Here is a 142256-nt window from a genome sequence, read left to right as displayed (position 1 = left end):
AAAAATAAATTATATAGCATCTCGAAAACTCTATAACTCTCTAAAATTTTGTTTCTCATATGATAGATATAAACCGTGCAAATAATTGTCAAATCTTACCGATTTTTTATGTCTAACTGTTAAATTTAAAAAATAATAATAATAGACTCATTATAAAAATCAGTTTTCCCGAACTCTAGAATATCTTGTTACAAACCTAAACTCCCAGAACTATGTGTTAACAAAGATTTTCATTGTGAAGCGCAAATGCCTCAAAACCAATAATCACACATATTAAATAATAATAATAGTAATAAATACTTACCTTCAAAATTTATTAAAACAGAATTCAATATCACATGAAACTAATTCAGTAATATTTCAAAATAAAAAGTTATAGGAAAAAAGTTATGCATATATTAAAATAATAAGTCAATGAACTTTACTAAACCTCTAAAAGACGTATTTTAAACATTTACACAATTGTCTAAATGGTCGTACATTGCATTAAATTTTACCACCTTAAATTGATTCTCTTATATTTCTTGATGTTAAACTTGTGAATTTTTCGGAGATTTACTTTTATCTAGAGTTAGGTCTAAGTCAAAGGCAAACTTTTAAATAAAAATACTTACTTTCTGAAGAGGATGATCTTGTATAAGAGGTTCTTGCAAAAGAAGTTCTCGGCGAGGTATTGAACCAGTCTCTTATAACCAGTATTTATACCATCTCTTAATGCAAAAACAGCGGAAAAAGGATATATCAAAATTATCAACTTTGAAAAACAAGATATTTTAAAATGAATCGAAAACAGTTAATTTCTAATATTAATTTAAAAACAGGAAAAAAAAGGATATTTCAAAATTAGCAACTTTGAAAAACAAGGTATATACATATATATATTAATATTTTTAGACCATACCTTGAAAAACAGGAAATATAAAAATGAATCGAAAACAGTTAATTTCCAATAATAATTTAAAAATAAAACAATTTCATTTTTGTATTAATATATATATATATACCTTGTTTTTCAAAGTTGCTAATTTTGATATATCCTTTTTCCGCTGTTTTTGCATTAAGAGATGGTATAAATACTGGTTATAAGAGACTGGTTCAATACCTCGCCGAGAACTTCTTTTGCAAGAACCTCTTATACAAGATCATCCTCTTCAGAAAGTAAGTATTTTTATTTAAAAGTTTGCCTTTGACTTAGACCTAACTCTAGATAAAAGTAAATCTCCGAAAAATTCACAAGTTTAACATCAAGAAATATAAGAGAATCAATTTAAGGTGGTAAAATTTAATGCAATGTACGACCATTTAGACAATTGTGTAAATGTTTAAAATACGTCTTTTAGAAGTTTAGTAAAGTTCATTGACTTATAGGAAAAATGTTATGCATATATTAAAATAATAACTTTTTTATTTTGAAATATTACTGAATTAGTTTCATGTGATATTGAATTCTGTTTTAATAAATTTTGAAAGTAAGTATTTATTACTATTATTATTATTATAATATGTGTGATTATTGGTTTTGAGGCATTTGCGCTTCACAATGAAAATCTTTGTTAACACATAGTTCTGGGAGTTTAGGTTTGCAACAAGATATTCTAGAGTTCGGGAAAACTGATTTTTATAATGAGTCTATTATTATTTTTTTAAATTTAACAGTTAGACATAAAAAATTGGTAAGATTTGACAATTATTTGCACGGTTTATATCTATCATATGAGAAACAAAATTTTAGAGAGTTATAGAGTTTTCGAGATGCTATACAATTTATTTCTGAATTACGAATAATTTACTTAAAGTCAGCAAAAGTTTATTACTTCACTTACTTGCAGCAATGTGTCATGTTTTAGATATACTGAAAAGTTCACCAAAATTCATTATTATAACGAATCTATTATTTTTAAAAAGTTAACAGTTAGACATAAGAATTCAGCAATTATTTGTAGGGTTTATATCTATCATGTGAAAAACAAATTTTTAGGAATTACAATCAGAGGTTCGTTTTCTTGGAGTTTAATATTCTTTAAACTCTTTCTTAATTATATTTAAATAAATACTCAGTAATATAAATTTAAATGTATAGAAATTAATTAAAATGATAATATTATTGATAATAAGTTAATATTAAATAAATAAATGTAATCATATTATATATAAATTTTTTACATATATTTAAAACTAATCTAATTGTATGTACTATAATATATAACTAATACAGATAGTGTTACAATTTTATTATGTTTTTAGTTAGCTTAATTAAATAAGTTGTTTTTAAAATAAACCACCTTATTGTTGTAAAATTTATTCTTAAAGTTCGTTGATATATAATAATTTTCATTGAAGTGAAATAAGTTTATAATAATAAAAAAAAATGTATATAATCACAGTTTCATTTTATAAATTTAATATCTTTAATTAGAGTTTATCAGTTAAATAAATATTATTTCAAAGAAATTATGGTTTAGTATAAACCGTATAGTAATTCAAAAAGTTTAATAAGTTGGATCACACGGTATAAATTTGATTTGAATAAAGACCATTTTGTAATATTATTATTATCATCATTGCTACTGTACAATTCGAGTAAAATTCTTGTAATATATCTTTTACTTTCATATCATTATAGTAACTAAATTTTGTAAATTTTAAAAACAAGTTTCATTTCAATTCAATTACAATATAAATTTTAAAAATTATATTTATATAGATTTCACATTAACAATTTGATAAAATGGATGAAATAATTGAATATAATCGTGATATAATATCAAAAATAGGAAGACGAGACAACATTTGGTACATCAATGAACATTCTATATGGTCGGTAAGAAATGTTTATGTATGAAATCTTTTCGTTATTTTTTTATTTAATATAAAATAATAGTAATCCTAATTTTTATTTATATAAAATTACAGAATGCGATGTTAATAGATTTTCAAGCATTTCAACTTATCGAATGTTGGCCATAAAAACATTAGACACTCCTATAGAAGCTGTAATAGACCTTTATATGGATTTCGTTAAAAAGTATCAATTATCAATTATCAGCGAAAGATCAATGGCAAGTTAATTTTACTACCAAAAGAAAAAAAAAAACATTCATGGAGTAATAGTTTCTGATATAAGAGTTATCCATGACTTCGAAGCTTTCACAATTTGCGACGAAAATCTTTCATTCAACACCTCATGTAGACAAATTGGGTTTGTAGCAAGACATACAAACAATATTGGAAAGATAGATTTTGTAATAAATTCATTACATTTCTTTATCAAATTAAATTGGAAGAAATAATGCTTATTACATATATACCGTTGTATTACTATTATTTTAATATAAAAAGTGAATTGTAATTTAACTTATTGTTAAATACATCTAAAGTAAAACTAAAATGTAATTGATTATAAAACAACCATTACAACCATTGTTCTGTTAAATTTTTTAATAATTTGTATTCTAATAATGTATAAATGTACTTCCCTCGCCATCAGGAAATTTTACTACTGTTAATCAATTCATTACTTTTGATAATTTATCACCACGAGATAAAAAATCTGTTAAATTTGGAAATTTCTTACAAGAGATGTATTTATCATATAAAAATCATAATTTTGGATGTTAGGAATTCATAGTAGGGTATATGAAATTTTATTTAATTTATATAAAAAAGTACAATATAATTTACTACAAGGGAAGGCAAATTGAATTTAATTTTTTAAACTTAACCGAAGCAATCAATAACATAAAAATTCCATCATTTGACATTGAAAAGTTGAGAGTACCCAAATCCTAAAAAATTGGAACTACAATTATTTAGACATCGAACTTCTTGGGTGTCTAAGATTGGATAATATTTTAAAAAATAATTATTACCACAAATATTTTTAAAAGAAATGTTCTTTTTGTGATATTCTATCTTACGAACAATTCTTAATTAAACAAAAACAGATATTTTCAAAATGAAGACATTGTATAGGTATTTAATAAATAAGTAAGAAATATAATTTAGATAATTATTATATTGAACTATTTCTGTATTTTACTTTGTCTTATTGTTAAAATGTTATTTAAAGTTGTCGTGTTATAATTTACTCTTTATATTAGAACAAATTGTAAAAATTATTAATGCAAATTAATTTTATAATAATAAATTTAATAATTAGAAAGAATATACGGTATTTATTAAACTTTGCTTTACTGTTATAAGATGTTTTATAAAAACTAAAGAAATAAACTGAAAAGTTTTCTAAATATGAAAACTGAAGCAATGAATTGATCTATTCGACAAATTTTTTTTCGACAAATTTTTTTTCGACAAATTTTTATTTTAAAAATTATTTGTAATCTTAATTTAATTTACTCGACAAATTTTAAATTATCACTGCAACTTAATTTTATAATAATATTAAAATAAATCTTAAAAATTAATTTTGTGATCAAATCTTTTTAATATTGTTAAAATAAAATTAATTTAATTCAAATTTGTAATTAGAAAATTAATTTTGTGATCAAAGCTTCCCAAACCACTACTACTGACAAGTATTCAAAGAGGAGAAAATTTATAGAAATGCAGAAATTCTGCAGAAATGCATTCTATAAATTCTGTTGTTGTTGTCGTATGTCAGGCGAGATTTCCGATTCACAGGTAAGTTCTCGTTCTTTATACAATCCTTTAATTAAAGAAGTTTATAATTAAAAGATTCTGCGATTTTAGAACTGCGAATCGGAAAATAATATTGATTCCAATAATCAAATTCGACAGGATTCATCAAAATATGACGAACACATTCTTAATGATAATTATGAGTTTGAAGAAATAGGAAATGGGAATTTCGGTACAGTTTATTTGGCTCGGTGTAAAAATTCAGACGATAAAGTGGCTTTGAAAGCCGTCAAGATGAAGCGCTTTTGTCTCGCACAGGTATGCTTTAAGCTCTGTTTTCGATTGTAATACGGCGTCAAAAAACAGATCACGTATATTAAATTATTCTTGACTTCAAAAATCATCAATTCACACATCATTTATGTTATTACACGTTTATCAAAATTTATTTAATTATTGATGATGCACTAAGCGATGTTCTATAAACATTAATTAAAAATATAAGGAATATTCTTAATTAAGTGTAAATTAAAATAATTTTTTTATTTATAGAGGCGAGAGTTAAAGAGAGAAAAAACTGCATGGACGTCCGCATCGAGCCATCCACATATTGTGAGGACCACAATTTCCCCCCCCTCCAAAAATACCTCGATGTTAACATTTTGTGAACTACTGTTTACGACATTTGTAATATAATAATATTTATTAATCAAATTGAAGACAAGTCTGCCCAAGAGGGACCACCATTTATTTTGCGCTCCAGACTAAAAACATACACATATGGCGACAGGCCTTCCTTTTTAGGCTTCATGTCGCCAAAGGTAAAAAAGTCCTTTAAAAAACACAAACATCCAGTTAAAACTAGGAGTCGGTGACACACAGACGTCTTACTCTTTAACCATCCAGCCAGTGGGTGTTTCCGCTTTTTTATCTGCTGGAACAAGCGCTGGAAAATGCAAATTTTAAAGCTGCACCCTGGCGTCGGTATTTTAAAATTTCTTTTTGTCGATTTTTCCGGATCGAGATTTTATTAATAATAATCTCGCCATCGGTCGGAAAAATCGACAAAAAGAAATTTTAAAATACCGACGCCAGGGTGCAGCTTTAAAATTTGCATTTTCCAGCGCTTGTTCCAGCAGATAAAAAAGCGGAAACACCCACTGGCTGGATGGTTAAAGAGTAAGACGTCTGTGTGTCACCGACTCCTAGTTTTAACTGGATGTTTGTGTTTTTTAAAGGACTTTTTTACCTTTGGCGACATGAAGCCTAAAAAGGAAGGCCTGTCGCCATATGTGTATGTTTTTAGTCTGGAGCGCAAAATAAATGGTGGTCCCTCTTGGGCAGACTTGTCTTCAATTTGATTAATAATAATCTCGCCATCGGTCGGAAAAATCGACAAAAATAATAATATTTACTTAATCACTTATTTTTACCTTTTTTTGATAATTATGTATTCGCGTGAACTTTAATTGTATTTTAAACAACAACCGAAGTTGTAAGAGGAAATTTGCGTATTTTATCAATCTAGGGACCCCCTTTTCTAAATTTTAATATTAACTTATAACGATTAGAATAAAATGGTTTATTATCCAAATCTCACAACATGCCAAGAGAAAAATGAGAAAGCAATCAATGAGTAATGATGAGAACTGTCCCAAAAACAAGATGAGTCACATCGACTCAATAATGACTCTATAAAAGCTAGAGGTCATTGCCAAATAAAAACAACAGAAGAATCATCTCAGCTGCGATGACGACACCGCAAATGAATCATCACCGGATGACGAACCTTTTTCATGCTGGAAGTATTTAAAAGGAGAGCTCCAGCCCGACAAAAATCAGTATAATTCCCATACTCAACACAGGAGTATCACTCTCATAGTCAGAGAGACTGAGAATTATACTGATGAGAATCTCTGTCTCTGACTATGCGAGTGATACTCCTGTCTTGAGTATGAGAATTATACTGGTGAGAATCTCTTACTCAAGACAGAGTATAAGTGAGAGCAGACTCAGGACCACAAACAAGAGAGAATAGACCAGAGGCGGTCAGACAAACACAGGACGTAAGCAGCCAGAGAGTGCAGTCCAATCCAGACAATGCCAGAACAGTACAAGCAAGAAAGAGCGAGAGTGAAACAGGATCAAGAGATTGACCAACTGTCGAAATAGACGAAAGAAGACATCTTGTTCAAATGGTATGTTGCGAGTCGCGTAGTTCAAATACCCCCCGTTAGGTACCCCTTCGTTGTATAGATAAAGATAGGCGGATTTCCAAAAATCGGTTGGATAACTTTGTTCTGAACTTTCAGTTTTTTTTTTTTTTTGCTAATAAATTCCTTTTAATTTACTATATCTGACTGTATTCTTCCTCCTGAGAGGCTTATTCCTGGACTTCAGAGTGACTCTTACCCTCGCGCCTTAGTCATTTACTTCATCCCAATCAGTGGTGTGTCCGGTAAAACACACCTGGTGGCAGGACCCTATCAAAAACGTACGTAATAGAACATCTTGACGGCCCCGAACCCCACAATATTGTGACGTTAATAACTTGTTTCAAAATGAGTGCAAGGTAAATTTTAGCCATTTTCATTTGAGTTATTAACAACACTATGCTTCTATGGACTAATAATTCTTTTCTCCAGTTTGTTTCGTCTCCGACTATGTGGACGGACAGGACTTGACCACTTACCTACACCACAACAAATTTCTGGAGGAAGCCTAAGCCAAAATACTTGCTGCTCAAGTGGCTTCGGCCATCACGTTTATTCATAACAAAGGTGATTTTCTAAATCTATTTATTCATGTTTTTACAAATGCAAATTGTATGACGAATTTGTTTCTGTCTTCGACAGGGATAATTCATAGGGACATTAGCTCCGACAATATCATGTTGCATAGGACAAAAGGAGCACAGTTAATCGATATCGGTCTGTGCACAGTAAGAAGTGTATACTGTAAAGTACTATTTTTAGTATCTTAAGAAACCGACACTAACTGCGGCCTGTAAAACTTCCGTTAACCTAACGGGTACTTTACGCGGATTCGAGATTAGTTTGCCAGGCCTGGGCTTTTACGCGTGCACCGAAAATATTAGTAAGAATAACGACAAATATCAAGTCAAAGCAAAAAAATTTCAAAATTTATTTAATTAGTAAATAGAATATACTATGTACAATTGTCTATAATCCAAAACAAAATTTATTAACGAAAATCAGCAAGTCAACCCGACAATAAACTCAGCTACTTAGCTTAACTTAATATTAATTCCCCTTTGAAAATTCGACAAATCAAATGCTTGACAATTTTTGACAAATCAAAATCTCTTCCGAACTAAACGTCTATTAGTCACCTCACTATACTAGGTGTGGAAAATTGCAGGAACAAGTGTTCACGCTATTTGTGAGTGTAGGTGAATTACCACGTGGGGAAGAGACACAGAGACAAGTTGACAACAAGTTATATATATTAGAGATGATGATACAATTAAAGATATATATATATAGGTTAGGTTTACAAAAATACGATTTCACGAGCACCTGAAGTCTCACCGTTACAAAGTTATAGTATAGATGGTTCAACCTGCCGTAACTCAGTTCGTCCTGGGAACAAAGAAATCACAGTAAAGATGAATATTTCACAATATATTAACGTTTGTCTATAAATATTGAGTGACACACGACACTTGGGGGGATAACACACACATGGAGCACACGTACTTGTCCGACGCGTAGAATGGTCGATGGATCACGATTACGAATTGTCCCTTATTCGCCCGTAAAAACTGTCCTCGTGAAAAAGCTTACCGCACGGGTCCGTATGATTCACCAGTCTTCTCAAGGAAGGACAAAAAGCCCAATAACCGGTTGGTGCCGCCTTAAATACCCCTTTTTCGTGTACACGACGGGTTGCCAACCCTCATACCCCCACAACCGAAAATAATCCCAAAAAAATACAAAAATAAAAACATATATATATACATATGACAGACGGCTGCAGCCACACATAGGAAACTGTTTCCTCAATCTTTTCGCTATCGTCAAATCGTCAATCGAATTCCTCTTTAACACCTTGGATCGCCTAGTTCTCAATCTGGGCTTCGACAAGGAAACACCTCGCTCTGAAATTCACCTCGATTTGGAAATCACCTCGCTTTCTTCGGTTGACGTGCTAGTTTTATGCAGTGAGGTAACGTCACAACTCACCTAAGTTACTTCCCTTATTTACATACTTAGTTTTCTAACATTAATTTTCTATCTGGCAGTTTTAATTTTCCGACAAAAGCTTATAAACCGTTTACAAAGTATTTAGCACAATTTTCTGGGATGTTATTACGGTTTAGTATTTCTTTGCTAGTGAATGTTGGGATTCCCCTCCATTTTTTTTTTCTGCAAACTGTTTACTTCCGCTGGGCAGCGAAAGTGCGCGAGATTTTTCCTACAACGCTTTTTTTTGTGAGTTGGTTTATCTTCTTTTTTCGTTACTAATAAGAAGAGTGGTGGGAAACCTTCGTCCTAAATAAACATAAGCCCCAAACTAAACATAATGAAACGAATAATAAAATGAAAATAACGCTCGGACTCAGTTCCTTACAGTAATATCCTGAGTTACTTAGAGCTACATATTTGATATGACTTCGTCCTTTCTTTCCGTCAGTACGAACATAATCCCAAAAACTATTGCGGGTCTATGTTCTATCTTTGTCCAGAAATTCTTGAGAGAAAGCCATACAATAAGCTGCTCTATTCGAATTTAAACAAATCATTTCGTTTAACTCTTGCAATTAATACGTATTACTTACAGATGCTTATTGTGATTGGTGAACATTTAAAATCGTGTTATACGAGATGTTAATTGGACAAACCCGAATGGCTATTTATTTGAAAAAATTAACAACGTTGACAAAATGAACCTGACGTCCCTTATCGAGATAGCGAAAAAGTAAGCCATCGTTATTTTGAATTTGTTAACAATAAAGAAAAACGTTGTGACTAATGTAGCGTGTCTTTTCAGTGGCTCAAAATGTTTTGTTGCAGTATCCTATACGACTGTCGATGAAGGCAGTAGACATGATCGAGGATCTACTACAAAAGGTTAAAATTATAATATCTATATACGAGATGTTAATTGGAAAAACTCCAATGGAAATTTATTTGAAAATATTTAACCACATTGACAAAATGAACCTGACGTCCCTTATCGAGATAGCGAAAAGTAAGCCATCGTTATTTTGAATTTGTTAACAATAAAGATAAACGTTGTGACTAATGTAAGCGTGTCTTTTCAGTGGCTCAAAATGTTTTGTTGCAGTATCCTACACGACTGTCGATGAAGGCAGTAGACATGATCGAGGATCTACTACAAAAGGTTAAAATTATAATATCTATATACGAGATGTTAATTGGAAAAACTCCAATGGAAATTTATTTGAAAAAATTTAACCACATTGACAAAATGAACCTGACGTCCCTTATCGAGATAGCGAAAAGTAAGCTTGTCTTTTCAGTGGCTCAAAATGTTCCGTTGCAGTATCCTATGCGACTGTCGATGAAGGCAGTAGACATGATCGAAGATCTACTACAAAGGTTAACGTTATAATATCTATATACGAGATGTTAATTGGAAAAACTCCAATGGAAATTTATTTGAAAATATTTAACCACATTGACAAAATGAACCTGACGTCCCTTATCGAGATAGCGAAAAGTAAGCCATCGTTATTTTGAATTTGTTAACAATAAAGATAAACGTTGTGACTAATGTAAGCGTGTCTTTTCAGTGGCTCAAAATGTTTTGTTGCAGTATCCTACACGACTGTCGATGAAGGCAGTAGACATGATCGAGGATCTACTACAAAAGGTTAAAGTTATAATATCTATATACGAGATGTTAATTGGAAAAACTCCAATGGAAATTTATTTGAAAAAATTTAACCACATTGACAAAATGAACCTGACGTCCCTTATCGAGATAGCGAAAAGTAAGCTTGTCTTTTCAGTGGCTCAAAATGTTCCGTTGCAGTATCCTATGCGACTGTCGATGAAGGCAGTAGACATGATCGAGGATCTACTACAAAGGTTAACGTTATAATATCTATATACGAGATGTTAATTGGAAAAACTCCAATGGAAATTTATTTGAAAAAATTTAACCACATTGACAAAATGAACCTGACGTCCCTTATCGAGATAGCGAAAAGTAAGCCATCGTTATTTTGAATTTGTTAACAATAAAGATAAACGTTGTGACTAATGTAAGCGTGTCTTTTCAGTGGCTCAAAATGTTCCGTTGCAGTATCCTATGCGACTGTCGATGAAGGCAGTAGACATGATCGAGGATCTACTACAAAGGTTAACGTTATAATATCTATATACGAGATGTTAATTGGAAAAACTCCAATGGAAATTTATTTGAAAAAATTTAACCACATTGACAAAATGAACCTGACGTCCCTTATCGAGATAGCGAAAAGTAAGCTTGTCTTTTCAGTGGCTCAAAATGTTCCGTTGCAGTATCCTATGCGACTGTCGATGAAGGCAGTAGACATGATCGAAGATCTACTACAAAGGTTAACGTTATAATATCTATATACGAGATGTTAATTGGAAAAACTCCAATGGAAATTTATTTGAAAATATTTAACCACATTGACAAAATGAACCTGACGTCCCTTATCGAGATAGCGAAAAGTAAGCCATCGTTATTTTGAATTTGTTAACAATAAAGATAAACGTTGTGACTAATGTAAGCGTGTCTTTTCAGTGGCTCAAAATGTTTTGTTGCAGTATCCTATACGACTGTCGATGAAGGCAGTAGACATGATCGAGGATCTACTACAAAAGGTTAAAATTATAATATCTATATACGAGATGTTAATTGGAAAAACTCCAATGGAAATTTATTTGAAAATATTTAACCACATTGACAAAATGAACCTGACGTCCCTTATCGAGATAGCGAAAAGTAAGCCATCGTTATTTTGAATTTGTTAACAATAAAGAAAAACGTTGTGACTAATGTAAGCGTGTCTTTTCAGTGGCTCAAAATGTTTTGTTGCAGTATCCTATACGACTGTCGATGAAGGCAGTAGACATGATCGAGGATCTACTACAAAGGTTAAAGTTATAATATCTATATACGAGATGTTAATTGGAAAAACTCCAATGGAAATTTATTTGAAAATATTTAACCACATTGACAAAATGAACCTGACGTCCCTTATCGAGATAGCGAAAAGTAAGCCATCGTTATTTTGAATTTGTTAACAATAAAGATAAACGTTGTGACTAATGTAAGCGTGTCTTTTCAGTGGCTCAAAATGTTCCGTTGCAGTATCCTATGCGACTGTCGATGAAGGCAGTAGACATGATTGAGGATCTACTACAAAGGTTAAGGTTATAATATCTACTGTAGTTATGACACATTCCATTTGCATAACTATTTTTCGTCACATCTCGAAGTATTAAATGTTAGTATTTATGTTTTTTATACCAGAATTTCATAGTTAATAAGAAACGCGTTGATATAATGACAAACTTTACAGATAAAAATATAATTAAAACAGTATCAACTGTTGTAATTAATTTTTATGATTTTTTGTCTTTTCAGGATCCGAACAAACGTCTTCAAGAAGGAGACATCAGAGTACACAGATTTTTTGATGATGTTCCTTGGCCCGAATCAGTTCACACTTGATTAATTCGAACAAACGTCTTCAAGAAGGAGACATCAGAGTACACAGATTTTTTGATGATGTTCCTTGGCCCGAATCATTCACACTTGATTAATTCGAACAAACGTCTTCAAGAAGGAGACATCAGAGTACACAGATTTTTTGATGAGTTCCTTGGCCGAATCAGTTCACACTTGACTGATTCAATATACATATACTGTATATTCAAAAGAAATTTTTTTAAAGAATAATTTATTATATGATTTTCTTAATTATACTTAATTAAACTTTAATTGTATGTTTAAATGATTTCAACTAATCATTTCGAATTAAACTTAATTGCGTTCGATCGTTTTTGATAGTTTGTGTGTTGAATATTCGTATTGTGTGGGGGATATTAAAAATAATCGTAGGATTTGTATGGCGAATTGTGTGAACAAGCGCGAATAAAGACCAGGATAAAGAATACAAGAATAGTTAAATCCTTATCAATAAGACATCTAATGCAAAAGATATATAAAAAATACTATAAATACACGTTATTCGGTTATTTATAAATTAAATAGTACTTACTGTCTTCACATTGACAGAAATGGAAGGAATTGTCTTTAGAAAAGACTATTCATCACGTCAAAATGTTAGCTGCTGCCATATTTACGATATTTACATATAAACACATTAAGAGTCTAGAAAGCTGAAATTTCATACTTGAGCCTTTCTCGTATGCTAATTAGAACTTTTCATAACGAGTTTACTAAACGGCATTAGTAACATTACGATAATTTAAAATATATTTTGATAGAAACATAGATAACGTCATCGTTTTGTCACATTGTTTCTAACATCAAAGTTCATGTCAATTTCCAGTTAATGTTACCTATGGTAGCGAAGTCGGCCGTGGGGAAATTTTTTCTACCCTACATTCTAGACGGCGACCGGGAATTTTTTTCCTACCCTACATTATACGCGCCGACCGGGAATTTTTTTCTATCTATATTAAGAATACTAAAAACACGAATAAAGAAAATAGGATAAAACTTACTTTGTTACTGTGCTTTTCCTATTTTTCCACGTTTCCGGTCGACTGAACTTGATTTTCCGGTACGCGACGAGCCTTTTTTTCCCTTTCGTTTTAACAATGTTCTCGTTTTTTTCCAATTTTTTCTTGTTGGCAATAGGTGCGGGAGCCGCCGGAACAGTCTCCTGTTCTTTCCAACTAGGTATTCTTCCGTGATTTTTCGTCCTTTCTCCGTATTTTTTCGTCCTTTCTCGTATTTACGTTTACATATCACCGTTTCGTCTATTTCCACCGTTTTGCCAACACCTTCTATTTTAAACGATGTCAGATTGTGTAAGGACACTAACATAACGAACCGTATGTGGTTCGACCAGTCTATGCCTGCTTTTTTAGAAATACCAGAGGAAATTGCCGAATTACTCGTCGTGCACTCTAAACCAATATAGTGCCATATGAATGTCAAAAGATTCGCCCATGAAATATTGCCACATTTCCCCTCGAACGTTCCTTCGAATGCCGAACTATTCCGCCAGCTTTTCCGGCAACGCATCACGCAAGATTTCCGGCCGCAGCGATAACTCAATTTGTATGTTTGGCCCCATTTCTGGCAAACTTCCTCGGTGTGTTGGAGGCCTAATTTTACGGCAAATTTCAGTCCGCCATCAATTCTTTCGTCTACTCCTAACTCGGAAGACTCAGCTTCTATTAACTGATAAAAACGTCGCCCAGTACACTCTTTCCAAAATTCGTCTGACTCTAAATCGCAATTTGACATGACTAACTTGCAAAATATCTATTCCAAAAATTAGAGAAAACGCTTAGCCAACTTTTCAGTAAATAACTTCGAATCGCTTAAATTTACAATGAAAATTAATATTATTATTAATTACCGTATAATAGAAAAATTCCAAAAGTATCCAAACGTCACAGTAATCCTTTGGCACGACAACACGCCTACTTCACTATCGGGGAAAAAAATTTGCATAATTGCCGGTCTATCGCGATTTTCGGATCAAAGCGCCCTCTACGATTCTCATTAATTGATAACAAAATCCAGAAAAATTTCCCCGTCGAGGTGTAAAATTCACACGTTGCCGTCTAGAATTTCCCCACGGCCGACTTCGCTACCATAGGTAACATTAACCCAATTTCTTCTACAGCTATTTTGCTAAATTGTATGATTATAGCCCTACAGTAACATACATGTACAGTACAGTACTATGTATGTTCATGCCGAACAGTTTGTAGACATCTATCCTTTCCAAACGTTTCAGACGAATCAGTTCTATCACATCATGTGTATACGACAAGGCCCATCTATAAGGAGATAGCCCGATGTAGTAAGCACAGAATTGTTTTTAGAATAACCCTACAATTTCCTCACTCCTTAGAAATAAAAAATATGCCATCGAGAGAAAATAGTGCCTCGGCCGAAACAACTATAAAGGTTAGAAATCTAAAAAACCTTCGGAAGTAGGACGGTAGTTGGACTTCAACGAGATAGATTCTTTTAAAAAACACATTAAAAACATCCAAATTAAAACAAGAGTAAAAAATTCGGAAACTGGCGGATCTTACAGACATCTTCAATTTTTAACCTATCCAGTAGGAGACTTCCAGACTTTCATATCTACTTGAGGAGCGCTGTTTAATGTAGATTTCTGTGGTGTCCCTCTGGTGACGAATTAACTTTTAAAAAAATTTTTTTTAATTGCTGAATTTCGTCCTTAGGCAATTTTCTTAATCGATCCAAGAAGATAGATTCTGATCTAGTGGTAGTCTCTTTAATCCGAAAAATTGACGGTAGACTGTCTCACAGCTAAACGGATTCAAACTCCTTTATTGCCTTTTTACAAATGCATTTCGGATCAGTGTTATTTCTGATCCCTCTTCAGTGCTATAAAAACAAAGGTTTTATAATAACAAAACTAACGTGAGTAGGAAAAACAAAAAAAAAAACTCTTAATAAACCGCTTTTTAATACCTTTAAGTTCTTCACATACTCCTTAACACCTATACAGTACTTTAAGAGTTCTGTTTACATTGCCATCTAAAAATACGGTTATTTTCCCTTGCAACAGTGTACCACAGCAATACTACAAGTAATTACAAAGTTTTACATCTAATTAACAATTCAATATATTTTTATACAAAGTTTTAAACAATACATACGTACAGGCCTTCTTTAAAAATATTCCAAACCTTTACACATTTTTCAAAAAAGTTTACATGTAATCTAATTTTATAATGCTCTTTTAAAAAGATTTAAAAAACACCACGTTTTACAATTCTAGAACATTTTCCTCGGTACAGTTTTCACTCCTCTACGACGATTCTATTTATATAAACTATTGGCCTGTCGCGCCCTCTGTTCTATCACGTTATACCACTGCTGGTCGATTTGCATCCCATTTGACAAATTTACTAAATTATTATTATTATTATTATATTTTATTATTTCTACATGCTCTTTGAATTTACGTTTATAGATATTTTTTTCGTAGTGTAAAATTTTGGTCTTATTCCTAACTATTTGGCATTTACTGTTTATTATGTGGGTAAACCACGGGGAGGCATCATGTTTCAACCGTATAGCAGTTTCATGTTCCTTAATACGTGATTCCAACGTTCGCCCAGTTTCACCTATGTAATATTTCGGATGTTGGCAATTACAATTAATTTTGTAAACTAATCCCGTTTTTTCCCATATATTACTATTACTTTGCTTTGTTACCTTATATATTTGCTGTGATATTTTGTTTGTCAAAGATTCGGATTAAAGAGAATACCACTAGATCAACATATAATACAGCTACTAAAGAAAATTTAATAAAAAAAAAAAAAAAAGATAGATTCTATTTCGTCGAGCTAGAGAGCGTATAAAAAGTTATAAGTGATGGTTTCTTCTTCTTCCAATTGTGAGACGAGTAAGATTTATCACGTCTTTCTTAATTACGCACAATTAACAGAGACCCAGATCAAAACAGTTCACTTTATTTCGTTTATTTAACAATGCATTTCGGATTGGTAATTTTCCAATCCCTCTTCAGGCTCATGGCTTCAGTGTCTAAAGTTGTTGTCTACAACATAAGATGAACTAGCCTTCTAGAACTAGATGAGCTGAAAAGTTCGTTAAGAACTTTTCAGCTCTTTCTGCCCTGTGTGCACTAAGGCTTTTTCTAACGGGATCCCGGTAATACCAGCTGTTTTTTAACCCGGGAAATCCCACAAATTTCTTAAAAAGTTTACTTTTTTCCTTATTTTGTGTTAAGGTTGAGGAAATTTTACACCATCTTTTATGAGAAAACTCATAAACTCTCGAAATACATTCGTATTTATTAATTTTAAGCCTGCTTATTAGTTTTTTAAATTTTTGCTCATTATGGCATCTCACAAATGGTCAATAATCAGTACATAGCTTATTTGTGGCAAAACTCCGAAATAAGATTGCTTTCGTTTCTGTTGTGCAACGTGGCCTGTTTCTTGATATCAATTATGTTCGCTTCTGTACGGTTATTTAAACGCTAGAAATATGTACCAATAATCTAATATTTTGCAAATTGTGAAATATGTAACAATAAACGTAATGTTTGTGATCGTTTTTTCCCTAATCTGGGGGAAATTTTTGGGATTACCCAGAAATAAAACTGTAGTACAGTACATTTCATTTCATAAACTGTTCGAGTACTAAATCACACTCGTACCCAGCAAATTTAAATAAATAAAAAACTTAAAACCAACACCTTAATGTTCGCTGAGAGATTTTTAATATAACAAACGTTTTCGATCTACTCGATAGATCATCGTCAGGTTAAAAAGAATATTTCTTAAATGGAACACCAATTTCAAAATTCAAAAATATTAACAACTAATAACATTAATAAAATATATCGTAAAAAATACAACAAGTGTAAAATAAAAACGTATTACTCGTACCCAAATATTAATATTATCTATCCTAGCTAGAAGTAATTCCCTATAAAATATACTAGAATTCATGTGCCTCATAAGTTTTTAACGGCATATTTCCAAGCCGAAGGAAGACCCTCTGCGTCCCTTGCGTTAATGCATTTTTCTTTTAGCTTGCTTCTGTAAATTTCGATCTTTTCAGCTGTTCTTGCCAATGTTGGGGAATGTACCTGTTTTATGATTTTCGCCTCGTTCCATCGTACCAACGCAAGGGACGCAGAGGGTCTTCCTTCGGCTTGGAAATATGCCGTTAAAAACTAATGAGGCACATGAATTCTAGTATATTTTATAGGGAATTACTTCTAGCTAGGATAGATAATATTAATATTTGGGTACGAGTAATACGTTTTTATTTTACACTTGTTGTATTTTTTACGATATATTTTATTAATGTTATTAGTTGTTAATATTTTTGAATTTTGAAATTGGTGTTCCATTTAAGAAATATTCTTTTTAACCTGACGATGATCTATCGAGTAGATCGAAAACGTTTGTTATATTAAAAATCTCTCAGCGAATATTAAGGTGTTGGTTTTAAGTTTTTTATTTGTTCGAGTACTGCCCATCCCCTTGTATGCGCGGTACTAGAAAGGATGCTAGATTCTAATTTTAAACAGCACTTACTCTGGTGACTTCTCACGGCAATGCAATTTTTACTGTTTAATTAACTCGTTTTTAAGGTTTTACTAGATTAAAAAATTGTAATTTTCAAATTGTGATATCACGCATGGAATTCGCGTTACATTTTTTATTTTATTTTAAATTAAACACGTTATAATTTATGATTGAGCCTTTTTGTACATTTTTTTTCGTTCAGTGCTTGCCGACTTTTCAAAGGCAAGTTTCAACCGCAAAAGACATGCGACCTGAAACCAACATACCTTGAAAAATTCATTTTAAGTTCCTTGCCGATTAAAGTTCTACATGATATTGCTAAAAAAATAAACCACGTTCTCGATGAATTTTGGATTACAAGGACTTGTAATAAACCATAACGAACTATGATTTTTCCCTCTTTATATGGTTTTAAAATCATTTAAACAGCGCGATCTCGATAACTTTGAAAGCCATAGGTTCATGGCAATCATGTCAAAACTGAATGAGGTAAATAGTTCTAAGACTTAGTTTTAACCAATAGTTCTGTCAATAAGTTTCTTAATCAAATAACTTAAAAATTAATGAAAATTTAAACTTTTACACAAAATAATTCAAACCTGGAGGTATAATTATATCCACAGTCTGGAGCCAACTTACTGATGATCCAATACGTTATGATCACCCTGCTAGAATCTTGTAGGACTCTCTGGCCTGCATACTGCTGCAACCTGTTGAGACATCAACACTAAAAGTTACTTGAAGGTGGATCCAAAATGTGATGATTGTATCTCACAATTCACAAGGTTCTGAGGATGAAACATGATTCGACATGACATTCCATAAAAGCTAAATTAGATTAAGATAAGAAGACTTTGATGACTGAAAAATTATTTTTATGCTGCTAGAAGCATTCTTATACAATATCAGCATTATGAGAGTGCATTATTGGAAAAGTCCCAATCTATCTGAGAAAGTTATTAATATGTATGGATGTACTTGATGCCCAATGATATTGAGGTAGAGAGCAATGTTTACTAGAAATTAGCTATCTGTTTTCAAATTATGACAGCTAACATCTGATCATACTTGCTGTTTTCAAAATGCTGTAACCCAATGTAATCTGGTTGCAACAATGCTTTTGTGGGCAACCTCAAAAGCATATAAATTCTGTCGACTCATTCTGTGATTGACTGATTCACTATTAAGTTACGACATTCATACATTGACTTTACATATCCAATCAGTTTCGAAAACTCATTTACATACGGCCTACATCACTACATCAGGGTAAAACAAATCTTCTTGATGTTTCAGATTTAAGTGTATAAATAATTAAATAATTTGCAACTCGATACAACAAGTCATTTATAAATTCTATTTTTTCATCATTATTTTATGTTCTTGTGAGTTTATTACCTCTAAAAACAACCAAATATAAGAAATATCTATAATTTTAGTTGCAAAAAGTAACCCCTCATTTTTTTAATCTTATTTTTTCTATATTATTATTGGTAATAAAGAAAGTTCAGATTTTTCTCCAGAATTCTAAAACTTTAAACTCTAATGCAATTTTTAAATTTAATTTCTTTAAAAACATACTAAAATTGAGAAATATTTTTTTAAGCATTTACAATGCTTTTTATTTTATCAAGTATATATACAATGTATTTTGGAAAAAACAATCTAATACAGAATATATAGTGGTATATATACAAAATATTGCAATAATGAAAGACAAAATATAAATAAACAAATACAGTAATTTGATAACAAAACATTTTAATAATATTCAAAATTATTCTTTAATTTGGCAATAGTGAATTTATTTACAATTAAAGTAAAATTATGGATAATAATAGTTACGAATTTTCCTATATCTTTAATCATTTTTGTGTATGATTACACATCATAAATATTTAACCAACAGAATATTTTATAAAAACAAAATGTTTTCAAAGCATAAAAATAAAATCTATCTAAATTACCACTTTTTATTCAATGTAGCAAGTTCCTAAAATCTAAGGTTTCAATCCATATAAATTTGATAATCATTTAACGCAAAGTAAAAGAACAATCTGCAGATCAATCACATTTATAACATATAGCAAGTTATCTAAAATTTACAGTTCGAGCTTCATAGATTTTTGGATAACTTGCTATATTATATATATAAAATAATTTTTATGTCAAAAAATAATTTTATTTTACTTACCAAAATTAGAATTATTGAAATATGATAATGACTTTCAAAAATGCTAACAGGAAAATTTTTTCAAATTTAAATATACCGATACAATTGTAAAAATGTTGCCGTTAATACTTTTAACAAGTTTCCATATAATATCCAATGCAAAATTTATATTTATTAAGTAATTTTAATGCATAATTAATAAAGAAATATGAATGAATATGGATGGATAACCAATGGACTCTGCAATTAATCTCAATAAGAAATTTTCAGATTTAAAAATGTTATAACTTTGCAGCAGAATATCTGAATAAATTGCAAGTATTTTTAGAAATCATATACTATTTAAAAGTAAATATTTCAAATATCTTTTCTAACATTTTATAATGCCAAAATATTTAGTAATATACAGAGAATTTCTGTAAACTAAAAAAACAGAACTCTTGATAAGTAGCACAAGGAGCTTGACAATGCTTTGTAATGCTGTGAACTAGCAATTCAACAATCACAGCTGGCTCAAGGCTTCGTGAAGTTTGACTCTGGACGTCATCAAACTCCTCGTGCCGCTTCTATCACGAGTTCTTTCGTTTGATTACCTGTATTATAAAATTGTTGTAAATGTTCAATCTTATATTTAGTGAAAAATAAAAGTTATTTTCTAACTTATTCAAAATTTTATATCTCGTTTTTGTCGCTTTTTAGTTTGATGAATATTTAAATCATTAAAAATAAATAATAATAAAATGAAACATGGTGTTCCCGATGTTTTCTATACAACAATATTCTTGTAATAAATTTGTGAAATCTGACACAGCATGGACCATACAAAAACTAAAAACAAAGTATTTGTATGTTTTTAACTTTTTACTTTATTTTTATGTGTTTGTATTGTTAATGTGTAAAATTTCAGAAATTTATCACATGTAATTTTTCTGCTCTTATACCATTTTCTTTCATTTAACCACATCACATGATATGTTTTTGTCTGAATTATTATCAATCAAGCAATAAAAATTACTTAATAATATAGTTAACAGAAAATTAATGAAAGTCAAAGCATCTTAAATAGAACACTTCCCTAAAGAATAATATTGAATATTTAATAAATACTTTCAAAATTTTATTTAAATAATCCTGAAAATTTATCTATTGCCTTGCAAAATTATTTGCTAAATACTACTAAAGAATTATTAATTATTATCATTATTATTATAAAAAGATAATGTACAATATTTCATTTAATTCAGACAGTCTTTACATCTTATCTTAAATGTTATTTTGTGTATAAATATATAATATGTAATGTAAAATTTCTATTATCGTAAACACAAAGACAACCCAATAAGACAAAAAAGAATTTTAACACATAATTTAAATAAAGTGTTTCTTATAAAATTTATAAAGCACGTCCTGTTAATGCAATGAAAAAAGAATTTTTTTTACTTATAATATATTAATTGTACTTTGAAGCATTTCTTGTAAAAATATGTCTTGAGGTTATATCTCCAAAAAGTTATAAAAATCTGATTTCTTAATACAAAAACAATTTTAAACTATATATTTGCTTAAAAATACATATTCTTACATAAATCATAAATATAATGAACACAATACACGGCAAAATGTTTTAAAATCAATCCATAAACACTTTGCTTACTTTAACAGCGAACAAATAGTTAACTGTATATCATAAATCTCGAGAAGGTACGATGTATAGTTAACCATATACTATATAATTGCTTTATGTACATGCGTAATTATAAAATAGGCAGTGTTAATACTAGGAATATTGTTAAAGTTAACTATAATAATAAAAGTTATAATTTGTAATATTTTATAAATTTATTTATTATTTTAACAATTAATTAAATCTTAAGGACTGTTTGAACAAGTAGTTTATATCAATATCCGTTTGTACCTCAAAAGAATTTATTATTCCTAATACACTTACTTTTTCTAACCGTATTTCCACTAAAAACACATTAAACAGCCTTCTTTATTGGAGTCGAAATATTAATGATGGAAAATAATTTTTGAAATCAATAACTCTAAAAATGATACTGATGATAAAAATGTCGGTTCTGAAGACATTTACAATGCAATAAACGTCCAGAAATTTATAAAAAAAGGCTGTTGGGTGTGCTTTAATAGAAATTATTATTATTTTTAACAGTAAGCAAAGTGTTATATATTTTTCAATTTCTTTTTTTTTCTCCAAAATCAACATTTCCAAAAGAAAAAATAAAAAATAAAAAAATAATAATACTTAAATAACAAAATTACAAAGTATACATATATATAGAAGAAAAATTGTCTTATGTAGAATTGTACTTTGTATTTATTGTAGATACACATATTTCTATGTATACATCTATATACATTTTGTCTATTAAACATAGATAGTATTTTTTAAATTTTATTTGGTAGAATTTTTTTCCTATAACTTTTGATAATTTGAATTAAATCTACTGTAGGAAAAAAAAATATTAATTACTATTAAATAATACATTTCTAATATTTATCTTAACAAACTATAAATTATCAATTAATTCAATAATTTGTTATAAAATTAATAAAATATTTAAGCTCTGTACTTATGTAAAACAAAAACAGGGCAAATTTATGAGCCAATAGATTTAAAATAATATAATAATTATTATAAAAATTTTTTTGAGTAAATTTCAATTATGACCATTAATCAGAATCATGATAATACATTTTAATTTAATACATTACTCCAATTGGATTTTAACAACAAGATTTCTTTATGTACAAATGACTATTGATTAGAAATAAAATCAGTTCAAATAATACCCATGTGGCTGAAAAATTAAACCCTTAAACTTAATATTAACATTAAAAATAACAACAATAGACATTTTTTTAATTTGTAATTTATCAGCCACATTTCGAAAATTTCATGACTTTGGTTTATGTTTTCCAATTTGTGTTCTTAATTGTTGAATTAAATCAAAAATTTTCAATGATGGTCCTACTTTCATTCCAGTTAAAGACATGATATCTTCCTTTGTCATGCTTAAGAATTTCTTTCCATCAATTTTCTAAGAAGAAAACAAAGTTGTAAAATTTATTTCACTTAAAAACAATTTATTTTATAGATCATCAAGAACATTAGTTCATAATTTTAAATTAAACTTAAGCTTTTTAACTGCTGACTACCATAATATACAGATAACTTAATGTAAAAATCATATTGTAAACATTAAAGCATCTCAATTTGCTAAAACTGAATTTCTTTTTAAATTTTTCTGTAAATTATTAAAAATTAGAAAGTGGGTATTATTATTAGTAATATATAGTAATGTATAAAATTATAAACTACTAAATTTTACCTATTATTATACTTCGAATTATAATTTTGATTGTATTTTCTTGTTAGAAATTAATTCTAATGATTTACAAATGATCTGAAATTTTCTGAATCATTTTCATTTATTCAGGTAAAATAATTCAAAATTTTTCACTGATTAAGCTGATGATAATTGATAAGAATTTATAAGAATGAATCAAAGCATAAAGAATAAAAATGGCATAAAAATAAAGCAAAACATTATTGTCTTAATCAAAGTAAGAGAATATAAAAGTTGCCAAACTAATAAAAAAATTTTAAGAAAGTTTTGGTTAATGTTACCTATGGTTCCAAGATGGCGGCTTGTCTCTGATTCCAGCAAGGAAACAGTGGGAACGCACCTTCTAACCTAACCTATTCTGATAAATTACCATAATTATTACCAACAAAATTATTAGAATAGGTAAGGTTAGGTTAGAATGTGCATCCCCACTGTTTCCTTGCTGGAATCAGACAAGCTGCCATCTTGGAACCATAGGTAACATTAACCAAATTTTTTTAATTTTTTCTACATTAAAAGTAATATATAGTGCTCCATATTAACAAATATGTACTTGCAATAAATTTTACAAGGATGATTATAATCATTAAATATCATTTCTGATTAATTATATTCATAAACTACTCAACAATTTTATATTATTTGTTTTTTTATGAGAGATTTTTGATTCTATTACACATAAAGAACTGTTTGTGCTATTATATCTAATTAATGTTATTTCTAATAATTATTATTTTACTATGACATATTTCATTTGAAGATTAAATATTATATTAATTAAAACGAATATTAAAAATATACTAAATAGACTGTGACTTTGAAAAAAATTATATATTATTATTATTAACAAGAAAATATTGTGATCGCTCAATTTTCTTCACAGTTTGCTTATATAATGAACAAAATCTTGTAAATGATTAAAAGATCATGTAATTTCAATAGTTTATTTTAGACAATTGCTTTGAAAGCAAAAACAGTAATTAAAAGTACTGATTAAAAATTGGTCAATGGTCGTTAAATATTAAAACTATATATCGAAGAAACAAACTGTCTTATTTAATCTGTCACTCACATTCACCAGGAACAAAAGCAGATAATAATGCCATAAATTAAAAAGAAATAGTTTGATTAGAAATTAGTATTTACATATTTTTAATCAAACTATTTGTTTTTAATTCATGGCACAGTCTCCAGAGGACATCTTTTAATTAATTTTACATATTTTCACAGAGGCATAACTCCTAAAAATAAAGGAAATCCAAAATCAGATGCTTAAGCTGGCTAGGCAGCAGTTCTAATCAATGTTAAGATAAGGACTGTTGCCTAGCCAGCTTAAGCATCTGATTTTGGGTTTCATAAGGAATTTTTTTAAACCAAACAACAACAATTTGTGTCAATTTAAATGATGATAATGCTAACAAACAACATATACTTTATTGATAAGATATTGTCCAGTCATCTTGGAACATGCAGGATTCCATATCATGAAATTGTTCCTTGATGGTTGGAATTAGCTTGGCACGTAAGATATTTTTGTAGCATTCTGCATTCACAGATCCATTTATAAAGTGTAGTCTCCCAATACTTTTACTGCATATGCACCTACATACCATTTAACTCATTAAAAACACTGCTGTCTGCATCAAGTAATTCCTGTTAAAGGCCTCACCTTTTATATGCCTAACGTAGTGTTTTTTGTCAGATTTTGAAAGTTAAATTTCGATTTAACCAAAAATACAACAAAATCCTACATGTAATTGCTCTACTTTACAAGCTACTTAACCCAGGTAGTCTGTGCATTTTATTTATCAGTTCTTTTTATATTGTAAAATTCAGATATCTTCTGAAGAGGGTCAATTAAGAAAACCAAAAATGTCAGAGTTATAAATGTTCACTACATGATAAATGGTTGTATATTGTGATTAATACTGTGCTGTTACTGAAAGGAGTAATGGCTTGTTATATACAGTTTATTATAGATTTTTAAACCCATTCTACACGGGCAATGTCACACAGTTCACACACTTGTTTTTACATAAATCTGTCTACTCTTCCTAGTATATCTTTAGTTTGGAAGAACTAACAGTATGTTCTCACAGGCTGAGAAACTTCAGCATCTGATCCTAGTACCAGAGCCAGCTCTAGGCTTAGGCACAAGAGACCTAGGGGCACATCATAAAAATTTTTTTAAATTTAATTTTATGTACGATTTTTAAAATATGTTCTATTACAACATGCTCCTTTTATAAAATTTATCAAACTTAAAAATTTAAAAAAATAAAAAAATAAATAATTGGGTACTGAAAATGAAACTGGCCTATACCTTTGAGCCAGCCTAGCACAGCATACTCACATGTTTATCTTCTGATTCAGCTTTTCTTTCAATGTTGCCATGTTCACATCTCCTTTGTAACAAACAAACAATTATTGATTGATGGCAATTCACTCTCTATGCTATTTCATGAGAGGATAAACCTTCAACATTTAAACAATAATTATAGATTTTTTATGCAGTGTTAACTGTTGAAAACTTTCAAGTTTGCTTATGAAAAGTAACCACATTTGCATACAGGTTTTCATACCAATAGATAATATAGTCACTGGCAATCTTGCTGCAGTAGACTTTGTCAACAAATGAAAGGTGTTCTCATGTTTATAATGTCATGGATGACACAATTTTTATGATTGTTTCCATGTCTGCAGCAAAATGATACTGTATTTTTAAAATAAACAGATTTTTACAGGATTTTATTTGTAATGCAATTTCCACATCTGTATAGTTACCTCTAGATTATATCATTGATGATAATAGCGAGGTTGAGGCTGAAGTTTTAAATGCAAAAATGTCTACGTCGGACGTTCAGCACCGCTTTCCTGTAAGCCTAGAAGTTTGACAATGGTGTTTGGAATGTCAAGCATGATTTCACTGACTTTCCAAATGCCATTGCCAAACTTCTAGGCTTACAGGAAAGCGGTGCTGAACGTCAGACGTACACATTTTCGCATTTAAAACTTCAGCCTCAACCTCACTAATATGTTAATATATGGTGTAATCTAAATTATCAAGAAAGGCTGGATTGACTCATGAATTTTGCTATTTTTGCTTTATTTAAAGTTTGATTATCATACCTGTGATGCTCTAATTAGGGACAGATCCATTAATATTTCTTGTTTCTAAAGACCATGATCATAGTTTCTTCTCAAATCTAATCTTATCTTTAATACCATTTGAAATTTATTAAAAACTGTATGCTCAGATAAAGCAATTTCTTTGTGGCTATCTCATCATTTTATAGCACCAAACCTTCTTTGTAGTACCTTCTAAACAATTCTCCAGTAGCTTATTATCTTGATGATGACTAATGATGACTAACGATCCTTCAGATGGATTGTTATCAAGATAATAAGCTACCGGAGAATTGCTTAGAAGGTACTACAAAGGTTTGGTGCTATACTTCCACTCCAGTATTAAGTATGAGTAGAACTCATCATTTTATTTATTTTTATTTCTATGCTATTATAAAAATTATTTTATTTTCTTGAATAAGATAAATATTTTGACAAATTATAAGTTTTTTCTTTTATCATTTTTCTAGTATAGTACTTTATTAGTTTTACATTTGAAATCTGTTTCCTATATCTGTAACATAAATCTTAGATTATTCCTCAGAGAAAATCCTCGTCTCCCACAAAATATTTCAGCAAAGCATAATCTATAGATGGTGAATATATTCTAAGTCAGGAGTTTCCAACCGTTTTTTCTTGCTGATTCTTTTTAAAGAGTTAAGTGGTATGAAACAATGTCAGGTATTCCTTAATATTATGTAAAGGATTTTTAATTATAACCCTCTTGAAGCATATGACAATATAATTTTGTGCAACAATACTGCCTATTGAAACAAACTTTTATTTATCTACTGAACAAAACTGAAGGTGACATAGGAGTGAAAAGAGGGCCAATACCAGCATTAGGATTTTCATTCTAGGAGGACAGAAAACTGTTTTAGTGAGTGGATGTTCTCTGTATATTTTATCATCAAACAAATAAATTTTTTAAATTTAGCAATCAATTTTTAGTAATACATATATTTTAGTAATATATATATAAGTGTAAAAAGATTAGTGATAACTTGTAATTATTTGGTGAACAAACAATTCATATTTAAAGAAACCTCCTAATAATGGTCAATGTAGATAGACTCAAAATAAATTATTTTAGAGTGAGTGGATAGGAGAGCTAGTGCTGCAAATATTCCAATACATTTCTAACTTCTGTTCACACTGATTTTATTATACTAGAAAGCTTTCAAGAAATTGTAAGGATATGCATGGTGTTATGAAACAATGAATAAATAACATTGTTAAATGAGTAGCTATTGCTTTAGCATAATAATAATGCTTGGGTAAAATTATTTGCAGGAAAAATTTCTTAAATATAATAATTCCTATTTATATTATTCATATTATGTTTACATTAAATCAGTAGTTTATTTTTACATTAAAATTTTCATTAAAATATGCGGATTATTTATATTGTTCATCAAACACGTGACCACAATTCATGAGTTGCTTGTCTGCTATGTAACTTTTATGCAGAATCGTCTCAGAGGGAAGAGTGACTATTGCGAGCCACTCAAGAAGAGTGTCTCATCATTGAAAATTTGAACTAACCTAAGAAGCAATTCTAGTACAGTCTTCCATGCAACCCAGTAAAATTAATACTTCCTGGTAGAATTTAATAATACTGCATGAAAAATCATCATACAATTATTTTTTGTTGTCATTTTTATCTTCATAAATCTAAACTATGCCATTAAAACATTTTTTATTACTTTGATTACTCTACAAAAATAATTTTCCTTATAGATGTTTCAATATTTTTATCAAAACAAAGCTTAAAAAAATATATCTTCAATAAAAATGCAAACAGCTCTTTTAGACAAGATATTTGAACTATGACTATTATTATCTCTATCTCTCTAACTGCACTTACTATAATAAACCAAAATACTCAAAAGCCTTTAAAAGCTTTTTGATAAGAGGATGCAAAAGGAACTATATTATATAGAAGCCACAAAACGATCGTTAACTGAAAGATTGAAAGAACACAAAAGGAATATAAGATATGAACAACCAGTCATGGCTTTAGCAAATTACGTGTTTGCAGATCCAACGGAGGTTTCAATCAAATGGGACAATGCAGAAGTTATACAAAAGGTTACAAGCAGACGACATCTAAAATATACAGAAGCCTGGCATATTCATAAGTACAGTGAAAAAGGGCAAACTATAAATTTCCAGAAATCGTATAAAATTGCATCGGCATGGAAAGCAGCGACTTTACAAGTATAAAAGAACAAATGGACTTGCGCAATCGAATCTGCGACAGTTTTAGGATTTTAAAAACGTTCTAGAATTTCCGTTTGGCAAAAAAGTTTTTTTTTTTTTTTTTGGTTCAATCCCGATGAAGGCCAGTTAAATTGACCGAAAATGTTTGGTATGTAAACAAATTAGACTGCATTTTAAAGGCTTTTGAGTATTTTGGTTTATGACTATTATTATTATATAATATATCATTCTATAATGTTTTTTGTTTTTTCATAAAAATTATTTGCATTTAACCTGAATTTAAAGCTTAATTCTGATTAAAATATTGAGTTTTAGTAGCATGTATTCAGGAAAAAGAAATATTTTTTTGCCAACCTGAAAAAATAATAATAAATTAACTAATTGTAGAAAATTAAATAAAACAATTTTCCATCAAAATCTGTACTTTTTAAGGGTGTACTATAGATTACTCCCTATGGAGTTTCAGGACTTTGATTATATATTTGAACTCAGGGGACCGAGACGAGTTCAACGGTACCCTATTTTTGGACCGGAGACAAAAAATAAAAAAGTTATCACATTTTTTAAGTTACCATACTTTTTTAATGCTCTCATGCAGACTGCACCGTAGTTGCTAGTATTGCCATCTTGCGGTAAAGTCTGCAAACCGTGACGTCGGACTACGGTCATCTCCCGGAGCGTTAAACACGCGATACGAGAACGGAGAGAGCGACGTGAGTTCCGATCATCGCGCGATCGCCATTTCGGTTAATGTTACTTATGGCAGCGAACATGGCGGCCCGACTGACCTCTCGTATGGGCGCCACCACACGCCGCCATGTGCTAAACTAGTGATCGATTCACAGTAGTTCTTGAACAAAGTAAAAAAAGGAGGGAAACGTCTACTAAAGGCAATTTTAACGGCAATTGACGGGACTCCCGATCGCGATAGCGAGGCTGACTTAGCGGAGAGCGACGCGACTCCCTATCATCGTGCAATCGCCGGAAAAAAAGTATGATAACTTTTTTATTTTTCGTCTCCGGTCCAAAAGTAGAGTATCGTTGAACTCGTCTCGGTCCCCTGAGTTCAGATATATACCCAAACACACGAAATTCCATAGGGAGTAATCTATAGTATACCCCTTTTTAAAATCAATTCAAAATTAATTTTAAGAATACTTCCAATATTGATTTAAGATTGCAAACAATTATTATTTTACTAAAGAAATATAGTACAGTAGAACCTCGATTATCCGGATTGTTCAAAATAAACAAAAATTTTACAAATTTGCTGATTTGCACTTGGCGATTGTGACTCTGTTTATGTATGTGATGGAATGCATAACTTTTTTTGTCCCAACAACGTCTCACCCGGCACAGTGGTCCTAAACTTTTTAATACATTTTGGGTCGTAATAAAAACATAACTCGACATACATATTTATAATTAATTTATATTCAAATTACAGTGGTGCCTCGTATAACGTACTTAATATGTTCCAGGTGCACATCCGTTAAGTGAAACGTCCGTTATACGAAACGCATTTTCCCATAGAAATACATGTTAAAACATCTAATTCGTTCCGCAGCATAAAATAACCGTACTGTATCATAAAAAATGAACACCGGGTGCGTTCTTTTATTCCTCCGCGTATCTCTGCGCGAGCGACATCCGTTAAAAAATTCCTGCGGAACGCGTTCCTAAATTCCGGTGAGAGTGCGCGCCGTTGAACGGCAAAAACGGCCGCTTGTAGCAGTAGTTTACGGTGAAAAGCAACATGGCGTCCTCCATGGCTAAGATAGTTTCGTTTCCGGGTCCATTATGTGGTTTTATGAATGAGAATTTAGAAATTGTGAAAGTGCGAGTTAGCACATGTAGTGATGTAAGTGTCTTTACGAATTTTTTTTCGAGGCTATTTTGAATGCTCTTTCAACAAATAATCCATTTTATGGTTAAATTGGGACCCTTCTTTTGCCTTTTAAAGCTCATAGTTTAGAATTATAGATTCCTCCATCACGATACTATTGATAGCGCGGACACCGCCATCTTTCTTTCTTTCACCGTCGTTCCTAAATGCCTACAAACAGCAGCGCACTCCCGTAGTAGTGGAAAAGCAGAGCGATCGCTATTAAAGAACGCACCCATGGAGCAGTCACCAATTATGCCGGAAAGTCCGTCATTCGCAGCCAGTCCATTGCTCAAGTCACGTAACGGCCAAACAGAAAGTCCGTTGTTCGCAGCGTCCGTTATTCGAGGCGTACGTTATACGAGGTACCACTGTACATCATTTCTATGGCCAAGGATGGTGTAAGGCATGGGCGACGTGGGCCACTGCTCACGGCCTCGCACCTCGAAGGTTTACGCATTACTTAAAAGCTGTGAACGCGACAAAAAAATTTTACTCGTCATAAAATGATAAATAGTTTGCATTTTTATGAATAAAAATTTGACAGTTTCAACTGCTTTTTATTTTATAAAATCCGTTTCTTGTGCCACCAGAGGGCCTTTAAACAATAGGCAGTGTTAGTGCTGGTCAGTAGTAGTCCAAATTCAAAACGAACGTTTGTTTCTTGAAAATTTGATCACGATTTAAATACAGTACAGTGTTATTTTTCGATTATCCGGATTGTTCCTTATCCGGATAACTGAGGTTCTACTGTAATTCAAAAATGCTTAATATCTACATATAAGAATTTCAGTTGTATTATTTACTTGAACTTTTCTTGATTTTAAATTAATTAATCACAATTACTGAAGTTAATTCAGTTATTTCAGTTCTTAATCTTCATTCTTTTAATTGAATATACTGTACTGGTAATGTACTGTACATAATACTCACAAAATACTTTATAAAATAGCAAATCTATAAAATAAATCCTAGTTAGGTTGCTCACAATTTATTAAATACTAGTACTACAATTATTTTCTCAATAAGATTTTCCAATACTGATTTAGATATAAAAGAACCTATATTGATTCACAATAGCTATGCTATCACAAAAAATATTAAATTATGATTACTTTTTCCTATCAAGTTTTTTGTAATTATTTAGAAGTTATTATTACTAATATAAAAGCTGTCATCTGTATGTGTCATCCTTATAACTCCTGCAATTTTTGTCAAATCCAGATGAAATTTTGGTTATATTCATTTATGTTCTGATGTAAAGAATAGGCTACTTATTTTGCGAAAATATTAGCTATAGAATAAACGTTTTATCAATTTCGGATCAGTGATTGCACTTATGTTGCAGTGACACCAGCGACCACGTGACCTTAATGCTTGACGAAGAAATTTCCGTTAAGTTGCATATTAAATATTTTGGCAAATGGCATATTTTAAACTTACTTCATTAAATTTAAACTTTAAAAAAAGATAGCTGCATTGTGTCACTTCTATAACAAATTTTTAAAAAAGATCTTTCCACAGTGACCATGTTTTATTAACCAAATTGCAAGTAACGATCTGACGAGCCTATTATTTAGAAAGTATTATCGCTGATCTAACAAATGTACATACAAGTCTCTCTGTTTTATCCACAGGGAACTAAAACAACATTTTTTTTTGACAAAAAGGCAATTCTAGGGGAAAGTGTAAGAGTAAAATTGGTCAGGTAAATTCTAGATCTAAAAGAATAAGAACAACCAAGACCCTTGAAGGCCATGAAGTTCAACTTGAGCAACATCAAGTAAAAATGGCTTTGTCAAGGACTGCAGAAACAGCATCACAACATCAATCATCAAAACAATATTAAGGTGTCTACATATTCATACAATATATAAGGTGTCTACAAGGTGTTCTATTATTAAAGAGAGACAGCAAGGATATCTTTTAAAAGACAATAGTGTGTTTACCCAGAGTGTAGTGTATAAAAAATTTTATAAAGAAAGATTTTAATATTAATTTAATATAAAGGTCTAAATCTATTTGTGTGTATATAAGTGAATTCTTTATAACTCCTACTATTTTCATCCACTCCAAGTGAAATTTTGTTTTGTTGCTGTATGTTACAACAAATATTATAAAACTACTTAATCTGTAGAAATATTAGCAACTCTTCTGAATTTCTTGAAATCTCTACTTTCTCATAAAAAGTATTCTGTCATGCCTGATGAGGGAATTTCTAATTTAGAGATAATTGAGAAGATATACTTGTTTACTATTTCAGATAATCTAAGCCAGTTATGAACAACCCACAGCCTCCAGATTGCATCTGCAATGTCGTAATGTATGGTCCCAAAGCAGTGGCAATGTAATTTTATTTTCTTTTTATCTCATGCCATTATGTTACTCCAATTATGCTGATATTCATGAAAAAGAACATTCAAATTAAACCCAACTGATGAAAACATAAGAATAAACTATACATTACTAGTTTGCATATCATTAGTATAAATTATTTTAGTACCTAGTGTACTGGCAGTTATGGAGTATGCTGGTGTTCAGGATGCTTAAAACAAACTCCTTAAGAAAAAATGTACGAGCCTGCATCTAGAAAAGATTGTTCACCACTGGTCTAAGTGATCTGTTTTTTTTTTTCTATTTGTATCCATTATCAGTTCAGAAGTAAATTCAAATTCTCTCTTAAAAAAAAAAGAAAAAAAATGAATAACTTTTTTAAACAGAAAAATTAATTTAAAAAGTATACTTTCTTAATTCTTATATATCCAGAAATATTTTGCTGGATGCGATTTTTGTATAGGATCATCACATAAGAATTCATTGACGTAAAATGATTCACTGTAATGCGGTCATTGCCAGTCTAATTGCATAACAGAATTTGTAACTATATCTTTAAAAATAAATTTTAATTGTATTATGAATTTATATTAAAAACTTGTTTTAATAAAAAGTTGCAAATTATTTTTAAAAACACAGAAAAATTCATACCTGCACAAATTACCTATTTAATGATTAAAAGTCTCAAAGTGAAAAAAAAAACACTGTTCTACGCATTGCTGGTAGCAATGTGGCTGGTTTAGTTTGAGAAAAATTGATAATAGTAGTAACTGGCAGCTACAGTTGACCTAAACATCTTTTCAAGTTTTTAAGTCAGTTCTAATTAATTTTCACATGAAAAAATTATTTTTAAATGAATCATAATTTTTCTTATTAAATATATTTCCTGATTAGAGTGGCTTCAATTAATGCAGTAATGTTCTGAAATCTGTATAAACAGATTATTTCTGTATTAAATATTTTTAACAAGCAGATGTGGTAACAGAGTTAGGTATGATATTCAATTAAGGTTTCTTCCCTGTCTATCAACTTGTGAATTCAAATTTCATTTATGCCATGAATATGTCTTTATCAATTCTTTCAGTGAAAAGTGTCTTGGACAATGGAAGTAAAGATGATTAATTTAATAAAGCTAATAATTAATTTATGGATTTTTACTTCAAAGATAGATCAATAAAATGTTTATTTTATAAAATAATTATTGCAATTTTCTCTCAACTAGTTAATTCATTTCATCAAAATTAAATTTTGTTTATTATTAAGAATTAATAAATTTTATTAATACTTCATAATAACAGCTAGTTGTATATTATTATAATGTCACAATATTGGGCAGCAATTTTTGATCATATTTTATTTTAAAAAATCATGTGACCTCCAGTTCAAACTGGAAGTTTATATAAAGTTAATTGGGAGCATTCCATATCTGGTCTCAATATTTATCTAACTGTTCTTGAGATTAAGGAAGGATGGAAAGATGACAGTAGAAATCTAGAGCTCTGCAATTTGAAATTTGCAGCCGAATAATTTATATAATTGTTATTCAGTGCACCAAAATAACTAATCTTTTCTATATTTTGGAATTTTCATCCGATGGCAATTATATTACAAATAAATATCTGAAGACAAAGTCCGCCCAAAAGGGACCACCGTAAAATTTTGTATTTTTAACTGGATGTATTTTTTTGTTTTTTTAAAATAACTTTTTAGCTTTTTGGCAGCCAGTAGCCTAAAAAGAAAGGTCAGTTTCCAAGAATATGTATAGTCTGGAGCACAAAGTTAATCTTCTATATTTATCAACAAGATGCGTAATAAATAATACAACTAAATAATGTAATGAAACATTTTTATATTGCTATTAACTTACTGTTAAGATAATAGCAATATAATACTGCAACAAAATTTTGGAAATATTGTATAACAATTACTGAAAGTGGGTCATTTTGCAGTCTTGTACTTTGAAAACAAAATGAACTCCTGTTGTTATTAATTTATCTAAAAGTTCTTTTTAATCTATTCATCTATTTCAACTTGGCTTAATTCATTTTTTTATTCTTAAAAGTTTGTGAGATATATGGATGATGCAGTCTTTCCTAATTTTTCTTCTAAATTATCTTCAATCTGAAAATGTATTTGTGATCAAAAAGTAACTTTGTAGGGTCTATAGGTTAAGTACTGTTGAGTATTATTCCAACATATATAGTAATCATTCAGATTGGCAACATGAGTGGTTAGAATAATGTATGAAAGTAGGACAGTTGTAATGTAGCATTTCCAAATAATAAGGTCAGAAAAATAAGTATTACACACAAAACCAATATCCAGCAAGAAACTGAAAAAAATATGCAAAAGTAAACATTTTTACTCATGTTGAATGGTCATTGTCAAGCTAAAAGACTTTCACAGTTCGAATGCAGCTATTAAAACAAAATAATCTTACAAAGAAATCTGATTGGTTATTCAATTTTTGAGGACATGCTAACAATATGGAAAGAGATTAAAAGAAAATTCCTGAACCCTTTAGCCATTAGGAGAAAATATCCTAAATCCTTTAGCCACAGTATTAGTCTCCTTCATAATAATTCCAACTGCATTAGGTACACTGGACTGTAAATTTGCTAGGCATTTCAATTGGAATGGGTTCCAAACAGCATAGATCTAGCCCTTTCTAACTTTTCTCATATTTGAAAGGATACATAATTTTTTTAAGGATGGAATGAACAAACTTATTATACATGAGATAAATGCATGAACAAGCTAATGATTTTGTTGAAAAATGTCTTATTACTTGCAGATAATCCTATTGTTTTCATTTCTGCAACAAAAGTATTTGTCTGTGTTAATGGCTTCATAAAGTTACTTTTTGATCATCCCATATATGTTTTTGTTTTGAAAAGATTATCTATTGCCAGGATACAAATTAATCAAAAATAAAATAACTTTTTCGTTTTATTTTTTACTTAAATTTATTTTTTTTAAATTTAATTAAAATTTAAAATTTATTTAAATTAAATTTTTTTGAATGCAGCAATATTAAAATATTTAGTAATAATTTTTTTACAAACATACAAATTACATTTATAAAATCCATTTTTATATGACTCCGTAGCAAATACAATATCAACCCAAAAACAAATGCTTGAAAGATTACCGGAGTCAAATGTATATATGGATAAAAAATTTCTTGAGACCTTTGTCTCAGTTCAGCTTCAGATTCCCAGCTATAATCTACTTTACAAGCAGGAGTGACTTTCCCTGCTTCATCCCTCATACATGGATGAGATAACACTCCATGTTTCAAAATCCACATGTAACAGTAGCATAAAGACCCTCCCCAATCTAAAACACATCACAGGTAAACAGAATAAAGAAATGAAGAACAATAATATACTATAAGAATTTGAATAGTAATAAAACATAATAGAGAAGGAATAAATTTAAATCAGTTTAACACTACAGCATATTAAACAGAAACCTTAGAAATCTTTAATAATCAGAAAAAATTGTAAAATAGCAGTAACCAAGAAAGCATAAGAAAATTAACAAGTTTTAAAGCATTTCAGATAATCAACTGTTGTAAGACAAAAATGAGATTACAAGATGAAATGTCCATAGTGAGAGGATCAAAGTTATTGATTGTTTCATCTTTAAAAATCAACTCCAAGGATTAACCTTTGAATGAACTCTTTTCCTCTTTTGTTTAAGGAAAGAGATTTTATATATCTATGGCTTGGAAAAATAAGGGATAATTATTATTATGACCCTTATTCTTCGAAGCCACATATATATTTGTATGCACACACAGACACACACACTCATACAAAATACTTCAGACATTAATTTTACATAGAAATATGGGTAATGATAAGTTTTGTTCTGACCTATTTGATATTATTGTGTTCTGCTACATTTTTTTATTCAGTATAAAATAAAATGCATTGATTTCAAAAATATATAAAAGATTTTCATTTTTCACAGACACTTGAGAAACATTACTTATATGTATTATATATATAAACTTTTCAAAGTTATTATCAACACAAATAGAATTTATAAGATTACATATATTTAAGAATGATAAAACGACATTAAACACCAATCTAGAAAACCTTGTAATCCAACTAACAATGAAAATTTTGCAACAGTATTATAAGACTTCACACAATTTCCAAAGAAATCTGTGGAGCAATGTTCTATGCAACAGCTATTGCCAAAAGAAACAGTCACTTTTTTCTTGCAATTAGAGAATGAAAACTCTCATATTAAAATTTTTCATACAATTAACCTTTAAACTTATCGGTTAATGTAACCTTTGGTGCCAAGATGGTGGCTCGTCTCTGATTCCAGCAAGAAAACAGTGGGACGCACGTTCTAACCTAACCTAACCCATTCTAATAAATTACCATAATTATTAGCAACCAAATTATTAGAATAGGTTAGGTTAGGTTAGGTTAGAACGTGTGTCCCACTGTTTCCTTGCTAGAATCAGAGACAAGCCGCCATCTTGGCACCAACGGTTACATTAACCAAATTATCATTATCAGATGTGTCTGGTCTGAAGCCACTTTTGAATCAAACATCAAATGACAAAACTGTGTAGACTGCTGAAAATTTTCGCACTGTCAAGATTTTTTGTGTTTGTAGCCTGTATTTTTTAGAAGGATAATGGGACTATTTTTATATAGAACTAATACAGATATTGCCTTAGGATAGCATTAACTTCTATAAAATTTGTGTTTAAATGAAGAGAGTTACTATCAGAAACTTATTATCATCATATTACTATAGCGATATGAGAAAGATTTTCCGTAAACTTTTAATTAAAATATTAAAAATTATTATTTTAATAAGAATAAAACAGACTATATAAATACAATAATTTTATATCATGCAACTATCATGCATTTGCATAATATATCTAAAATAGAATGAAATTAATTAAATAATAAATTCAAATGGATTATTTAAGACTCAATAAATCCAAAATTTTTAAACATATAAAATATTATATAATTCTGTATGAATTAGAATATCCATACAATAGCAAACACAAAACACAAATTCATCCAAGAGTTTAAGCAGTTTCTAAAAGTATATATAAAAAGATAATACATTAAAAAATAATGATATAAAAAATTCATATTGTAAAACACACTAATAAAAATAATTTTCACCATGCAAAAATGCAATATACATTGAAATAATGAATGTTTTAGAATAAATATATGTTTATACAATAAAATCCTGAAATATTCAACATTTTCTTCCATATTACAGTAAATAAAAAGAATTTTTTCACTGTTGTATATTTTTAACAGCATTTTTTCATTATATATATTATTTATTTATTTTTTTAAACACAATAGAATTATACATAAAACAATAACAGAATATGGACATTAAAATTTTTTATTCAGAACTATATAATTCATTTATAATTGGAAAATCGTAATCTTTACAAATGTAATTTTATAGTTAATATTAAGTACTTACAGCATTAGGAGTAAATAGTATTATTTGATGAAGTAATCTTAACATCAAAACTATCATTTTCAAAAAGTTTAAACATCAAATAAAATAAAAAGATTCTAAAAATAGGTCTAGTTTTTATATAATTTATCAAAATTTGAAGAGCTGGTGTATTTAATACTGAGTCAGGTGATTAAATCTAAGTTATCTGTATCACAAAAGATACTAAATGCAATATCCTACTTTTAATTTGACTTCACATCATTATCAATACATTGTATACGATGGTGACAAAGTCAATCTTGACTATAAGTTTACTTCAGGATTTTCAACTCAAAATTCATGGTTAGACCAATAACTGCTGTAAAGTACCTACAGTATGGTTTCTGAATAGGCTAAAACTGAAATGTAGAGGAAGTATATGACAGCCTATAACCAAAGCTTTATAATAAATCACATCACTTTCATAAAGACTGATTAAATATTGTTATATAGCTCATATAAAAAAAGAGGTAAGGAGAACAGATTCACATAGGACACTAAGCATGCTTCACTAAGTTATCTTGGCAAGAACTCTATTGTATATCAAGTCTATTGGTAAGGTGACCAATCGTCCTCCGTTAGAGAGAACAGTCCTTCTTTTGTAAGTTCTGTCCTCCCTCAAAAAGTGTCCTCCTACATGTCCTCCTTTTTGATATTTGAAGACTAATCTGTAAATCTCCACATTCGAGTGATGCCGAGCCGATCCATTGCATGTAATGTGAAGTGATGTGTTTGTATTTGACATGATGGTTCATCAAGACTTGGTACAGTGCAGCAAGACGCGATTATGAAACACATGTGCTCTGCACAGAAGACGTTGAGAGAGTGCGCTGCATGCAAGTAGCTTTGTTTACTTCTTACCAAAACATAACACAGCACATACGCATGCAGTAGAGATTATTATAGTGTATTATTGTTGCAATGAATAAAATGTTTCTTTCATTTACAATATTTTTTTCCTTCAATTTGTTTGTGTCCTCCTGTTCATGTAAAAAAAGTTGGTCACCTTACTATTGGTAAATGTGTAAACACCTCCAATAACATATTAATAGTTTACACAGCACAATACTATGAGTCTATCACTAAATACAATACAACAGAACATTATTGTATATCTTTGTTTACACTCTGCATTTGCATCAATGATAGTAAAAACTTAATTATCCAAAACAGTTAAAAAAAATGTATGTATGTGTAGTGTCGTACACACCACGGAGTGAAATACAGAGATATCAAACTCCCCAAGCAACTGGAAATCACTGTCAGTTATCAATTGTGTAGCAAAACTAGGTCATATACATAACATCAAGTTAGATTTTGAATAAATTATTTTCTTTCAAATACAGTAATTGCAAATAGTATTTATTGTTCATGAAACTTGATATGCATAGTGCTTGATGTTGTACCTAAAACAAAAAGAAACAAGTTTCTGGAATATCTGAAATTTTGTCTGAAGATGCCTAGTTCTGTCAATTTCAGATAACTGCATCTCTACTGTATATATTTGACACATCAACTATTCAAAACTGCATATAATGTATTAATTTATACTGAACTTTTACATTTATGTTATTCTCCATGTTAAATGCATTCACTATTATTTTAGTAGGCTGTCATAAATTTTTCCACCTAAATAAAAACTCAATTTAGTTAGAAAACTTTTTGGGACCTGCTAGAATAATGGTAAATGGTGCACGGTGACTGTAAATGTAGTAAAGATTTGCATTTTACTCATTGTAAAAAAGACCTAATTATGGAGGGATTTTTTCATGCTTAATACTACATTATATCTAGTTATCAATTAAAATCAACAGTTCAAATACTTCCAAAATTTTTTAATCATATAGAATTAGCAATAAATTTATAAAAACCTTTTCATATCCAATTGGAAACATTATATGAAATTATTATTAAAAAATTTTCAATAAGACATCAAATTAATATCAGTACAATTTATTATAACAAAAATGTAGACACAATTATGACAGTAATAGAGAGGTTGTGGCCGACGCTTTTGGCCCAAAACGTGAACCTCAGATGTTGAGCGCCGCCATCTGGTAATTCTAGAAGGTTGATAATGGCATTCGCTACATCTAGCATGGCAAGTAGAAGTTTGGCTTAAACTTCTTCATTTTTTTTTATGTTTAGGGTTAAAATTATGATGTATTTTATTAAAATAATGATTATTTAAGCATTTATTAATAATATTGTAAAGAAACAGATGATTTTAATCCAGAAATTGTTTAATTATCCAATTTTTTAGCAAGTGACGTGAAGTGCCTATAGAATTTACATGTATTTATGTTCATGATAGTTTATCATAATTCTGTAGGAGTAGGTTTGTTCTTTCACAGCATCTTCTACCATCAACAGCGTAACACATTTGTAAATTTTCTAAAAATAATTTTCTGAGCTGCTTTCGGATTTACATAAGCCACTACTTCTCTCAACAAAAGTATGAGATAGTCCTATTATCCTATCGTACGGTAGGAGACACGACACTAACTAAAAATAATTATTTAGTGTTATTAAACATCCTATAAATACTTTAAAATAGTTTAATTTGTTTATTTACGTACGCTAGTAACATTCATTGTTGTTAAACGTGTTCCGCCATTTTTCAACAATATCCCATGAGTCAGTGCGCGACATCAATGTGTGGCGCAACATGTTTTACTTGGAGTTCAAATGTCAAACCTATACTTTTGTTTGCCGTACAAGTTTAACGTTTGAACTTCAGCTGCAACCTCTCTAATATTTAAAAATAATAATATTCTTATCAAACTAATATTTATAAATTCATACTGTACACTCAGCTCTTTAACTGAAGTCTTTTATAAAATTACTTTCTTGTAATATCATCACATAGGCTATGTAATAATTCATTAATATATCCATATTCTATTAATATTCTATGTTTAATTAATTTTTTTTAAACTAATTCAAATTTATAAGAGGGGGGGAAACAGGATTTTAATGCATACTCATTTTGAATTAAACAAACTAAAATATTGTAAAATATTTTACTTTTTATATATAATAAAAATTATGATAGTCAGCATATTATGGCAATAATTTTAAACAAAATTTACAAAATGTTTACATATTTAATAATTATGTTTTTTTTTTTATCAATTACAAATTAAAAAGTAAAAGAACTTATTTATATTATATTTATATACAAATTTAATTTATAAATATTTTCCCCTGGAGTATTAGTTTTTTTTTCATGAATACAAAATAAAGCTACCTGTTGGCTAAACATTTGACAGTAGGCACCACATTCATTAATTCGAAGAAATTGTGCTACATCCAAAACATCCCATTGCTCAGGATTAACTTCAGAGTGAGTTGAACTTAAAGCAGGTCCACAAACTGATGTCTTTATATCACTCATTTTCATAATGAAAGGAAATCTATAGTTATGTAAGTACTATATGTTTAAATATATACAGAAAAACAATCTAATTCTTTAGGTCAAATAACTTTATAAATAGAATACAATTTTACCTTTTTCTTTTGTTTTTTTATAACATTAAAAATAATAATAAAAAAAAATTATATAAAACCAATAAAATATAATAAATAAATCTTAAATTATTCTTCAGATAAAAAAAATAAAATTAGATATTATATATTAAGATTTTAAAACACAATATTTTATAATTGAAATTAAATTAACAACAATTTTGATAATTATATAATTAATTTAAAGTAATCATTTTAAATTATATAAAATGGATAAAAACATTTTAATATTAAAAACTGATCTCCAGTCATCTCGCATAAAAAAAAATATAAATTATAAATAAAGAAAAAAAAAATGTGTAACTCGAAAAACAATATTGAATCATTTGGAATTACCACTCAAAATATTTAAACCAGATACAAAATTTTATAAAAACAACCATGATACACACATTAAGTCTAAAGTGCAAAAATGATGATAATTTTATTCTTACAAATATCGCTAATTTTTATTGTAGTATAATATTTCTACAGCATATGTTGTATTTGTAGATTTTTATATATTTGTAATACCAAAAATAGTTAGTGTTATAAGTGTAAATATTTGAAATTAAAAGTAACAAAGTTTTCAATATCTGTAATTTGATCTCCTCTTAAATTACAGGTATACCTCGAGTTACGTCGTTCTCGATTATATGTCGCTTGTCAAAAAAGTATATGGAAAAATAAAAATCAAGTTTAAGTCATTTCATTCTACTTTACATCTGTCTGCCACAAATATCGAAGTCGTAATATCACCAAAAAAGCGTTAAAAGCACGTAAAATCATATTAAAATATGTACATTTACAGTAAATGTTAATATAATCATCATAAATCCTAGAAAACGAAACACGAAAACATCCGTGTTTCTGTGTTGTAGTCTTATTTAGCAATCTTTAAGTGCTCGTTATTGGCGTTTTCCATGGTAGTTTCGACTTACGTCATAACTACACAAGTAAATTCAACTTACGTCGCCTCTCCTGGAACCAATTACTGACGTAAGGCGAGGTATACCTGTATATAGAATAATTACAATAATTTAGTAATAAGAACTTAATAGCTACAAATATTTTTGAAAATTTGTAGCTATTTTACAATAATATTAATATCATATGTATTTTTTTTAATACAAGGTAATTCATTTGGGACTGAACACTCATGTGAAATATCTCCATATAAAATGAAAAGACGAGCAGCACGAAACACAAGAGTAATTTTTTTATTTCACAATGAAGTGGTTGACCAAGGTATATTTTACATTACATGTTATTCAAAAGTGACTGTGCAGTCATAAGATATTGAACAAGGTAAGTGTTCAGAACTGATGAGTGAGTGAATTACAGTTTTACTAAATTACAGTATTCTTACTGTATCTCTGTACAAATATCAGCATGTTCTTATATGTACTGGTACTAACTTGTTTTAGCTTATAAGAGCACTGTATTGCTGTGTTAATGTAATTTAAATATAAATTTTGCCCCATGCTCTTATATGCATGGAAATATGGCAAAAAAATTTTAAAATAACACGTAAATTGGCAAAACTTTCTAATAAAAATTTTGAACGTGCACTTATAAAACATGTTATTGAAAAATGTGTTTACTATCTAATAAAATATAATTCATTCTACATACAAAAACTTGAAATCCAATTAAATAAGTACTTTAACTTTTGTAACTCTTTTTTTAACTAAACAATTCTGTTAATAGCTTATTTAAAAAATATAACACAATTAAAATTTTGAATATAGAAAATAGTTATAAAACATTTCAAAATTGTTAATAATTGTTAAGTCAGATTATCCGAGTCTAAGTTAAAATTCTACAAATGAATTTTTTTTAAAATTTCTAATGTAACGATTTCCTAAATTAAAATAATACTTTATATGCAGTTTATCAATAATATATTATTGGCTGCATATTGGGAGTATTATTCTGAAGTCATTGACTTAAAAAAAATAGTGTTAAATTAATCTATCATCTGTTTAAGAATTTATGTAATTTAATTTAAATCTGCAAAATTTACACACATGATCAACAATTAGCCATTGACAGAATTGTTTTTTTTTCTTTCTTTCTAGATTCTCAATGATGCAATTCATCTTCTTGATCAATTAATTCTGTCTTCTTTTTGAACCATTTGATATCTTGAATTGGTGATCTGAAATTTTCCAATTAACTTTAAATAAAAGAAAAATTTATTAAAATTTCCCAATTTCAGTATATAACGATGAACTGAACAATTACAAATTCTAATAACAAGAGAACAATTAAAAATGGAGTAACTGTACAAGTCTTCATGTTATAGCTTTTTAAATTCATCATTACACAATAAATGTTAAGTATGTACACATAAATACATATATAATTTTCAACAAGTTTTCAACAATATTATAAATAGAGCAATTAAAAATAATTTTAAATACATAATATACTAAAATCATTCCAATTAAAAAACTTTAATATAATTCTCTACATAAATCATTTTAAAAATTTGAATTTTGATCAATTATGCAGGTTATAATATGAGTGATGATTTAACCACATAATTTACAAATTGTTATTTGTAATTTATACATCAATGCCAAAAAACTCTTTACCTTTTCTAAAAAAACATGCAATGTAGTTTCTTTCAAGATAACAGGAGAGTCATATGAAACTATGAGACTATATATATTAAAACATTAAGTATTTGAAAATGTACAAAGTATCAAAAATTATCTAAAGGAAAACTTTCTACAAAATAATCACTTTTAATTGTGCTGAGTATTTATTTATTTTTTAATCTCATTTGATAATTTCAAATTGAATTTTCATTATTTTCTAGTTATACCATATCAAAACAAAGTCATAAATAAAATATTTAAGTTTTATAATGATAACTTTTATTAAAACAATCTCTCAAAAATTTCTGAGATATACAATTGTTCAACCTATTTGTTACTGTGTACTTTTTGCTTCTTTCATTGTACTTAAATAATACATTTTGAATTTTTAATTGTCTATAAACCTGTTTACCAATATTTAAATATATTTTAAAAAATTTTATATATATACAATATATATATTTTCTATTTTCAACTTTTTAAATTCCTACTATTAGTTCACACTCTCCCTATATATATATATTGGGTTGTTCGGAAAGTTCGTAGTGATTTTTAAGAGAAATAAAAAAAATTGTTTTAAAACTAAAAATATACTTTTATTCCATTATGTATGCGCCATTGTTTTTAATGACGTGTTGCCACCTATGGGGCAGCTTCATCATACTCTCTTTGTAGAACTTTCCAGTTTTTCCTGCGAAAAACTGATCCACGTGGTTTTTGCAAGCTTCCAAAGTATCAAAGTTTTTATAATGAAGGGAATTTTGTAGAGAACGGAACAAATGGTAGTTCGACGGGGCAAGGTTGGGTGAGTAAGGGGGTGGGGTAAAACATCCCAGCCTAGTTCCAATAATTTTTGGCGTGTTCGTAAAGACATGTGAGGTCTGACATTATCTTGGTGAGACACAATGCCTTTTCTATTGACCAGTTCCGGACGTTTTTCTTTAATTGCCATGTTCAGCTTATCCAATTGGGAACAATACTTATCAGAATCAATTGTTTGATTCTGTGGAAGCAGCTCATAGTACAGGATTCCTTTCCAATCCCACCAGACAGTGAGCATGACCTTCTTTGGATGAAGACCGGCCTTTGGAGTTTTTAGTGGTGATTCATTTTTCTTACCCCATGATCGTTTTCAGATGATGTTGTTATAAATGATCCACTTTTTATCACCTGTCACTAAACGCTTCAGAAAAGAGTCATTTTCATTTCGTCTTTCAAGAGAATCACAAATGGAGATGCGATCCAGTAAGTTTTTTTCCGTTAAGTCGTGAGGTATCCAAATGTCATAACGATTCACGTATCTGAGCTTCTTTAGAAATTGAAATACAGTACTGTTTGATGACTTCACTATGTCTGCAATCTCTCGAGTTGTGTAATGAGGGTTTTCATCCAATAATGCTTTGATCTGGTCCTCTTCAATAACAGGAGGTCTTCCTGAGTGAAGAGCATCTTCAAGGCTGAAATTACCTATTTTAAATTTTGCAAACCACTTTTGAACAGTTGATTCTGATACAGCACTCTCACCATTAACATCACATATCTTTTTTGCTGTTTGTACAGCATTTTTGCCTTTACGAAAAAAGAAAAGAAATAAGTGTCAATAATGCACGTTGTTCGCATCCATTTTTTGCAATGAGACAAATTAAATGCTATTTGAATAATCTTAACGGTTTTTTTGTGGTTTCAAGATCATTTATCGTAATATTCATTGGTTTGTACAATTCTAATCATTTTTGCGTCAATCGGTGTCTCAACTGTTGGCTATCAAAAATTGCTACGAACTTTCCGAACAACCCAATATACATACATATACATATATATATATATATATATATATATATATCTTGTTCAAATTTTCAATCGTTAATAAAATACTTTTTATTTATCCACTCAAGTTCAAATACATTTTCTTAAACTTGTAGTGGATGACACTTGATGTTAATACAGTTTTTTTCAAATATTAATTCATTAATTAAATTTAATTATTGGTTAATATTACCTGTGGTATCGAAGATGGCGACGGGGAATTTTTTCCCTAGATACTAGACAACGACGGAAAAATTTTTTTCCCCTACGTTTGAGATGGCTGCATTTCTGGTAATCTCGAATCAGATTATCAAGAGATAATCTGGAAGCAAATTAACAATGGATAATCTCAAAGTAGAATACCAAGTGATCTAAACATTAGGGGGCGTACCTGTACTATCTGTCGCATTATGCAAATTAAAATCTTAATAAATTTCTCCGTCGCAGTCTAGTATCTAGGGAAAAAATTTCCCAGTCACCATCTTCAATACCACAGGTAACATTCACCTAATTATTAATACTTTAAATATAGTTTTAGCAGTTTGTAATGAAAATTGAAATCAACAGGCAGTAGCTCAATTGGTAAAATGCAAGGATTTCAGTATTTTTCATGTGAAGGTGAAGAATGCGAGTTCAATTCTTGCGAAAATCGATAAATTTTTGCTTTAAGTAGACGTTTTATCCAAATGATTTTCGAGAGTGAGTTAGCAGTTGTGGCTTAGTGGTTAGAATGAAGGATTTTTCTTAAAAAATAAAATTGAAGAAATTTTATGCTTTAGGTTCAATTCCGATTTCTCTTTCTATTTTGCCACTTAATATTGTGATCCTGACGGAATAAAGTAGGAATTGACTTAAAAAAAATTTTTTTTTATATTACTTGTTTAAAATACATTTGAATAAAATTTATAGCCTTGAACTTAAACACTCAATTCATTTATTATTCATAATTAATTGTTATCTTAATATTCACCATTTTTTTTTTACTTAATTAAATTTCCTTTATACTGGTAAAATCATCACTGTAATAACTTTAATTTACAAAAATTTCTAAAAGAGAGAACATTTTATGAAAATCAGAAATTGTACTACTTAACGCAAAAAATTTAACTTTTAAAAGATTTTTCATCAGAAACTAATGAATACTATTCTAACTTTTCAAAATTATCCAAAACGTAAATCATTTAAAACACGTAATTTTCTACCAATTAATTTTCATAATTTTTTAAGCTATTTCTTAACATAACAATATATACACTGATTACACAAATTATTTTCTTTAAGAGAAATATTGTAATTACTTTGTTTTTCTTATTAAATTATTCAATAAATTTTTTATCTACTTGGAAAGGTTTGCTTATAAAATCTAAATCACATAATATTATACACTGTTCAGGACAATAGATAGCAGAAATAATTTTTTGAGTAAAAAAATACTTAAAAACAAATTGCAATGAATTTTAGACATATTTTCAAATGTCAGCAATTTTATTCCTTTTGCCATATCTTACAGACATAAAATAATTTTGTAATTTATGATATAATAAGCTTTTGTTTATTCAGTGACTTTCTAGCATTACTACAATTTAGATGTGTAATAAATTGGAATAAATTTTTAGGGAATATGGAATATTTATTATTTTCACATACTGATTTAATCAGTTTTGTTTTTATACATATTAAATCATACATTGTAGGAGAAAGTTATATTACAGGCAATTATATACGTCCAACATTCGTTAAGTTCGATATACAATTAAACAGAATTGTCACACATGTCAGGTGTGTTTATGTAACCATATGAATGTGGGAGAGATTTTCCCACCTAGAGAGGGAGAAATTGTGCGCTTTCCTTTGGTGTATCGAGTCGGTGCTGACTAGTGTAGCTGTGTGACTGGTAAGAAACCAGTGTTGTGCTTATTAATTGACGGGTACTAGAGTGTTGCCCAATTGTGGAGAAAATAAATTTCGAGTATTTTTTGTTGTGTTTTAAAGAATTCGTGTACTGTGTTCAGATCATGTAAACAGGAACATTTAAAACATTTTACAACATTCGACAGATAAATTATTATTATGTGTTATAATACTGTAAATGTTATTGGCACTTTCATACATTTATAGAAACAGTAGTTATTAAATATCTGTTTTAAATGACTAACATAAAAAAAGTAAAATAGAGTAAATTTTCCAAATATGCCTAAGACAAAGACCACATGTAATTTTTTCAAAGTTAATAAATGTAAACATTGCTAGTCCCTTGAACTTAAATAAGAAGCACGAATTGATATTTGAAAGTATTATAAAATAACTGAAAATGAATGATCTGTAATGCTATGAATTTTAATTTAAAACATATATGAGGGTGCTTGTCGAAACTTTCTGAACAATACATTATAATCATCATAAAGAATTTAGAATATTTACTTTTCCTTTCAGTTATATTCAGATTAAATATTTAATATTACTACCATGTTTAACAAATAATAACTAGATTTGAAATCTGCTGTTTTAGTATGTCATTATCATCTGTTTCTTAACATAGTGTTTATATACAAAATGCTTACATTTCACTCGGATATCTTCTTTATTGTTTTAAATAAATATAAAAATATGATTTGTAGTTTAAAACTTTGTGCTTCACTATTTAATAGATATAATCCAAACATATACTAGTAAAACAATGGTTTAACACACAAAAATGTATTATATACTTTATCAAGTTAATATTTAAAAAAAAAAACTAATCTTTTATCAGATATAAAGATTCTCAAATAAATTTTTATACAATGATTTGTCATTATATATGAAATCTCAGACATCTTAAATTATTTGTAGCTTGGATTTTAAAATTATCATCTAATTTTAAACAAATCGAAGCATTTAAAATATTACTGTATCAAACAATTTTGATTCGGTGATGCTTTAGACTAACTTTAATCCCAAGTGTAATTAATTAAACAACAAAAAATTTATAAAATTTTGTTAAATGATGTTTTACTCTGTTGAAACTATTTTATAAAATTTTATATTTGGTATTTTATTAACATTTAATTAATAATCCAGTACAGAATGTTAAATTTATTAGAGAATTTACACAAAAATCAGTTCATTTTTATTTTTATCTGAATTTTTATTACTTCTGAATCTGAATTCAAACATAAAAACTGTAGGTACGTACGTATGTATACATAAATAAAAAGATACTCATATTTAATTTAAAAAATTTAACTTTTAAGAATCAAAAAACAACAATAATCTTTTATAAATAGATACTAAACTGACCTTTTCACACATTTCCAACAAAAGCTAATAATCTTTTAATCAATTGTAATTATAATCAAGAAACTATTAACAGTTCAGATAAATTAACAATTCATATTACTATTAATTCATTAACAGTTTTAATTATCAAATTTTAATATACAAAATATAATTTAAGTTGTATAAAGCTTACTCATATCCATATTTATCAGAGAAAATATTTATTAAAATTGTGTTTCAAGTCTGATAAAAAGTCTTTTTATTCAATAATCTTTATTATTTAATCTTCGATAATCAATTGTTTCATTTATAAATGTGTAATAGCTTCAAGTAAAATTTATTCTTTCGTATGAAATTTTAAAAATTTCAAACTTTCAATACTTTGATACATTACCTGAAATTAAATAATTTCATTTATAATTTTTAAAAAATAAATATATATTACATTATTTTCTTTTTAAATTATATTAAAATAATTTCTAATTTATTTCTTTTGATTCTTCATCTGTCATTAGGCCAGATTTAATAATTATCAAAAATACAATATAATATTAAACTTAAAATAATTACAATATATTAAAATTTACACACAAACACAAAATTCAAAATTTTCTTCAAATTTTTGAATGTAAAGGCCTACTGCTAACCTATTATTATTATTACCATTATTTTTCCTATCAATTTAAAAATATAATGTATAAATCATTTATAATGATTATAAAATTATCACCTTTATTTGTAAGATATTTACAACAAGAATATTTAACGGTATATAGTTGAGAACTAGATATACAGTTAAGAATATTTAACTTAAATATATATTTAAGTAATATAAATAAGCAACATTTTAACAAATGAAATATTTAGTATAAAACAGTCTCTATTACAATAACAATCATTCTTTTTCAAATAATTTTCTATTAATTTTTCATATTTTGTGTGTATAAAAATCTCGAAAAGTTCTTTCATTTAATATCGATAACACATACAAACTCATTAATTCAAGATAATTTAAATCAAAATTCATATATTAATAAAACAATACTATATTTAAAATTTGCTAACAATTACACTTAATTATATAAAATATACTTCGTAAAATCTTTTTGCAAGTATTCGTACTAAAATGTAGGAAAAAAATAACATTTATACTATTTTTAATAAATATAATTTACAATGAAAACAAGAGTTAAATTCTTAATTATTTCGTTATTATTTTAATTAATTAAACTATAACATTGGTTTCATATTATAGAAGCTGTAATACAGCATAAGATGTAATATAACCGCAATTTCGGTGTCTAAAAGGTACTTTTCATCATTAAACTGAACTAAATAAGATTATTACAATTTACGTTTTCATGTTTACTTGACAATATTCATCTGTTCAACTATTGATGGAGAATGTTGTTAGAATGAAAATAATAATTTATTCCTTATATTTACTATTTAAAATATTTAAATCTTTTTTATTATCTAAAGCTGACTCATTTACTAACCTTCCGAACAATTTTTAATTAACATAAATACATTTTTACTTTATGAAACAATTCATATTCCACAAATGTATTAAAACCTTGTATGTAGGACATTATTATTTGAATTTAATGAACCTTTCTCTCAATAATTTAAATAATATATAACATAAAAAAATATATATATAGGTAACTCTCGATATATGTGGTTAATAGATTTCACATATGTACCACATATATCAAAACCACACTTATCAAAGGTAACAATTGACAGGAAATAAATAAATTAATGAATTATGTCATTAAGATTTTGTCTGAAATTGTAATTTTTACATTTACAGAAGGTTGATTGCGTTCCATAATGCCGATTTGCATATTACCCATAGTTCCAGTTGTAGAAAGTAGAATAAAAGCAACTGGCCCACGTGCTGCTGTATATTCTGAGTTTTACTTTTGATAAGTAAGGTTTATCTATCACAAATATGCCACCTAAAATTTCAAACTTTTGGGCAGGTTATGGAACTGCGCTTTCCGACACAAAATATTCGCCAACTCAAATTATTAAAATGTGCAAAAATCGTGGTTTTAACGTTTCATGATATGGGATACAGCCAATTCTCAAAAGAAATGATTCGCAAGAGCCAGGACCATCATAAAGTGTTTCAATTCGGCCCAGAAAAAGGAACATCCCAAGCCACACACCGGAGGTGATAGCAAAAGTGCGATGACTGATCAGTGGTTCAAATCCAAAAACCCAATGAAGTATTGCCCAGAGTGTTGGAATAGCACAGTCCACAGTTCATGCCATCATTCACAAGAATTTGAAACTGGAGAAATGCCATACAGGTCGAGTTTACAAGCTGCTGTCTCGTCACATCCAAGAATGAAAGACTAACTACCAAAAACTGTACAAAAAGTATCTTTCGGTAAACAAGTGGCAGTTTGTAGTCACGCTAGATAAAGCATGGGTGTACATGGACAATTGTAACAAATCACAAGAAATTTACTACAGACCATCAGATGGGAGACCATATCAAAAATGATTCACGGAATGTCGCGAAAGTTTTCTGTCAGGCTTTATGGTATTGTGGGTTATTGTTATTGTGGTAAACTAAACATCAGAAAAGTTGAAAAAAATGTTAAAATTAATTTATATGTACTGTACTACCAGACTAACGTTCTGGAACCTCTATACTGTGAAGAGATCCTTGCTTTGTACAGAAATGTCTAAACAAATGTATGGGTGCATCAAGACAAAGCTTCCAGTCATATCTCCAAATCAACCCGAGATTTCATCCATGTATTGGAACAGATAGCAGGAATCCATATCATTCCTTTCGATGACATTCCTGTGAAGTCACCCGAAGCAGCTCCAATGGACCACTGTGTATTTGGTCTATTGAAACAAGCTCTGGGAAGCCGTCGTCCAAAAACAATGGCAGCCTTATGGAAAGCCTGTAAGGAGGAATGGGACATTTGGACATGAATGTTTTTCAAAGAAGTCTTCTACAGTGAAAACTTTGATGTAGGGTTAAAGTTTCACAACATGGCCATCAGATCGAGCATAATCGAAACTGGCACCATGGCATTTAGGTTACTTTATAAGGCCTCTTAATTCAGCATTATGTAATGCGATCAACCCTCTGTATATTCACTTGAGAAGAATAAAAACACAGAAAAATGAAGAAATCAAATTTTTAAAATGTTTGTTGACAAATTAATTAATTAGTTAAATATTTTAGACAAAGTATAGTGTAACAAATTATGGAAAATAATATTAAAGATTGACTATAGAAAGTTCAGACTAACCACTAAAATAGCCTAAAAAAAAAAAGTAAGCAATTTTAAAAATAAAGCAAAATATTTAAAAAGCACTGCCTGCACAGTTGCTGCCTTCTGTTTTTGTTCATAGCATTTTCTGTAAAAATTAATTTCATTTTGTTGATACTTTCATACATGTTTGACAAATTATCATGCTCTTTCAGAGTTTGGTTCCAAATCCATAATTTGTTTAAAAGTCATAAAGGTCCCTAGCATTTTCTCCAGACTCCTTACATGAAATTTCGTTAGTTGCATATTCTTCTCTTTCAGATGCAGCTTCTTTTTCAAAATAGGACAACTCCATGAGCTCAATACAAGTGAGTAGCTGTAAATGCAAATCCAAACATTCTTTGGTGTTTTAAGAATCAATTACTCCAAAGCTGAGATTCTTTCCAATCACGCTTATTTCTTCAATAATAGTGACCTTCAAAGTCACTGAACTTACTTCTGCTCTTGAGATGAGATTTTTTTCATGCAGTCCTGATCCATCAGATGAAACAGATGAAATATTCAGAAGTAAGAAAGCAATATGCACATTTTTGCATAGCTCATTCAATAATGTAGGATTATTGGATGAGCTATGCAAATTTAGAAGCTATTCAATATTTAGAATTTTCCACTTTTGGAGGAAAGTAGCTTTTAAACCAGTTTTCAAATAACACTACTGTGACCCAAGCCTTTTTATGATCTTCCAAATTACCAGAAGTGATAGTTGTAATTTTTTAAAGCTCTAGATTTTGTGTGTGATAAATCAGAAAGGGCTTCAATTTAAAAATCACTTTTCATGTTTCCTCCTGATAAACATATCAATCTGTCTTTTGAGACTTCAAAACCCCATTGTAAGCTCTTGTTAATTACCAGAAAAGTTCTGAAAGGTATTTTTTCTCATAAATACTGATTTCACCAGCATTAAAAATTGGACATTCAACCAAAGTTATAGTCCTTTCTCATTCTTTTCAAGACTGCAGTCATGATTTAGTGTCCACACTTACAACTTTCCACGTCAATTTTAAATTTAATTTTCCGTATTGTGCATCCCTACTTGGGCTTAAAGTTTCTGGAACCACTCCTTTGCCAGCTAAAGATGTCATATTGTTCTTGAATTTTGCTTTGAGGAAAAAAGTAGGTTGCATGCTTTAATCATTTAATTGTTTGTGTTGATCAAAGTTCATTCTGATAGTTTCACAAAACCTTTCACTCTTTCTCTAGCCATTTCTTTAATCCATTAGATATGAGAACTCTCCTAAATAGTTCTCCTATCTGATGGATTAAAGAAACAGCTAGAGAAAGAATGAAAGGTTTTGTGAAACTTTCTTAAAGAAGTTCTAGCTTTCTGTGCATGCAGTTCATTCTGATTTCAATCTTCAAGTCACATAATAAGAAAATTTTCATTTCCACCAAAACCAGATTTGTTTCTAGTGCATTGTATACTAAAATAAGTTGATGCCATCTCACCTTGCTTCTTGTATTCCTTTGATTTCAATGTTAGTTACACAGTCAATTTGTTGAAGTCTAGAACCCTTTCAATACTGGCTTTGTTTTCACTATTGTTGAATTGTTCAATAATGTCCTGTTTTATCACTTTACATTTCTTCTTATCAGAACTAATGTTATTAAATTTTAGAGGAAACTAGGTTCACTTTTTCCTACTATCTAAGAGTGAGCTGGAATGAGGAAAAGGAACTGGTTCAGCACTGTCAGCTCAAAGCTCTGTTGAGCTGGTAATGTTGAACTTCCCATGAAAAAGACCTGGAGCCATATTACTTATTTCTTGTCTCTTCTTTCAGAGATGAATAATAACAACATGAGAGAGAAAACTTCTCTTCCGGAGACAAATGCAATTCTGGTAACTCGCAACAATCTCATCTTTGCTGTTGACATCAGAATTCTATTAGATTAATTATACACGTTTGGGTTATCTGAGCATTCAACACAGTACAGAATTCCAACCAACAAAATTGTAAAATTTTCAAGAAGGCAGAAGAGTACAAAATTATAGTGCACATGTTGAAGGAAGTACAGGATTCTAATAAAGTATGTGATTTTAACAAAAGCTTGTTTTTATTTTGTTTTAAATAGTTTTTACAGATTCTAATGTCAAAATTTTTTGAGTAATTTTGTCTTCTCAAAACATGGAGATTTTAACAACTGAGTTAAAATAATTAATTATTTTCTGAATTAAATCAGAGAAAATTAGATGTCAATATTTCAAAAAATACTTTGAGATAAATGGCTGGAAGTAACAGAGGATTAACAGCATATCCATGGTTCAATAACTGATGTAGAATCATTAATAAAAACATTGAGTCAGTGAAATTCCTGAGTGAGATGTAAAGTAGGCACTTTAAAAAAAGATCTTTATGTTGAAACACTGTTTTCTGAGTTAAAGAATGTTCTCTAATACAATAGTATTAGAGAACATTCTTTATCTCAGAACAGCATGAGGAGAATCCAGTCATCTATATTGGATATGACAAAATAGTTTGTTTAGCCAATCATCCATCAGCTTATGATGTAAACACCGTCTCTCAGAAGACAAGAGACTATGACTGGAATATGGACGCTGCATTAACTGAACCACATATACTGAGGATTACTTACATATATATTCTTATATATACAACATAATAAATTATTGAATTTAGTGTATCATACCTTCTCATTAAATATATGCTACAAGCACATTAATAAAAAAAACCATTTCTTACTTTCTAAACAAATGAACAATTTGTCATTATAACAAACATTAAAATTATTATAAAATTATCTGTAATTAATAAATTTTCATTTTCTTTCTAACAACTATATTTTTCAAAATATAAAAAAATACTACAAAAATTTGCACCATTTGAACATTACACAATAATGTCAATTTTAAAAATAAAAAATACAGAAAATTTCAATCTCACTATCCCATTTACAAATATATATCATCAAATACAAAAAATTTATACGTTCATAATTAATTTATCACTTTATACTTGTATATATATATAATTTTTTTAACACTCAAAAATAAACATATCAATACACATTGATTCTTTATAACAAAACACACATTCAACAAATAAAACACAGCATGATATCACTGATAAAACATAGTCACATTAATTTCATTTACCATGCAACAATATGCAAAATACTAACAGGCATGAACAAACAATTTAAATTAATAATTTCAAAAATTGCAGTATGTTAGGAAAAAGCAATTTTATTTCATTTATCATCAATACAAGTTTTATTGAATGCTTGTTCTTTGATATATTCATTTAAAATTTAAAAGAAAAAATGCTAAATTTCAAGATTATCCTGTAAATTATAAACTAAAATACATCAAAATATATTAAAATGTAATTATTTTATTCATTAATACATAAATTTATAAAAAAAAATTAAATTTTATAATCCTTATTGATCATAACTTAAACAATTTTCTGTATAAAATCTTTGTGAGAAAAATATTAATACATATTACATTTAATATGTATTAATTTTTATGAAGCTTGCTTTATGGGAAAAAAAGTACTAAATTATATATATATATAACACAAATAATTTCAGTATTATAATTTTCTTATAATATTGAATTATTATAAATTATCGTAGAAAAAAATAGTTTTTTGTTGAATTTTTTTTAATATAAATTAGATTATTTTTGTGTAAGTTGAATATATTTCTCAAAAAATAAATAAATAATCTAAGCAATAACATTATAGAAACTGATAAATGGATTTCATAACACTTTTCAAAATGCAAAATAATCAGAAATTATTTTTGATTACTTTTTGTTTGCAGTTTTTTTTTTAATAGATAAAAACAAAATGTATACTATAATTATTATTTCAATCATTCAAAAAATGCCATTTGATAGTATAAAGTTCAGTTACTTAATAAAAAGCACAGAAAATGTTTAGAAATGATTTGTAATACTTCCTCAAATATGGATTAAGTCAGAATTTATCCTACATTTTTTGAGATTCTACGATCAAATCATTCTGAATCATCTTGTCTAACCTAAATCAGACTATTTTATCTATTCATTACAGATAATATACAATTTTCAGAAACAGCAGTAGAAACAATCTGATCATCAATCTAAATAATAAATACGGGAATAATATTTGTAAATTAGAATGCAATTGTTAAGATATAAATATTTTAGTTAAACTGTTTGAACACGTGTCATCAAATGTATTGGATCAATCCAATTCTAATTATTTAATATAATCTATTCCTAACCATAAAGTTTTTGTTATAAGAAATTCTGCAGGTAATTGAATTTTAATAAATCCATAATTAATAATTAGTTTTGAATTAACTTAAATTCTGTAATTAAAAATTAATATTTAAATGCATTTATTAATCAAGAAGAATTGTAAATATATGCTGAAGAAAACAGAAAATTAGCAATCAGTTTTTCATTAATTTTTCTTTTAATTTTCTATGGAAAAAATGCATTAATTCGAAGAAGAATTAGAACTTGTTTTTAATTTTTAAATTAATTAAAACCAAACACAAGTTCTTAATTTTATTTTTAATTTATTTATAGTAGAATTTAAATGTATTTCTTATAACAATGTATTATAAATGTAAAATTTTAGAATTTGTTATCAAGTTAATATTATTTTAAAGATAATGATTAGAATTAATGCATGATAGCAAGAAAAGAAAAAGAAAACAATAAGCTTTTTAAACCTTAATATTCATTTTGTAACCTTTTCAAATTTATTATTACACTAAACATAATATACTTATTGGAAGATTCAGAAACACACTAAGTTATAATGGGCTGATATAAAAACTATTACAAAAATAGATTTTCTTAACTTTTAAATACAGTGGACTCTAGTTAGTAACAACCCTGTAGTGTCAAAATAGTGTCAATACATCAAAACCTGGTTATACTAATTGATAGTGTCAACTATCAATTAGTATAACTAGGTTTTGATGTATTGGCATGCCAGAAGTAGTTAGTGTAATGGGTTCCTTGTGTTTTGAGCTATTAGCTGTCTCTAGTAAACTGGAAAATCGTGATTTAGTATTGTTTTAATAAATAGTTCTGGATTTTTTTTTTACTTTTAAATTTTACCCTGTTTTTGAAAGTCTTCAAAATTTCACCTAGGCTAATTTTGGGGGGGACTATATCTTACAAAAAGTTAGTTATCTGTAGATTATTGGTTCCTTTGACTTTTTTACTCCTATTGGCATGGTCTATGGCTCTGATAAGGTCCCATTCAGAGCCAATATTCTTTTGAATATGAAACAAAACATAATTGAACACTCTAATGCTTTTCACTTACTCAACTGGCTGCAAAGTGTAAAAATCATAAAAAATTTATTTGAAAATAGAAGTTGCAGTCTTACAATGAAATATACAGCTTAATATTATCATATATATGCAAAATAACTTCATTTTTAAGTGAAAACTTCGTAATATATATAAAGATTATATTGGTTAATGTCAACCTTTACAGGTGATTCCACAGAGATTGACACTAATGAGAATCTACTGTATTTAGATGCATTATAATTTTATCCGTATGAAATATTGCATAAATAAAAATATTAATTAGTAGAATAAAATTTAAGAATAAAAAAAATACAATTTACAATGAATGTTTTATGATTAAATATATGTAGGAAAAGGTTAATTATTTTTATCCCAAAATATAAAACTGGATAATTTTTTAAAAAGCAAAATAAATAATTATTACTTCTAAAAAATATTATTATTTTATCATCATAATACAAAATAGATATTTTTTTAAATCTGCTTGTTATTCAGATCCATGCAAAATATTTGTTTCTCCAAAAATTTTTTTATTAGTAATTAGTAAAAAGTTTTAAAACTTACTTATTGCCATTATTTTCAACCGATTGAAAACCACATTTTTCTCCAACAGATGGAGATGAACATGTTACTGGAATATCTGATGTAGAAGAAACTAAATTAAATAAAAGAAAACCGTCATTAAAAATAATTTATATCATAGAACAAATTACAATTTCTTAAAGATTTATATTAAAATTTATTTAAACATTTATCTTAAGATAAACTGAATCATATTTAAATAGTAAAACGCTACATGTAAGACAGAGAACTTTATTTTGAAAAAGAAAGAAAAGAAAAAAGTAGATGCTAAGCACATTCCAATTAATAATATGTTTTAAATTTGTTTCATGTTAGTTTGGAATATTATAATTAATTATAGTTTTAAATATTAAATATTTCCCACTTTAAAGTGAACTTTGAACGAACATTATTCAATTTTTAAGCTCTTTTTGAATTAATTTGAAATCAGCTTAGAATGGTACAGTTCTCTGCATATTTTTAAAAATTGAAATGATAAATTCCACTTGAACTCTCTGTTGAATGATGTTAATACCCTTGAAGATGAATTATAAAGCCAAGAATAATAAGATTTAAGTGGGAAAGCTGAGAACTATATAAGGTTAAGGAAATTAGAAAAATAGATTTGAAAAATAGTAAAATTAAAAATTCCAGCATTTCTAGTTGTTCTTTGTTTTTTACTTCAATGTTTCATAAAGATTTCAAAATATAATTAGAAGTGTTGTATGTAAAATAAAATAAAAAAAACTTGCCTGTATCATCACTTTCTTGTTTGATAGGCCCAGTATTTATATTTTCTTGAGCAGATGGATTAACCTTAGTGCGCACCATTCCCTTTTTATAAAATCCTAATCTTCCTTTCTTTTCTGAAAATATATATAAAAATATTTATAATTAGAATGATGACATAAAACATCCAATAACGAGTTGCATAACATTTCCTGCTGTTATAATGTTTTATTTAAAAAGTAACTTTTATATTATTTATCATAATAAATAAAACTGTTTGTGGCACTATCTGTTATGATATTTTGGTATAAAAAATTGTAAATGCTGATAACATGCATTTGACTTATATCTCATTGGTTGAAAAAAGTCAGGCATCAGAAACTATTAAAAACTATTTCTGATAAGGTATATCAACAACGTTTTATTTATACCTAATACAGGTATGTACTGTACTTACTATTGTATTAATAAAATACCAATTAAACCTATCACTGTTTACTGTGTAAGAAATTCTGTCTCACTAAACCCGTCTATCTCAAATTTTTTCTTGTCCTTGTGAGATTCAAGATAGGCTGGTTCAACTGTATATGTATATATTACTAGATAAAACAACACAATTATTAAATTAGTATAGAACTAGTTTAATTAAGTTTATTATTAATTAACTCCAAATGATCTGCTGAATTATTGGGCTATTTTTGAGTATGTTTATGATTAGTTACTAATTAATTTGCCTAGTAGGTGAATATGCTACCATTGCATATTAATTTAAAAATTTCTGGAAGAAAAGAATCGGGCTGCAACGGGACTTGAACCTGCAACTTCTGCTTACCATGCAGACGCATTGCTAATTAATTATCCAGATTTCCAACTGGGTAGTGGCATATTCACCCACTTCTAGTTAAATTAATTAGTAACTAATCATTAATGTCGCCCAAAATAGCCCGAATAGCTCATTTGGAGTTAGTTAGTTAAATTGAAATATGAATCGTTGTTCATTATTAATACATAAAAATTAAGTTATTTCATAAATAAATATGAAAGTTTTACATACTCTTCCTTGGACCTTTATATATTTGATGTTTCTTTTTTCTTTTGACACTAAATTCTACACCAACTAAAAACATAAAGAAATAATATATATATATATATATATATATATAAATTACACATACATATATATATTTAAAATAATTTTTAAAGTTTTAGAAACATTCATTACATTATATATTTAAAAATTTATTTCTAATAAAAATAAACAAATAAATCATTATAAATATCTATGGCAAATTTTAATTATATCTTGAATTTTTTAAAATTATGTTTATGATTAAAAACAATTATTAATTGTGACTACTAAAGTTTCTAATAATAAAGAATTTATAAGTCTGGTTTACAAGTTAGTTGATATTATTTTAGCTATTTAAATAAATACCTGAACTAATTACAGCTTATGTAAGAAGATCTTACAACACTGTTGATGTACTTATGAGAGTAAAATCAAATGTTAACTTTCTAACGTATTGGTTGCCAAGATAACTTCATTGCAGTCTCATCTTTTCATTATAGATTATGATGCATTCAATTGAAGTCTCCAACATAAATATACCTTGAAAAATTTCTTTAACATAAATTGGTTATATTTATGGTTAAAGAAACTGTTTCTGTTGTTATTTTATCACAAGAGGAAACATATTTAGTTATAGTCTTTCCATCAACATAGTTATACTGAATGATCTATACAACATGACAGTTCAATATAAAGACAATGTAACTTTGAACACTATTAATACTAATAAGTCCACTATATACGACTAGATTGCCGATAGAATAATTCCTAACAAAGTTATAATATTTAACAATGTAACAAACAAATCCTGATCATATCAGAACAAAATTGACATTATTTTTTTGTATATACCAGTACTCAATGTATGATACAAGTCCTCATTTAACATTATCAATAAGTTCTTGGAAACTGTGACATTAAGCAAAACAATGTATAATGAAACCAATTTTACCATATGCTAAATGATATAAAAAAGATATTATTTGGTTATTATTATTCTAAATGGATCATGTTTGTAACTTCCGGCACTTATTTCTCACCTCATAGAATTGATTTTACTGTTTATAAAGAAAATTCAACACAATAACTATAAATGATTAGAAATGTATTTGTATCTTTCCTCAATAATGTTAAGTACTTACTGTATTTTACTTTTTGAAAATTTAGAATGGCATTGTTCTTTCCTTTACTTCTTCATTTCATGATAGAAATAACAAATCCAACATCACTCATAATCATTATAAGCTTTAAAAAAATCATCTGCCTTACAATTGCAAAAGTTTCTAACATTTATTTGTGCATTTTTTCTTCATATTATTTAAATGTTTATTATGGATATTTTGTTGAACTGTTTGAACTAATATTCACTGCAATAATTTTTTTTTTATAATGTATCTGATATCTGAAGTTGCCTGCTGCATCAATTTTTGAGTATGCAAATTGTGTCATTGTCAATATAAAAAAGAAAAAACAGGGTTTGTAGCAAAGATATATTAGTAACTAATGCAAAAATATATCAATAAAATATAACAAAATAAAGAACAAGTTTTAAAGCAGAAAGAACAGCAAAACCTTTTTTTGAATATGGTTTTATCATGTAAGATTTTGTTACAAATATCATTATATGCTTCTGATATTTTCTCATTTGCTAGTAAGAAATTAATATTACAAGCATATTATTTGCATTCAAAAACAAATAGATTAAGCACAGTTGTTATAATCTGTGTTACTATGTTTTACTACTCTTCCTTACATATTTTAGTTTAAATAGCAATAGAATAATAATAGTATAAGCAGGGGTGGGCAAATACTTTAAAGCGCGGGCCAAAATGAAATTTTCAAAATGTCTCCCGGGCCGGAGGACTATACCGCGTATGCTTTGCACAAGCGGATGTTTTGGATGGAGTTTTTTCCCTGCCCAATTTTTTTTTTTTTTTTGACAAAAACACTAAGTATCATTTCAATTTGAATAAAATATGTCACGTAATTTTTAAAGAAATATTATTATAAATAAATGGCTATTAGATAAACCAGTCAATGAAAGATTTTATTTTGTTACTTATTTATGTCTTAACGATACAAATTATTTTATATTGACACATAGTTATTACAATTTAACATTTATATTGCATTTCGTAAATATAATAGTAAATAGAATTCAAAAAAGAAAAGAAAAACATCAAACGTTAAAATAAATATTTAAAGTTAATGCGAAACGTGAAATCTCGAATGTTCATCTGACATTATTTCTTCAAAATTGGGTTCCAAATCACTTGTAGCAATCCTTAATACCGAGTGTAGATTTTCGTCAGTAATTTGTGATCGATATTTATTTTTCGTGGAAACCATTAAAGAAAAAGTTCTTTCACAAATATATGTCGAACCAAATAAAACAAAGTATTTTTGAACATAGTTCAAAAAATGTTTGAAATGTTCGTTATTCAAAGCGCCATAGAAAGCACTCAATTCGTTTGAGTGAAAATTTTCTTTTAGTAAATTATTTGATTGTAAGTCAATTAGTTCTAGTTGAATTTCAACAGGAGCTTCTTGCACATCGAAATTGAAAGGTTGGCTAATTAATGATAAAGGTTTTTCAATAGCTTTGAAATTTTGAAATCTTCTTTGGAATTCAGAATGCAGGTCTTGTGTTATTGCACTATATTTAAAAAAATCTGTATTTTTCAATGATTCTCGCCGTGCTTGCAATGAGGGGAAATGATTTAATAATTTATTATTAAAGTTTTCAGCAAATAAATTGAGTTTTGTCATAAATGCTTTGACGTTTGAGTGCATATTGAAAGCGAATTGGTTTTTCCCTTGTAGATTTATATTTAGTTCATTCAAATATTTTACGATATCTACTGAAAACGAGAAATCGTTTAGCCAAGCCTTATTTTGCAATTCAGGAAAATCATGTAGTTTTTCTTTTATCGACAAGAAGGATACTATTTCATCAAGCAAATATTGAAATCTGTCCAAAACTTTACCAATGCTAAGCCATCTCACTTCAGTGTAATAAGGAATTTCGTAGAAGTCACTTTCAATTTCTTTCAAAAATTCAACAAACTGTCGATGATTTACGGCACGTCCTCGGATAAAATTCACAACTTTGGTCACAACAGTAACGACGTGATTCAATTTCAAAACTTTTCTGCATAGCACTTCTTGATGAATAATGCAGTGCAAAAATAATATATCGTGTTCTGGTTGTAACTCTTTTACTTTGTCGCGAATTCGTTTAAGTAAGCCTACATTTTTCCCTGTTAAACTAGGACAACCATCCGTAGTGACGCTTACTATTTTATTCCAAGTTAAACTTACTTTAACTAAACACTCTTCAACAGCGAGAAAGAAGTCTTCACCAGTAGTTGTATCTTTCATTGGATGCACACTAAGAAGTTCCTCGCTAATTTCACATTTCTTGTTAATGCCGCGAATAAATATTAATAATTGACTTGTATCAGTAATATCGCAGGACTCATCTAAAGCCAGAGAACAATAGGTAAAATCAGCAATTTTTGTTCTTAGCTGGTCAAGTAAGTTTCCTGAAATATTTTCAATCCGTCGTACTATTGTTCTTCTCGAAAGGCTTACATTTTCAAAAATATGTTTCTTTTCAGGACAACATATCTCCGACACTTGTACCATGCATTGTTTAACAAATTCTGCTTCAGAAAACGGCTTACAGAACTTAGCAATTTTGTGTGCGACAACATAACTTGCTTTTGTGGTAGATTTCTCTATATTACTTTGTTTGGTAAAAATATTTTGTTTCTTATTCAAGTTTTTTGCTAAGTTTTCTGCTACAGTTTGAAGTTCTTTTAAAGAAAGTGATGCATATTTTGGATGTTTTGTTGTAAAGTGCCTGTTTAAATTGTATTCTTTGAAAACAGCAATTGTTTCCTGACAAACTAAACAAATTGCTTTCTTATTAATGTTTGTAAAAAGATATTTTACCGTCCAAGCTTCATTGAAGTTTCTGCATTCCAAATCAACTTTTCTTTTTTTAGATTGACTCATTTTACAAAGGTCTACAAATAAATAATTTAATTAATACAATAAAATAAAACCAATGTTTTAAAATTTTACTTACAAAAAGTCCACTTTTTCAATTTTATATTTGCAAACTAATATTAGACTCGAACAAAAAAGAGTATGCGATCAGTGCTAACTCAAAATTAACAATACGCGTGGTGCCACCTGTCGTCCCTCGAAAAGTGAGAGGAGTGCAGCATATGCCGTCCACACATGCATTTCGAACCTAGCGCGATCTCCTTTGTGTTCGACGATTTTATTACGCCTATTATATATACAGTACGCACACTAATAATGTTGATGTCAACAAAATCTCATAAAAGAGTTTAAAAAAATTTGCGTGCGGAATTTTTCAACGGGCCGGATAAAATTAGCACAAGTTGTTATAATCTGTGTTACTATGTTTTACTACTCTTCCTTACATATTTTAGTTTAAATAGCAATAGAATAATATATAGTAATAATATATATGTATGGACAAAGTGATTAATCGGGCATTATTCATAATGCCTGGTCATTATGAATAATGATCAAAAAGGGCACGCAGTGTGATAAATATTAATTAATTTATCAAATTGACTGCTCATTATGAATACTGCCATCACCTAGTTGGGCAAAGTGATAATACATTGAGGAGTGATCATCCGACATATGCTAGCCAATCGGCACTCTGGGTTGCCGATTGTATCGCGTTGAGTACTGAATCTGAGTTGCGTATTGCATTTAGTACTGAATTTTAAATTGTGAGACATTTTAATTTTGATTAAAAAAATCTCCAGAAATATTTATTTTTTGTGAATTATTTCAAAGTATTTTTAAAAAAATCCATCAAGAGCATAAACAATTACAACCACCATGGTGCACATAGGTAAAATTTTACCATTTAATTAATATAGTTAATAGTACTTAGTTTAAAAAGAATTCACATGTTAAACTTTAATTACAACCATACCATGGTGACTACATAGGTAAAATTTTACCATTTAATTATGTACACCATGGTAGCTGTAATTGTTTGTGCTCTCGATGGATTCTTCCCAGAGGGGAGCCGCTAGCAGGCAGCTGATTACAATTTGCAAGCAAGGATTGTATTTATTGATTTCAAACAATTTGATTATGTGTAGGTATGGCAATATACTACACTAAAGGCCCATTCTTGCACCAATTTGCTATTGTTTTATGCACAACAAATGTTTAAGTTATTTTTACCACTAGAAATGAATGGCATTGCAATCCATTCATTAGCAGTTTGAGAATTAATACACATGCACATACAAAATCTTCACATTTGTTAGTAGAATAATTAATAAACTGGCTAGATAGTTACAGAAATACAGTAGAGCATTGATTATCCGACCCCCGATTAACCGACCTCATTCTAGTCGGCAAATTCAAATGTGCGCTAGTGATGTGGTGCTACAATATTTGGCTATGTTTTGGCTACTTTCATATTATTTTTGTTAAATTTTTGCGTGTTTTAGCTGGTAACACTGGCTTGACCATGAAAGGGAGGCCAGTATTTAAACCAGGCTTAATTTTTTATTTTGACTTTATTTTTGTATTTATTTTGTGGAAAATAAAGAAATAATTTTTAATGATACAATAGTGACCATTATTATTTTAAAAAAAATTTTGTTAGGCTTAACATCGATGAAAATTCAACGCGAAGTAGGTTAATAGCGATATACTAATATACTAATTACATGGGATATACTAATATACTAACAATGTATTTTTTCATACTTTTTGGTTATCCGTTTTTTTTTCAGTTATCCGACCAACCCCAGTCCCCAATTGAGTCGGATAATCGATGCTCTACTGTAATTAAACTTCTATTAATGATATACAGAAAAATCTTTGTGACTCTAATATTCCCCTGTAAAACTGCATACATTTTAATATATAAGTGGCCAAAATAGGAGTGTACTAAAGTGTTATCTATCCCCTTTTACATGGCAAACAGAACAGGAAAACCCCACATTCCTAAATTCAACATATTGTTTAAAGCATTTTAAATGGAACTGAGCTTTGTTGCTATTGGCATTATTCAAAAACAAAGCAGCCGTCATCTGATGGTCACTTGGGAACCTTATACTATTTTTGTGTCTAAACCATGTATCAACATAGCATTGACAGAAACCAAATTGAAATATTGTCAATATTACTCAGTTTTTAGTTGTAGTAATTATAGAAATGAAATTATTACACGCATAGGTTTCAAGCAGATGTAAATTTTTAAAAAGTGGAGATCATTATTAAAAGTAGGGAAAATAACACCAGGGATGATAGTGTTTCAAGAAGTAAATTTTTACCCATGTAAACATCATAAAAATTTATTTTTAATAGTTATATTTATTTATTTTCTTGTTAACTCATCAATATACACAGAAGAAACACTTGAAGCCTAACAAAATTCCTAGCTGAAAGAGTTTGCTCAGAAGCATGGACATAAAAATGAATGCAATGAAAAGATGAAATAAAGTATTATTAATTATAAATTATTAATACCTTATTAAACAGATAGCATAAATTTCTGCAATTTATTACTGTAAAATAATTAGCAAATTATCTATGACTTATTTAATAAAGCAAAAATGTGTGTCTATAAATAGACATAAGTCTGTTTACATTTTCTGGCCAGCATTGCCATTATGTTTTGTTGTCCATTCATTCAAACGCATCTTTAGACAATTTTACTAAAATTTTTTGAAGATCAATATGTAATTTGCTTGTTTGTAAACACTGTCTAATAGTTGTACTTTCATTTCCGTTTTCTGCTGTTATTCCACACAGTATTTGTGATCACGATTAAAATCCACTTCATCTTCTTTAAAGGGTCTCAAATTACTTCAAAAGCTACTATATCACTTATTTCTATTTTTAATTTCATTCAACAGTAAAAAAAATTTGAGACCCATTGTAAACAATCAAGTACTCAAATATCTAAACATATACTATCCATGTGCAAAACCACTTTTATAAAGCTAAGTGTTTTCATCTATATGGCTTTTCAATTGCCAATAATTTTGGAAGTTTGATGAAATCCCTCTGATGGATGGCATTCGAGTAAAATAAATCTTTGTTTACACCCGACAAATTAAATTCATCTTCAGAATTTAGTAAAAAGAAGTACAATTATAGATTTGTTTAATAATTTTACACAAAATCTGACTATTTTGTAAAAGTATAATCATGTAAATCAGCAATGATCAGTCAACATCATTGAAAGTACTGCTTGTAACACTTGATGAAAAAAAATCAATGGGCCTTGTGTGAACAAAGGTCCATTGATTTTTTGATTGAACATGATGCCTGATGTCATGCTCAGCAAAAAGGGCCAGCACATAGTGTTCTCAAGATACCACTACACCCATCCATGCCCATTATTTCTCCAAACAGAAGCAGGATTCATAAAAAAAACAATACCTGATGAAATTCGGTGGTCCAGTTGTGATGACAATGACACCATGCAGCTCTATGTTAAGCAGTCAATGGCATCCTGGTTGCCGTGCATGCAGCCCAACTTCAGGCAACCTGTTGTGAAAGGTTTGGGTGAACACAGATGCACCTGTTGACTGTGACAGGAGGCTTCAGATGTCATTTGCTGTAGCAAACAGGTCCCAACGAGCCATTCAGCAAATGACAGAGCAAACAGGCTGGTACATGTGCTAGCATGATCCACTCCCTCTTCAGTGTGTTTGCATGCAGATGTGCCTACATCCATTGTCACATATATTGCTGGATGGTACTCATGTCGTGCCTAAAGCCATGGTTACACCTTGTGATTTCCAGCCGTGCAGGCAACTGCAACTGCAACAAGCATAAACTGTATGCTTCTTGTCATGGTCATATTGTTTGTTGGCATTGCAACTCAGAAACATGTGACCTTATAATAAACCAACATCCACTTTGTCTGCTATAATTTTTTCTTTAATGCAAATGAACATCATTGGCAAATGGTGGTACTTTCTACTTAGTTCTTTAGCTATATTAAAAATAATATTGTCATTACTAAACTAAAAACAATTTACATTTTATATCCAGAAATCTAAAAATGATACTTGCAATGGTGAGACTTTTGCTTATCTCACACCATGCCTTTTTTTTCTATTTTCTTTGATAAAATAAAGAATTAAAACTCCACAGGCACTTATGAGTCCGAATAAGCTCGATCAACCTCAATTCTAATGCTGTACTAATCAGTATGCTCACTTTCTGCCATGATGATAACTACTTTCAAAGTTCCCATGCATAGCACAAAGGCGTTTGCTGGTTGGATATGCATTTGCAATCTGCACAAGTAGAACAAACTTTTTGTTTCTAGTTTCTACTTGCAGTTGCAGTCATGCCAGTTTTTGAAGGGAGTTTAGTTGTTAATGAGAACAGCTGTCACGATTGCAGTTGCCTGCATGGCTGGAAATCACAAGGTGTGATCACGGCTTAACATGCGCGGCAACTGTATAACTGACAAACCAAGGTTGTGCAGCTCCAGGATATGATCTCATTTCCCAGCCAATAACTAGTGGTATTCAGCTCACTATCATTTCCAAGGCATTTTCTATGCTTTTTTGAAAGTTTGGCTGCTGCAAACTATTGCTGATCACATTTAGTCCAAGCCAGCTGTTGGTCTTTATAGCCCAAAACTGGGTACCACATGACCCAATATATATGCAAACTTAATCATTTGCATGTCTCTGTCATCTCTACCGGTACTGCAATTTGCATGTAGTTACATGCATTTCTTCATGATGTTGTAATTTCAGTTTTGAGGAGTGTAATATTCTTATTCTCCTTACTCAAACTGTTCTGTAATCATATTTTTTCATGTATGAAAATATAAATATATTTTTTCCCTTAAAAATTTAAGAGGAAAATAAAATGGAGACATTTTTATAGTTTGTTAATTTAATAGAAATTTTTAAGATTTTCCCTCCTTCTTAAAATTAAAAGTGAAAATTTGTAAGTAAAACTAATGAAAGAAAAAGCTATATATATATATATATATATAATATATATATACTGTACATATTGATTTGTATATGTTACAATCAGCCAACTGGTCAACTTATGTAAACCTCAACTAAATTTGTGATATACCTTCATAAAAGATCAACATTATTTGGATCTGGAAAAGAGTGACAACACTCATTTTCTTAACTAAGTCTTATTTATTATCCCTGTAGAATAACATAAACCAAAACTATATGCAATATTACCAATAAATATAAGGAAAGTATTCTATATCAAAAGCTAATTATTCTTGATTGTGTTCGAATATATAATAGATCAAGCTCCATAGAATTGTCAGCATATCCTGATTTCTTGTTTCTTACCTGATTCCTTCCAAAAAGTTTTTTTCTTTTTTCAATGTTAAAGATTATTATTTGTAATTATCCAAAATGTAATAGATCACCAAAAATAAAAAAAAGCCTTATTTTTGAACCCCTTCTCCAGGTTTGTTCTTGATACCTTTTCCTATTCATAGTGATTCCACAGCCATTGACAGATTTTAAATTTGTTCTTTTCCAATAAAATTTTTGTATTTCTTCCCAAAAGGAGAGAGAAAGTGGTGAATATATATTTATCTCAAGAACATCTGTAGAGAATCCAGCCTGCATTCATGGATTCCCTCCCGCTGGCTTGTCGTACTGAATTAATGTAGTCAAAATATCTTAACAAAAAAAAAAAGAAATTTAATCACACTTGATTGTATACATTAGAAACTCAATCCCATGCAGTTAACAAGACTCTTCTTATCCTTTCTTGCCCATTTTCAAACTCTACCACTTCTCCTCTCTTCACTAACTCTACTGTCCTCTCACATCTATTCTGACTCTCCTCCTTCCATACTTGTCCCACTCGCCCATTTTTCCCGCTTTTTCTCACCTTTTTTATGACCCTTTATCTACCCTGTTTATTACTTTTATGACTGCATGTAAAGAGATTGTATATGGGCTGACAAGACTGAGGTAGGGAGAAAGAGTAAGTCCAATAGCATTACAACATCTCTCTTTTTTGGGCAGATGTTTCTGGTTAGTAAAATGATGAATGAATGATAAACTTTAACATTTTTCATTTTTCAAAAACTTGTAGAACTAAATGTTTATTACTACTCTGTTATATATTTTTTGTAAACATTTGTTATCTCACACATGGGATAAAATTGCTTTTTATTTCTCATAGCTGTTTTATATTTTCAAAATGTAAACTAAAATCTTCCATGTTACTAAAATATAACATGAAATGCTGTAAGTAATAATAGTAATAAATGTTGTTGTTCCTTTGTTTCTACGATAAGCAATAAAATAACAATAAATACCTAAGTCCTTTCTATGCAGAACATAGCTAGGTTTTCATATACAGAGGAGAAAACAAACATCAACCAAATTTGGTAAGCTTCTAACTAATAAAATTTTTCAAAATTTCCAGGGGTGCTGTGTTTTCGAGAAACTTCTCTCTCCCTAATTATAAAGTTTAATCAGCTGAAGTGGCAAGTTCTCTGTGTAAAGTCAGCCATACCATGTTACTCTGCCAAAACCAGTAAGTACTAAGTACTCTCTGCTCTCCTGACAGGCTGTTTACATAGCTAGTCACAAAAAAATTTCAGTTTCCTCACTGTTGTAACACAGTTCCTAAGAGTATGAAGTGACAAAAAGCAATGCAACATGACACAAGGCTCAACACGAAACACTTGTCAAATGGAAAAAATCCATATTTTAAATTATCCTAACAGTATCTTTGATTTTTGTCTTTTTAATTATATTTCTATGCCTTAGTCTTATTTTAAAATTATGAAGTATGGATAAATACAATTACTTTGATTATAAAAACTGAGAAAATACACACAGAAATCTGTCTTGTAGATGCTTGATGTGTTTATCTTCTCCCATTTGGAAAATGTTTTCAATCTATCTTTTACATATCTTGGTATTACCCAGAAATTCATAAAATAAAATATTTGTTTTCAGATTTGCAAATGTGAACAAAACAACATACCATTCTGATTTAAAATCAAGTCTTTCTATATAGATTAATGCTATGTTAACATCCAGATTAGTGTGTCTCTAGTGGTGGATTATGGAACTTGAATCATCACGCAAATACAACAAGCAAGAACAGGCCTTCGGTATAATAGACAGCCATGATGTAGGCAAAGAGGAGCTTTTAAAAAAAGGTTAACACTAGTGTTGACTGTATTCTGACCATTATAAAAGAAGTTTAGAAGATTTCAAGAAATTTTTTTTTTTGTATTTAGTTTTCAATTTTGTAGGTTTTTAACTACAGTGAATTTATTCAGAGTTATTATTTTTAATTTTTATTTCATATAATTTATCTTCTTTAAATCCAGTTGTTTTTTTTTTGTTTGCTTAATTTAAAGGCTTCTTGTTTTAAATTGTATCTATCTGGTTAAAGTGATTCCTAGTTTACTTTCTGCATAAAACAAAATCAGTGTCAAGTACAAATTATCTCTGTATGAATGTTAATTTGGTATTTAAAAAAGGATTAAATCTGTATCTTTCATTTTTAATTTATTGTTATTTCAAAACTTTCTGTTATTAATGTTCAGTGAAAATACAAATTTGACTATAATTGACTATTTATTTACAATATAATAAAAATATAAATTAAATAAATTATTACTATTCATATAAATCTTCTAAGTGATTAAATTATTTAATTGTTGCTTTAGATATTGCTGATTTATGTAATTAAATTATAATCAAAGTAATGCATTCCATTAAAGGCCATAGCTCAGATTACCAACATCAAGTCATATAAAAAAAGTATAGCAAATAAGATTTAGTTATAAATTGAATTTTGTAACACTAAATGATTACTGTATTATCCTACAAAATACATATGATATATTAAATTAAAAATTTGGTGTAGATGATAAAATATTTTCAAAAAAATTCTTATCATCTTATTAAAAAGGTAGGAAAATTTCCACAGAATTATATAATATATAACTATACTAGTAGCCCGGGACACCCCCTAGTGGGCGTTCTAGCAGCATTACAAATTCCTACGAGGCACGTTTGATGCACTTAATATATGAAAGTTTATTGCATTTAAGACGTTCCTCCCCAGTGTCATATTTCTTTGGTGGTGTCATGAACGGTTTCTTTCCTTTTATCAATCGTCTTGTAGAACCAGAGATACGACGATCTTTTTATTCTTTTTGCCAATAATAAATTCCTATTACAAATATACTGAATTATTTATATTGTTATTAGCCAAATGAATAATAATAATAATTTATATTGTTAATTTAAATGTTTGAAATATGACACACAATAGGGATGCCTCTAGTGCCTGTTTTTGGCATAATGTTACACGGACAGACAGGTGACGGAAGCACACACATTCAATGGGTTATATATATATATATATATATATATATATATATAATATTATGATTTATTTCTGGATTAGAAAGACTAATTATGCCCTCCTATGAACTCAGCAATGTATCATTGTAATTCATATAAAATTACAATGTGCAATATAAAATTGCTAAATTGTTTTCATTATTTATAATAATAAAGCAATAAATTTTGTTGCTAATTAAATAGAAGTACGTGTGAAAGCTATGAATTGGTATTAATACTTTCTACCTTGTGTTTTTGAGTTTCAAGATTTTAATAAGCCCTAGGATTGGGATTGTGGCAAATGTTACACATGACAATAATGGTTTAAATTCAAGATATGATTGAAAAAGTTCACGCAGGATGATCAAATGACATCTGATGACAGAACATTAATTAAATTTTTATAATAAACTTAATGTTTCTAAAATTTTTTCAGCCTGCAGCTAATGTAGGAAATACAGTAAACAGATGTGTTGCAATTTATAATAATTATATTATTAGTAAAACAGTTTTGGTTAAATTCATAAAATTATTTGTAGAGAGAGAAGATAAAAGAAATGCAGACTGTTACTTAGAGAAAGTCTCCAGATTAAACTTCAGATGCATTAGAATAAGCAGCAGCAGTGGCCTTTAAATTAATCTAATCTACAAAAATATGTACTTTGATTACGTGGAGGTTCTAGTCGATAACCAACATATTGACACCATCCAACAGGGAATAAATCGGGGCTTTCACAGTCACACCATTGGTCATAAGTTTCATCCCAACCATCAAAATGTATTCTTAGTAAACGACCTACAACTTTTGTAACTGCACCAACACATATTAGACGTGGTTCCATTAAATCAACAGCTTCTAAATACATTCCTTCTTTAAATCCATGATTTGGAATATCCTAAAAAAGTACCCATAATTTGTGAAAATTCATTGTAAATTATTATATAACATACATTTAAATAAAACTATGTATCAAATTTTAATAGATAAAAATTTACTATATAATTATTCTCTTTAATTGGGCTGCAATGTTCAAATTGCAAACCTACACATTTCCACTGTCCTCCATCTGTCCTTTATTAATCTCGAGAACAGTTAGACAGACAAAAATGAAGAACAGATTGGGAAAGCTTATGGACCGGAGGCTCCAATTAATTATGTATGAACCTCTGGTCTGGACCAGAAATCATGTGATTTCAATTCAAAAGTTTCTTGAGAACGGAGTTAGGTACACGAAAATAGAAATCCAGCATTGTGACTACATCACAATAAATAATTGCTCATAGAACTATATTATGTAAAATGTGTAAAAACAACTTAATTTCAAGATGTCAGTATTCAGTTAATTTTTATATATTATGTTTTAAAACACAGGATGATCCATTTGGGATATAAAATTAAATATATGTAGAAAAGTCTGTTAGAGATTACTAAATGTTACATACAGTGCATGTGTTGGAAGAATGTCAGTTTCTGTATGAAAGAAATTCAACAGTCAATGTGGTTGCAGTGCATAGTTTATACCAGATAGACACAAAATCACACTGTTGTAATGCATGCAGTCATTGCACATGTTATGGAAACATTTTCAAGTACTGACTTACAATCCTCTGACATATGCTGTATGGAATGTCATGTTCCACTGACAAATGTTACAGCAACTTCTTTGGACTCTAAACCAAGGTCTGACAAAGTTCTCCTCTCTGCTTGTCATGCACTCTTCATCCAGTGTGAGACAAAGTCAGACCCACTTGCAGGAACTTCTGGTATCATTTCAGAATGTCTCAATGTGATGGAACATGGTGACACTTATAAATTCACCAGAACTCTCTTTGGACACAGGTAACTTCTCCCATTTTGCATACCATACTAAACACTAAGCCTCTGCTATGGTGTGACCACCATTTTGTGTTCTCATGCATGTGCACCATCATGCAGACGAGTACTGAAATGAATATGCACCATCCCAAAACTGACAGCCTTCACACATGTACAGTGCATAATATTTACTAACTTCTAATTACATTACTTTATTTGCTATACACATTTTTAATTTTATGACATTCCAAATAAATCATCCTGTAAATATAAATATTTTACTCTTTATAAATTTTTCTTAAATGAACAGAAGAGGAAGTTGTTAGTAGAAATTAAATATAACATAAAATAAAACGAGCAATTATTTATTGTAACATCGTCACAATGCCGGGCTGCAATTTTTAATCATATTCTTAATTTATTAAATTTAAACTATATATTCTCAATCTCAAATTAGTAGTGACTTGCCCCTGTACATCATACTTTTCCTATTAGCAGGAGAATCATGCCAGTCATTTATTAATTAGGGGAAAGTTTTCAATTGAAATCACATGACTTCCTCTCTACACCAGATGTTCTTGTATAGGTAATCGAGGCCTCTTCCCCAACCTTCCTATATCTAGTCTTGGATTTCATCTATCTAACTCTGTTCTTGAGATTAAGGAAAGATAGACAGATGGATGACAGTGGAAATTTATAAGTCTACAGTTTTTCAAATTGCAGCCCAATGTTACAGAAAATTTTAAATGACACTAACAAAACATATGTATACTAGATTCCATAGGATGTTGTAAAATACTATAATAATTATTTTAATTGCTAATTTAAACTATTCAAAATAACGGTATATTTACTCAGTTCTAACATAATGAATATGTGATAAAATGTAAATAAAAATACAGTAGAACAGCATTTTAACAGATCACTCGAGCTGTCAAAAATCATCTGTTGTTCTGAGAATCCATTATATTTGTGACCGGGGGGTTGGCACCTCTTTGGTGTCACGTCAGGTCTGACACCACCGTGTCTCGGTTGACACGGAAACCGCGGCGATTCTATGATCGGTCGCGCGAGCGGTCGCGTTTTTAGGGCGTATGGATTCGGGATGGAGGACAGGAGAACACAGAGGCCATTTTAACAAAACATAACATATATTTAATTGGAACAGGATTCATGTACAGTACATTATCAAGGGTCTAGTGACGCGATTGAGAGAGAGAGCTTACAAACAAGTTCGCGTGGTGATAAATACCTTGGGAAAGGCGTTCGTAGATTCTAGCGACGTTGATTCCGGCGGCGTTTATAGTTCTAATGGCGTTGATTCTGGCGACGTTCGGAGGTTCTAATGGCGTTGATTCTGGCGGCGTTCGTAGGGTTAAATGGCATTGATATCCTTGGTTTGGCACAAAATTCAGGAGGTAGCACATGTAAAAGTACTTCTGCACCCACGGCTATCTGAGCGACAACTGCCCGAATTTTCGAAGTATTGTTTTCTTGTTTAATGCACTTTAGGGCGAAGGCGATGAGAACTACTTTTGGGAACTAAATAAAGGATACGTTCTCATGTAAACGGTTGATAGTTAGTTGTTAAGTTGTAGTAGTAATTGACAACAAGGCGACAACTATGACGTCATGGAAAATTTACGGTAGGTTCAAAATTCAGACACTTACATATTGCACACAACTGATTTCTTGCCCACCTAGGAAAATATCTATTATTTAACCCTGTACATAGAAGAAATTCTTAAACTTGAAATTGTTCAGTCTCTTGATATCTCTATTCTAAAGAAACATGTACATTACAAGATCCTATATTATGCTGTACGTGTGCATGACAAAGCTGATGCAAACTATATACAGTAAGAACAAAAACAGTCAAGTTACATGTGTTCATTAGCACTTAACTTGACTTTGCTTTTTAAAAAACACTTCCATTTTGGTTTGCTTTGATGCCACTTCTCTGCTTATTGAATACAACAACCTCTTGATATTAGCCATGTCATTTATAGCCTGTTCGTTTACGATGAAACTTGTCAGAAATATCTTTATGACTTGGAAAGACTCAATATCCTCACTAAATTTTAGCACTACACTTGGACAGACTTGCATCATAATGTTCATTAGGTGGCTCCTCCTCAATCGTATCAGCCTGCTGACTCTTCATACAATTCTTTAATTGTACTGTACTGTACATATCCCAGATGTTCATCTTCAAACTCTGTAAATTCCTGAAAACACCCAACTATTAACTAAACTTTGGAAAAATGTGAAGTTTACAATAGATGGTGCTAGTAAAAGATCTGTTACTTTGAGTTATGGATCCACTAAAAAGAGGTAAAATTACATTGATTTGATGGGACCTGGAGAAATAATTCATTATTCTGTGATTTGTTAAAATGAGATTCCACTGTACTATGAGAATTATACACCAATCTTACTGATATTTCAAAAATTTAAGATTAAAAATGGCAATGCTCATTCCCATTTATAATGCAAACCTTTCTTAACTTAAAAAAATTCTATTAAGAATCCTTTAAAATGTATCATACATGCACATAAAATTAAAAATACATATGATATATGAATATTATAAATAAATTAAATTTATATTTGTTTAAACTTAAGTTTATTTAAATTTTATTGGAAAAAATATAACTTTCAATTATTACTGACTGGTCAACACAATGCATCAGCATATTAAAGTTATATCACCAACTATAATCACTTACAATGGGTAGAGTTATCCCTATTGGAAATCTTAAAGTTTGGGGACAGAGAATGACGACACAATGTAAGCTATTCATAGAATTTTAGTTTACAGGTCAGATTGAATCTTTAATCACTTTAATATTAAAAATACAACAAAGTTTATATTTATACGTGGAGCATTCAAAAAGTTCTTGGAAACTGTAAATAAAAAGACTGCAAATTGAATTTAGCACTTCATTTTTCAACACATGTTCCATTTAAGTAAAAACATTTTTCCACGCATAATGGTGCCACTTTTCTAAGCTCTTCCAATAGAAATCGATGCTGTTTGATTCTAGCCACTGTACACAAAACATTTCACTTAATCTATTGCCAGCAAATCACTTTAATGTCTTTTTTTAATTTTATCTTGAGGAAAGGAGGAGTTCTTTTTTAAATTTGGGAATAAAAAAACTGTGATGGAATTAAATCTGAAGACAGTGGCATAGCGAACAAAACTGGCACCCAGGGCACGACACTTTATTGGCACCCCCTCCCCCCCAGAAACATATATAGTAATATAATATATAGAATTTATTCGTAATAAGAATATAATACAAATAATAATAGAATGTAGTACCTACCTTAAAATATCTATAATATATTATGAATAGTCACTACCTAAGTACACTTCTACAACATACTATATTGTTTTTTTGGGATAAATAGGGACACAGGCTCAGGTTAGGCTTTAAATTTGTGACAAAAAATTTAGTTAAAAAATCAAGACTAGGATTAAACAGAACACGCTCAGCAAATAATTAATTTATCACACTACATCTTTTTTATTGAAAAACTATCTCAGCAACACAAAAGGTGTAGTGTGATAAATCAAGACTAAAATTGGATTTGGAAATGTGTCTATGTCAGTGGAAAGTTTAGACATACTATCATCTAGAATTAGTTAAAAAGATAATATTTATTTTACATATTTATATAATTGTTTTAAAAACATACAGTTTTTAAACAATAAAAAAAGTTAATATATATATATATATATATATATATATATATAAGTAGATATTTATTATAATAGATACAGTGATTAATGAATATATTAATTAACCCATAATATAATATTATAATACATTAATACAAATAAGTACTACATATACATTTTTCTTGCCTTTGATGAAGCAAATTTATCAATTACTTCATCAAAGTCGATGGTTTCAAATTTTTCTCTTCCCACACTTAAAAATGCTAGATCACTCAGGCGATCTTGTCCCATCATTAATCGTAGATATGTGAAAATTAATTTTAATTTGCTGAACGAACGTTCACAAATAGCAATTGATACTGAATTAGTAAGGAGTATTTGAAGTGCGACTCTCAGGTTTGGAAAACCATCTTCTCCATATGAGATTATAAAGGTAAGAAGATCTAATGGAGTTTTAGGTTCAATTTCTTTTCTACTGCGGAGTAACATCTTGCAGTCACATATTTCGACATAGAGTTCTGTTTCATTAAAATCTGTATTATAAAATTCACCCAAATTTTTACAATATTTTTCAAGACTGTTATCATCATTATCCTTGTTTAATAAATTTTCAACATCCAGTAAAAATCCAAATTTGGAATTAAGATCACTTAGTCATGTAAATCGTGTACTTATTTCTTGCTGCAGACAATCAAGAATGCTTTTCATAACGCGAGAAATTTCACTTTTTGCAGAAAGGCCAACATTACTAGCCAATTCTCCGGCCGCCGAATTAATAATAGTTCAAGGTCGAAGGGCATATAATATAATAAAAGACTAAAGTGTATTGTTTGTTATCATTTTAAAATAACAAGCATGAGCTGTATGTGCATTTCGTTTAAAAAAATAAAAATATATCCCTATTTTAGAAAAATAAAGTGTTCAGAAAGAAAGAACGTTTTGTATATGGAGATATTTGATTGATTTACTGCAAATATTATTTATAACATATTTTATCAGACAAATCAAGAAACGAAATAATTAATTATGTTACAATGAATTATTAATTTAAAATATATTTCCCAGAAATTGATCAAAATAACAATTGAAATTTTCTGGAAAATCTTGTTTGTCTTGGAGCCCATTTGGCGCCCGAGAGTGGTGCCCGGGGCATGATAGACCCCCTTGCCATGCTACTGTCTGAAGATCTGAACTAAAATAAATCTCAACAAATTTACATTTGCGTCAATTAATTATAAATATAGCATTCTGTTTAAGAATAATAACCATTTTCTGGAAACTTCTTGAATGCTCCTTGTACAGTACATGCTTCTTAATATAAAATATGAATTTAATCAATTTTTGTAACTAAACCATTGCAAAATAGCAAAGTGCCAATTATTTTGCTAAAAATTTAGTTCAATGAAAGTTAATATTTTTAAGTTATAATAATCTAAAACAAACAACTCATTCATTTAAAGAAAAAATTGTAATATGCTAAGTTAATTAAATTCATAGCTTATACAACTTTTTTTGTTTAAATCTATTGATAGAAACTTTCATTTTAGCAATAACAATCACTTCTATAACTACTTCACTACTACTTCACATACCTTTTTAAACAAAGCAACAGGAGCAGCGACTGACTTAGTATTTTTGAGATATTCAAACCATTTGAATTCTCCTTTATGACCTACGAAATTTCAGTTATAAAACTTATTAGTGAAATTTAAAATTGTATGTCAAATTTTTTTCACTTATATTCCTGTTTTGCCAAATTTAATAAATATTTAATATTATTATCTTTAATTTATGAAACTTTGTTGTTCATAAGCTACATACCTTAATTTTACACTATATTTTAATTTTCTAAATTAATTTACCTCTTGGAGGAGTTAACTCAATATTATTTAATTCACAAAATCCAACAGGAAATATACAAGGTGACGAGGCATGATAACAAAACCAGTCAGAACCATTCGCTGCCATCATACCGTCAATACCAATCATGAGATAATTGTTTCTTAACACTTTAGTTACAGTTGCGACACAAACAGTTGATAAGTTCAGAGGATCTATTGCTTCTAATTTCATTCCTTCTTTAAATTTAAGCTCTGATAAGTTTTTGACCTAAAAATAGATTAAGTGATACCGAAAAAATGTTTATCTATTAAAATGGTTTATTACTTTACTAAATTTAATACTCACAGGAAGAAACATATCCCAAACTGCATCATCAGAATCAAATTTTTTAAGAAGAGTTTTTTGCAAAGATTTTTTTGCATACTCTGTAAAATTCATTTTATTAACACAAATTAACATAAGGACATATTAAAAAATATATCTACAATTAATAAAATTTTACACATAATAAACTTTATACTGAAATTTTGTACATCATTTACATTTTGTATTTTTCATTCTGAAATTAAATAATATAAATACCTGGAGTAGCACGTAAGTCATGTCCTACTACTTGAGCCCAACCAATAGGATGAATAAGAGGAGAACGTTCGTGGCACCAAAATCCTTCATCCTCTTCTGCCGTTTCATAAGCTACGTGAAGTCTGCCTCCGATTACTTCTATGACTTTGGCTACTCTAACAGCTGAAATACGATTCTTGTCAACAACTTCTAATTTCATTTTTTGTTGAAACCGACTTTTCAGACCCTCTTTAACCTATTAATTAAAAATTTTTATAAAAAGCTGTTAGAAATTTATACGTAATAAACTTAAAAGCTGTTATAATATCTTTATAATCATTTCCTTAACGCTTTATCATAGATAGAAACAGAAAACTACAGACAAGAATGTTTAGCACGAGAAAAATCTTTCATAGAATTAAACCGATTCATAAATCTTATAAAAGAGCTTTTTGTCTCAAAAACTGTTGAAACTAAAATCTCAAATACTACAGTAGGGATAACAGACTTATCACACTGTTACTGGTAACATCAAAATGACACCTATATCATCAGAATGCAACTTATTACTGGTATGCATTTTGATACATGAGACCCTCATCAGCCATTCATAAATCTCAATAAATTCTGCATTGAAAACAGGTAAAAAGTGGGTAGAAAGCACTAAAGGATCTAATAAATAAAACTAAAGAAAAACATTATATATAACAACACACTCTTCTAAATTTATGAAAGATTTGTATATGATATAAATGTAATGCATATAATATACATTTCTCTATGTGTATACGATACATGGGTATGTTGCACATATACACAGAAAACCAGTTTTTTTTAATACAATTGGCTACAATATTTTAGAATATTAAATCTGTCTGATTTCTCTTAGTCATACTATATTTTATAAATAAAACATTTCACCACTTCGTAATGTATATAAATGGTAGGCAAGTTCTCTGACACTTATTTCTTTACAATACAGGTGATACTGAGGCAGGCTCTTTCTTATGCAAATTACTTTCATTATTTGACAAAACTGTAAAATAAAGAAATTAATTTGCATACATAACTTAACATCCATAACTTTTGTTTCATATTTGTGTTATTTGTTTTAATTACAAAAACAATCCATTACAAAGCAGAAAATAGACTTGTGTTTAAAATCATGCTACAGATCTTAAAGTTAAAAAATCCAATAAAAAGTTGAAGATATTCAAAATTGGTGACAGCATATTTGAAAATGTCCTAAAAGTTGATCATGTGCCATTAGGTATCCAGAAAAGGTAGTAGTAGATTATAGGAAGAGGCTGCACAAACAGGTACAGTACTACAGTTAAGAGTAGTGGGTGATTGGTTAACGAACAGATTGGATAACGAACAAATCAGATGACGAACACTTTTGCGAAAGATTTTTATGATCGGACAATGAACACATGTTCGGATAATGAACACTTCACTGAACAAACATAAAAAGAAGCGACGAAAATAGCAAATACCGATTGATTTTCCCTTGTCTTCAAATAACAATTTGAAACTTTTCGGAGCGTGGGAGATGTCAACATCAATGCTCGACCTGATACATACTGATCGGATAGTATTCCTTGAACTTTGAAATACTCCCTTGTAATTCTAGCCTTTTATTTTTCTGACAGAAACAATTCTTTTATAGTATTCGCGAGACTGTCGGGCGGGCACTCGTTAAGTTTTGCGTCAGTTTTTATTTTCGAAAGGTGAGAGTATAATAACAAAGGTAGAGAGTGGGCAGAAGATGTCTGATGTTACTGGGCAGTATGGCTTGAACAAATCTAAAGTAGAGCGCAGTTCAATCTTATCTAAGAAAGGTACAGTATAATCAAGAAGACTCAAGCAGCTGAAGGAGTAACAAAAATCACATCTAAGAAATAAAAAACATTAAAGAGCTCCTAATGGAACTTTAAACGGATCTGACAACAGAAGAATGCCAAGAACTCTTGAATGGAGAACAAACACCAAGAAACTCAGCGAGATATGTTTTCTTCTGAAAAAGAGGATTAATGCTGATATCTGCTATTAATTAAAGATCTTTTGAAGAAGTGGGAGATGTCAGATCAATGGTCTTAGAATGGCATCCAAACCAGGTTGAGGTTAATAGGCTTGGGGATCTCTACAATTACAATGCTATTAATTACTTCTGAAAATCCTGAAGAAGAAAGGAAAGCAATCAACATTAGACAGATTCTTTAACCCCCACAAACAAAAAAACATAACTAATAAAAATGCAAGACTGTGTATATATGTATTTTTATTATTACATATAAACAAACTTAGTAAGAAAGTATATATTTTTTTTTATTTTTTTGGGTCTCCAGAACAAATTAATCAAATTCCCATACAAACCTATGGTAAATTGATAATTGGTTAACGAACAAAGTCTTGGAACAGATTATGTTCATTAACCAATCACCCACTGTATTAAGAACTGGTATTTCACATAGTAATCTCCATCCAATCTCTTCTTTCTTAATAGGAATGATTTTAAAAACACCCCTTGCTCTTCAAGTGACAATTTTAAATTGTTGCCATTTGAAAGACATTGATTTTAAAAAATAGCCAACCATTTTGCCAGTTTTAATTTTTTTCCCTGCCACTTCAAATAATTTATCACTACCAGTTTTACTTACTAATTAATACAGGTACTGGCAGCCTGATCAGTTCAGAGTCTGGAAAGCAAGAGTAACTGAATAAGCTGTCACTTAGAAACTGGAATCATTTTTGAATGAATAATACTGAATAACACATTTGGTCACAGTGTATGAACAGTATTTCACATGTGCTGTCATGTCAAAACTTTTATGCTTTACTCTACGAACAGAAATCAAAGTGAAAAAAAAATGTCATCCGAAAAATTCTTCTACCTGAAAATGCTGGGTGGCATTGCATGAAAACTGCCTTTGTTTCTCAACCTCTTTTCCTGCTTTCCTGTCTGAAGTTGCCCCGTGACACCATGAGATTGCTAGTGTGTGGTGCATGAGACCTCTATGAGACTCCTTCCAGAAGCTTGACATTCTGAAGCATGCTTTGAGATTCAATTTCATGCTGAATGTTGAAATAACCTGACAAGGGTTTATAATGCCACTTGCTATTGCTAGTATTACAGTAGAGCAGTGGTTCCGCGGAACACTGGTGTTCCGTTAGCATCTCCCAAGTGTTCCGCAGATTTAGTCACAAATCGGAAAGTGTACAATCGTATTCGAGCCGCCGAATATCAAAAAATTAAAATCATAAAATTTTCATAAACTTAAATATATATGTACGATTCGCACTTATGGAGTGTACTACTGTTTCGAATAAGATAAAGGCAATGATAAAAACTGAATGAAATATGTAAAAAACATCAGGCACAAGTTTCCCATTAAAGTTATTTAGGTATATTTTTTCCTGTCTTAGAATTGGCGTTAATAATATGAGTAGAGATTTTGAATTATAACTGCTCAATTCTAATAAAATAACTGATGACAAGCTTATGTATTTCATATTAACTTAAGTAAGTGTTCCGCTAAAGAAAATTGCTCACAAAAGTGTTCCGCATCCTAGAAAAGGTTGGGAAACCACTGCAGTAGAGAGTCGTTAATCGGAACGCCGGTAATCGGAATCACCGGTAATCGGCACGATTTTCAGTCAGACTGTGTCGTGCTGAATCGAACGTTTTTGATACTAAATTTACTTCTAAAGTATAATTTTCATGTTTTTATATTCTTCAATATATTTATTTTGTTTGTACAAAATGCAGAAATAATTTTTAACGATACGATAGCCTCGATTATTATTATAAAAATTTTCGTTAGGCTTAAAATCGACGAAAATTCAACATGAAGCGACACGCAACAGAGAAAAAATTATACACGAAGCGACATGCAACGGAGAAAAATTTGAACAACGGATAGGTTAATATATTTTTTCGTACATAATTGGTAATTGGAACAAATGACTAATCTGAACCACCCCAGTCCCCAATTGATTCCGATTTTCAACTCTCTACTGTATATTTTTATTGCCACTTTAATAAAAATATTGCCAAAAATCAATTTTGGTGCTATGTAGCACAACCTGATACATACACACATGCAATACAGATTTTGTATATTTATTAAATATTCTTTTTATTTATTGTTTCCTGGTAAAGTATTAAAATGTAAGATATAGTTATTCCCATTTTTGATCATTTGAATTTATTATGAAAAGTAGAGTATCTGTTTTCAGTTATCAGTACTAGTAAAGTTACCAGTATTTTGTAAGAAAAGTATAAAAAAAGTACAGGTTCCTTCAAAAAAAAAAAAAAAAAATGCTATCATTTTAAATTATTGTAATTATGTAGTTAATTGCTATCTGAAAAGTGTGCATTGTGCATCAATTGATAAAATAACTGTTCAAGTTTCATCTATCATCTGCATCCAAACATCTTTGTATCTACTGCCTACAGGAAACACCAAAAAAAAATGGTGACTTGACAACAGAGAAGGAATTTTGTATTCTGCATTCCGGAAACTTGGAATCAGTCATTGTTGCGCAACATGTGAACATAATTCATAGATAATTTCGAAGCAATCCACCCTGTAAGGCAAATATTCTGTAAGTAACAAGTTTTTATCAAAATGCCTACAATTATTATGCAAACATTCTTTTGCATATTCTTGTATTCTGTACAACTGCAGAATACAAAATGCCTTCTCTGTTGCAGATTCATCATTTTTATTTAAGGCACTTCCTAGAGGCAGTAGACAGTCACTTGGATGCAGATGGTAGATGATATTCTATCAATTAATGTACAATGCATACTTCTCCAGTAGTAATTTATAATTACAGTAATGAAAAATGGTAGCATTATTATTGAAAGACCCTGTACAATGGTTGGCTTCAGTTTTACTTATTATAGACAGGTATGATCAGTAGTGTGCTGAGATAACCAATGACAACATACTGATCTGAACTACCCACGATAAATTACAAGGATCTAGATCAGACAGGAACCCAAATTCCTCATGGCAATTTCCTTATTGCTTGGCCATCCTGCATATATTCCTTTTTATTTCTCAGCCTCCAAAAAATTGTTTAATTTGGTAACATAAGTCAACAAAAATACAAAAATATAGAGATTAATTACAGTTCTTAGTAAAATTATATTTTTAATAAAATCTTTTATAATAATTACCTTTATATGGAAATTTGCTGGTAGTGTTCTTGCCCCAGTGAGGCGTTTTACTAAAAATTCTTTCCAATCATTATATTTATGTTCAATACCTATAAATAAAATAATGAATTTTATTTCATAATTTTAGTCAGAACTTTTGTATTAATTTTTAAAAAGAAGTAAGTCCATTATAAAACTGAATATTAACTGAAAGTTATTTTATGTAAATTATATTTAGTAAATAATGTAATTTATAAATTTAGGAAAGTAAAAACAGTTGTAATTGTTAAGAAACTGCTTTATGGGGATATACAATTAAAGTAAATTTTTTTTGTAATGATAAACCAGTATACAGTGATACGTCAGTTTTCGTCGGTTTTCAAAAACAATCGCAAAATCAAAAACTGACGAAAACCGAGGCAATTATTTCCGTATGAATCAATGTAAATCCAATTAATTCATTCTAGACACTCCAAAATACATACCAAAAACACATTTTATAGAGAATTAATATAGCGTTAAATACTAAAAGCAATAAGAAATTAACATAAAAGACTAATTAGCATAACGATAAAAGCATTAAGATTAAAGATAAGATAATTAGCATTAAGATGAAAGCAATGGAATAGTTCACTAGACACATGGAGTAATGTCTTGTCTTGTAGAAGCTAGTTGGACATGAGCTTCTAGCCAATATCACCTCATAGTAAAGTGTGACATAATTGTCATGTAATAGTAGTTGTATGCGTTTATGATGGTCATATTGAAGGGAATAATGCCTTCTGGGAAATACGTTTAAGGGTAACTGGCCCCTATTCAGGTGTACAGACGTGGAGAAAACTTGGAAAACTTCACATGGCCAGCCCACCCTGGCAAAGCGCAAACCCATGACTGAACTCTCAGTGTTCAGGAAACAGAACCATTGGCCAATAGTGGGCTGTCGCGGGGTAATGTTCACACAACGAGAAATAATACCACACTGCGCTGGAAAATGCCTGGGTTGCCCTTTGTTTTTGCAAAATTAGCAGCAAGGTCACTTGATCACTCACGAAATCTGAGGCAACTGACGAAAATCAAGATAAATTTTTCGTGAAAAAATCAACAAAAACCGAAACCGACGATAACCCAAGTCAATGAAAACCGAGGTATTACTGTGTAAATGTCAATTTATAGCACAGAACAAATGAAAAATAGATTAATTAATGAACAATATTTTGCTGTGTTGTTTTTATCTTTGGTCCGTAAAGTATGGATATCTTTAGTAAATACATGGTGCAATAAAAAAAAAACTGGATTTGTTCTATAAATATTTTAATACTTAACTAATTTAAATCTGACAACCATCCCCTTTGAAATGGTTCCCCTCTGCATTTATACAGAAATCCCAACACATCTGCCAAGCTTCAAATACTCCTTGGAAATTAGTCTTGAAAATTCAAAAGCAGCTGTTGTGATTTGAACTGGATTGACTCGATCATATCTGTGAGGTTAACCGAGGGTAGGAGATGGAAGATGATTCTTACCTTCTCTACCTTTTAACGGCACAAGACCTTGAGGTCCGACCTCGTTTGTCGAAAGGATGACTAGGAATTGAGCAGTCAATGTTTATTTATGTATGAGGATCGTAGGATCCTGTTCATGTCAGGAACTGACACCAATCTATCAAATTTCTCGCAGATAGATGCGCGTTATTTTCAGAATTGTGGGATGCCGGACAATGATAATGGAGGAAGAAACGCACACTCTTCTATAGTTAAATAAAAATACCCGTTTATTTTGGGATTGATATGAAATACATCAATTGTCATAATTGGAAGTGTTAATTACACTTTCGAATTGAATTATTGAACCACGTCTCGATTGACTAGAGAGAGAGAGAGAGAGAGTTTACAAAACATCGCGAGTAGGATAAATACCTTAGTATCCTGAGATTGTTGATAAAGTCCAAAGAACGAGAGTTCATTAGAATATAAGAGTCAAATTGACTGAAGATAGATGGGATGGACGACTTCAACGGCGGGAGACGATAATCCACAGCACACACACACTCACTTGACAGTTGTAAAAACTTTTCTCCTGTTGCGTCATCGTTCGTTTTCCTTTTATTTCGGGATCTCGGGTTCGAGATTTTACGATGCACGTCAAGGGTGAAAGTCCTTTTTGACCAACGGTGAATTACATGATATAATTATTTTTCAACAGTTAACTCATCTTCTACAAGGAAGTATTACCGTGGGAATGAAGGTTTATGATTAATTTTTATGAGAAAATTTGTTGGGTGTTTTTCTGTTTTTTGTTTCTGTGTTTGATTTAACCCTAACTTTCAAAAATCAGTTGGCAAATAAAATAAAAAATTTAAATCAAATCTCGTTATTCTTATATTCAGGTCTTCACATATCCAAACATTATCACTTGAGCTCAAGGGGCTAAAGGCTAAATCCACAAATAGAAAGGGTAGAAAAGACTGCCACATTGTTTTCAGAAAAATGTTTATATTTTGAAGGCTATATGTGCAGGACAGTTGTCATAATGAAGGACGTAGACTCAGTTGTACAACAGTTCTGGTCTTCAGTGACAAATGTTATTATGCAATCACATTAAAACTTCACTGTAAAAATCTGAATTAACTGTCTAACCATAAGGAGTTTTCCTGGTATAAAATTCCATTATGGTCAAAAAAATAATCAATGTGCATTTTGTCACATTCATGACTTGTGTTGCCTTCTTTGGTCTTGGAGAATTGTGATGTTGCTCATGACTTCATTGCCATAAGCTTCCTAAAGAACTTCTTAAGTCTAATGCAAAACTTAGCATTTGTTTCTTTGCTCAATTTTCAAGTTCATCCTCAAATCACAGCATGAAACTAATACAAAGTTATAAAATCACATGTAACAAGCATTCCACATTGAAAAACTCAAGACCACTTATCAGACTGATGCTTAAATGCCTAAGGCAGCAGTCGCTAATTGGTGGTCCATGGACCACTGATGGTCTGTGAGAAAATTTTGGTGGTCCTTGGAGAAATTCACATTGATCAACTCAAGATTGCATGAAGTATTACGAAAGAAATGCAAAATGCTCAGTTACTTTTTATCACTCATTGGGGAGATGTTTTATTTAAATCTAAAACCAAACACAAAATTACTGTTATCAATAAATAATGTTGTGAGTACAATTGTTGTTCTTCGTGAAAACAAGACAAGAATCCATAAACTTATTTCAAATAACACCAGCAACAAACTTTACACTAATTTGTTATAATTAAGTGAATTTCATATTAATAAATGAAATTTTTATGATCATTATTCTATAGATGTTTGTATCATTTAAAAAACTCATGATAGTGGCCCACAAGATTCAAAATTGTGAATTCAGTGGTATGTGAGATCAGAAAAGTTGATGGCCACTGGTCTAGGCAGTGGATCCTTGATGGTAAAAAGATTGTACAGTAGTCTCCACTGAACTTAGACCAGGCCTCAGCTAACACGTCATCTAATAAATAGGTTTAAAAAAAATGTAGCTTTAATTCATTGCATGTTTTACATAATTTAAAGCAATTCATTCAATGTTTTACATAATTTAAAACAAATATACAGTAATCAATCTTTATTTTTGCTAAATATCAACTTGATATCTTGCAAGTTTAACGAAATTGAGCCAGTCTAACTTGAGTCACAGGCATCAAAAAACATAGGCTGCTGCGTCACCCATGTCAATGAACATAGACCAGCCAATAATTTGCATTTAAATAATGTTACAATTGCAGTATTTCTGAAACAACTGATTATTTTAGCCTCATTTTAGCCTGCAAAAATCCTGTGAATGATATAAGATAATTTTTTAGTTTTATTTACAAAACCTTTGCATTTTGTCTACAATAACCAGAAGAAAAGCTGTTTCAGAAGATTTAAGAAATGCTATCATTGCTAAACAAATTGTGGCATGTCTGAGAGAGCTATTAGAAAAGAACTAATGCTAAGCAAGACGACAATGCACCAGATTATTGTTTATTACATTAACCATGGTCGCGTTATACCTAACAAAGCTGCTGGACATCAGTGAAAAACATGATGATAGGAGTTTTAAAAGAATCATAAAAAACAACTGCCGTGCCACAGATATTGAATGTAAGTATGAAATGATACAACTGAAAAGAATGTATCTGTTTTGACAACACACAGGGGACTGTAAGAAATGCATTCCAGTTCTATGCAACATGTGAAAAACCTTTGCTAACAGCATACCAAAAAAAATGGCTACAGTGAGCCAAAGAACATCTTTCTTGATCTCAACAAAAGTGGCATGAAATTCTGTGGTCTGATAAATCAAACTTTGGTCTTGATTTTCATTTATCTAACACCATTCTCAAGATTAAGGAAGGACAGATAAACAGACAAACGAATGACAGTGGAAATTGCAGTCCAATGAGAGCAGCCTGTTAGATAGACATGGGTCAATATCTATAATTACAAAATTTGAATTTTTTACTTACTTTTAGGTGGTATAAGTGGTTTTCCTTGAGAAGCACACCAACCTACAGGATGTATATTCTCTGTACACAGATTTACCCAAAAATCTTTACTGTTATCTGTACCAAAGCCTTCATACCTCAATTGAGCCATATAACCTAAAAAATATTAAATTTTAATTTGTTTTTTCTTCATACAAATAATTTTCAAAAAATAAACGAAACATTAAAATTATAATCCAAAACAGTTATTTTGAAAAAAATAATCTAATAACAGTGTTATAAAATACTTATAGAATATACAAAGTATAAACAATATTAATAAAATAATTGAAGCAGATAGTGTGGAAGAAAGGTAAGGTACATTTTAACAGACAAGAGAGTTAATAAAGTTAGTTAAAACCCGATAATAAATCCAGCTTTATTGCATGATTATTAATATATAATTTTGGCTTGATTTTCTATATGATAATAAACTACTAACACCAATATTATGTAATTATATTAACATAATATTAAACTGCTATATCATCACAGCAACAAAAATTTTAATTTCTTTTCTATTTTTCCATTACAGCAGAGAAGTTCAACATGAAAGTAAGTTATTCAATGATTTTACGTTATCACTAAAATAGATCAATACTATGTCTAAAAAACGAATGACAATAGAAACATAATAATTAAATATGTAAGTTACTTTTACACCATTACATACAACAAAAAAATAAGTGAAATTTCGATAACCATAAAAAGCCTCTAAATTAATAACCCTTTTTAAAACTATATCCAGAAGAATGAAACTTCACTGCCAACTTTTTGGCTTTCTTTGAAGTGTTTCACATCTAACTTAATTGAAGATTTTTTATTGTAATAGAAAATAAACATGTTAAATTTAAAAAAATTACTATAGGAAACTGAATAAATGCTATAGCGGGTTTAATTTATGATGCTGAAAGAATTTGTTAAATGTTGTTTAACCTAAATTGTTATTGATTTTCTCAATATTAGTGTTAACGTTTGAGAACACACTGAACATAATGTCTTTAAAACTATTTTTGTTGTTACTTAGCCATTAAATAATTTTAAAAGCATTAATACAGCTAATATTAAGAGTGATATTTTATAGAACCCACTAAATATCTTTAATAAAAAACTGTGGATAAAATTTTAATAAATTTAAATGTGTTTCATCAGCACCAAGAAAGGTGAAAGTACAAAAGCAGTAATAATAAAAAATAAATATCAAAAAGCAGTTTTAGTAACTATCAATTAAAGAGCAATGAAACTAGGACAATTAAAACTATTATTAGTTATAATTAAAAATGAAGAAAATATGAAAGAATGTCACACTAAGAAGGAAAGATATTGAAGATCTTTGAACCATTTTAAATTAAAGTCAGCAATTATTTTGTCTTCTTAACCATAAAATTAAAGAAAAATGTGTAAATATTTAATATTGTTGACTGGATACCAATAGAATGAAAAGCAACATAAAATAAAATTAATATGCTTTTACTCAGTGTGGTTGAATCCGATTAATTTGAATTTGTTGTTATTCTTTTCAAAATCATACATAAATTACTTTTTTAACATTAGCATTTGAATTAATGTTAAAAGGTAAATACAGTAGAGCGCTGTTTATCCAAATCAATTGGGAACTGGGGTTGTTCGGATAACTTATTTTTCGGATAACCGATTATGTGCAAAAAAATATATTAACTTATCCCATGTTGACATTTTTCTCTGTTGCATGTCACTTTGTGTTGAATTTTCATTGATTTTAAGCCTAACGAAAATTTTTATAATAATAATCATGGCTATTGTTTCTTTATTTTGTTAAATTATTTCTTTATTTTGTACAAACAAAATAAATATATTGAAAAATATAAAAACAAAAAAATTATACTTTAGCAGTTTATCTAGTATCAAAACACGTTCGATTCGGCACTACACAGTCCAACTGGAAAGCTTTCGGTTGATCGGCTTTCAGATAAACGACGCTCTACTGTACAATTAATTCAAACTTTTACAATATAAATTTGAATAATTCAAAGCTATGTATCTCATATTTCATAACTGAAACTAAAAGTAGCATATGGTCAACTGATTTCTAAAATACATTGCTTTGGGAATTCTCTGAAGTGCACATGTTCTGTAAATTCCTCAAAGCCTGGAGAAATTGTCAAATTTCACAGTTTTGATGATATTTGCATTTAGTTTCTATTTTTGCAATATCTAAGCATAGAAAATACACAAGTTTTTCTGTACTTAAAAAAAGTTAGGAATTAAAGCAGTAGAAAAGAAGGTAGAAAGAAAATACAATATTATCAAAGAATGCAAAATACGGGCAAACACTAGACAGTTGCAGAAAACTAATTTAATATTCAAAAACAGATCATTTTAACTTTTTTAGATCCTTCTACTGTTAAATTAGAAAGATTCAATTGTATATGATCGGAAACTGCCAAAAAATTTCTCATCTGCACTACATTGTTAAAACCTGAGTTGTCATAAATTAGATTTAATATTTCTGTAACTAATTATAAGAAGAAAAATAATCTTATTTTTAACTCAAACCCATTATTTTCAATAAATTACACTTCAATCGAGTATAGTACTTTATATTTCAAAATAGTGCTATTTAGAGATAATTTTTAACATGAAAGTCGCTACAAAAACTTTGAAATGTATAAAAGTTTATGGATTAAAATTAGTGATAAAGTTTGATAGCACCCTCAATTCATTGTTTGACAAACAATTCATAACCCTCAACTGCAATTGTTTTCTAGTAATTTCATCTAAACCAGGGGTTCTCAACTGGGGTCCACATGGATCCTAGGGGTCCACAGAAAGCAAATATACCGAATTGGGAGTTCACGGTGATATTTTAGCAGTCTATAGAGTAATTCTACTTCAGAACAATTGTTTTACTGAGAATTAAATTTCTACAGTATATATATTATCAATTTCTTTATTACTCATTTCTTGCATAAGGGTTAAAATATAAATTATTTAAAATATTGAATACGTATACGACATATATATCTCATTGACAAAGGTCAAAGAGAGATTATAAAACCAGGGTCTGTTAGGAGAATCTTATACCATCAGCGTCATGTCACTTGACAGTGACATTTCTGAATGTTTTGCATCACTATAAAGTTTATAGCCTCCCTCCAGTATAAAGGTAATCAGTTTATTTTAACCCTAACCTTCAGTGCTATGCAAAACTCCATCTTGACAAGGTAAGAGGTATTAAAAGTGCTAGTTCATAAATACAGTAGTTAGTTTTTCTGAAATTCAGAGCTTCAGTATTAAAATATTTTTCCAATTTGAAACAGTGTAACCAAAAAAATACAAAGTTTTTTTCCTGTGCAATGTCTATAGGGAGTCCACAAAAAAAAATTAAGAGGAAAAGGGGTTGATAGGTAAAATAAGGTTGAGAACCCCTGATCTAAACAGATATCAAAACATTGGAATTAACATGTGATTATCGTGTTATTTTCATTGTTCAATTTTAAACATAGTAAACTCATGTTTAATTGCAGAAGATTATTTTTTTAGAAATGAAAAAATATTTCATAATAATGGTTTGAGTTGAGTCTTTCAGACTTTCAATAGTATAAACAATTTGAAAGAAAAGAGTTTAAGAATCATCCACAATCCATATGTCCAGTGTAAGCAGTTACTAGTAAAATATTACCAAGTTCAAAAATGACTGGATGTAGATTGCAGAATTACAAGCATATAAAATAAAATTTTGAATAACTTTCTCCAATTTTTTCTGCATTTGCACTGCAAAAAGAAATTTAACATACATATAGCTTTTCTGTTACACAAAGTATATAGCACAAAGTACACCAAGAAAAGATTAGTCTTTTTCTTGAAGCAGCACTATCCAAATGTAGATTATATGTTTTGGCCAAATCTGGCCAAAACACGATATATATTCACAAAAACATAATTGTTACTTTTGACCAATATTGGACATGATGTATTACATGTGAAAACAAAGTGCCATTATACTCCAATTAAAACAAATCAAATGGTTTAGATATCAGTTAGAGTAGAAAATGTAGGACAAAAGAGGAGAAACCAATTTCACTGCAGAATTTCACAAAAGAATTCAGAGCAATCTTTGCAAATGTTCCAGAATCTTTTGAAACATGTGAAAACAAAATGTTGAAAGGTAGCAGACCATGGTTTAGATTTAAGTTTGTTAAGCTTAGACTGCTCAAACATGTTTTCTTTAATTTATTTTATGTGCATTGTTCAATTTGTAACCCCACATTTAAATTCATAATTTATTCACAATAAATTCATTTTCTTATTCTGGATTTTTAGTTTATATCCTCTTATATACAAACAACACTGGAAACTGATTTCATGTAATTCTTCATTAGTATTTGCAAGCATGAAAAGCTTCTATGCTATGTGTCCCATACAAATCGTTAAATAAATAATGTGATTTCAAACTAAAATAGTATTGAAAACACTGAAAAAATAAGATGGGTAATGAAAGCTGATAAATCTCATTGCCATAGAGAAAGAAACCTAAATTTATTATTATAACATTCCAATGAAACCACATAACAAATTATGGATTATAGTAATTTAAGAAACATCAACAAAATGAAGCAGTTGCTGTCAGTGACAAATGATGATTGTAGTTCTCGCTTCAAAAAACAAAGAATTATACAATGAGTAGTATTCAAAACACAGAATACTCTGATTGAAAAATAATACACTGAAGTCCAGTTACCAAATCTTATCAACTTATTAAAGGTACTTTGTCCTCATCCATAACTGGACACATGGCATTTTCATGAGAGCCACGTGTCCAGTTATGAGACAGAGAGGTTGATGCGTATGTATTCAGCCCAAAACATAAACAGAGGACGGACAAGTGCCGCCATCTGGTAATTCTATACGGTTGATAATGACGTTTGCTACTCATAGAATGGCGAGTAGACAATTGGCTTAAACTTCTTCATTTTTTTGTGTTTGTGGTTAAAATTATGATGTATTTTATTAAAATAATGATTATTTAAGCATTTATGAATAATATTGTAAAGAAACAAATAATTTTAATCCAGAAATTATTTAATTATTCAATTTCTTTACAAGTGATGTGAATTGCCTATAGAATTTACATATATTTGTCTTCATAATAGCTTATCTTAAGGTAGGTTTATTCTTCCATGGCATCTTCTACCATCAACAGCGTAATGTGTTTGTAAATTTTCTAAAAATTAATTTTCCGAGCTGCTTTCGAATTTACATAAGCCACTACTTCCCTCGACAAAAGTATGAGGTAGTCCTATCATCCGATCATTCGGAGGAGACACAATGCTAATTAAAAATAATTATTTAGTGTTATTAAACATCCTGTAAATACTTTTAAACAGTTTAATTTGTTTATTTACCTTTGCTGGTAACCCTCAATGTTAAACGTATCTGCCATTTTTTCAACAAATTTCCCGTGAGTCAATGCACAACATTCACTGAGTCATGTGATGTTGTGAATGAGCATTGCAAAGTCTTTTACTTGGATTTAAAACATCAAACATGTACTTCTGTTTGCCGTACAAGTTTAATGTTTGTACCTGCACCTCAACCTCTCTATTAATGCTCCAGAACATCAAGCTTAGCTAAAACAAATGTTTCTGCAAAATTTGATTCTATCTGTTGTTGAACATCCATCTTCGATCTCAGTTCCATTGATTTTCATCTCTCCATTTATAAAAGTACAACTGAAAGGCAGTGCCACCATAACCATTGGGCTACTAGGGCTGCAGTCCTAGGGCACCAGGCACTACACCAGGGGTGGGGAACCTTTTTGTTCATGAAGGCCACATTACAATTCATCGTCCTTTGTAGAGGGCGCATTGAAATTTTTTTTGTCATTTTATCCCTAGGCTTAGACTGCTAAGTAATTTGAAAGTTATGTAATAAAAGAAAGACAGTCTATATCTGCGTGTGTGTATTTGTAAATTTATGTATAATAACTATAAAAAAAATAAAGGTCTTAAAAAATATATATCAACATTTACATCACAGACCGCAGAAGGCCACATGCAGCCTTAAAGCCGCAGGTTCCCCATCCCTGCACTACACTCTGAGGGTGCCAGCCACTGCCACCTCTCAAAGGATTTTCTCTATTTGATTTATTTTTACAGATGAAATTGTCTTTTACACTTTTATTACATTGTAAATGAATTGACTTTTCAATTTTATTTTAATTCATACCAATATTCTGATGTAAAAAAGAATAATCACTTCGTATTGTTATCCCATTACATTTAAATGTATTAGGACAGCCCTGCCAAAAGGGCAACATTTTTTGATAAATAATGAATTCATCACAATGTATGATCAAACCTGTTCAGATATACTTTTAGAAGAGCCAGAAGAAATATTTAATAAATGGTTTAAATACATGCAAAAGTGTTTACAATGCAATGAAAAATATTTGGGTAAGTCACTAAAAGCAAGCCACAGGTTACTTTTTTCAAAATTGATGCAGGATGTGGCAAAAGTTTTATTATTAAAATAGTTGAAAGTATTGGAAAAAAGCATGCACTGCACTAGCACACACAAGTCTTTTGTTCTAACATCAAGTTAATTCATAATTTTCTCAACCACTTACCGTAAGCAGTAATGTAAACTATACATCAATTCACAATGCCGAGTCTGCAAATCACCCAAGCAAAAAAATGTAAGCAGATATTAAGAAAAATAGAGTTGTAAAATTTCTCACAGCAGAAAGACTAGGGAACAGAAATTTACTGACAAATGAGTGCAGTTTAGGGCAATAATTGAATGTCTCTAGCAAGAATGAAAAATGGAGTAAACACTTTTGAGAACTTGCAGATCTTTGAAAGAAAACAATAAGCTGGGTCAGCCTAATCATGTGACCACAAATAAAATCATCTAATCAGCTGACAAAGTCATTTGTGAAATCAGACGTCACAAAAGATTATGACTGGTGACAGTAGTAAGCAATAGTTGTGGCACAATTCATTCCATCATCAGAGAACTCTCTCGTTAGGTATACTAAATATTTAGCTTGGATGTCATGCCAACAGTTGTATTGACACAGTTAAAATCTTCAGATAAGGAGGCGTTAAACAAAATTAAAAGAAATATTTTATTTCTGCAAGCGCTTTCGACATAATTTACGCACGTCATCCTCAGGCAGTTAGAATAACAGAGAGAATTCGAACAAAATATTTAGAATTTTAAAAACCTAAACAACATTAACGGTTTTGGAACATAACGTTTTAAGAACAAAAATAAACATTTTTTGTAAACATGTAAAGCTGACACGCATGCACCTTAACATATATAAAGGTAAAAACCAAAACCAATTGGAAGAACACTATAAATGCATGCTACATTAAAATATAAATATATGTAACATAATTTGAAAACACGTAAAATACATGTTACGTATATTAAGATACATTTTTAACCATTACATTTCGTGGAAAGGTGAGACAAAGGAAATTGTACTTTGAAACTTTTTCTTCAAAATTAACACATTTCTTTCGTTTTTTTGTTTAATTACATTAAAATTAATAATTAAAAAATTAAAACAGGAAAAAAGGGGTTAAAAATAGATGCGCATGCGTCTTACTCTACAATGGAGGCACAGGAAATGAAAGTAGAGTTAATGTTGACTTTTTAATTGTTTGTATAAATTAGTCCAAACTTCAGATAATTCGAGGGTAGGGGAGTTGCACGGAGAGAGCAGTTTAGTAAAGATGGCTTCTCAAATAAACAGCAAGCGCTCCTCCTCACAGCGTCTGAGTATCTCCAAAAAAAAAAAAAAAAAAAAAAAAAAAAGCAAATGGGAATGGCCTTGGAAATCTGGAATAATTTCACTTGAAAGGAAATAATTTTTTTCCTTGAATAGATATTGCAGATGAGACATAGAACTACCATTATCTGACTGCAAATAAGTGGCGGAGCATCAAATGAAAAAATCTATAATGTTGTCTAAAAAAGGCCAATATTTCATTTACTGTAGAATAGAAATAATGCTGATGTTTTTCTTTAATAGAAAAAGACCACCCCTTATCAAATTCTTTGATCACAGAGCCATTGTCAACACTACATGTCAGAAAACAGTGGAAAGCTTACAGTGATTGATCAAGTCAAAGTGGCTATGATTGTTGTTTGAAGTGGTCTTTCTCCATGATAATGCTCATTCCCACATTGCTACCAGAACAAAGGACAAGTCAGAGCAATTCAGTTGGAAAGACCTTCGTCACCCCTTGCAGTCTGGATTTATCACCTTTTGAATTTGCCATTTTTGAAGAAATGAAACAAGTGTTACAAAGTATTCAATTTTCATCAGATGAATAAATTAAAGTGAGGGTTTGAAAATGGTTCAAGAAACAGCCAAAAGAATTCTATGAGAAATCTATTAACTGCCCACTATCAGAGTATGATAAATGCTTAAATAATTCTCGAGATAATTTTTTAGGTAATAAAATATCTGTGATTTGATGACTCTGGCTTGTTTTTAATTAACTAATCCAAATATTTTGAAAAAATGGTAATAAATAAAGTTTTATCTTAAAACTTTCATAGTGACCTACATATTTAGAACTATCAATATCGCTTCAAATTCAACCTTTCAACAGAAAATAAAATCAATTTCAATTTGCAAACACTTAAAAATGAAATATTAATACTGCAAATTAATCTATTAAAAAAAGAAATCTGAGTCAAAAGTTTATTTACCTGCTATTTTGATAACAGTAGCAATCCAGTAAAAGCTAGGAAAGAGATGTGCAAAATTATTACAATCTTTATTTTCTACTTCTATTTTCATTCCAACTGTTATATTATCCCAACAATCAGACATTGAAACCTACATTAAAATTGAAAATAATAATAATAATAAAATAGGAAGCTATTATATAATGAAAGAAATCATATATAAATGCACAAAATTAAGAATTTGTTAATAATTAAAAATCTTTCAAATGATGCCACATGACGATAATTAAGTTCACATACACATATATTATAGAAGATTAAGATGAAATTTTTACATTTATCTTGAAAACAAAATTCGGTAAATGGTTTCAGAGCTATGTGAGAATTGAAAGAAACTGCGTGTTACGTTAATTTAAAAAAAGTTTTTAATACCGTTCATAGTAATCATTTTAAAACATTACATTCCTGCATTTACAGAAATGCTGAAACAATTTTGAAAATTAAATTTGTTGCCATCGATTCTTTACTCAATACTTTTTTCCTCCCTTTTAAATTGTCTTCTTTGATTTGATTTTAAAAAAATAAGAAATAATCTGTGTGCTAAATCAAACAAACAAAATGATGATTTAATTCTGCAATCTCATTTTATCAGTTTCTTAATAATCATTAAATATTAAATTATGCACAGCCATCTATTGGGAACCAGTTCCATGTTTTTTATAAATTTTATAAACTTCTTTGTCACTATTAAGTTGCTTTTCTATTGAAGACTTATTTGACAATCAGACTGGCTGTACTTGGACATCATATTTGAGTTAATTTGTAAAATTTTTTATTTCCATAACACACTAAATAACTGCTTCAGTAGATACTAAATCGCATACAATCTTGTACAGCAGCAGTAAAATTTTTGATTATATTGAATATTACATTAATTTATTAAAGTTTTTTATGCTGCTATACAAGGTTGTAAAGATTTATTTCCATTGTAATGTGTAATTACAAAAAGAAGGGCAACTAATGGGTTTGTATTCGATATGAGCAGATATTGTAGTAGAAATGATAAAATGTGTATTTTTTATTGTTTTAGTTCCTGTTGATATATTTTAGATGTGTGTCAAATATAAATTCTTATAGTGTAAAATGTCAGCAACTAATTTTCAAAATTTTACAAATATTTTTAGCTTAACAATAAAAATTACTTCTCTCATCAAAAAGAAAGCTTAGGATCATAATTTATAGATCAGGGTGTTAACAGAAAAATTGAATCTATAATATATAGTTCATGATAAACTTTCCAATATAATCTCATTTCAGTACACAGTATAATAATTTACACATGTAATATTAAAATGCTTAATTAGAATGTTATACACTAAACAATCACTGCATCAGGAACACCATGCCAGCACAATCTTGGAAGTAGTAAAGGATGTCCTGTAATTACCACATCACAATTTACTCCATTCGCAATGTGTTGGCCTGTCATTTGCATAGCAGAAGGCAACAATTACCAATCATAGACAAATGGGGCAACTTGAAAGACTAAGTGCAGATTGTTGGAATCTGAAGGGAAAATGTCAATATTTCTGAAACAGCTATACTCATTGGTTTTTCTCACACCACAGTGTCCAAGATGTACCACAAATGAATGGATTAAGCACAAACATCCACAAGAACATCACACAGTGGCTGGTCATGTGTGATTGATTCCAAAAGTGAGCACTGTATCTGTGTCAAAACTGGTATTTGAACAAAGACATGCCACAATGGAACAACTTACCTGCCAGTACAACAGTGGACAAGGCAGATGTGTTTCGATAATGACCATGCAAGGTACCTTACATCAACTGGGGATCAATAGCCATTGGTCTGCATGGTACCTCTGTAGACCCATACATTACTGCAAACAACACCTCACATGGGAGAGGAAAAGGCATCATTAAACCTTGGACATGTGGAACAAAGTCATCAGGAGTCCTGTTTCATGCTGATGGCCTGTTGCTCCCCTGCTGCATCCCCTGGATGTGCAGTTGGATTCCACAAATTGGTGGCAGCAGTATCAGTCTGGGAAGTGTTCTCTTGATAAGACTTAATGCCATTGGTTGTCATTCCACAATCCTTGAATGATAAAAAATATAGGGATCTATCTATTAGGCAATCATCTGCATCCATATCTCCAGGCTATGTTTCCTTACAACGATGCCATGTTTCAAGGTGATAATGCATTGTGCCATCAGGCAAGGCTCACTCAGAAATGGTTGAAGGAACACAACAATGAATTTCATACACTTCCTTGGCCCCTCAAACCCACCAGATTGTAGCTCTGTTGAACATGCTTTGATTATTCTGGAGTGTGTAGTTAGGTAGTCACTCTCTCTTCCATGAAATGTCCAACTGACAAAATTGCTTATGCAGGTGTAGGTCTACTTAAGAACAGAGGATGTTCAACATCTGGTAGAGTCCATTCACAGTATTTGCAAGTCACAATCACCCAGAAAGGTGGACCAATCTGTTACTAGACAGGTGTTCCTAATGCAGAGATCATTCAGTGTATATATTCAACACTAAATACAGCTCTACATGAGAGTTAGAAATCATCAAATAAAAAATGGCTAAAGAATGTTCTAATCAGCTGTTTATTGATTTAATAAACTTCAAAAAAGATTTTTATCATCTGTTATTTTATTTTTAAAATGCATATCTTTTAAACCTATCTCAATTCTATCATTTATTTAAGCATTATTTTTATTAAATTTATTAAACATTTGTCATCAAACTATATATTTAATCAATCATATATCATAATAGTAAATTTTTCATTATCGTAAACGATAATAAATTTAAAATTAAAAAATAAAACTAAAATCTTCATAATTATAATACATATGTAGTGTGTCCCAAAAGTAATGCAGAATTTAAATTTTAAAAATAATGTAGTATTTACTCATTATTTGGCAAAGTTGTTACATCATTTTAAATATTGCAATTAAATATGGAATAGAATATCTGAGAAATTCCCTCCATGACTCTTCCGACACACTAATATTCTCACATACCAACAAAGAACAAACATTTTGCAGAATAATTTGAAACTAGTCTCATTATTGTATTTATAGCATGCTTTTTTCATAGAGCATTGTAAAAGTAATATACCACAAATTATAAGTATATTAAACATCCTGAAGTCCGATATATAAATAGATATATAACCAATGATTCATAGTTTGATTATTTAAGGCATTTGTTTGGTTATGTATATCACAAATTATCTTCAGATATGATAAACTGAAAAACGTTTCATATAGGTATCTTGCAACTTCTCTGATAAGTAAGAATGTATGATTCTTTCAATAAATAAATGACTCAATAGAATTATAATTGCCATTACTGATATTTTCACTATAAATTCTCTTGATCACTATTACTTTCTTATTCTTACAAATGATGATGAATTTTTGCAGCAGTTTCTGAAAAGTGTTAATGATCTTTACAATTTTTTGTATTTTTTGTACACCTGTAATCTATTTTCATATTGTAAATGCATAAGTATGCATTAGGGTGGTCCATGCTTAAATAGCGAAAAAAAAATTTTCAAGTGGAAGTCACGCCACCTCCTTGTTTTGTTACACCTACCATTCCTATTATGTGTTCAAAATTTCAGCCCGCTGTCTTATATACAAGGGGGTGCTCATCGACTTTGAAATATCTGAATTTTATGAAAAAATCCTTAAAAAGAACTAGCCAGGATATTAAGTAAAAAATGTAAACTATGTATCAAAAGTAAGTTTTTTTTTATTCAAATATAGTATTTAAACACACAAAATGTTATAAACAAAGCAATACTTAAGATAATATTAATTACAATTCTTTTTTCTCAACCTAAAACTAAGTTTGTTAGCACTTTTTTGGATGTTTCAGTAGAAACAATCTTTCTATTTCGTTCAATGACAAAGTAAAAATTGTTTTTCTTCCTCTTTCTTAGTGAGTATTGTATTGTGATCTTCAAATAGTTTTATACCCCTCTCCGCAGTATTGTTAAACGCAAATTTCTTATGCAACTTTTGCCTTGAAGGTAATCAACATTGTCACCCCAAGACTCAGGAGGTAATTGCAAGTCCTTGATGTCTCAAACTGAGAGTTTTTTCAGCATTATTTGCGATGCAAAGGCTTCTAATGTTGCTTCTGTGGATAGTTTAGCAGAATCACCTCGTACTAAACAAGAACCGCTGTCAACATCCATTCTTTGAGCAATGGCCATTTTCTTGCCATAAGACAGCTTGTCGGAAAACAAGGCAAAAACAACTAGCTCATCATACAAGTACCACAAGTGACACTCTAAGACACCCCTTGCTGCTGCACCGATTTCGGAATCAATGGCTTCATATCATTTTAATCTCTTCCAAAGTTGCAAGTCATTAATCGGTGCATCTGCTGCCAAAGGGCTTTGATCCAAATCTTGGTGTATATGAGTGCACCGAAACTAACAAATCAAACAATTTGTTTTTCTTCTCTTTTGGTTAGCTTAAATGCTTGTGAATTACTCCTAAAGAGAAAAATCTCCATAGCATACAGCAGTTTTGCCATCCATCGAGCATGATGTATTGGTCCTGGGGCACACCAATGAATCCTCGCAGGTGGTTCATTCAGAACAATCATTGTGAACTCTATTGGCTCATTGTAATCATCACAAATTTGTTTTTCTCCAGCTAAAGAAGTCGTAAGACTCTCAAGAGTGTTTTCAGCAAACTGTTCCACGCTAGTATTGGAGTCAAGACAATCATAGTGCTCTTTTGGAAATGTATCCCAAACATTGCGGAATCTCTTGAATAATGGAATCATAGGAGAGCTTGATGGCCCAAAGCACAGTGTAAATATTTTTGAAAGCATTATTTCAAACACATGATGACGACAAACAAGCCATAAAAGATCACAGCCCGTCTTTGCTTCTAGGAGAGTGCACACTCCTTTTTTGGCACCAGTGTTAGAGGCAGTAGTGTCAAAATTCATAGCCCAGACTTTATTTCTGACATTCCACTGTTCCATTGTGTCCAAAACAGCATCAGACGTATTTTCCCCCATTCGTGTAGTAAGTTTGGGTATGCCTAACAGTTTTTTGCAACCATTACCGAAGACAAGAATCAGATGACACTCTACTTTCATATTATCTGTTATATTAGGCAGTAATTTTCCATCCCAATGTATTACAAATAAATAAGTCAGGTCGAATGTTTCTTTTATATTCACATTGAATTCTGTCCTTGCTTTTTTTCTTGCACATCGAATTGTGCTTCAAGAAATTGGGAGTGAAGTGGGATTACAACCAAGTGCGGCAGACAATGGAATAATCAGTCGCATTGCTTCTCGGTTGGTTATTTTGTTATGATCAAGACACTGGTAACATGTGTAAATATACCACTAGTTGATGGCACAACGTCACTGGCACTGGTAATGCTGTATGTCCTTTTTGGTAAAGCAACCACAAAATCATCTTCTTGCTTATCCTTTAAAGTGCTATCGGCATTAAAAGTGCTACTGAAGCTGAAATCAAGTTCTAGTTCTTGACTTGACACTACCGAAGTTGAAGCATTACTTTTAGCAGCCTTTTCTCTTAATTCTTCAACTCTTTGTTTTTGTTTCAGAGAACGTTCTTTGGTCTTTTCCAGCTTCTTGTTAATCAATGTCATAATCATCTTATGCTCACCTCTTTGATCAATGAGAAATTCTCTGTCTTCTGAAATTTTGATTGAGTTCATGGCATTTGCATGGGCAATATCAAAAAGTTTGTCTAGCTCTTCTATAAACAAATGCTCTCTATTTTTCTGTGCTTCTGAATCTCTTGTTTTATTTTTTATTAAAAGCAGCCATTTCTTATGACTTTTTATAAGTTTTTCAATGCAGTGATTTGGTTGTCTGGTCAAAATACCAGATTTGCTCCACACCTCTATGACTTCTTGAATGAGCATATGTGCAGAATCTTTCACATTTTTTGATTCATTTAATGTGTGGTGATAACAAAGTAGAACTTGCCGAAGAGTTGGAAGTTGGTTAAGCCATACGAATGGCTCAAGATCCCGACATCCAAGTAGAAAAATGTCGTCTTTTTTCGAGTTGATTAACTCATTTTAATGCACTGATTCACTCACAGTCTAGTAAATAAGTACGAAAGTTTTTTACGTTCGTCTATAAAACAGTTTAACAGTTGTATTTAAAAGTAGATTTGATTAATTTAACACGTGAAACTGACCTATAACAAAAAATCAAGATCAAACATTTTTCACAAAAATTTCAAAAACAGCACTCGATTGACTGCCCTCTTCCGCTAAAGCTAGCCAACTGAAATTATACAATGTTATTGCTATGGATACATGTTACAAATTTATGGGGTGGCCAAACTGAAAAACAAAAAAAAAAATTTTTATGGACCACCCTAGTATGCATGCATGCATAAGATATTCTGTAAAAGTTGGTTAATCCTACCAGCTATGACTCAAGTGATCCAACTTGTCTCTTGGTCTGAGCTTCACAACAAAACATACAAAACATTTGACTCACATAGACAAAGGTTACATGAAACTACTGTATACTAACATACAGAATTTGAAAATGTTGCCTGCAATACATGTATCTTTGATCTTTAGAATAATCTAAATTTGTAACATCTCCAAAGTTGAGAACAATCTAGAGCTATATCTTGTCTCACTGGATATGACTTTTACAGGACTACATTTCATTGTGAAAGATTAGCAAATGTCTTCTCAAACACAATGAAATTAACACTAACAAAAAGCTATCATTTAAAAAATAATATTAATAGTACACTCACAACATTTATTTATTTGCTCGAATTGTCTATTTTTAGTTTGGCATCATTTAAATGCAAGTTTTCCATTCCCACTATATACTGAAAATTCAGTTGAGTCAAGCTGAAATTTCTGATAACCTGGGAATACAGCCTGTGTGTAGTATTAATTAGTTTATTATTAGTTTGAATAAATTATTTTATTGAAGTTCTGATAATAAAATTATCTTTTTTTATATCTTCTCATTAAATGTATCATATATTAATTTTTGTAAAATATTCTTTATAGATTAATTGATATCACATGACTATTTGCCTACTGTACTGGTATTAAGGACGTTTCAAATACTCTCAAATAAATGTTTCAGTAAAATCACATAGTTCTGATATTTAATTTCTGAAATATTTGTGAACAAAATGTTATATTTATCTTCTGAACATAACATGAGTAACTAGCTCATGCATATTCCAATTTTTAATCAAATCTTGAATATAACTTGCATACCTTTCAAAGAGATATTTGTATTGTTCATAATAAAGCTTAACAAAAATTTAGATAAAAATACAAGTACAGTTTAAATGTTTGTTAAAAATTTCATAACTTTTATAAATAAATCTATATGTTAAAAGTTCAAATTTGGTACACAGAGTACGTCATGAGAATGTACTGTACACTAAGGGATTTTTCGAAATTCCCCTCTACGGGGAGAAGATTAAGGCTTAACCTGAAGAACTGATTCTACTGTACTATTTTAGATGTGGTGTTTTGTGCTTTTGACTGTGCTTTAGTAGAGTATGCCAGAAAAATGCATATTAAGAAGGGATTTTTTTGAAATTTTCCTCCACAGGGGAGAAAGAGAGAGGGCTAAAGATTATCCTGAAGAACTTGGCTTCTACTGTACTATTTTAGATGCGGTTTTTTGCGCTTTTGACTGGTTTAAGTAAGGCACGTCATAAGAATGCACACTAAGAAGGGATTTTTGGAAATTTTACACCCCCCCCAGGGAAGAGGAGGAAGGAGTTAGTTTTAGTCAGTATAAAGTGTAAATCACAAAGAAGGAAAATAAATAGTGGCACATATAGTATATGTTTTGGCAATTAATAAATATTTTAATTATTTCCACCTTTCAGGTAACCCAAAAACAATAAATCCAAAATAAACGAATTTGAACGAATATTTGAATTTGTTCCAAATTGGAAAATTCGAAATATAATGTTCCAAACAAGTTTTTTTAAATTTTAGAATTTAAAATTAATCATTTTATTGAAGTAAGGTTAAAAATTTCTCATAAATTTGACCCTAATCCTATAATATAATCGAGATGGGTTGATGATAATAATAATAATAATGAGCGCAGAACCCAAACAGTTAGAAGTTGAAAGTTTAAATTTGGTACATAGTTTGGGTACATCATGACATTGGACACTAAAAATTTTTGGAAATTCTCCCCACAGGGGAGAGGAAGAAGGTTTAAGGATTACCCTGAAGAACTCAGCTTCTACTCTATTATTTTAGATGCGGTTTTTAGCATTTCTGTGGGAAATCAAACATATTTTTAGACCCATCTAAAAATTTTCTAATTAGTCTAGGAGGAGAGGTCCTAATTCTTGCACTTGATGAAAACGGGTAAGATCTGCTATATAATTATAAAGATTATCTTATGTAAGAGTTTATCACACGAAATGATCAATCTAACACATTTTAAGAAGTCTTTATTCCTCTACGGTACACAATTTAAAAAACTTTTTAAATGTGTTAGATTGGGCACTCAGTGTGCTAAACTCTTATGTAAGATAACCTTTGTAAATCAATTACTATAAGATAATATAGTAGAATGGTTAGAAGTACAGAATAATCAGATAATCTTAATCTTTGCTGTTCTTATTTTTTGCCTGAGCAATGCCGGGCTCATCTGCTAGTTTAATATAAAATAATAAAAACATGTAATTTACATGCAACAAAACTATCAGTTTTTTGATTCTTGATACATTTAATAATAATTTTTTTATTTGCATTTAGATAATATTTTGCATTTTATTGATACTTTTATTAGTATCTGTTTGTTCATATTAAAATTTAAAAAATTTATTTAGCATACATTTAATAAATGTTATAATTTAATGATATGTATGCTGTAAATTTTCGTTTTGAGTTATTTTGAAAACTCATTACATACACGCAAAAACCTTTATGAGAACAGGTACGATACATTTCACTCATATTAACAATTTTATTATTATATAACACTTTAGAGCTGAAACTTTGATATTCCATTAAAAACATTTTTAATTCCATGATTTATTCAGACTATATTATCTACATTAAAAAAAATACAATGAAGATGTTTCTTGAAGATCATCCATATATTCACTCTAATCAGTTTTTCATGTCATACTTTATTGCCAGTAAAGGAATGTCTTTTCATTCTCGATTATTATATTAGTTTATTAAATAAATATATAATACTCATCAACCTGCTAAGTTTTCAGATTTATGTTAGCAAAATCTCATCTTAGAGTCCAAAATAAAAAAAAATGTTAAGAAATTTTATCAGGAAAACTAAAGAGTAATAAATTTTAAGACAATATAATCCCATCATAAACAAAGTTGATCTAACAAACAAAATGTTTTCTAATTACTTGAAAAATTAAGCTATATAAAACTTATAGCCAAATGAATTACACATTTACTATTTAAACTGTTATATATAATTTTTTAAACATTATTTTGAAAACTTCATAATTATGATTAAGTTCAAGCAAGAAAAATATAATTTGAAATAGATGCATCAACACCGCTTGAAAATATTGAACAAAATGACATTTGTGGCAGTAATTGTACTTTAATTATATGGAAATATATTGCATCTTTAGTTTCATTTTTTTGATTTCAGAAATTAGAATTTAAATAAAATAATTTAACTTGACGTCACAATTAACAGATTTATCAACTAGTTATGCAATATAAAAAATTTCCTTTTATTAAATAATACATTAAAAAATATCACCAAATTTTAATTAATTACTTAGCAAATCAAGTCAAACAATTATAGAAAATTGATAAACTTCCTCGGTTTTCCAGAATCATTTGATTTAATGTACTATTTTATCGTTTTCAATAATAATATCACCAAAATAAAAAATTTGTATATCATTCTGAAGGTTTTTAAAGTTATTTAAAATTGATATATTTAAAGTTTATTTTAAAAAAAACTGTATTTCTTTTAATGTTTATTTTAACAAAAGTTTAAAATTTTTAATTATATATGAATTTTTTAATGATTATTAATTAAGGAAATCATTTATTCCTAATTTAATGATCAAAAAATTGAAATGTTCCTCTTCATATCATCACCATATTATATTAAAAAAATCCTACTCTAATTTTATAAATCAAATAAGCAATTTAAAAAACAAAAAGAATAAATTATAAACAGACATACATGTTTAAAGCATGAAACTGGTGCAGCAGAAAAATCAGGCCTATCTAAAAATGGTTTCCAATCAAAAGATCCTGCTAAATCTAGAAATAAAAAATATGTATATCATCAAAAATAATTATGCACAGCAGAAATTCTAATTATATCAAAATATTTAGTTTAAATATAATGATTCAATCATATGTCATTGATTAAAAATCAATTATAACTGTGTGAAAACAAAATTGAAAATAACAAGACTAGAAGACAATAGATAAAACATGAAATGTTTTGCATATATAATAAATAAAAAAAAGTAAATCATTACAATACTTAATTACTCTGATTAGTTTATTAAAGAACAAAAGTACAGCAAAAAAACTAATAGTTAAAATTAAAATATTTACTTCTATTATTATTAACAGTTTAATTAAAAAACTAAACCAGATGAGGAAGCTTTTATGTTCTAAAAATGGTATACAGTCAAACCTGTTTTTATGTGGTCTTTTTTTTGTGCGATTTTTTATTTGTGCGGTTTTTTTTGTGCGATTTTTTATTTGTGCGGTATAGTTGGTGATTAGTCTCGTGCGATTCGTCATGTCTCACGTTGACTTATTATAGCTAAATAAACTTATTATAGCATAAATGAACTTATTATAGTAATATTATTGCATGAATATGCGAAAAATGAAATAATTTATTTTTTAAGTCAGAAAAACACCACCTGGACAAAAATATGTAAAACAGACGATAGATGAGACGATGCAGTCAAGTGCTGACATCTGTTGTCAATAAATTCTATTTCGTACGGTTTTGAGTTATTTTCTATGTGAGACTTTTTTTATGCGGTCCCTATTGACCGCATAAAAAAATATTTTTTTAATTGTGTTGCGAAAACTATTTTTTATAGCCACTTGTGAAGTTTTGTGCGATTTTTTTTAATGCATTTTTTTTATGCGGTCCCTATTGACCGCATAAAAACAGGTTTGATTGTATATATATATATATCCTGAAATATAATTTTGAATACATTCATATTAATATTAGGGACTCTCCCCAAACCAATGTTTTACAATGCTTTCATTCAGTGGTGTAATTTATAATAATTTTTTAAGCAATATCAGTTACATATATATTATTTAAATAACTATAAACAATATTTTAAAATCTAATAAAGAATAATCAACTATAAGATGAAATAAATACAGTTATTTAAAATAATATGGAGCAAATTAATTTAGATACTCATGAAACCTTTAAAAATTGCAAAAATAATTTAATTATAAATTTAAAACTTGGACAACAATATTTACTTTATGTATTATATTGTGATACAGGTATACCTCACCTTATGTTGGTAATTGGTTCCAGGAGAGGCGACGTAAGTCAAATTTACTGGTCACTAGGCTAAACCACAAATAACCATTCCCAGTTCTGTATTTTATTTATAAATGCATTTTTAATAATATAGGGTTAATAAGAATCTATTTTAAGCTTACAAACAAATAAAGTTTAGTTTTTAATACTGTATAGTACAGAAAAAAGTAATCTAAATTTACAAATACATGTACAGTACATACCGGTACATACTTGTAAATGATGTTTACAACATTACAATGAACACACTCAGCAAAATGTAAATTAGAAAAAAACAAAACACCTTATGTTGCTGGTAAACACCTGATGTTTACAATTTGGCAATGTTTACAGTACATCACATACTCTTTATTTGTAAATGTGGTTTGCTTAAGATATTATAAAATAAGATGATTTTGTATGGTTAAATAACAAATACAGTTATTAAAATTATTTTGTGATAGTAGAAAATAAAGTAATTTATGTTAAATTTATTAATATTGAGTGGTGCTGACGCCACCGCCAAACGCCAATATTGAGCTTTTAAAGACCGCTAAATAAGACAATAACACAGAGTCACAGATGTGACTCTGTGTTGTATTCATATTTCTTTCATTTGTTCGTTTATATTTCACAGATATTCATATTTCATGTGTTTTCACATTTCATTCTCCAAGATTTATGATGATTATATTAACATTTACTGTAAATGTACATATTTTAATATGATTTTATGTGCTTTTAACACTTTTCTGGTGATATTATGACTTCAAAATTTGTGGCGAACAGATGTAAAATTGAATAAAATGCCTTAAACTTGATTTTTATTTTTCCCATATATTTTTTTTTGACAAATGACGTATAATCGAGAATGACTTAACTAAAAACAATGTAACCTGAGGTATACCTGTATTGACAAAATTACCAGAGGATTCTGTTTCCATTTGTATTCTATTGCAGAGGCAAGAGCCTCAAAGAAAAGGTCTCCAGGTGTGAGAATTCTCATTTTGGACTGTTAATGGTGTGACCAACCAAAAAAAATGAAAGCAAGAAATTTTTTTTGTATATTCGTGATATTTTTAGTTTTTAGAAATTAATTACAAGTGATAAATAAGTGAATAAATGATGGAAAATGAACAACATAAACGTAATGCATATAAAGATACAATATAACCTCAAAAATCCATAAATAATAAGACAAATGTATACAAAAATAGGTAAACATTATATAAAATGAGCATCCTGTAGATGTATGGAGTTGATTTCTGTTATGCCAACTCAAAGTAGAATCTCCATGCCACAGAGAGGCATTGATATCCTTATAACTGATAGAATGACAGTCGCACATATTTGTAAATGTATGGAGCCTCCACATAATGTATGTAATGTCTATTTCTAATACTTTAATAATCACAGCAACCATCAACCAAATTGGAAAGAGTGCAAGCAGCAAAAGCTGACTGGCTCAGACTTCCAGATATTATACTTATACTCCTTCAGTCTAGCACCCAAAGATCTTAATGTAGCTCCAATGTATTGAAGGTCATCCCTCTTGTCCAAGAGAAATAATGTATATTCCCAGAATGTCGCTGGAGTTGGGAGGGTCCTTATCATTATGCAGTAGCTTATAGATACAGTGAAATTCAGTTAACGTGGCATCCGGTATGCTGGCAAATCCGATAAGCCAGCATGTCCAGATCATCTTGGGAAGAGTATCAGTGCACTATGGTATTTGTATTTATACATAACTAGGTAACCAGTTAATTAAAACTAAAAATAATAACTAAATTTAAAATTAAATTAAAATTCAAAAACTTTAAAAAATTTTGTTCCTTTATAATGAAATCAAAATTAATTAATTAATTAATTAAAATTTAAATCAAATCAATTAAAACAATATTTCAGAAAGTGTGGATAAAGTATTTGTCTGTCTTGATGAATTTGATTATATTTCATCCAGGCAGTCAGAGTTGAGTTCCTATTTATGTCACTTTTTGTAAAGTGTTAGTTTCGGTTTTGGGTGGAAGTGACAAAACATTTTGCTTTTAATAAGTAAAATATATAAAATATAGAGTTGATACAGAATAAAAAGTCTACAAAGCACAAAGTAAGATTTTAGTTAGAGTATTCTTGTTTCAAACTAACCAAGGGTAGGAATAATCTGGAAAAATTGGAATGGCATGTTAAACAACCATAAAAGGTGGATTTGTACAGTTTTACATGCAAAGATATGTAAAATTGCATCCAGGAAATCAAAAAAACCAGAAAAATTCCATTATCTGGTAAGTTGGCATATTCGATAAATCGGCACAATGTCAGTCCTGACAATGCTGAGTTAACAGAATGTCAACGTAGTAGGAATTCCTTTGTACTTGTTCCTTCTGCCAGTGGCTTTACTGATCTTCTAGACTTTGTGGAAGAACCTAGCATACTCCATCACAGTATAATTTCAGTCCTTGACGAGTCATTTGTGTCAACTTTTGGTTCCAAGTGAAAATTATTTTTATTTACGTTATTTACTTTTTCATTATTTATCTATGTATTTATTTGTAATTTTATTTTATTCTATTATTTTAACTTTTAATTTAAACCAACTAGCATTTTCCAATTTAACAAACCATTTTTGGAAAATTATCCATTATATTCTATTTTTGCTAAGTTTGATTTTGCATTCTATCCGAGAAAAGTCTTTAAAAATGACCAAACACATTCGTAATTAAATTATTTTTTCTATTTTTAAAAGTTCCATGAGTGTCTGAATTTGCATATTTGAGAAAATTAATAATAAATTAAAATTAGACACATGACACTTAAATTAATCATCCAATGGACATTGTAGCATTCTACGAAGCACTGAGTCAAACTATGACATCTCATAGGACCTAAAATGATTTGAGATTTTAGATTGTTTTTGAAATATATTCAACACCTTTCAAATACACTATTTCATTTTTCTGTAGAAAGTTCATTATCAAACATTTCAAGTCAGTGAACGAGTAATGAATGAGTTAGTAATCAGTCAATGTAGGTTTATATTACATTAGACTTTGACAAAAACAACTCAAATATCATAATATAAAAAAAACGTTAAGCAATGCATAACATTAACAAAATCCTTAACCTATGTAAAAGCTTAATTATTTCACCTTGTTTGGATTTCTTTAAATGAGAACTTTTCTTTAAAGTAGATTGTGAAATTGGTCTTTTAGTAGTTTTCATTTGAGTGGAGGTCTAAATTTAAATAATATTTAAAAATCATTGTAGAATATTTAAATTTATTTTTTTTAAAATGCAATATATTACAAAATACCTTTCCTCCTGTTGCTTTAGGTAAACCCCTAGAACATGCTAAACTACAGTAACGTTTTGTCTTTGAGTAGAAAGCATGTTTCACGCCAATATTTCCACATCGTTCACACACTGCTATAAATACAAATCATTTTATTATTTTAAAAAATTAACGACATTTTACAATTAATTAATTAAATGTTTTAGTTTTTAAAATTTCTGTAAAACTTCTAAAGCATTTGAAAAAAAATATATATAAATTTTAAAATTAAATTCTTAAACATTTTTAAATAATTTATTTTATTAAAATAAAAATATACCAGCGTAACAAATCTGAAGTATGCAATAAGTTATCATTAGTTTATTACTTAGTTTAAAAAGAGTATAATAAATTTTAACTCAATTTTTCAGAACTCCTTTCTAATAAAATAATGGTTTTTAATCACTCTTCAGTAAAATAAAATTGTAATTAAAATAAAAAATAAATTAAAAAAAAATAATAATAGCAAACAGGAAAATGTATATGAAAAAATAAAAGCTTTCACTCTTATTTCGTCATATTACTTTTTGAATGTATTGTTCTATAAAAATACAAATCATCTTGTAAAGATTTTTAAAAATTCTAGCTTCTAAAACATTGGTTTTTTTTAAATTTATATTTTAGAAAATAAGAATATTTATATTAGAGATTATTTCATATACAAGGAGTTCCAAACTTGGTTGTTAGCAACCGAAGGGGTCAATAGATTACAAGGACAGCGCCGGATTAAGCCTCTAGCGGGCCCTAGACAAAATTTAAATTGGGGCCCCATTTAAATAAGTTGCATCTAAACAAATCTTATATAATGTGACATTAGCGTAGCTAGCATGGGTGACACCCGGTGCGGATATCGTGGTGTCACCCATAACTTTTTAACTCTTTTATAAAACACTATTGAATTGTAATATCTTCGCACTCGAGCAACTTGAACGCTATATTGAATATGCGATGTCGCGACGTATAAGTGTAGATTTAGAAAATAAATCATAACCATCCATACATCACTACTACCACGAGGCCCTAGGAATATTTCTAGATGGTGCAAGAGATCCCATGGTGTACTACATTACTTCTGACACACGGGTGGCTGGCTGTTGACCTTTTTTTTTTTTTTTCTTTTTTTTTTTTTTAGGTAATGGCTAGTTGAGCAGAGCTTAGTAAGAATTGTTAAATATAGCCTTTTCTGTCCTATCGAATTTCAATTCGAGTTTCAGAATCGAAACAGAAGAATCTTCTGCACTGAAGCCAGGCCCCTCTGGATTACGGGCCCTAGACATTTGTCTACTTTGCCTATTCGATAATCCGGCCCTGTACAAGGGGTTGTTTGGAAATTGGTATGTAAATTATATTTAAAAATATAATAAAAGTAACAACTTGAATTCTAGTTTATGTTTAATAAAGAAAAATTATTTTCTATTTTGAGATTTTTCTATCCTATTTGTAATTTATTTTGTATCAGTATAAAAGGAGCAAAGAATTAAATGTAATTTTAAAAAAGAGACAACTAGCAAACAAAGTTGAAAACCCCTGATGTATAAAATAAAATATACAAATTATTTTCTAATTTTAATGATGTATATTGGCTAATTAAAATCTAGACCAGGGATGAGCAACACGCGGCCCGTTAAACATGTTTATGCGGCCCACCAAGCATTTCTAAAATTGAATTTATTTTATCGACTTTCTCCCATCAATATATTGTTATAAAATTAATTATATTAAAATGGTAGTACATACTAAACCGAAACAATTTTTTGTGAAAAGTTACTCACTTGTCGGCGGACTTGTTCAAACATGCAATACGAATGCGCTGCGTCTGTGCTTTTTGTGTTTGTTTCTGTCACACAATCAGTCAGACTGGTAAGCTGTTAACTAGCAATTTTAGCAATTGTTGTGTTTCTTGAAAGGCATTAGTGCAATATTATTGTCAAAAAGGTAATATTAGAGATTTTTTTATTCAAAATTAAGTTTTCCTACAAATTTTTTTAACTTTCAAATTTTTAATCCATAATAGCATGTCGGAAAAGCAATAGCATAATTTTTAATGCATAATAGCAAACAAAAAAACGGAAGGTTGCGGATGAACACAGGCATTTCCAAGAAAAGTGGAAATTTGATTATTTTTTCACTTTCATCACAGATAAAACTGTATGCTTAATATGCTCAGAGACTGTGTCAACATTAAAAGAATATAACATAAAAAGGCATTACGATACAAAACATGAACAACAATATAAAAACTTAACAGGACAACTCCGGATAGATAAGTTTAATCAAATGGAGAAAAACTTGGAAAACCAACAGGCTATTTTTAAAAATCAAGCTATTTTATCAAATATGGCAGTAAAGGCTAGTTTTGTTATCAGTCAAATACTGGCAAAAAAAATGAAACCCTTTGCGGATGGAGAGATGATAAAAGAATGTCTGACTGCTGTTGCAGAAATAGCATTTCCTGATAAAATAAATATTATTTCAAACATTAGTTTATCAAGATTCACCATTGCAAGGAGAATTGAAGACTTGTCCGAGAACATAGCAACAACGCTTCATGAACGCATTGCAAAATTCGAATACTGTTCTTTGGCACTTGATGAGAGTTGCGATATTAGCGACACAGCACAACTGGCTATATTTATACGTAATATTAACACCAAATTTAATATTACCGAAGAATTGTGTTCACTGATTCCAATGCAAGGGACTACAACCGGCAAAGACCTGTACAATGAACTAAAGTCTGTGTTGGAAAATTTTTCATTTTCATTAGAAAAGATTATTGGTATATCGACAGATGGAGCATGAGCAATGTCAAGCACGGAGGTAGAAGTATCGGGAAGGCTATTTCAAGACATTAAGAAGGTCACAGGAAGGGAAATATTCGTTAACCACTGCATAATTCACCAGGAAAATTTGTGTGCGAAAAGATTGAGTTTGCCAAATGTCACAATACCAATATTTAAACTAATTAATTTTATAAAGTCGCATGCGTTAAATCACCGTGAATTTAAAGAATTCCTGAAAGATTTAGAAACTGAATATGGAGATGTGGTTCTTAATACCGAAGTACGTTGGCTTAGTAGAGGTGCAATGCTAAAAAGAGTATACAACTTAAAAAGCGAAATACAGTGGTACCTCGACATACGAGTGCCCTAATATACGAGTGTTTTGAGATACGAGCCGCCGAGCGAGCGATATTTTGCTTTGAGATGAGAGCAAGATTTGAGATACGAGGAATCGCACACTACACCACTGCACACGACCCCAACATGCGCCCCGCATGTTGGGGTCGTGTGCAGCGTCTAACGGTTTCTCCCACCTCAGACTAGACCTCAGTCTGTGTGCTTGTTTCCCTCGTTTTCGAAGAATTTTTGATAAATTGGGTTCGCGTTTTACGCTTTTTGTACATTTACAAAACATTATCACATTTATTTTTATAACCATGGGTCCGAAGAAGATGATGATGTCTATTGAATTAAAGCGTGAAATCATAGAAAAACATGAGCAAGGTGTGCAAGTAATTGACTTGGCGAGGATGTACGGGCGTAGCACATCAATGTGCTTAAACAGAAGGAGTTGATAAAGCGTATAATGCCAGCTAAGGGCGTTACAATAATTTCTAAGCTCCGGACGTCTCTCCATGAAAAGATGGAGAAACTACTGATGGTGTGGGTGACAGAGAAGCAGCTTCAAGGAGAACCTTAACACAAAGCATCATACGTGAGAAGGCACGAGCGATTTACAGTGATTTGCTGAAGCAGATCCCACACACTTCCACAAACGAGGAATCGGAGGACTCGTTTAAAGCCAGTCAGGGCTGGTTTGACAACTTTAGGAAAAGGACCGGCATTCACTCCGTCGTCAAGCATGGTGAGGGAGCAAGTTCGGATGTGAAGGCAGCTGAGGTTTAAATCAAAACGTTTTCCGACTGATAGAAGCCAAAGGATACATCCCCCAGCAAGTCTTTAACTGTGACGAGACAGGGCTTTTCTGGAAAAGGATGCCAAATAGGACTTACATAACGGCAGAGGAGAAGATGATGCCAGATCACAAACCCATGAAGGATGGATTAACTCTAGCACTTTGCGCCAATGCGAGTGGCGACTGCAAAATTAAGCCTCTGCAAAATTTAAGCAAAATTAAGCATACCATTAAGCTCATTAAGCAAAATTAAGTATACCATTCGGAAAATCCCAGAGCCTTTAAGTCACATAAGATTTTAAAAGAAAAACTGCAAGTTATGTGGAGGGCAAATCCGAAGGCGTAGGTCACCAGGAAATTCTTTGTGGAGTGGATAAACCTGGTGTTTGGCCTTTGTTAAAAAATATCTACAGGAAAACAACCTACCCATGCAAGCCCTTCTCGTCCTCGACAATGCCCCTGCTCATCCACCAAATCTCGAAGATGATTTACTCGAAGAGTTCAAGTTTATAAAGGTTCTCTACCTACCACCTAACACCATTCCTATCCTGCAGCCCATGGATCAGCAGGTGATTTCTAATTTTAAGAAGTTGTACACCAAGCACATTTTTCGGCGCTGCTTTGAGGTGACGGAGAACACAAACCTTACCCTTCGAGAGTTCTGGAAGGACCACTTTAACATCGTGATATGCCTAAGAATTATTGATCAGGCCTGGCTGGGTGTTACAACGAGGACCTTAACCTCTGCATGGAAGAAGCTGTGACCTGAGGCTGTAGCTGAAAGAGCCTTCGAAGGATTGGAACCCGAAGTGTCAGTGGTAGAGGAGATTGTTTCTCTGGGAAAATCTATGGGTCTGGAGGTGGATAAGAGAGATGTGAACAAACTCGTCGAGGAACAGTCTCAGGAGCTGACAACCGAGGAGTTACACGATCTACATTCGCAGCAGCATACGGTGGTTCAACGAAAAATTAGTTCTGAAGAGAAGCCAGAGATGGAGGAGGTTATCTCTACAAGAGATATAAAGGAGATCTTGGAAATGTGGGAGAAAGTTGTGGAGTTCGTGGATAAAAATCACCCCGAAAAAGTTGCAACTGGTCGTGCATCGGAGTTGTTCAACGAAACTTGCCTAACTCATTTCCGCAATATCCTGAAAGAGAGGAAGAAACAAACCTTTTTGGACAGTTTTTTTAAACGATCTGCAAGTGAAAATGAGCAAAGCGTGACGAAAAAAGCGAAGACCAGTGACAAAAATTAAGCGCTTCTGTAAGCACTTCACTTTTTCTTTTATTATGTTTTTATAGAATATGTATTTGTTATTTATAAACAAATGTTTCTTCTTGTAAATACATTTTTCTTATTCAAAAACACTTAACAAAAACAACTGAAGTGGTGTTTTGGGAGCTGGAACGGATTAATGGCATTTCAATTAATTTCAATAGGGAAAATTGCTTTGAGATACGAGCAAGGTTACGGAACGAATTAAACTCGTATGTCGAGGTACCACTGTACAATTGTTCTTGGATATGAAGGGATATGCCTTTCCTCATTTTGGTAATAAAGAATGGATGTGCAATTTTGGGTTTCTTATCGACATGACTCAGCATCTCAATGATCTTAATGTGGAACTTCAAGGCAAAGGACAGTTTATTCACAATTTGTATGATAAAATTCAGGGCTTTGAGCGCAAATTAAAATTGTTGAAACAGCATCTTTTGCAGAATAATGTGTCTCACTTTCCACATTTAGAAAAAGAAAACGTTACTACTTCTCAAAAATACGCACAATATATAGACATTTTAATCAACGAATTTCAATTACGATTCCAAATGTTCAAAGCTGAGAAGACAGCGGTTTCCATGAAAATGTTTTCCTCGCCATTTAACATCGATGTGGATACAGTTCCCGAAGACTTTCAAATGGAAGTGATTGACATGCAGAATAATACCGATTTAAAAAATGTATTTTTCTCAGTAAACATCGAAAATTTTTATAAATCTTATGTGAGCCCTGAGAAATTTCCGCTTTTGACGAAAAATGCAAAGCAAATGATGTCTCTGTTCGGAAGTACGTATGTTTGCGAACAATTATTTTCAACCATGAATTTAATCAAAAATGACCACCGATCAAGACTGAGTGATGCACGATTAGAAAGCTGCATACGTGTAGCTAGCTACCTGATCAATTTCGGCTGATATTGATCAGCTTGTATCGAAAAAACAGTGCCAAATTTCTCATTAAAAATTTCAAGTAAATTCGTTTTTCTGTTCTTTTCTTGTTTGTTTTTATTTTGCATTAAAATTTGTATATGAAATCTTTACTTTTTTAAATTTTATATTTTTTTATTCTAATGTTTATTATAAATAAAGTTTTGTAAATTATTAATAAGTGTTACTTTATGTGCGGCCCACCAAAAAATTTTAAAATTTAAATTGGCCCGTTGATTAAAAAGGTTGCTCCCCCCTGATCTAGACTGTAATGATGCTTTTAATTAATATTTATAAGATAATTGAATTGATTATATCCTTCTAATTTTATATGCATTAGAAAATTCAAAAACTTATTTTAATAAGATAAACGTAACTCACCCATCCCATCTTTTCGAATTGCAAGTGGTCTTTTGAGTCCATTTTGAGATAATGAATTTTCTTGTTGGCATAGCTCATTATCACTATCACTTTCTGAAGATGATGATGATGATTCACTGGTAGAACTGATTTCATTTATCGAAGACATTTTCAAGATTTATTTATTGGCATTAAACTCCCATAAAGTGATGTATAATTCCTAAAACAAAAATCTTTATTTAAAATTATCTACTGTATTAAAACAATGAAATGAGACATTTAGTTTATTAATCTTTGACTTTGGCATCAATTATGTGAACAATTATTCAGTTCAATATAAGAAAAATTCAGAGATTAAAGCAAAGAAACTATAATTCATAACATGAAAATTAAAATAATGAGTTTGATACTTAACACAATGTAAAGTTTCTATAAGACTAATAATATAAGTATTATTAATAAGTAATTAAAATTTCATATAAATTTTCAACAGCAACCAATAATCAGTGAATTGAATAAGATTTTACTTCCATTGTAGGATAACTTACATAAATAAAGAATTCTGATATAATGATGATTTTATAATATTTCAAATCAAGTTATTTAAATGGCATAGTCAGGTGGAAAGATATGTGAGGTATTTAATCTTTAAATCAGACTGCCTTTACTGAAGATGACAATAAAACATGGTCAAAAGTACTAGCGAGTTTGTCTTTAAAGTTATTCTAACACTGAGAGAGAGTTGTTTTTCTTGTTGTTACATTGAATAGGGTAATTGTACTTCTGTTTCTTTGATGCAAATTAATTTGTCCCCTTACAGAACAGTACATTAAGTGCACTGTCATGATTACTGCTAAATATTAAAATGTAAATCAAGGCTATAATCTAAAATAGCTCATATAAAATAATGTTAAATCAAATTAGCAATACATCTAATTTATAAATATGTAAACAAAATAAAAATTTTTACACAAATGTGTGAAACTTTAAAACTGAAATTCAAAATATGACAAAAAAATTTATCGTATTAAATAACAAGTTGAATCTGCTTATTGTAAGTAGGTACTTTCTAGGAAAACAAATTGAGCTCCACAGCATAGATATCTCGGTTTTGGCTTCACATGAAGACACAAATATGGTGACATGCTTCTAACATTCCATCTGAACTGGTTTCAAACACACAGGTTTTGTCAGCATCGCAACCAACAAAAGCATCTAAAAATGTTTAAAATGCCCATGTACTACCAACTCCAGTGATCAGTTAAAACATACACATGTGCAGTCACAGGCCATGCATGTTACATGCTTGTTGTAAAGATCAAAATAAAAAGTTATTGTAGAGATAAATGTAAATTGACAGCAATTGGAAACTTGACTGACATGTAGCATGTGACCAACTTACAGATGATAAATGGCCCATAGACTTTACATGGCAAATTTTGATCTCAAATACTCAGCCCATAAATTGAATTTCAAAATTCTGGCTTTGTCATGACATTAGTCTTGTCAAGTTGTACATATCTGCAAAAAATTCTGTTTAGTGGTCACGTGACTGCTTTAAACTTTGATCACAGGCAAAACACTTTCTGACTTATGCAGAGCGCCGATCAATTATGTTAGGACTCACCTATACTCATAATAACCAACTTATAACATTAAGCAAAGTAAACAGGACTATAATTATTGAAAATTCTGATTTTATTAATTCTGATATTAAAAACATATTTTAAAACAATTAAAAATTGTATAACTTGAAGATTCGTTGATTATGAATATTATTATCTGTTTTATTTCACAATTAAGTGATGATTTAAGACATCTGACTCGACACATCCACTTTATTCAGTAGTGTATCTTTTATATATTTGTTTGCCAATACACATTTCATACATGTTTTCATAATCAAAAACCGTTGCAACTTCCTCTTCCATTAATGATAAGTTTTGTATTTCCTCAACCACATTTGCAGGATCTTGTGCTACTAATGCGCTGTTATCAAGCTAAGAGGATATATATGAGAGCTGTTATTTTGTGAATTAGATTAATTATTGGCTGAGCTAGTATCTGCTTTACTTCAATTAACATTTAAAATACTGGTTAAGGATGTTAATGATAGCTGATGAAAAAAATTGTGCATTATTAGCCACAAGTTGAAACAGAAAATGCAAAAATAAAGCTTAAAAATGCCTATTTACCTGAAGAAACTAATAACCCCGATTACAATCTAAATACAACAAACTTCCTAACACACTGTAAAATTAGACTTACTTCTACCTTGAACCAAACAGTGCTAATATTTCTTCTCTATCCTTCTTTTTATCTCACTAACGTTTTCGAACCTTTGGTTCTTCTTCAGGTGAACTTATTCGATGGCAAGAACTTTTTTAAAAAACGAATTTCCTTCATTTCCGAATTCGTTTTTTAAAAAAGTTCTTGCCATCGAATAAGTTCACCTGAAGAAGAACCAAAGGTTCGAAAACATTAGTGAGATAAAAAGAAGGATAGAGAAGAAATATTAGCACTGTTTGGTTCAAGGTAGAAGTAAGTTTACAATCTAAATTTAATAAGCGTATTTTAACTGTTTTGAAAACTGCTAATTTTGATATTATTAAATGACCGATAATAGTATCTATGATTACAATAAGTGAAGTGGATCTATTGTATTAAAAATAATCTAGGAATATAAATAGGAATTTTCTTCAAAACACTGAATTGAACTATTTGATTTTTTTAGAAAAAGTATTTTATATAGGAAGAAATAATGGACAAGTATAAAACTTCTATATTTATATCATATTTTTATATCCAATATCACAAAATCAACTTTCCATTACATTATTTTAAATTACATTAAAACATTGATAATTGTTATGAAGTAATGTAAAATGTAATTAATTTATTATTTATTTTGTCTACCTGAAAGAAGGTCATCTCAAATTCGACTATGAAAGGTTTTGACAGATAAACTTATCTACATACAAATTATATATATACATATATTTTTATTAGTTTTAAATAGTATATATATATATACTATTTAAAACTAATAAAAATAAGATATAAACTTTACTTGCTATAATTTTTAAATCATTAAACACATTCAAATATATTTTTGCATATAAAAATTAAATACAATGAACAATTTATGTTCAAAGTACAAAATGCATTAAGAGAACAAAAGTAAACATTTCACTTTACCTTATATAATACAAAGAATTTCTGCTTGGTTAATTCACTCTTATTTTTATATAAAAATTTCTGCTTGATAAATCCAAGCTTGTATAAACACGGATTTATCAACTGCATCAATAATCAACAAAACCATGTTTTATCAGTTTCAGAAGTAGTTAAATAAAAAAGTTCTTCCTAAGTAAAAAATATTTCGCATCTAGAATAAATTTTATTTACCTAACAAAATGTTATTAAATGATCTAAAAAATATACAATAAGAAAGTTATAAAATATTTTACATTAAAATTAATAATATTGTTAATAAATATTGTGTATAATGTTGTTAAATATTAAATACTACCATAACATGCAATTTTTCTGTGAAAAAGATAGGATTTTTATTATTATTATTATTATTATTAATGGTGTCATTTTTATTAAGCTACTTAAATATTTATTTTATTATTTGTTTGCTTATTGATCTGATAACAAGAATAAATATTTTCTCGATAGTATAGGAATGGTTTTAAAATATTATTGATTTTTAAGCCAATTATTTACACATTTTAAATAACAAAACTATAGTAAATTTGTATAAATAAAATAAACAGCTGACAGATATAATCATAATTATATTATTACAGTATATAATAATCTTAAAAAAATAATCATATTTGCAATAAATTAACACAAAAGGAGTGGAATAAAAATAGATTTACAACCATCAGTAAGAATAATTTAAAAATTTTGGCTTTAAAAATTATATTAAATCATTATTTTAATGTGTATTATTTAAGATTTTGTAAACATATTAAATTACATCTATCATAAACATGACATTCTTTAAAGAAAAGATGTAATTTCATAGTTTTAGGGAAATACACATTCATGTATGAAAAACATAAAACATTTATGTTTATTATTGGGTGTACTATAGATTACTCCCTATGGAATTTCAGGACTTTGATTATATATTTGAACTCAGGGAACCGAGACAAGTTCAACGATACCCTATTTTTGGACCGGAGACGAAAAATAAAAAAGTTATCACACTTTTTAAGTTACCATACTTTTTTAATGCTCTCATGCAGACCGCACCGTAGTTGCTAGTATTGCCATCTTGCAGTAAAGACCGCAAACCATGATGTTGGACTACGGTCATCTCCCGGAGCATTAAACACGCGATACAAGAGCGGAGAGAGCGACACGACTTCCTATTATCGCACGATCGCTATTTCGGTTAAGGTTACTTATGGCAGCAAACATGGCGGCCCGACTGACCTCTCATATGGAAGCCACCACACGCCGCCATGTGCTAAACTAGTGATCGATTCACGGTAGTTCTTGAACAAAGTAAAAAAAGGGGGGAAACGTCTACTAAAGGCAATTTTAACAGCAAGCACGCAACTCCCAATCGTGATAGCAAGGCCGACTTAGCGGAGAGCGACACAACTCCCTATCATCGCACGATTGCCGGAAAAAAGTATGATTGCTTTTTTATTTTTCGTCTCCGGTCCAAAAGTAGAGTATCGTTGAACTCGTCTCGGTCCCGAGTTCAGATATATACCCAAACACACAAAATTCCATAGGGAGTAATCTATAGTATACCCTTATTATTGAATAAATGAATATATAGCATCATGTAAAACACTTAATTTGTTAATTGATCTGATATCACCACTATTAAATTTATTTTCATTTCCTAATTATATAGAAATTTAAATAACTACTTTAAATAAATTTTATTAACAGTCCATAATTATATACTTTACGATCTATTTATATAAACAACCTACAGCGTGCTCAGCAGAAAATAATACAAAAACTAAACAAGCACCTGATCACTCGCTGAGAGATATTTATTCTTAACACAAACGTTTTCAATCCAATCAATGGATCATCATCAGGTAAAATTAGAACATTACAAAAAATAGAACAACAAGTTCAAAATACAAAAAATATAACGGCTAACCAATATGTAACTAACAGCACAATAACGTTTCTAAATATCAACAAATTAATAAAAATGCTGCTAAAATTAAAAATAAAATATTAATATATAACAAACAAATAGTGTATACAAAATATTAATACCTCTGCCTTAATAAACAAATTAATAACACTAAATATTAACACTGCTTAATAAGCTGTACAGAGCTTTTCATTTAACTATACATATTAACAAAGCTACTGCTCTTATTTGAAGTTTATAACTGCAAACTTCCATGCGGAAGGAAGTCCATCGGCATCTCTTGCGTTGATGCAATTCCCTTTAAGCTTGCTTTTATAGATTTCTAATTTTTCGGCCGTTCTTGCCAAGGTCGGGGAGTGTATTTGTTTCAGTATATCTGCTTCATTCCATCTTACTATTGAGCCTTCCGCTTGTGCCATTTGTGACAATACTGTGGCATTAGAACCTTTTCTAACATCATATCTGTGCTCTTTTATCCTTACCCCTAGATTTCTAGTAGTAACCCCAACATAATCTTTACTTATTCCTAACATCTGATTCTCGTATGGAATCCTATAAACGCCGGACCTATCCTCTTTCTTAATTAACCCTTTATCATTTCTAAGAATTCTGTACAGATTCGGAGCTCTTTTTAAGATTATCTTTGTATCCTTTATATGTGCGATTTCTTTCATAATGCTTCCTAAGCGCTTGTTGTACGTAAATTTCGTGTATGTAGATGGACCACGCCCACGACCAGGTACTGCATCGGTACTAACTTCTAATTTATTGATAATCCCCTTTAAAACATTCCTCTTGTAGCCCAATGCTTCTGCTACCTGCGTGATTCTTTCTATTTCTGCATCCCTGTCTATAACACTTTCGCAGTATAAAAAAGCCCTCCTAACTAACGCTCTAAACGCTGCTAATTTATATTTATAGGGATTGTTAGAGCCAGCCGGAATATAAAGTGGGCTACGAGTTGGTTTAATAAATACCCTGGTAGATATACGTCCCTCTCTAAACATAACCTTAATGTCCAAAAAATGTATCATAACCGAGCTTTTTTGCTCTAGTTTTAAGCTTAGGCCATCTTCATTATCATTGATCTTGTCAATAAATCTAGCAATTAATCGATTGCTTTTCCAAATTATGAATATATCATCGACATACCTTTTGTAGTATACGATGCTGTTCTTGAAACTACGCAAAACTTTAACCTCAAGCCTACTAACAACAAGCTCACACAATAGCCCAGAAATTGGGCTTCCCATAGGGACCCCTCGGCATTGCTTATACGTTTGTCCTTCAAACGCAAAGAAAGACTCGCAGCAAACGAGATTAACCATCTCTACCAACTCATTCCTATGATGTGCTAAAGCAGGGTTTACTCTGGTCAAAAAATCCAAAAGTGCTTCTACACAAGATTCAATCTTGATAGAAGGGAACAGATTTTCGTAATCCAATACAGTCCCAACTTCGTCATCAACTAAGTAAACCTCTTGTAGTCCTTTGACCACCGTTACCGGATCCTTAGCCACCAATTCATTGCTTTCCATCTTGGAGGAGATATACTGATGCAACCGTTTTTCAAGGAGGAACGTAGGCGCTTTTCGTTTTTCCACAATAGGTCTGATTTTTTTGCCTTCCTTATGAGTCTTAGCAAAGGCAAATAATCTAGGGATCCCTGGTCTAGGGTTACGACATTTTACTAAAAAAGGTAAGATCTTCGCCAGTTTTGATCCTCCCAGTTTTCTAACCCTTCTATCAATTGCTTCAACTATGTTACTATTTATCTGAATACAATCCGTTTTTCTGATATACTCCTTCAACGCTTCGTCGTATGTAGGTTTTTTCATCACAACGATCTGCTTGCTTTTATCCGCTCTTGTTGCGATTAAGTTGTTCTCTTCCAGCCATCCCTTAGCATAAGCGATGTCTTTATTATAACCTCTTCCTTTCCTAGTTTTCTGATTCTTTAACACAGCTTTCCAACGTATATAGTCTTTGTCAACCGGATCTAACCCCACGATTCCTCTTTCAATCTCCTGGAGTGTTGCATCAACGCAAGAGATGCCGATGGACTTCCTTCTGCATGGAAGTTTGCAGTTATAAACTTCAAATAAGAGCAGTAGCTTTGTTAATATGTATAGTTAAATGAAAAGCTCTGTACAGCTTATTAAGCAGTGTTAATATTTAGTGTTATTAATTTGTTTATTAAGGCAGAGGTATTAATATTTTGTATACACTATTTGTTTGTTATATATTAATATTTTATTTTTAATTTTAGCAGCATTTTTATTAATTTGTTGATATTTAGAAACGTTATTGTGCTGTTAGTTACATATTGGTTAGCCGTTATATTTTTTGTATTTTGAACTTGTTGTTCTATTTTTTGTAATGTTCTAATTTTACCTGATGATGATCCATTGATTGGATTGAAAACGTTTGTGTTAAGAATAAATATCTCTCAGCGAGTGATCAGGTGCTTGTTTAGTTTTTGATCTATTTATTTTGCAATACATATTCCTGGTAATGTCAATATACATTAAAAACAATCCAGCATTTCCCTTTAGATAATGTATGTATAAACTATTAAAAACTGTATGTAAGGAAATTAAAGATTTCCTATCAAGAAATCAAATTAAAAAGTAATTTTTCAAATATGAAATTAGTTGAATTTAATAATTGTTATTATTACACCAATTAAGTTAAAAATTCATAAATATTTTGAATAATTTTTAGTATAAAGAGAACTTTTAAAATCTATTATATTAAAAACTAACTTTCTAATGTGTTCACTGATTGATAAACGAATTATCATTATTGGTTATGTTATTGGTAGATAGATTGTGTCTTACTCAGTTGATACAGCTGGAGTTTGCTTTTTGAAACATTAGAGAGCATTTTAAACAAAGAGAATGCTCTGTACATTGTACAATTTGCTTCAATATTAACTTCTAATTGAGATTAATATTGCCAGTTAAGAAAGGTTAGCAATGTTAGGACAATGAAGCATTTGATTATAGGTGATCATTTATTCAAAATACTCAAAAGACAACTGCTCAAATATAGATTCAAAATGGAGAGAACCAATTCAGATCAGCTTATTTAGGAAAGCAATGCAATTTGTATTATCCAATAAAAGAAAAATGCTAACAGATACTTATGGTTATGCCCAAGGTTCTCAAAATGTAAACATTACAAGCCTTGGAAGCTCAACATATACTACACTACCATTAAGACAAATGACAGGGAGTAAAACTCGAAATTTAAATAATTTCCATGTCTAAAGAATGCTACATTTGTGGAGCAATATGGAATTTGATAAAGGATTGTCTGAAAAAATTTTAGAAATTACTAAATATTTAAAACAAGAATAGAAATCAAGTGGATAGATACACAAGACCAGATAAAATTTTAAATAAAAATAATACTTCAATTGCAAGATTTTAAGGAAAAAGTTTTGAATTGAAATAACGCAATTTCTGGTTGCGTTATTTCAATTCAGAATTTGCATCAGAAGTTTATATATAGTTAATCGGGGCCTCCTGCCCCTAAGGTTTCCATATCTGGTCTCAGATTTCATCTATCTAATTCTATTCTCAAGATTAAAGAAAAACAAACAGATGGATGAAGTGGAATTTATAGGTCTACAATTTTTTGAAATTGCAGCCCAACAACTGAATTTCATATAAATAAATTACAATGGAACTTTAAAATCATTATTCTATAGATGTTTGGTATCATTTAAAAAAAATTCATGATACTGGTCTACAAAATTCAAAATTGTGAGTTTGGTGGTCCATGAGTCCAGAAAGGTTGGCAACCACTGACATACATTATACAAAAATTAAAATTTTACAGATTCATAACAGCACATACATTATACTATAGAAAGCTGCTATACAAAGCACTTATCACAGTCAGGAAATTCTTAAACATAGCAATAAACTAAGTAATAGATTGTTCTGTAGTTATGCCTTAACTGATCTGATATAGCATTAGGCACCAGTGTATAGCTGAGTATGATACATTTCACCAGTATCACTTTTGGTCACTAACAGTAAGTGTGAAAACAGTAACAATTACACTGTCTGCCATTCCAGTCAGTACAATGGTGAACATGCAACAGAAACCAGTGTATATTGTGGTATAAGTTTAAATCAGTTATAACAGTGCAACATCAATATCATAAATGATATACTTATGCTCAAGACGAACCCATGGAAAAGACCATAATTTGATAGTTTAATTAGTTTAAATAAACTGAAAGTGTGCACAATGTACAGTACAGTAGTGGTCAAAAGTAGAACTACCCTTGTAATATTTTTAAAAATGCAACCTCTATTTTGTTTACCACCTACTACATAATTAATATTGTGATAGTTGAAAAGAGCAGAAGAAAAAAAGCATCAAAATACTCAATTGATTCAAACAGGTTTTATTTTAAATGTGATTTACAAAAGAAAAATGAAGTTTTTATATTTTACACTGTGACAAAAGTAGAGCTACCAAAGGAAGTATACAGATTTGTCCAGTATTTTTAGGACAAAATATTAATATTTTGTGGTGTAATCAGAGCTTCTGATCATTGCATCACATCTACATTTCATTGAATCAGCTAAATTGTCTCGAAGAATACAATTATCAAATGATATCAAACAAAGAATGATAGAAAATGCATTTGAAGGAAAAAAAAGACCTTTACTGAAATTGGTAAAATTTTTAATGTGCATAAACCTGTTGTCACAAAAGTGGTGAAGCATTTTCAAATATATGGGACTATTGTTTCTGCCAAAAAGTCAGGTAGACCATAAAAAACAATAGCACAGTTGGATCGTTAGATTAGGCATATGTGAAGTGGGTAACTCAGATATAAGCTTAAGGACTCTTTGAAGACATTTGACTAGTTTTGGATTACATGGGAGACAACCAGCAAAGAAACCACTCGCAAGCTCAATTAACTTTTGAAATTGCTCCATGATAAAATGCAAATGCTCCCTTGTTCCAAGTTTACCAAGCGGTTACTGGCCATAACCCTTAACCTCATCGAGGATAAGGAAGAACTGAGAGAGAAAGCCTGAGGGGCCACATCAGCTCATCTCTGCAAAAGACAAAAGGCTGAGATTAGGGTTTTCACATGAACACATCACTTCGACCAAATAAAAATGGCCCAATGTGTTAGAGTGATGAATCTAAGTTCAATGTCTTCTCTAGTAATGGTATACAATGTGTCAGACGACCAGTGAACATGAGATATGACCCAAAATACACAGTTCCTACAATAAAGCATGGTGGTGACTGCATAATGGTATGGGGATGTTTCCCTGCAAAGGGAATTGGTTCAATTCATAGAATTAATGGAATAATGGATCAAACCATTTATTGGGATACATTGCAGAATCAAATGCTTCCTCATGCACGTCGTTCAATGCCACAAGGAAATGGATCTTCCAACAGGACAACAACCCAAACACACAGCAAATTTGGTAAAGCAATGGTTTCAACAGAAAAAAATGAATCTTATGACATGGCTAGCCCAATCACTAGACCTAAACTCCATAGAGTATCTTTGAGATGAAGTTGAGCACTGTATACACATACATATTCAAATCCTGATGAATTGTGGTCTTCCATCCAAAAAGCATAGTATGAGATTTTCCAATCGGTGCTTGACAACTTAGTTGATTCAATAGAACATAGATGTGATGCAATGATCAGAAGCTCTGGTTATGCCACAAAATAGGGTAGATGTACCAGTTTTGGCCAGTGTAGTACCAGTTCTGGCCAGAAAACAAATTTAACTTAAAAATATAATCACAAATGAAACAAACTTTTACTGTTAACTGTGTAAACAGTTAACAATAAAAGTTTGTTTCATTGGACATATTTGAATATGTGGTGATTATATTTCTAAGTTAAATTTGTTTTCTGGCCAGAACTGGTACACTGGCCAAAACTGGTACATCTACCCTACTAATATTTTGTCCTAAAAATACTGGACAAATCTGCATATTTCCTTTGGTAGCTCTACTTTCGTAAAATATACTGTAAAATATAAAAAAACTTCTCAACGGCAACATTGTGCTAAGAAAATACATATTATTATTCTTGCTTAAATATGTTAGAAAAATAACAACAATCATTGTTCTTAGAAATATTTCAGAAAGATGTACTTAAGAAACATAAAGTAAACAAAATAAAATTTTCTGATGAACTCAATCATACAAAATTAACAATACATCTAGACAATCAAGCAATATGATAAAATTCATAATGACTGATAGTAATAATCACAGTCATCAACAGAAATATAAACAAAATCAGAATGAAGTTTGTTTGCTTTTTGTATAATTTAAATCTCAAATTCTTCAATGTTCAGCAGTCATTTGAAAAAGCCTGAAGTTTAGGCTTAACAGCTAACTTCTAAGCTTATTTAAAATTATTAATTTTTCAATGATTTGAAAAATTTTTTCAGATGCATTACTGACCAATTTTCATTATTTTATACTAAGTTAGCTATTATTGTAGTGTTTCAGTCTTTTATTAACCCTCCAATATTAACATAGTCTATGAGACTGACTAGTATGAAATGTATCTATATCTCATGTATGCATGTTTAGAAATTCATGTGCTTTCCTGTATCTTTGCCTGAATCAAATCTCTACCACTTGCATATGTAAACAGATACCATATGTTGTTTCATCCAAAATAATCTAGTTTTGGTGCTGTGGACTGAAGTTAGTTATAATTATTAAATTTTTTTCAAACTGCATTAACTGTAATATCAGATGTAGAATTATTATAATGTTACTTAGTATACATAGCAGGTGATTACACATGGATTACAAACAGTAACATGCTCATTTTTTCTAGCTGTGGGCATAGCAACTAAATCTTGGCACTTGACTTACAGATTATTTAGAAAAAGCACATGGAGACTGAACATGTTCCACAATTGACTTGATTAAGAATTCGAATACTAAACTTGGAACCTTAAAAATCAGAAATAAAAAAACAAGTCGTAAGATAAAATACAAATGTGTTCATTGCAACAACTTCATGTGTCTTGATCATAACAAGCTGTTTGAATACTCAAGCAGATCCTAAAATCTCCCTCTGTACTTTATCATTTATTTATTTTGTAACTTTTAAAACTTATTTGCGAATGAATTGTGTATATGACTCTGTTAATTTATTTAGAATAGAATAAAAAATGAAATATTTATTTACTGAGTTTTACAAGTAAAGAAAAACTGAAAAATATCCTGACATTCAAAAGTTCGAAAATTTCTTCTTGCGACGCCAAAAAACTTTAATTAAATATTATTACTGTCTATTGGCATTATTATTTTTTACTTGAAACATTATTACAAGTACTTTCAACAAATTATAGGTTGTCTTCTTCAGGCATAGAATAATGGCATCTTAATGGAACCTTACAATTTTTTTTGAAAAGATTCCATTATTCTATGCCTGAAGGAAACAATCTGTAATTTGTCGAAAGTACTTGTAGTAATGTTTCAAGTAAAAAATAAAAACAATAATAGACAGTAATAATATATCCTAATATTCAACTTTTTCCTTCAATATCACAACAAAGTAGTAGGAAAACAATCACAACAGAATCAACATAATGACATTAAATGGCCATTGAAAAGTTAAAAAAAAAGTCTATGATTAAAAAAAGTAATCCTAACTTTACAATTCCTGAGACCAATGAAACGAAGGTTCAATTATTTTTAGTTACCATACTTTAATCATTTCAAGAGTCTTAACATATCTTCTAATAGATGTTTTTATTGATAGATTTTTTCTATGATGAATAAATAAGCCATAATAATTTGACACAAAAAATTTTTCTCTTATTTATAATTACTAAAAAATTTTATTTAAAAACTAGCTGTTAACAGCAGCTTTGCTCGTGTAGATTTTGCAAGCAAACCCTATTTACATTCAATATTTCAACAACCAATTAAACTTAGTAATTGTTATTTAACATCTACCGCTGAAAATGATGAGAATTGCTGAGAATCAAACAAACTGTTTTTAATTTAATAAATTTTCTGGAACGTTTACAATCGTTCTATAATTGAACCAATATGCAATAACAAATTCGAATTTAAAACAGTTCAAAAATTTGGTTAAAAAATTGAAATATATAAAAAATATTTCTGTTTTTTCTGTAAAATAAAAAATAAAAAATTTTCTGTTTTTTGAAAGATTTAGCTATGCCGGCTAATATATATCGTAAGATGATGATAGCCCTAGTTAAAACTAGAGCAAAACTACAGTTTCTAATGGAGTGTAGAAAGAACCGACTTTTACCAATGTCATTTTTCTGTATACACCTCCCACCAAACAGCAAACCTCTACTCAAGAAAGTCAGGATCATGTGCTTTAATAGAGCCATCCGATCGTCCAGGAGACAGATCTTCACTATATTGAAAGGGCTAATTGAGACTGAAGACTCCTTATTCCGCACACATTGAAAACGCTAAATTAGTTCCTATCTATGAACACCTATCTATTGACCTGCAAGAACATTACCGCAAGAAGCTGAATTGGATACTAAAGTTTCAAGTACCTAGGACTCGCCAACGCCCAACATTCCCCTTCGTCGTTTGGGACAGCATTCAACCACCTAGCTTCGTAGTAGACATGCTCTGGTATGGCCTGACCTTTGCACTTCTGCCACTCAAAGATAGGGGGCAGAGACCTCATCCCAGACATAGAATGCCTAATAAAGAGCCTCCTGGACACGCAGAAAGAGTATTATAGATGGATATCTTTGATAAATATCAGAAAAGCTAAAGAACAACCAGAAATTATCAAGCTTAGAGGCAAGCTAAGACGTACAGCAAAATGGATGCGATGAAATGGGGTAGTTCTCACTAGAGCTGATAAATCCAAAACACTAGTCCTCATGAAATGTAGCTCATACCTGCAGGGCTTGAGAGTACATCGATGGTACCATGTGTGAGAAAAGGATTCAAGCTAAAATTAGATGGCTGGCTAACTCTAAATTAGCCAAATGCCTAATATTGCATGACATAGTTATCGATTCACCTGACGTACCTAGGCTTTTTGCCTATGCGAAAACGCATAAAGTGGGCCAACAGCTACACCCGATTGTCGACAAAGTAAGAGCACCCACATTAAAAATATTTATAACAATGTCTGAAATGTTATCAATTTAACACGTTCACGGCGTTACAAGGCACATGTGACTCGTATGGACATGTCTAGTTAGGGCGACAGACATAATTGCTTGTTTTTCCGTGGGGTGGCGCATATGTTTTGATAACATTATTCTACAAATATCATACTTGATATATCAATATTATTTTATTATGTGCAATAAAATATATTAATTTAAGAGTATGAAGCACGAGTGACTCGTGCCACTCTGTATTAAAATAGACTACAAGTCACCCATGACTCGTAATGCCCAGCAGCTGCCTAAACATTTATCTACTGACATTTATCTACTGAATGTGTCAATACCCCTAAGTACTCAATGAAGACTAAACGTAATTAAAAACAAAAAAATCGCTTCTAAAATAGTACAGTAGAAGCCGTTCTTCAGGTTAATGCTCTCCCTCTCCCCCCGCAGGGGGAATTTCGAAAAATCCCTTCTTAGTGTGTGTTTTCATGACGTACCCTAACTGTGTATCAAATTTCACCTCTAGGTTCAACGTGCACTATGGTGGTTGCATCAGTTAATCTGTTATCAGAAATGTCCAAAAGCTTCTGAAATAATATAGAATATTATGGAACATTCTTGAAGGATTAAAAATTATTAAAGTAATCCAAAACTTTCCAGAATATTCGTTATTTGTTTTTATCGTTTAATTTATTTTAATTATTTGATTATTTAAAAAATGTACTATAATATAATATTAATTTAAAAAGAAATGAGAGGGGGTAGGTTGTAGGGGTGAAGAATGAGAATGAAGACAGAGAATATGTGTGAGGAATGTGTGAGAAAAATCTAGAACATTCTCATTGAAACGTCGCACATTTTCGAAGTCAACCACTTTCAACCCCCGTATCTCCTACACCCTTATAGCTATCGAGACGCAACCACCATAGTGCACGATGGGAGACTAACACACACAAACACCATTCATGTGCGATGTGTAGTTTTGGCTGCAGAGTGAAATATAGGCACAAACGCATCCATTTTTATTTATATAGATTTGAAATTGATAACATAAAAATTATTATTATTTTTTTTTTAAATGCTGAAAATATGTAAAAAATACCAAAAATATAGTTTCATTTTTGATTATTTTATATTGCAAGATCTTTATATATTATTATAACATTCCTGATTTAAAAACTGTTAAAGCTAAATCTAAATTGAAAAATTTATTAATAGTCTATCTAACTATATGTCATATATTCAACTTATCAAACAAGATTCATTTTAAAATTAATATACTCTTTTTAATTTAGCATATGTGCTACTACTACTATAACTATGATTACAAAAAACAAACAAAACAAAATCAACTAATAGTACTACTAAAATTTACTATTAAAACTAGTTCATATGATGCACTCACTACTCATCCATTTTTTAGTTTAACAACAAAATTTCAAATGATTAAGTTTTACAGCAATATTGCAAAAAATCAAACAACAATAACAACAATTGACTAAAAAAAATAGCATCCGCATTTCGATACAAATTTATATTTTTATATTTCTGAATCGAGCCTCTAATCTTATATAACGTCAAGGTGTACCAATAAGAATAGAGCAAACTGTTAAGTTGTTAATTTTCAATTCATTTAATTAAAAATTTAACATGATAGACAGTTCGCTTCATTCTTATACCATATTCGGCACGGCGAAGAGCACAGTTATATACCGAGGCACACCGATGCCAATTCTATCCTCGTTTCTAACCTACACATATTGAATCTACAGTTAAATTCTGCACTGTAACTATACGTAAAAAACATTCATCGTACAAATCCAAACATGTGCGATAAATATGCAATTGTTACATTTATAATACTTCTAATCAGATTTATCATTGAAATTCACATAACACAATACCTGACTTATTCATATTGTTATTATTTAATGGCATTTTATGAAACTTACCTATCACATGATTGTGTTCAAGCATTTGTAATAGACATATATATATATGTAAACAGTGTCAATTTCAATTTATGATTACAGCTGAGGCTGTTGGATATTAATTAACAATTATAAGAGGGTAAAATATTCGTAGGATAGTTATAAAATAATCGAATATTTCTAACATTCCCTCCAAATACTTTACTCCAGCAACACATAAACACATTGACCGTACCGAAAGCTGAAATGATCGTTAATAATTAACGTTGCTCGACTTCTATTACACCGACTTATCGAAAGTTATATTTACGATTAATGAGTAAAATTATTTACTTTTTTGTTTTTTGTTTTTTGTTTTTTTTTTACCTTTTTCGAATTGGAGATGACAACAAAGCACGCTCTAATCATAGCGCATGCGCATTCGTTATATATTCCTAATACGGAAAGGAAGAATAAATATACAATTAAATTTGTTATTGATAAAAAAAATAAAATAAAATAAATTTTGTTTAAATTTTTTAAAATTTTTTAAAGTTTTTAACATTAGAGTATTAATGAGTTTTTATCGATGTAATGAGATGTAGTTTAAATTTAAATTTTTATAAATAATCTTATTACGTCACCGAATTTGTTATTATGTCGATGTTAATTTATTGATATTTTTAAATTGTATATATGTATACGTGTATATATGTGTGTGTGTGTTTTTTTTTATTTATTAAAAATAATTTGTAATGTTATTTATGAATATATTAAATATCACTTTCGAATAGTCGTGACCTTTAACCTTTACTGTGTTTAAATAGTGATAACTGACGCTTTCGTTGGATTCGCGAGGACCGATACGTTATTCTGATTTGTTTTACTTGATTTTTATCTTTAACACGAGAGTTCAAGAATATATTGAAACATTTAACGTATATAAATTGCAGTAAAAATAATAATAATTTGAAAAATTTATTATTGATTGTTGTACATGTGTACAATTTAATGTTTTTATTATGATAGTTTTTCAAGATGTAAATTTTTTTTATATTCGAATGGATATACTGTATACTGAGAATTCAAGTAAATAAAATATATGAAAAAATTAATGAATAAATAAACACGTATTAATTTTCTCGTATTTTTATCTACGTAAAATCTTGCTATCAGACTTTAAAGGTATTTATTACGATAATTGACAACAGTTATGATCCGCCAACTGGTGTTGAATTCACTCGACATGAATATACACTCATTGCCATAAAAATTAGCGCACCAAGAAGTTGTAATCGAACGAAATTATACATGTTTGAGTGTAACGGTGATGCATGTGATTACAAAATGAAAGAAAATGGATCATTTATGAATCCATTTTCATGTATCCTAATGAGCCACCTCTAGTGTGCCAATATGATACCGGCGGGCGTGGAGACGTACAGTTGCTGTATGGTGTCCTGTGGCATCTCAGACCACAGTTGCTGCAAGCGGTCCTCTAGTTCGGCCAAACTCCTGGGCTATCGAACTTGGCATCCCAGACATGTTCAATCAGGAGACCGGGCAAACTAGGAAAGTGTAACAGTGTGGCGGAGGCACCCTTGCTGTATGTGATGAAGCATTGTTCTGTTGAAAAATGGCTTTTGGGAGTCCTGCCATGAGAGGCAACACATGTGACTGCAGGATGTCACTAACACATTGTTAGACTGTTAAGGTCTCTTGAATCACTACTAGAGGTGACCAGCTGTCGTATGTGATGGGCCCCCAGACCATCATACGAGCTGTGGGAGCTGTGTGTTGCTCCAAAGCGTATGCAGGATTGAGGTGTTCACCACGGGGCCTCCAAACATAAACACAGCTGTTGTCAGTGCCCAAACTGAATCTGGATTCATCGCAGTAGACGACCCGGTTCCATTCCGTTGCGGTTCAATCTCGTTGAGAGTGACACCAATCCAAACGGAGGTGACGGTGGGTACTATCAATGGCAACACACGTAATTGCAGTAGCAATACGAAATGTTTTTCATCCAGGCGCATCGAAATAGTACGGACAAACACGTGGGCCTGTAATGATGGCTCCCCTGTGATAAACTAGCCCGCGAAAAATTTTGGGTATTTTTCAATTTATCTGAATTCGATAGCGGCTCCCTCAAATACCTTAAGAATTGGTTTCATTTGCAAGTTCTCAGCGGCAGAGGTAAGCGATGGCAGCGAATGTTCAGAGCAAAGATATTGAAGTTTATTTCGTTGAAAGCGGTAGTTGTAGTAGTGTCACAGTGTGGCAAAACTAATTTCCACAGTAGTTAGTCTCTTGGACTGGCAGCACTGTTTCTCGCTGCATTTGAATTTGTAACAGTCGTGCGTTTTAGACACGAATAAAACCTTTTGTTAGGGTAACGTCTTTGTCTCTTTATATTACAATAGTGTTTGGGATTCTGAAAATGAAAAATTCGCCAATTAGAAACTCGAATACATCATCCAATTAGATTTACTGTTACACTTTCAAACATGGGATATATTCTATTGTTCTGACATCAGATGTATACTCACTTCTACTGACTATCGAAAGCGACGAGTCTTAGAGCATGCCATTAAGGGCGGTTTGGAAATTGTAACCGGTTACCGATTACAATTTATAAATCGCCCTTAATGGTAACGGAAAGTATTCGACACTTCTCAATTTTTCATACTAGCGGGACAAGCAGCTAAAGGATTGTGAGATGGTTTTATAGTAAATACTGTTATCGTCCACTGGAGACCTTCATATGGAATCAAGGCTTTTATCGTTTTCGCCATCCGGTTTGGCCGAGGAATATATAATAATACGTACAGTTTATTAAATAATAATATTTTTTAAAACTCTTTCCGCCATGTAGGTACTAAAAGGGCCTCTTTAGCAAGCCTATTATGGATTCGGGCAGACCCACAATGGGGCGGCCGGGTGGTGACGGACGGTGACCCGACATCTCCGAACAGACCACCCCAAAAAATTCCTGGGGATTTTTCGACCCATCTAGATTTGATTCCGGTCCCCCTGAGTGGTATTGACCACTCGGCCATCCGGTCGTTATCTGAGACGGTTTTAACTAATCAACGTAAAATTAAATCATACTGTATATTACTGTCCGATGTAATAATATATGCTGCTTGTAGCTGTTTATCGAGAAATTTTATAAAAGAAAAACTGTTATGCTAGCGAGACACGTCATTTTATGCGGTATTATCGAAACAAATGAGCGAGATCGTTCTATACATATTTGCGCTCTGTGTTCAAACATCAACTTTGATATATGTCCCATAGAAAATTACTAACTTGCGTTTAAATAAATTTTAAACGCAAGTTAAGATTCATCATTTTATTGCATTTAGATGTTTATAAATGAAAGATATGAATGTAAAACACTAGATTATTAGATCAAACTTCATCTGTTATATTGAGAACCTTTTGTATTTAATAATATATCATACTTAAGTTCCTAAAACGCGTCGTGAACAAAATGGTGTACCGTACATCGTATATCAATTTCTCGCCGAAATAATATATTATGTGAGAGATATCGTACATTGCAGATTAACTAAAAGCAATTTATGTGCAAGTGTCTAGTGTACTGTACAATAACAAACTGTTTATATGGAAGTGTTGCTACTTGTTATACTTTCAAGACAGTATAACAATGTGACGGCCGGATGTTTGAGCGGTTAAGACTTCAGTCTACCGCCCTGAAATCGAATTCGAGCTGTTGAAGAACCCAAGATAATCTGTACCGAATGTGTCAAGTCCTGTCCCATACAGTTCGACAGTCCACATTATACATCTTCAGAAACCAGAGATGGATAAGATTCAAAAAGTACTCCAAACAAAACAAAAACTCACCAGCTGCCACATTGCAAGTATGGTGCAATATACGATAAGCACGAAGATCTTTAATGATCTTAGGTAAGAGTTAGTAATACTGAAATACGAGCGAGATTTTTGCGCAGATAATTTCTTACCACAAATATACATCAAACGAAACCCGACATCATAAGCAAATACACCAATAACTGCCGTAAATGATCGGGCTAAATTTTGGATATATGATTATAGATTAGAAATAAATTTGGCACTAGAGTTAGGCGTTAGGCGCCATCTCTTATTAGAATTAATAATTAATGCCAAATTTATTTCTAACCTATAATCATATATCCAAAATTTAGCCCGATCATTTACGGCAGTTATTGGTGTATTTCGTTACCACAATAAATTTAACAGAAAAAATCATCACAAAACGATTACTGATGCGAATGTCTGAAATTCTGTTTAATGAGTGCAAATTGTGATTACCAGAGCCCCTTCGGCCGCCAATTTTAAGTGTTTTAATCTTTAAAATTGGCGTTTCCACTTCCCGGGACGAGGACCCAGGGGTTGGATTTGTGGGAAGCGAGTGTTCGGGTTGTTTCATTGTGTGGAATTACACAGAACCAGGCGCTTGACGTGTAAGTGCATGAGTGCGAGAATTTGAGTAAAGGTTAAACGGTGTATATCTTCGTGTAAAGTGATGTTGTGTCCGTGTGTCTGTGTGTGTGTGATCGAAGAACATCTTCGGCATGTCTATATTAAGAGAAAAACAGTAATTACGATACGAGAATAAGATGTGTGATAAAATGAAACGAAAGTGTTCTTACCATCGGAGACTTCGGAAAATATTTACTAGTACGATAAATGGCCACTTCGTCCTCTTCGTGGTAAAGTTGGGGAGAGAGATTTTTCTCCCTCCCAAATGTTCCTACAAAACACAAAGAGAGTGAGAAAACGAAAAGTTCATTCATTTATTATCTAAGGTCAGCATTATTACCTTTATCAGATAATCTTTCTTTCCGAACAGTGTCATGAGGAGAGCGAAGGACCTGACTAACCTAACCTAACCGGAAGCTCAATCCTCATAACACCTGTTTAGGAAGAAAGGTCGGCCGAATGTCGTCCTGTGAAGAAACGTGTCACGTCCGAGTGGTCACAATCGGGAGTCAAATCCGTTGTCGCGACCGAGTGTCACGTTCGGGAGACAAGTCCGTGGTCACATCCGGGTAAAAGGAGGTCATGTCCGAGTAAAGGTGTCATGTCCGGGTGATAAAGTGTCGAATCCGGTAAGAATGTCACATCCGGTTGCAAAGGACGAGTTGGGGAAAATCGAAGGCCAAGGGAACCGCAGCCACCCGCAGCAACAAAACCGTGGTCCCTCGACTTCGGCGGCGTTCGCCTCCGATTCTTCCCCGTTCCGACTTCCGGAAGGCGGTAGCATCCCCGTCGCGGACAAAGAGACAGAACTCCTGACAAGAGGGAGCGATATCGTACTCCAAGAAGACTCGGACGAGACATCACTCCCTATGTCTTCCA

At 30.1% G+C, this 142256-nt stretch overlaps 2 protein-coding genes across 7 annotated transcripts; both read right to left on the bottom strand.

The window, feature by feature from the left end:
* Positions 1 to 20896: 20896 nt before the first annotated feature.
* Positions 20897 to 137331, bottom strand: LOC136968759 (MBT domain-containing protein 1-like). Of its 6 annotated transcripts, none has more exons than XM_067262787.1 (18): positions 137272 to 137331; positions 120704 to 120904; positions 114182 to 114294; positions 114018 to 114102; positions 109540 to 109619; positions 99316 to 99445; positions 90589 to 90723; positions 86118 to 86206; positions 80951 to 81185; positions 80714 to 80793; positions 80389 to 80635; positions 80119 to 80198; positions 73684 to 73918; positions 60601 to 60663; positions 59570 to 59683; positions 58821 to 58911; positions 41744 to 41909; positions 20897 to 23105 (listed from the first exon to the last, which is right to left on the bottom strand). In XM_067262787.1, exons 2-18 carry the CDS (start codon positions 120849 to 120851, stop codon positions 22962 to 22964), a joined length of 2235 nt encoding a protein of 744 aa, XP_067118888.1. In that variant the 5' UTR covers positions 120852 to 120904; positions 137272 to 137331; the 3' UTR covers positions 20897 to 22961. The 6 variants fall into 6 exon arrangements, with proteins under 6 accessions (XP_067118888.1, XP_067118892.1, XP_067118891.1 ...); XM_067262791.1 differs by having other exon boundaries at positions 73693 to 73918; XM_067262790.1 differs by having other exon boundaries at positions 114182 to 114291.
* LOC136968758 (uncharacterized) lies at positions 126050 to 136950 on the bottom strand. Its single transcript, XM_067262786.1, has 2 exons — positions 136926 to 136950; positions 126050 to 127920 (listed from the first exon to the last, which is right to left on the bottom strand). The coding sequence occupies exons 1-2, from the start codon at positions 136948 to 136950 to the stop codon at positions 126050 to 126052; spliced, it is 1896 nt and encodes a 631-aa protein (XP_067118887.1).
* Positions 137332 to 142256: the final 4925 nt, after the last annotated feature.

This window comes from Centruroides vittatus, unplaced genomic scaffold (genome assembly GCF_030686945.1).
Source record: "Centruroides vittatus isolate TY-2023 unplaced genomic scaffold, ASM3068694v2 contig_1520, whole genome shotgun sequence".
Lineage (NCBI taxonomy): Eukaryota > Metazoa > Arthropoda > Arachnida > Scorpiones > Buthidae > Centruroides > Centruroides vittatus.
This window is presented reverse-complemented; position numbering and strand designations above follow the sequence as displayed.

Coding starts and splice junctions, on each gene's coding strand:
- LOC136968758 (XM_067262786.1), bottom strand. CDS start 136,950: ATGCTTGAACACAATCATGTGATAG. Junction 127,921..136,925: donor TGAACACAATCATGTGATAG/GTAAGTTTCATA, acceptor TCTTATTTGAAG/TTTATAACTGCAAACTTCCA.
- LOC136968759 (XM_067262787.1), bottom strand. CDS start 120,851: ATGTCTTCGATAAATGAAATCAGTTCTACCAGTGAATCATCATCATCA. Junction 90,724..99,315: donor TACTGTTATCAAAATAGCAG/GTAAATAAACTT, acceptor AATATTTTTTAG/GTTATATGGCTCAATTGAGG. Junction 60,664..73,683: donor AGAACCTCCACGTAATCAAA/GTACATATTTTT, acceptor TTATGTTTTTAG/TTGGTGTAGAATTTAGTGTC.